At 38.7% G+C, this 132,970-nt stretch overlaps 1 long non-coding RNA gene across 2 annotated transcripts; it reads left to right on the top strand.

The window, feature by feature from the left end:
• Positions 1-29,557: 29,557 nt before the first annotated feature.
• Positions 29,558-108,951, top strand: LOC110217638 (uncharacterized). Of its 2 annotated transcripts, none has more exons than XR_002327107.2 (4): positions 29,558-29,700; positions 106,053-106,255; positions 108,493-108,622; positions 108,727-108,951. It is a non-coding gene; the product is annotated as an uncharacterized LOC110217638 (long non-coding RNA). The 2 variants fall into 2 exon arrangements; XR_002327104.2 differs by having other exon boundaries at positions 108,474-108,622.
• Positions 108,952-132,970: the final 24,019 nt, after the last annotated feature.

The following is a 132,970-nucleotide window of genomic DNA, read 5'->3' as shown; positions in this document are numbered from 1 at the left end:
AGAGACATGTTTTATTGTTGAAATTCAATCTCATATCTATTAAAGATATCATGACTTTTTTTTTTCCTGAGGCAGTTGGGGTTAAGTGACCTGCCCAGGGTCACACAGCTAGTAAGTGTCATGTGTCTGAAGCCTATTTTAACTCAGGTCCTCCTGACTCCAAGGCTGGAGCTCTATCTACTGTACCACCTAGCTGCCCCCATGACTCTTTAATGAAGAATGAACTTCATGACATAACCGGATGTTAAAATTCATAATAATAAGAATTTTAGATCTTTGATCACTTCATAGTTTAGTCCTTTTTAAAGTAATAATAATTGCACATCTATTACAGTTGCTTAATTTCACTTTACTCTCTTTCTCCCTCTCCTTCCCTTCCCCCTCTTTTTTCTTTCTCCCTCTCCCTTTTCTTCTCCATCTTCCCCCTCCTCTCCTTTTCTCTTTTCATCTCCAATAAATTTCAATCATATTATAAATATTTTGAATATTTCTTTTTTTTTCCTAATTGGATGACATTCTTCTAATCCTCCTATAGAACTTTTGGAGGCCTTTTCAGTAATCTACAGGATTCTATAGATTATTCTCATGTACTTCAAAAGAATACAAAGGAGAGAGCTTCATAGAATGATAGCTTTCACTTTATAGAACACTTAGGCAAAGGTATGTCTAAGACAATGGTATTGTGGTATGAATAACTGATACAACAATCTGAAGGTGATATATGATTTTTTGTTGTGTTTTATGGCCCATCCAGTTAGCTGTCAGGATTGTAATTACAGTTATTGACAGCTGTTTGGGGGCCGTCGATATTTCCTATAGCCTTCAGGAATTGGTTGCATATACGTCCTGTAGCTTCTGGGGGGGGGGTCTCCCAAAGAACAGTCTTAAATTTAGGATTACTCATCTCCAAAGGGAACTTTTAAAGGAGGGAGGGAAATGGTAATAAGTTCAGGCACTGAACCTGAAAAGTGCTAGATCCTAGGGCAAATCTGATTCAGGGTGATACTTATGTCTCCTATCATTCTAGTTTCTTTCAAGGCTTAGCTCAAGTACTTCCTTTATGTGAGACCTTTGCCAGTTGTTAATAACTCACCCCCTCAAAAAATTACCCTTTTTATCTATCTATTATCTATCATCTATCTATCTATCTATCTATCTATCTATCTATCTATCTATCTATCTATCTAAGCATAAAGCAGAGACTAGAGAACTAGCCTTAGATCCAGAAAGAGCTGGGTTCAAGTTCTACCTTTGGCCCATAGTGACTGTGTGACCTTGGTCAAGTTACTTAACCCCTCAGTCCTCAAGGCAACTCTAAGTCTGTAAGATGCAAAGATGTTGACCTGCATGGCTACAGGGAGTTTCTTCAGCCAGGAGTTCTCTATACTAATGAAATTATAAGTCCAGTCTCTATTTATTGACTTTTGGACTCAGCCTATGATTTCATTGGTGAGAGAGCTTCCGCTGAGGAAACTCCCTCCGACAACGCAAGTTGCCACTTTCTCTACACCTCGCAGCCTTAGACAGCTGCCTAGAGTAGCGAAGTCCAGCTCAAATAGAAACAGGGGCCTCTAAGCCATTCAGAAGGATCCTTGTCGGCTACATATTGACTTACTTTTAAAATGTAATATTATCTATGTTTTTATTGTATTTTTATTTATTTTGTTTAATATTTCCCAATTACATTTTAATCTGGTTCAGGTAGTACTCAGACGTATTGTGGGCCTCATGAAGTCTATGGGCTGAATGTTGGTACACAGGAAGTGCTTAAGAAATGTTGATTGGTTAATAGATTGATACTTCTGGCCTGGAGCACTGAGTGGAGAAGTGGCTTACACAGAGTCACAAGGCCAGTGTGTATCAGAGGCAGGACCCTGCGTATTAATTTTGTATACACTTTATATATGTTATGTGTGTGTGCTTATATTTGTACATATATAAATAAATATACAGAAGACGTATATGTGTGTACTTATCTGAATACATGCGCATTTTGTCTACCCCAATGGAAAGTAAGTTCCTTGAGGGCAGGGAGACCTTTACTTTTGTTTCTGTATCCCCATCTCCCAGCACTATGCCTGTCACACAGGAGGCACCTCATTACACGCTCATTTGTTAATTGGTCCATTCTCCTTTTCAGCTTCACAGTTTGATTCCTACTACCTTCATAGCTTTCTTTTTCTTCCTTAGATTGAATGATGAAAACTGAGGCTTAGAGCTAAGTGTATCTATTTGTGAAGGTCAGTTTTGGGTGCAGCTCTGATGGACAAATGTTTTCCCATTATGTCTCAATAAAATCAATTCTTGAACCATATTCATTTGTCTGTTAAGGCAAGAAGTCCACATTGCTAGGATTTAACTATCACTTGCTGACGTATTGCTTTGTCTTCTTACAGACTTAGACGATGAGACCTTCCTCAAATAACTATGTAAAAAGTCCCAAGAGGTCCCATAAAATATGGCTGAGAGCCTAAAGGGTTCCATAGAAGGAAATTTGTTCCAGTGATATCTCTTATGCCTCAGAACTAGATTTTTATAATGCTAAAACATTGTGACATTATCATGCTTTCTCTGCTTCCATAGGATGAGAATTTGGCTCAGTGTCATTATCTGTAATCCCTTTTGAATTTGGGCTAGATATTTGGAAGAAGCTGAGCTATAGTTAAATGGTCATAATAAAAGATTGATGATAACATTGAAATTAACATCTTAAGAAGATTGGTGCTGTTATTAATTCATTTGGCATCAAGAATGAAGTTTTTATGCCTGGGCAAAGATATTAAGGTGTACTGATATTTTAGCATGTACACCTGGCATGCAGACTAAGGTGAACCAAATAATTTCTTATTGTGTCAGGCTTCCTGACCCTGGCATTGTTTGCAAAATAAATGTTCACTCTGACAGCTCTGTCAATTACTTTTTAATTGTGCACAATAATGCATAGAATCAATACCTTTAGTAGACTGTGAGGTACTTGAGGGCAAGGATAGCTTTGGGACATAGTAGGAATTTAATAAATGCTTATTTTAAATTGAATTGAATTACCAAGTGCTAGGCAGAGAGAGAGAAACAAAGAAAATTGCATTCATTGGAAGCAGGGTATTACAATGGAAAAAGTGTTGTCTCTGGGATCAGAAGACCTGGATTCAAATCCTGCCTCTTGCTTACTACACATGTGATCTTGGGCAAATCACTTAACCTCCATTAGCTTTATAGTATCCTTATCTGTAAAGTGAGAAAGTTGAAAGTAACTTTTGAGGTCCCTTACAAGTCCTGGGTCTTTCTTTGAGGAGTTCATAAGCTCGTAAGGGGAAACACTGCTTAAGAGCTAGAAACTTTCCCCAGCACTCATATCACAGAGTTATTGTAAGGATAAAAATGGGGTAATTTATGTAAAGCCCTTTGCAAATCTTGAAGTGTTATGTAACTATTACCTACTATTATTTTCAGAGTAGAGAAATTTAAGTGGCTTCCTTATTGTCATCCAGGTAGGAAATGTGAAAGGCAAAATTGGAATCCAGGCCCTCCGACTTCAGGGCCAGTCATCTTTCCATTGTTCTACAAGGTACTCTTAGGTGTAAGGCATTTGTGGGTATTAGTTAATGTAAACTAAAGGCACATACACTATCCATTTTAATCACACCTCTTTTGGACTAAGATTCTTTGTTATTTTAGAACCTGGGATGTTAGTTAAGGAGATGTAGAGTAAGCTTCAAGGTGAAGAAGTTTCCATGGTATCATAGCAAAGAAAATCAAGATTGTGGCCTGGAGAGGAATGAAGACATGGTTGGTCGGCCTGGGCCTCTTCCTTAAAATGGAGGTTCTACTATGCCATCTACTCTACCAAGCTGCCTCTCAAATGGGGAGGGGCTGGACTAGATGACCTCTGAGATAAATCTATGAACTAGAAATATAGAAATGTTCCTTAGTGTAGTGAATAATATTGGACCTATAAAGAAAATATTGGAAACAGGTAAATATTGGCCAGTGTTTTCTGTTCTTCAGGATGATCTACTAAAACAGTTCCCTCACACTAATGCGTTGTTGGTAGAATTGTGAACTGATCCAACCATTCTGGAGAGCAATTTGGAGCTATGCCCAAAGGGCTATAAGACTGTGCATAACCTTTGATCCAGCAATGCCATTACTAGGCCTGTATCCCAAAGAGATCATAAAAAAGGGGAAAGGACCCACATGTACAAAAATATTTATAGCAGCTCTTTTTGTGGGGGCCAAGAATTGGAGATTGAGGGGGTGTTCATCTACTGGGGAATGGTTAAACAAGTTGTGGTATATGAATATAATGGAATGCTATTCTTCTCTAAGAAATGATGAGCAGGCTGACTTCAGAAAAACCTGGAAAGACTTATATGAACTGATGCTGAGTGAAGTGAGCAGAACCAGGAGAACACTGTATACAGTAACAGCAATGCTGTGCAATGGTCAACTCTGATAGACTTAGCTCTTCTCAGTAGATCTAAGACAATTCCAAAAGACTCAAGATAGGATAGGCTATCCACATCCAGAGAAAGAACTATGGAGTCTGAATGCAGATTGAAGCATATTACTTTCTCTTTTTTTTCTTTCTTATTGTTTTTCCCTTTTGTTCTGATTCTTCTTTTACAACATGACTAATGTGGAAATATGTTTAATATGATTGTACATTTATAGTGTATATCAAATTGCATGCTGTCTTGGGGAGGAGAGAAGGGAAGGAAGGAGGGAGAAAAAAATTGGAACTCATCTTATAAAAGTGAATGTTGAAAACTAAAAAAGACAAAAAAAAGAGAGAAAAGAGGGGAAAAAAACAGGTCTCTGCTGCAGAGATCAAATTCATAAAATCATAGCATTTTACATCCCCAGTACTGGCTACCTAACCTTGTTAAATATTGTTTTCTTTCCTGGAACACCACTGTGATATTTTCTCTTTGTTTACCATGTATCTGTGAAGGCTTCATTTGAATGAGACAAAAAATAGTTTTATAGCTCTACCCAGAAAAAAGAGAAAGTAGAAAAAAGTGTGCAGCTCAAGAGGAAGTATGACACATGTCCTTAATAATCAGAGTCACTGCTCAAATAAACTGTGGACCTGTGAAGGAAATGCTATCCACATCTACAGAAAGAACTAATACATAGAAATATGTATAGATAGTATGGTTTTACACACACACACACACACATACACTCATACTCACATTCATACTCGCACATGTATTATACATGTATTTGTGTCTAATGCTAGCCTTCTCTAGGGCAGGGGAAGGAGGGAAGGAAGGAGAAAAAATAAGAAGTGTACAGCAGAGAACAAAAGAAAACTTAGAAAGAAGCACAGAGAAGCAGGATAGCTTTGAAAATGATGTGTACTGTTTGTTACATAGTGCTTTTTTTCAAAAAGAATATGAAATGGAAATTTATGGTTTTATATTGAATCCTCTTTTTATGTTGTGCCACGTACATGGAAATTTTCTTTTTCTTTTTCTTTTTTTGGCCTTTTTGTATTTAAGTTCAAAATAAATTTAAAAAAATCAACAAATGAAATTTAGGATGTGCTTGTGCTTTAGACTTCTTCCCTCCCAATATAAAGAATCCTGCTTATGAACAATCTTGCATTGGCAGGGTCTGGGCTACATTGTCCAAGAGGTCTTTCCTGTAGCTGGTTTGCTTGCAGCATGGTATTAATGACTCCAAGTCATCATTCCCTATGCAGTCTATCATATACTTTGAGGAGTTTATCACCACTTTACATATAAGAGAACTGAGTCTCAGAGAGGTATATTATCTCATTCAAAAATAACTGCTAAATGGAGAGCTAGGCCTTGAACCTAGGGCTTTCAAATGCAAGTCCCTCCACATTTCCTTTAACCTAATTGCATACATTTCAGAAAGATAGTATATCCTGGAAATATAGACATAATATGGTCATTCAATATTGTTTTCACAAAAGGGTAAAATTAACCCAAAGTCTAAGTGCATTAGTTTTGTTTGTGCAAAACTTTTTTTTTAATCTGATGTAATAAAAAATGATCCATTTTATATCCTATAATGTTCTCTGTCTCTTTTTTTGGTCATAATTCTTCCCTTATCCATAAACCTGACAGGTAAAATATTCCATGCTCCCCTAATTTACTTATGACATCACTCTTTATGTCTAAATCATGTACCCATTTTAACCTTATCTTGGTATATGGTTTGGGATGTTGGTCTATGCCTTGTTTCTGCCAGTATCAGATACTACCTAAATGTCCCTAGCTCCTTCTAAATTTCTATTCATCTGAAGCCAGAAGTCCAGAGTAAATTTTGAAGATTTTCAAGAATAATTTTCTCTCCCTCAACATTTTGTGTCCTATTTGAAGATTTGCAATATGGAAGAGAGACTTGCCTTGTTTCTGCCTGATATTAGAGGACAGAACTAGGAGCAATGATTCCAAGGCCTAGAAGAACAGATCTAGGTTTGATTCAGATAAAACTTCCTGACAATTAGAGCTGTCCCAAAATGAAATGATCTGCTTCTGGAAGGAGTAGGTGGTTCCTCCTTGGAGGTTTTCAAGTGGAGACTAGAGGACCCCTACTATGTGATGTGGGAGAGAGGGTTCTTTTCACGTATGAGTTGAACTAGGTCAAAAGTTATTAAGCTGGGGTCTACAGAACCCTTAGGGGTCTATGGATAGATTTCAGGGAGGTCTGTTAGCTTGGATGGAGAAAAAAACATTTTTTATTTTGACTAACCTCCAACTGAAATTTAGCATTTCCTTCAATTATTTAAAAACAAACAAACATTATTTTGAAAAGGGGTGCGTAGGCTTCACTAGGCTGCCCCAAAGGGTCCATGGCACAAAAAGAGTTAGAAGCTCCTGGTACTGGATGGATCTTGAGGTCCCTGGTATTTTGAGATTCTAAAATTCTTGACTGTTTCTACAAAGCATTTGCCCCATGCCAATCCATAGGGCCAGCTATCTTATAAAGAAGGAGAGAGAGGACAGTCAAGAATGTTGATCATTCAGGGAAACCCCTGGAAGACAAGACAGAGTTCACCATTCTTGTGCGCAAAGGACAGTATGTTTACTCCTAATTTCAGTGATTTCCCTTGGGGATGTCTAGCCGCTTTAGGAAAAGAACCTTAAGTCACCAGCAATCTTCCTTTCTATAATAGGAGAAGACATGCTAAACCAATTGTAAAAACATCAAATATTAGCTGCCTGGATGTTCTTTGCTAAATAATCTTCTGCTGCTAGTTTGGGGCCACCAGAAATAGTGATTAGCCTCACGTGCTGTTCTGCTTGAGTTAACTTCATACGACCGACCACCTGCAGAAATAGCTCTTAGTTTCTCTTCCTTGTCTAAATGCCTGCTAGTGCAGAGGTCACAACAACAGGACTCTGAAACTGCCACCTACATGGGTAAATCACAGCCACCACTGAGACAATTATCTGGATAATATCAACTTTTTGTCTTCAATTATCTGGGCAATACAGGTGAAAGTGGGTTTTGGGGTCTGAGCTAACTAGTCAATTTCCTTAATTCCTGCCTTAGGAATAATGTCATAAAAGAGAGACTGGGAGGTTGAAAGATTGCTTAGAAAGCATGGTCAAATCTAATGATAGGCTTCTGTTTTTGCAGGGGAAATAAGACTCATCATGGGCAATGTAGCAAAGCAGATAGAAGGCCAGCTGTGAAGTCAAGATGAACTGGGTTCAAGTCCTAATTCTGACTCCTTATGGCTATGCAACTCTAGGCAAGTCACATAACTTCTTAGTGCCCCAGGCAATCAATCAATCAATCAATCAATCAATCATGTATTAAGTGCCAACTACATGCCAGGCACTGTGCTAAATGCTAAGACTGTACTTTGCAGATTAGGTGCTGTTTTAAGTTGGTGGAAGGAGTCCTGCTACCAAGAGCTACCCACCTGGATAAAAATCAGGACCCTTGTATATAGAAAATTAAAAAAAATGTAATGTAATAGGAATAAACTCATGGAGCAACTTTGTATCTATAGCAAGGAACATGTGTTTCCTCATCATTGAACTGGAGCAAGTCTCTCCTCATAGAATCGCGGTATGTGGTTGTATCTTTGTGTATATTTTGTATATACCTTTATAAATACATAATGTCTCCCTCATTAGAATATAAGCTCCCTCAGGCAGACTTTTTATTTTTGTATAGCATAAGTGCCCAACACAGCGTATTATTATAAATACTGATTGATTGATGCCCCATATGTTAATCCCATTGCCTTTATACTGATAAACTGCTTCATGATGGTTTTCTTTTCAAATCAGTAGATTTTTATTGCAGGATAGGTTAGGAAACTATGTTTCAATTCAATTCAATTCAGTAGTCAGCTATTATGTTCAGAATACTATGCTTACTCTAGGGAAAATTCAAAGTTTTGATAAGATATGATATGCTCTCATAGAGCTTCCATTCTAGCAGAGAAATATGGCAGATTTATATAAAACTAGAACGCAATAGAACCGTTAGGTGTTTGATGTGGTGAGGAATGAATATCAAAAAATAATATTGACTAACAGATTTGAATTTAATATTTAAGAGACAAGAAATGACTAGTTAAAGATACAGCAGTTATTTCAGAACTGGCTGTGCGTAATCACATCAGAGCTGCTTAGAGCAAAGGTCAAAGTTATAGCAAAGGTCAAAGTCAATCATGAAACCAATACCATAATCTTGGAGGAATTTAAAGTATTTGTTCAGTCATTTCAGTCATGTCCAACTCTTTGTAGCACCATTTGGGTTTTTCTTGGCAAAGATAAAGGAGTGGTTTGCCATTTCCTTCTCCAGCTCATTTTGCAGATGAGGAAACTGAGGAAAACAAGGTTAAGTGATTTGTCCAGGGTCACACAGCTAGTGTGACACAGCTAGGCCAAATTTGAACTCAGAGAGATGAGTCTTCCTGACTCCAGGCCTGGCACTCTAACCATTGCCCTACCTCGCTGCCCAATTAAAAGTACAGGTAATCCAAATGTCTAATGAAATTGGTGGTGGTGGGATGTGAGTAGGCCATTACTTGAAAACAAGGATGATGTGCTCAAGGAGTCATGTAAAGAGCATTATGAAGGACGTGTAAGACGTCAAATGGAGATTAGCTGACGTTCTTCCCTGATCCTGGTTCTATATACACACACACACACACATACACACACAATGCGCACACACACACACACACACATATGTATATACACATACATACATACATACATACATAAAATGTAGCTATATGTTATATCTATATATGCTTATCCCCAGCTGTTCCAAACTTTCTTTTCCATCCTCAAGTCTCTAATTATACTCCCCCACTTCCTCTTGACATGACTTTGTAATTTATGGAGAAAATTGAGGCTACCGTTTGCTAGTACTCTTATCTGCTCTTTCTTGACACTTAAACCTTTTAATCTTTTCACCAATCCTTTCCTCCTCCTTCCCAAGGAAGCTGGTCTTTTAACTGTTCAAGAAAACCCTTTTCATGTGTGCCCTTCTCATTTGAAAGGCATCATGAGATAGTGGAAAGAGCACTGAATTTAGTGTCAGAGAACCTGAGTTCAAATTCTGATTTTGCCACCTGTATGATCTTGGGCAAATCATTTAACTTAGTTAGACCTCAGTTTCCTCACCTATTAAATATTTCTTTGGGATATCATTCTTAAGGGTTTGACTTCTTGCCTGGGCTGATTTCTCCATTGTATGTATACCAACCATGCTTTTTTTGAGTCTTTGAAATTTGCTTTCCTTATATCTAAGATATATGTCAGAATGTGCTTGGCTTTCATCTTCTTTTCTCTCACAAACTCTAGAAGGAATTATTATACTTCTCTCCTGCCCTATAGGTTCCCATGATTTCTATCTCAACAACCAATTCCTTTATTCTAATGAGAATCATATGCAGAATGGAATTCCTCCTGTTGGTTCCTTTACCTTTCAAAGGATGAAGTTATTGATAAGGCAAGTAAGGAAGTTATTAACTACTCTGCTTTTGATGGAATCCCTACTTGCAGAAGAAGAGAGGGCAAACCATGCCAGTTATTCAGGGTGATTAACAATGCCTGAAGGAAAAATAAAATCCCAAGAACAATTGAAGTCTTGATTAGAGAGAGGAAAGTAGATACGTGCTGAGTCAAGACAGAATCCATGGAGGTAGCCAAATGTAAGGGGCTAGTCAGGAGAGAAGAAAAGAGTTGTGAGCAAAGATCCAAAGTTGGGAAGCCTGCATGGAGTCAGGAAGAGCATATTACAAAGGAGAACAGTGGGAAATCAAGTTAGTCAATTAACCAGCATTTATTAAGTACTCACTATTTGTCAGGCACTATACTAAGCACTAGGGATAAAAAGAGTGGGGTAATGATCTCATTTCATGAAACTTCTCTGTCAGAGAGGTTCTTTTTATGGTGTCCGGATATTAGCCTGGCCCCTTTCTGTTCTGCTGGGAGTCATGTCTTATCAAAATTTTATTTTGCCTCCAATGGGACAATGCTCTGCACAAAGGAGGTGAATAATCAATGTTTGTTGGGTGCAGTTGAATTGGTTCATAGAATATTTGACCTGAAGGGGACCTTTTAGATCAAGGAGCTCCAATCTGTGAGTAAACCAAAATATAAGACAGGTGAAATGATATCACTGGAGAATGGTAGCCCTGGGACCTGAAGCCAGGCCTCCTGATTCTCTTGACCTTTGGTTATGCCATGGCTTGGGTACTTGGGACGTATATTGGTGGCTCAGTGTTTGAATCACACATCAGGTTGCAGACAAGAGAAGGAAATTAGCCAATTTTTTCTGTTTGCTTTGCAAAAAATAAAATAAACTAAAATGGAGAAAACTATCTCACTAGTGCATGCCTGGCTAGTTTCAAAAGAAATACTTTTTTTTCAATGTTAAACATGGCATCTGAGGAACTGACATGGAACATAGGCACTTATTTCTGAGCGTGGTTGTTTAAATACTTTGCATGGGGACTTCTCATTGAGGCAGTATGCCATGGTCAGTGGCTTTAAGAAGAAACAGAACCTTGGTCTATCATTTTTGCCTGATGTATAGAATTAAAGTCAGAGTTCTTTCAGAGAGATTAAACAAATGTTGGAAGAAAACTCCCCAGGAAATGAGTTTGGTTGAAAAATCACAGGCTGGCCAATTCTTCTAAAGTCCTCCTGCTGTTGATGCAGATTTCAGTACATCGCTACTGTCTCAATACAGTGTCTCAGTCATGTTACCAATGAGTGCTGGCACTGAGAGTATTGTAATTAAGTGGTTTGAAGAATTGCCGTTCACACTGGATTCTGGGTGTGCGTTACCACTGTAACTCCAGGCTTCAGGTTTTGTTACCAAGTAAGAATTTGTTGGTTACTGGTATAAAAATCTGCCTTGGAGCAAAATAAAGGGAACATAATCTTTTGGGTGGAAATGCTTTCATTCCCTTTAGAACGCTAACCACTCTCCAGTAAATCCAGCTGAGGAAAGAAGAAGGGAAACAACAATTATATCCCCTGATAAAGATGTCTTGGGCACATGAGAGATTTCAAAGTTTTCTTCATCTTATAAACTCTCCACATTTTTTCCAGGTCATTCCATGAACTCTTCAGTGTTTTTGGAGGAAATCCATAGCATCAACTCTTATGTCAGGGACTATAAAGCCCTGCCTGAGTTAATTATGTGGCCCAGTGTTGTTTCTCCTTCTCTGAGCTCCTTTTTTTGCATCATCGAAGGAAGAACACAGCAAGAGGGAGAGGGTTATTTGGTGATTTGTATTTTGGAAAAAACCAGAATAGAATGGAGTTCTTGGAATCTGGAGTTATAAATTTGAGTAATCTCTCTGTTTGGGGAACCATTTGTGTTCCATGGCTCTCATTTAGAATCATTAACAACCAGGGCAAAGGCCTGCCTTTCACTTCACTTGCTGAAAAATGCGGAGGCCCTGCAGAGGGTACAGAGGCGGGCAACAAAGACCGGTGCTTTCATAGGCTGAAAGAACATAAAGGACTAGTGAGAAGAATCTTTTCCCAGCAAGTGGAAACGAAGTCTTATGGACAGTTACCAAGGTCCCTGAGGTCTCCTCCACCTCAAAATCCTAGGAAACACAGGAAATAGATAAAGGTTAGAACAACATGAAGAGACAAAAATTATTCCAAATTAAATTAACGCAGGCTTTTGTGTCCCAGGTTTTGTGCAAACAAGGGTCTAGCCACCTATTGAACTATGTTTTAAAATAAGGGCTGGGGTAGGATTTTGTCATCTTTGAGTGATTGGGGACTAGGTTAGTGAAGAAATAAAGAGGTTTAAATTTCTGCTGAGAAATTGCTCCCAAGTTAGAGGATTTAGGAAGTGTTTGGTTTGTTCTAAGCATGATTTGGATTCCATTTTGGGGATATTGAAAAACTTGCCTACAGTTTGTGCTTTATAGCATAGGCACTTTATGGTAGCCTTTTCCACTTGCTTATGTGACTCAGAGAGTCAGGGTTGTGTAGTGGATAGGACACTTGACCTGGAATGAGGAAGATCTGCTTTTGAATACTACTTTAAATACTTATTAGAATCAACTAGATGCCTCAGTAGATAGAGTGATGGACTTGGAGTCAGGAAAACCTGAATTTGAATCCTTCCCCATACACTAAATGTATGATCTTGTGGAAGTCACTTAATCTCTGCCTCAGTTTCTGTATCTGTAAAATGGATAGACTAATAGACCCTGAATTCCAGGGTTTTGTCAGGACTAAATGATATAATATTTGTAAAGTGCTTTGTAAACCCTTAAAGTGCTATATAAACGCTAAGCATTACTACTGATTATTATTATTATTATTATTTTTTATTATTATTATCTGTGTATATCTAATACAACCCCATTGAGCTTCAGTTTCCTTATTTGCAGCACTATCTCAAAGGACTGATGATATATGTCTAATTAGATATGCCACTGGTCCCATATAATGTATTTGTACTGTTTCACCCCTCTTTGCCACTAAAGGAACCCTCTACTCTGAACTCATGCATATGGCTCTGACCAGGTTCAGTCCTAGGGAGAGTCTGGCCTTTAAAAGAGGAGTTAGACTCCATTTTTTCATATACTTCATCTTATTAAAGTCCAGCCTCAGTGCCCCACAAACAAATTATTAAAATCTAGGCTTAGGATCATATTTTGGGTTTACCTCTAGAGAAAGCTTAAAAGGTATTCAATGTACAACATGAATCAGATTTGGGGCATTCCACTTGCTATTTCCTACGCACAAAAGTAACGTTATACATGGAACACTCACAAGCGCACATTTGACAAAAGCAAACAAAACAAGATTTCATAACTTAATTTGCAATTACAGTTACAATTTGCTGGGAAGAGTCTACTTAAACTTCATCAGAGCATCTTTATTTGTTTGATTTTATGACTAGATATTTTATATTTCACCTCAGTCTCTGCACTGTCCAAATAACTTCTAGTATGCATATGACTTTTAGTAAAACAGCCAGACTTGGGTCAGTCTGCTTGATGGTGGTCATTTTCATGGATACAGAAGCTTCCCCTTTCATCAATAAGTTCCCTTGTTGGACTCAGGACATCTGACCCTCTCAAACTCAAAGAAGTCACATTCTCCAAACCTGAACATAGCCATTGATACTTGTTTACCTAAGGGAATAAAAGGATAACAATGGAAGGACTACCAGTGGAAGAAAAATGGAAAAGATTTGCAAAAAACACTGCACTGAACTGTTTTATCCATCATGGGTGATGGGACAACTAAACTTGGACTGTAATACTTTAGTATCAGAAGTCCTTGTGGAGTAGGAATAAATACTAGCAAAAAGAACAAAGATAGAAAAACCAGCCAAGTAAGTATGTGTAGAGGAGATATGGGTTGTACATAGTACAGTTGTGAGGCTATTGAGGTACAGATATTCAAGATATCTGAAGAAAGAGAAGGCACCAAAGGTGTGAAGGGAAAGAAGGTGTCTGAGAGAACAGCAATTACCTGCCTAAATACCCACTCTCTCATCTATGCAAAATCTTTATGAGCAATCTATATGTGAATTTAGGACACCCTTGATGAAGATATTGGTAGGGAACAAGCAGTAGGGTACTATATTCAACAATAAACCCCATCTTTACCATTTAACAATTAACTGAAAGATAGAAAGAATAGATGATCCTATTCTGCTTACTGTTTGTTCACCATGAAAAAACATGTAATTGAATAGAACAAATGCTCTTCAATAACAAAGTGTCTTCCATCTATACATCAAAATCATTCAAGATTCCATGGAAGATATGACAATAGAATAACCCTGTTCTCTGATTGTCTGATAATACATATCAGGTGAGGCACGAAACAGGGAGAAGTATGCTGTTAAAGGTATTCACTGCTGTAATGGAGGAGTAGATCCAACACGGATTCAAGGTTAAAGAGAGATTCCCTGTGTCTGGTAAGATCTTCTAATTGCTCCCATTTGTGATTGGCATTGCCCTGAAGTCTTCAAGTGCTAAGACATTGCGGATCCCCCCTGGAAGACATCAATTATCACTCAAAGGAGATTGGCTCATCCATCCACAAAGCCAAGACCAAGTGGATAAAGTAAGTCTGTTGTCTCAATTTCAATGTGCATTTGGATGGATAAACTGCATATTCTAGAGCTTGCTCACAGAACTTATATATATTTGGGACAGAAAACACAGTTGTACAACCAGGTGAACCCAGAGTTGAACAGTAGGAGGGCAATGGACTGTGTTTTAAGAAATTGAAATGCTTTTTTATTAATCCTAAGCTTCCCATAAAAGCAAAGATCTCTCATTTGAATAATAATATTTGTTATGATTATTATTGTTACTTTTATATGGCAGAGAGACATGGAACACCACTGCCTCTAAAGAACTAAAAGTAAGTATTACAGGGAGGTCAATGAAGAGCGTATGGTGAATGTGAGCAGTCTATGACACATAAGTAATGAGGAACTTTGATGAAAAATAAGAGCAAAAGATATCCTCAAAGAATTGCATGAGGGACAAAGATGAGCTGGTCACATGACAAGGATGAGAGCCAGAATATTCTGTTAGTATCCTAATGATGGTGGAAGAAAGTAAGGAAGGCCTCCAGCATGTTGGATGGACCACTAGCGGTAAACCTTTGGGAGGACATAGACAAGAATCATATAGGACAGGCAAGCATAGATAGGTTGAGATCTGTATTGTGAGAGACAACTGCTGAATCAATGTGATTACAGATCCACGAATATTTATTTCAATCGGATATGTCAGAAAAAGGAGAGACTGGAAGCAAGAAGTCTAATCAGGAGGCTGTTGCAATAGTCCAGGTGAGAGGCGATGAAGGCCTGAACTAAAATGCTGACCTGGCAATGGAGAGAGGGAGAAATGATAGAGCTATGGAAAACAATAATAGAAAAGTGCTACGTGTCCCCAAAGTTCATTTCTTCACTCTTGGAGTACATTGTACTGTACTCTATCTAGCTTTGGTATAACTCGTTTGCCATAGAACTAAGATTTAGTGCTTCTTAGCATCTTGATCTTCTAGGTTCTCACAGGGTTGGTATCTCATTGCAGATATTTGTTGGCATTGCAGCTCTTCAGAGTCTGAACCAGCTGCCAGTCTTGAGATTCCTCATTCAGTAGGTAAACTTCCAGGAATTCTAGCAAAGTATCTATCCTGAAATATTGTGGGAGGTTCCTTAGAGTCCCTAGTTTCTAATGGGGGATAATAATCAGGATTCCAAAAATTTTTAAAGGTCACATTGATGGGACAAATCTAGTAAGATGAAATTTAATAGAGATAACAATAAAGCCCTGCACTTGGGTTCAAAAACTCAACTTCACATGTACAGGATGGGAAGACAATTACTAAGTGATTTATATGAAAAAATACGGTTTTAGTAGACGACAAGCTCTATAAGTGTGAAATGGCAGCCAACAAAGAGAATGTGATCTTGGGATGCATTAAGAGAAGAAGAATATTAAGAACACAAGAGGTTTGTGTCTGCCACAGGATCATAGATGGATAACTGCAAGGGATATTAAAGGTCATTAAGTGTCACCCCCTTATTTAACAGATAAGGAAACTGAGGCACAGGACATTTATGTGACTTATCCAGGATCACGTGGCTAGTAAGTGTTAGGAGATCTGATTTGAAAGCAGATCTTCCTATTCCATGTCTAATATATTATCCACCATCCTACACTGACTCTCATATGAAGTTTCCACTTCAGATCACACCAGTCAGAGTCCAGGATGGTAACCATTACACTCTAGTCAGACTGTCTCTGAAGCATTATGTTTCATTCTGTTCATGACATCTTTAGGATGTTGACAAGCTCCATAATGTCCAGCTGAGAGTGATCCAATCTGGTTAAGGGGCCTTGAGGCTATGCCATATGAAGATAAGTTGGAAGAACTGGTGGTATTTAACCTGGAAAGAGATGACTAAGGACATGGGAACATGTGGCTGTCTTCAAGTATTGGAAGAGCTGTCACAGGGGAAAGGATTGCATCTTTTTTATTTGTCTTCAGGGGACAACGAGTAGAAATGGTAGAACGGTCAATTTCCATTTGATGTAGGGAAAAACTAGCTAACAATGGGATGTGCCTAGGTGGCCTGGGTGCCTCCAGAGGTATGAAGATCTCCCTCCCTAGAGTCCTATGTCTAAAGTTAAGATGAGCACTTCCTGCATTTGCTGTAGCTTAGCTTCCTAAGCTAAGATTCTGGGATTCTTTAAGTCATTATTTTCCCTACTACACTGTAAGCTCCATAAGGATAGTGATGGATTATAGTGGAGAGCATGCTGGATCTGTACCAACAAGGCTTGGATTCAAATCCCAATTCTGCCACCTTGTGTGACCTTGGACCAATCATTTTAACTCTTTGGATCTCAGTTTCTGATATCCCTTCTACCTCTATATGTATAATCCTATAATTATATTTCCTCTAGTGCCTATCACAATGGTATATATATGTGTGTGTGTGTGTGTGTGTGTGTGTGTGTGTGTGTGTGTATATATATATATATATATATATATATATATATATATATATATATATATATATATATATATATATATATATATACATGTATGTGTATATATATATATGGGAATATGGACAGCTGTCACTCTCCAATCTGGAAATGCAAATTAGGCCTACCTCCTCAGAGCCAGAAGGCAAAGAGACTGAGAAATGAATGGGTCACCCTTTTTGGTGTACACACACAATTCCAACTTAAAATTCTTGAGTCACCAGTTCTGTCAGCTTCACAGCCAATCAGAAGACTTTTTATCATCACATAATACCAATGACAGGGTTATTATGGCTAGAAGCCAGCCCCCCCCCCAATTTCCATATAGTTGCTTGGACTGAAAGCGGGTAGGGGAATAGCTGTACATGCTTTAAGACTTGGCCCTCCATTACTTACTCCACCCCATTACATTATCATCACTGAATTGAAGACAGAATCTGCTAGTGGCTTTTGTAGGTTTTCTTTCCATTTTAAAAAAATAATAGTCTAGGGGCAACTAGGTAGGGCAGTGGATAGAGCTCCTGCCTAGGAGTCAGGAGGACCTGAGTTCAAATCTGGTCTCAGACCAGACATTTGACACTTACTAGCTGTGTGACCCTAGGAAAGTCACTTAACCCCAATTGCCTCACCAAAAAAAAATTATAATAGTCTTATACAAAACTTGATTTTTTTAAAGTCCCAGACACATTAGTTCCACATCTCAGAAACAGTAATTTCTGCTCATTTTTATGACTGCATTAATTGAATATGATCATTTGAAATTTTAATATATCAATTGACTGTAACAATTCTAACACCATGGAATTTCATAAAAATGATAGGACTTGAGTAGGAAGATTCCTTAGAGATGATTTGATCTAACCCTTTCATTTTATAGATGAAACTGAGGTACAGAGAGGTTAAGTGATTGGCCCAAGGTCACATATGTAATATTTGATAAAGTCAGGATTTGAATCTAGGTTCTCTAAATCTAATTTTAGCTTTCTTCTCATTATCCTGCACTCCTTGATGTAAATGTAATGTCCTCAAGTTGGCATTGAAAAGTCAAGTTCACCACCACAGCATGGGAGATATGTGGCTAATCGTGAATTTCTGTGGAAAACACCTTCAATTTTTTTGTGGGCAGTAAGCTCTATCACGAGTCAGTAATGACATGGTAAACACAAAAAAGCCAATTTGATCTTAGTCTGTTAGTGTCTCCTGAAATTTTCTTGAGTTTATTTCATGTATTTGTATATGCTTACATGTATAGCTATAGCTTATATATATAGGTATGTATAACCATAAACAATAAGTTTTTTGAGGGTAGGAATTGCTTCATTGTTTCATTTATATTCTGAGTGCCTACCACAGAGCTTGGTATAGTAAAGGCACTTAATTAATTGTTGTTGTTAGATTGGTTGACTGATTAGGAGAAGTGAAATATTCAGAAACAGGAAGTTATGCTCCTATCTAGGCACAACATTTTAGGAAGGTCATGGACCAACTATAAAGAGTTCAAAGGATGACAACCAGGATGATGAGATTACTTGAAACAAAGAGGCAGATTGTGGCTTGATATAAAGAACACATTCTTAACAATATGATTCGTCTAAAAGTGGAATGGCATTCTTTGAAAGGTGGCGAATTTCTTATCATTTGAAGGAATTCAAATGCTGGGTGATCATTTACTGAGGATATCGTAGAAGGAATTCCTGCTTAGGTATGGGTTGGACTAGATGGCCTGAGATTTCCCCTTCCAACTCTATGACTCTTTGATTCTCTGTCTTTGACAGTGATGAACCAAATCACCTATGACAGGATAAGCAATAAAATTTTTCAATAGGTAGCAGTGCCTTTTTGGTGGTTTGGAAATGAGATATAACTCAACAGAATTTTACTTATTTGTTTTGACTACATAAAGTTCAAGTGCTGTTTAAATGTTTGGAACAATTATTTTAATTAAGCTAAGCACCAAGATACCAAATATTGATTCATTTTGTTTGCTTCCTCCTTTCTTTTTTTGGAGAGATTCTTTTCTTGTCTTCTCTATACTTCAGTCTCCACAGTTTTGTTCCTTTTCTCTAGTGTTACGTCTGTCCCCATTTCGACAGTTACTGCAAATTGTTGTTTGTTCTTCACTCTCAAAGAGGACCAATGACATCATGAGGGGGACGTCTTGACTTATGAGTGAATTGGATTTAAGTGAGGCAGAGCTGTGCAAAGTCATTAGCCACACTGCTCCAGAGTCATCCAAGTCTAGTGGCAAGAGCAAAAGTCAAGATGACTGTCAATGGCCTGAGATGCAGCAGGTGACCTTGACCTTTCTAAATTAAGGTCTTTCCCGGATCTCAGTTTGTCTGAGGCAACACCCATTCAATGACTAAGGGCTAGGTAAGAACTGAGACAAAAGATGGCTTAATTTACCATCACAAAAATATTAAACTCTGAAAGAAAAGCTCCTAGATACTGGCAGTAAGATTGGGGTTCAGGAAACTACAGTGGTTACTCTAAGTCGTTTCAGAGTACTGGATTGACTTAACAGAAGTGGCAGGCAGATTGTAGAATTGCTCTAACAGCCTGTAGGGTTCAACTATAGCCAGAATAAGGGAGGTAAGGCATTGTGAATGTCTTCTCCAGCTCCAAAAGATGGGGCTTCTGGAGAGGTGCCCACCCAAACAAGATGACTTCTAGGCAGACACTGTCATTAATTTGTCCATTTACTCCTGCTCCAGGACATATCCTTGGGGGTTCAGTGGAAATAACACTGGATTTAGACTTGATGGATACTTGAATGTCTTGAATGTCATAGGATCATAGGTCTAGAGAGGTCATCTAGCCCTCCTCTCTCATTTTCCCAGGGAGGTTAAGAAATACCCAAAGTCATGAAGGGAAGCAGGATTTGAATCCAGGTCTTCAAGAGTCAGAACCATAGTTCTTTTCATACTGTACTAGGACCATGACAACTTCTATAGGAAGAAAGAGCACTGGTTTTGAAGTTAGAAGGCTTGTATTCCAATTTTTCATTTACTGCTTCTGTTAACTTGGGCCAATCACTTCCCTCTCTGGGCCTCACTATCTTTATCTATAAAATGAAGGGTCTGGACCAGATGGTCTCTTCCATCCCTTTCATCTCTAAGTTGATTCTAGGGTCTAACAATTAGTCTAGAAGCAATTGCATTGAATAGTAAAATGGGGAACTGCTTCTTCCAGAGCCTCTTGAATATTTAAAGACTCTCTTGAAAGCTGCTGACTAACAGTCTGGTGACTGCTAATTTTGACCTTGCTGGCAGTGAAGAAGGCAAGGAAATGGCTGGAAATCAACAACTTACAGAGCTGGGTCAGTAAAAACTGCTAACAATGGGGGATTCCATATTCTTTATGTTACAACTTGTCTTTGAATCAACCACTTCCTCTTCCCTGAGTCTGTCATGATTTTTGCAGATGGAATTATTTCTCCTCGTTCTGTTTGGGGTTTTTAAAAATTCAGATTTCATGACCTCTGTTCTTGTTATCTTTGGTTAATTTTTCCCTCCTCCCCATTTATATTTTCTTTTCCTGTTTTGTTTTATTTCCCTCTGCCTCTTCCCATCCCCTTTTTTACACTGCTCTGTTACATTCTCTGAGCAGAAGTAACATTTACCAGGGTCCTAAATCTCTGAAGTGCTGGCTATCGAGAGTAGGACCCTTTGAAGTTTTACTTACAGCTTCTGTTCACAGCAAACCAACTCATTCACTGATCACAATCGTGCCCTTGTGGAGCTGGGAGGTGGGAGTACAGTCGATGCGTCCTTTATGCTACCAGGCTTTTCAGGAAGATAACGGGTGAGTAATTTTAAAACCTGGGGAAAATCTTTCACCGGAAAAAAAAAAACCCAAACAAATGAATGTGTGTTTGAGAATGGAGCAGGGGGTGAGAGCCTCAGTTCTGTTTGATTCATTCAAAGATATGTGTGCAAACTATTTCTTTGCATTTACCTTGAGTCATTAGGATGAAGAGTGATGAACCTGAAAAAGATGCTGATTCACTGTTGTGAAATAATTCATGTCTTAAGGATCAGAGAATAGGGAAGGAAAAATGTTGGTGAACTGGGGGATTTTCAAAAGGTCTTTCTTAGGTGATCCCCACTTACTCTGTGTGTCAGGTTAATGTTAATTTCTTCCTCCTCCCCTAATAACTCAATAAGCAAGTGTAGGTGGAGCAAAGAGGGATATGGGCTTGTACTCTCTTTTCAATGGGCTAAATGTGCTCTGGCCCTTTGTTAAAGAATGTGTTGACCAGTAGTCAAGCTCATTTGCCTCCATGTATTGTATCCCTCTGTTTGGTGGCTGTGTTGAAGATAATTACCTAGGTGAGCCTGAGAATGGACTTCAAGTACCTGACGGCCTCTACTTCTTTGTGTTTCTTTTCTTTTTCGCGGTTTTTTTTTTTAGGCAACATTTTCCCTTCCATATCCTCTGATCCTTAAGGCATGAATTATTTCACAACAGTGAATCAGCATCTTTTTCAGGTCTGTCACTCTTCATCCTGGTGGCTCAAGGTAAATGAAGAGAAATAGTTTAGACGCATATCTTTGAATGGTTCAAACACAGCTGAGGCTCTTATCACCTGCTCTATTCTCAAACACACATTCACTTGTTTAGGGTTTTTTTTTCCAGTGAAAGATTTTCCCCAGTTTTTAAAATTACTCATCCATTATCTTTCTGAAAAGTTAAGTGACTTGCCCAGGGTCACACAGCTAGCTAGTAGGTATCTGAGGTCAGATTTGAACTCAAGTCCTCCTGACTCCAGGGCCTGTGCTTTATCCACTGCACCACCTAGTAGCCCCTATGTTTCTTTTCTTTACTGGGTCTTATCTTAGACAAAAAAGAATAGATCCTTTGTGATTTGGAATTCCATAGGTTGTTTCTTAAGGAAGAGAGGGAGGGAGGGAGGGAGAGAGAGAGAGAGAGAGAGAGAGAGAGAGAGAGAGAGAGAGAGAGAGAGAGAGTATGCATTTACTTAGCACTTACTATGCTCCAGGCATATAGTAAGAGGGGACTCTGGCAAGAAGTCCAGCAAGTTGAGTCATGAGTGAAGTGAGTTGTGGCTGAGGCTCCTCCTGAAACAGTGGACTTGGCTGTCTGTCACCCATCAGGAGAATAAGGCCTCAGGGTAGAGAGGTAACTTGAGGATGGAAAAAACAAGACAGGAAGAGCTGAGTTTAAATCCTGCCTCAAACACTAGATGCGTGACCATGAGCAAGTTACTTAATCTCTCTTAGCCTCAGTATCCTCATTTATAAAATGGAGATAGTAGCCCTTACATCCCAGGGTTATAATAGGGATCACATGAGATAATATATGAAAAGTGCTTTGTAAAACTTTAAGTGCTTGATAGATGTTAGTTATTATTATTATCTTACTGACTATCACAGCAACTTTATAAGGTAGGTGCAATTATTATTCCAATTATACAGATGAGGAAACTGAGGCTGAGAGAAAGAGACCTGCCCATTGTTACACTCTTAGTATCTGAGACAGAATTTGAACTCAGAACTTCCTAATGCTAACTCTACCACTTTAGCCACTGCATTCTCTAAATTAAGAAGGTAATGCCCTGAATGTCTTCCCTGATAATCCGAGTGACAGATAACTCAGTGCTGGAGTGAAGACTTTATTCATCACCACCATAGTGATGGAGAGCTATGTGTAGGTCTTTCAACTCCAGAAGTTTTGGAATGAATGAGAAAGCATTCATTAAGAGCTTTCTATGTGCCAGGTACTAAACTAAATTCTGGGGATATGAGTACAAGCAACTAGTGTAATGGGGTCTGGCACATGTTTGGAATGCCTTGGATTGTATCTCCTAAATCACTTCTGGGGATCAGTAATTGTGATGACATGTAAAGAAATGTCTTGGAGAGACACTATGGGACATGTGTGGACATTCTGTAATTAGTTTCAGCTGGCTAATCACATGGTTGGGAGGAACCTTTTTCTATTGATTGCATAGCTAGAATCATGGGCATCTTTTAAAAAGGTTTGAGTTAGCTTCAGCTATCTCTTTTCTTGGCTGCATTCATGTCTGGGGGAGGGTAGCACCTCCTTCATTCGCAGCTGCCAGTGAGAGGCTATGTTGTAAGAGGTGACCTTCAGGCCTTCTTCCCCTCTGAGACCATATGGCTCCCTCAAAGTAGGCCTCTGTCTTTGGTCTTTCTGTTTGTTTGTTTGTTTCTTCCATTCTATGTACAGAGAGTGGGATCTTTCACTTAGTTGGTAGAGTGAGGTACAGGAATCTGGGAATTGGGATTTAGACTGGGTTTTACAGTCAATGCAGCATTGATGCCCCAGGATCAAGGAATGACCATTGGGATCTATCTTCTGGACCTATACTAGTGAAAGTTGAGGCAATGACTTATATAATAGCAATGTCATCAGATGTGAACTTGATGGCACCCATGCTATATAAGAACTGAGCTAAGTTTTGAACCTGCTCCACCAGAGAATGAAGTGGTGCAGAGGAGAGTATGTTCCAGAGATATTGGGGTAAATGTACATTTGTTCTTGCTATGTCTTTGAAGTAAATATCCCTTAGCAAAAGTTTCATGATATTACGTGGTTAAATTGAATTGGGACACTCACTAGTCACTGACCCCTTACAAATGGCAGGAGTATAACCAGTAGGAGCTCATGTCAATGGCAGCAGAGAAAAGAGACACCCAAGCCTCAGGGTGCCCTAGAACTTCGAGAAGGAAGATGCAGCAGGCCTAGCTTTGAGATGATGAGACCAGAGCATACACATTATACAAACAGGACAGTTCCTACACTCAAGAAACTTACTCATACTGGAAGACAATCCATTTAGAGGAGTACTGGCCAGGGAGGAGGAGTGTTTTGAATACAGTAAATCAGAGTGAATGATGATTGGAGGTAATAGGACAATCACTTAGCGTGTCCTTACTAGAAATGATATTGCTGATTTGATTACTTTTCTCAGAAGTAGCCATTTTCAGGGGTGGTGAGTATATGAAAAGGCATGAGAGCTCACCAATCAGAGCCCATGGTCACAGGGGTGGGACCTCCAGGCCCACCAGGGGATGAGGTTGGAGCACAGGAGGCATGGAGACGTCCATGAATTGGAAGGTAAGTGGAAAAAAGAAAAAGATTTCTCTTTTAAAGTAAAAAGGAAAACCAGGGTTAGGTTAAGCCAGGCTCACTGAACAGTTAAAGCATAATTCGAGAGGGTATGTAGTAAAGCCTGGAATATAAAAGGAAACAAGTAACTTCTACAGGGCTAATATTTCATATCACAAATGGAAAATGATTGGTCAAGGACAAACACCGACTAACGCTGCCCCCCAACCCCCTCTTCCTCCCCCACATCCATATACATCAGAACCGTGAATCCACTAGGCCCCCTTTCATAGGTCTCAAATTTGATGGAACCAGGGAGGACAGTCTATGAAATGTGAAATCATCTGATGAAGGGTGGCAAAGACCTCATACTTGGCTTACTCTACTGACTGTGTATGTGTGTGACACTGTGAGAAAGATTAAAACCCCGTCTAAGCAGGAAGCCAAACACTGAAAGAAAAAAAAAAAAGAAAACAGTCTCCAAAGAAAAGTCAGACCTTGGCTTGAATTCAATGTGTGCCTGTTGAATTAAAGATACAGCTGTGATACAATAGTCAGCAGTGGCGTCAGAGGATGTGGGTTTGAATCCGAGCTCTGTCACTTACTACCCGGCACCCCTTTCAACCTTATTTTCCTCATCTCTGAAATGAGAAGATTGGTTCAAGGTCAGTTGTTCTTAACCTGGGGTTCACAGATGCCTAAAGGGTCTGTGGATAGATTTCAGCCGAGCCCTGGAACTTGAATGGGGAAAAAAATTATATCCTTTATTTTTACTAACCTCCATCTGAAATTCAGCATTTCCTTCAATTATTTAAAAACATTATTGTAAGAAAGGGTTGGGAGACTTTGCCAGACTGCCCAAAGGGTCCACAATAGAGATTAAGAACCCGTGATGTACATCAATGAATCAGAGTTCTAGAAGAGCATGAAGATACCTCTGAGGCTAACGCCCTCATTTTACCAGTCAGGAAACCGAAGCACAGGTTGGTAATGGACTTGCCCAATACGACGTGTGAGTTTTCTTTCCTCTCTTAGTTGTACAATCCTACAGACTGGAGAAACATTTCAAGGCTGTGACTTGGAGCCCTGTTTCTCTGCCTGCAGATGCACCCTTGCTCAGCTACTCCAGGATTTCCTGATCATAATGAGGAAGCCTTGCTGATCAGCCAGTAAACTCAGATTGAGATCACATTACCTTTTGACCTCAAGCCCCTCCCTTTGTTTACCAGTCTGAAAGCTGGCACAGATGACTATAAAAGGATGAAAAAGAAAGAAGTCTCAGAAAGCAGAGATATATAAAGATCTGTTCACTTTTGCACTCTGACAACCCACACTGGGTAGAACCCTTCCTGTGTATTGTTGAGAGCAAGACTCCATGGCCCTCCAATTTTAAAGTATCATGTGAAGGCAGACAGATGCTTTCTGCCCAAGGCAACTCCTATGGCCCACCAAGAACTTAGCGGAGACCTTTCCAAGACTTCACTCAAAATATTATCTGTGTCTGGAGAAGGCCCTACAGATAGGTGAAGTAGGCAGTTGCCTGTGATATTGGGGTTGAGGAAGTGTGATTTGGAAGGTGGGAAGGTGGCTTTGCTCTCCCAAATACCTTCCCTGCTTACTAAATGTGTTTGACATTTCTTCATCAAGAAGTGTCTCTTCCTATTTCATAGTTAGAGATAAGGATAAATATATACACCCTTGAGGAAGTACAGTACAGATTAAAAAGACCTGATGACAGAGCCAGAGACCTGGGTTTAAATCCTGCCTTTGACGCTTGCTACCTGTATGAAAGTCAGCCTAGTGGATAGGATGCTGTACTTTCTGAGTCAGGAAGACCTAGGTTCAAATCCAAGTCTGAAGTACCAGTCATTTTCTAGCTATGTGACCTTGGGCAAGCAATGTAACTGTTCCATGCCTCAGTTTCCTCATGTACAAAATGAGAGAGTCAAACTTGATGGCCTCTACATTAAATTCCCTTCCATCCTTAATGTGTCTATTTCATACAACTTCCCTGGGCCTCAGTTTCCTCATCTGGAAAATGAAGGGTTGGACTTTCAGTGGATGGTCCCTGACATCCCTTCAAGATCTAGTTCCATGATCCTGAGGGAAGTAAAACATTTACTTAATTCACACTAATGTGTAACTGATTGATATCACATCCCTTGCTGACAGTGGGTTCTTAATGAGGAGATAACACTGGGTCTGAAAGTTGAAAGCTAACAGGGCTGGAGGATTGTGGGAAATACAGGCAATAAAAAGAAGGTTGAGGGTCACTGTAAAGGAGACTCTATATTATAATTTTCTCTAATGATAGTGGGAAAAATATTGAATTTGAAGTCAAAGAATCCTGGCTCTGAAACATACTATCTATGTGAACTCAGGCAAGCCACATGAACTCATGGGGCCTTATAGTTTCTTCATCTGTTAAATGAGGAGATTGGATCCCTTCCAATTCCGAATATTCTAATCTGGGACTGTGTATGAGATATGAGAACCAGCAGTGAAACATGATCCAAACTGGTGACATTACCCACAATACTTCTCTACCTTTCATCTGGGCTCTTCCCTGACATTCTCTTTCTCCCCTCTTTTTCTCCTGAGTGTCAACCTTGTATAAAACCGAAGCTGTAAAACAAAACAAAACAAAACAACAAAACAAACAAACTTTGAAAAAAAAACCAAAACCCCATAACCTGTGCCCTGTCTGCCTTTCTGCCAGTGGAAAACAGACACGTGCATTTGTATGGAGTTCTGTCACCTAAGTTGAGGGAGGGCATGCTTAGAAATGAGGCCAATATCTGATTTGGAATAAAGATCTGTCAACCAGCCTCCTAGGTCAACTGCAGCAAAGGATGGATTGGTTTGGGATTGCACATATCTCCGTGATGATGAGCCAGCTTATTTGTTTCTTCCCTTCCTGGACTGCCGGAAACTTAGACTACTCCACCCTTTCCAGCTGTTGCAACTGATATGGATGAACCTATAGAGGACGTGAGAAATACTAGAAGAAAAATGTTGAACAAATATCCAAGTAGATAACAGAAATGCTTTCATTATTATACATGCCATAGATAAGGGCATTAGTAAGCAACTTAAGAAAACTCAGGAGATTCATGTTACTTCTCTGAAGATCAATCTGGGAGGGCTTCATAGGGGAAAATGATTTTTCAGGAGCTTTTTGATGAGCATGGATATTAGGAATTCACATTTATATTGCATTTTCTTTGAAAGCAACTGAAGTGGGGTATGCTACTATTCCCACTTTAGAATTGACAAAATCAGGATTGAGAGAAGTTAAGTAACTTGCATAAGGCCAAAAAGCTAATAGGAATCCGAATTGGGCTTTGAAGTCCAGTTTCCTGACTCTGAGGCCAATGCTTTGCTTACTAAACCTTGCTGCTTCTAGATAAAGGGGAAAAAGATTGATTCATCAAAGCCCAGAGTATTAAAACCAGAAGGCACAATTTGAAGATTGAAGGAAGCAAACATGAGGCAAATAAAAGGAGTTAGTAAAATGGATAAGTTTATGGATTTGTAACAGATTTGCTCAGAGTTGTCCTTCCTGGTACACCCTGTGGAAACTTTGGGAAAAAGAGATCTTGTGCTTGATGCTTGTCACCTGCCTGCATGAAAGTCAGTGTGACGGATAGAGTGCTGCACCTCCTGAGTTCAGGAAGTTGCAGGTCTGCTTCTGGCCAAAAGGACTTGGCATGTCGGTATGACGGCGGTTCCTTGTTCCTCCGCTGCTCCGTGACAGCAGTAGTGTGGCAGGGTGCAGGGACAGGGGTAGAGATTGTTTCTGGCTCTGGGCTCTTCCTTGGACTCTCCAGATGGTACCACATAACTCTAAGACTTCCAGGTAATGGTGGGAAGGTGCTTGCCCTTTCTACCCCAGCATCGTGGCAGCTGTGCCTGAGTGATACCTAGGGCAAAGGCGAGTCCGTAACACCAGGGGAGCTGGTCCTTTGGCCCCTTGTTACCTTTTCTGTCATTGTATTTGTTCTTCTCTCACCTTAGATGAATCAATACCTATCCCAAAAGGCTAGCTAACAGAGACGATGGCCTCTCACACAAGGTGATTAGCCCAAGCTTGGCTAGTTTACTAGTGGATGTGCTTTGTTGAGCTGGCCTGGAAAATTCAAATCTTTACTAGTATTATTTCTATGAAAAAAAAAAGTTCCTGGGTATGAGTCCTGTTTCAGACATTTCCTAGCAGTTTGACCATGGACAAGTCACTTAACTTTCCTCAACTGTAAAATGTGGAGAATAACACCTATTTTCTCTCTGTTTTTTTTTTGGGGGGGGGAGGTAAGGCAATTAGGGTTAAGTGACCTGCCCAGAGTCATACAGATTGTGAGTGTTATGTGTCTGAGGCCAGATTTGAACTCAGGTCCTCCTTACTCCAGGGCCAGTGCTCTATCTCCTGCACCACCTAGCTGTCCGCAATAATATCTATTTTCCAAGACTGTTGTGAGGATCAAATGAGATAATTTATGTTACAAGGTTAAAGTGCTATAACAATGCTAGACACTAATCAATGTGTAAGTTACAGATAATTGTATTTCAGTACTCTTGGGGATCCATGATTTTCCTTATGTGAGTAGTCCCTCCACTGGTAAGGATTACATCATTCATGCCATTTTATCCTCAGTAATTCTTGTTCATTCCTTCCATATATCTTTTAAAGGATATCTCTCCAAAGCTCTGGAGGCCGCCCTCTTTCAGTCTTTCATGGATACTAGTACAATATTCAGAATGTTCACCTATCTCCCATGTGACCAGTCCACTTCCTTTTCCCATCATATGTTTCCTGGATTGAGAGGTAATTTAGCATAAGAAACAGAGAGCAGATCCCGGGGTCAGGAACACCTGGGTTCAAATTCTGCCTCTGACACATGCTGTCTGTGTGCTCAGGCAACTCTTTAAGACCATGCTGTAGTGCAGATGCCTATCTGCATTGCTAGAGGAAATTTCCTCACTGAGAGTTCTCTATGCCAATGGAATCACATGGCCAGTCTTAAGCCATCCTTTCTATCACTTCTTGTGAGCCAGACATCTAAGGGCTGTGACCTGCTCATACCTGCCATGCTTCTTTCCATTGTCCTTTGAGTCACCACAGTTTGCAATCTAGTGTTCCGTGATTTGAAGCCGTGCAACATCCCTAAAAGAATATTGATGTTAAAGTGGCTCGGGGTCAGGAAGCAGCTTGGGAATTGCTTAAAGCCCCGTGCAATTCCCCGAATACAGTACAGCTGTAGCTCTCTCTCTCCTATTCTAGGCCCAGCTTATTGTTTGTTGCCATTTCCTATCCAAGATAGAAGTACTGATTAACAAACTCGATGGGCTATCCATCCAACTTCATGTCATCATCTGGACAATAGTTCTTCTCTATTACTTTGTTTTTTCCTTTGTGGACTAGTAGGCTGATCCTTTCTGAATTGTTGTAGATCTCAGCAAGGTGGTCCTGTAATGTCCTGGGACTTGGATGCAATCAGTACGTTGTCATCCACAAACACCAGAGCCTACAGGAACTCATCTCTTCTATTTAGACTCGTGAAAGGCATCCTCCATGACAGTGGTGAACTCCTTCGGTGAGGACATGACTCCCGGCTTTATGTCTCATTTTTATAATCAAAAGAGTGTTGACCTAAATCGTCTTTGAGAATTCTAATGTTTTGCTTTTTGTAGCTATACTCCTAGCACTTAGCATAGTGCCTAGTATACAGTAAGGGCTTAACAAATGCCTTTTTGTTTATTCATTGCATTTATCAAAGCTTCTAGTATGAGTCTAGCCTATGTCTGAGAGACATTTTATTGGGGGAGAGCCTTTAAGGCACTATTTTGGTCTAGCAAGTCAAATACTTTTTTTTTAAAATTATCAACAACCAACAAATATCAGGATCTTATTTTTTCCCTTGTGTGACTGAAAAAATATGGTTGTTGCAGGAAATCATTTGCACAAGCTTCCTTGTTCTCTACTATTTTCATTGATACCCTTGACGTGGGTAGATAATTGTCTTAAAGATTTTAAAGAAATGAGAAAGTAGGCATATGATTTAATAGCTTCTTGTGAGTTCTTGATCACTTAAAAGCATCCAGGATTTTTTCCAATCATTTGATATCTTTACTGCTTTCAGATCATTTCAAACCTTATCTCTCAATGGCTTCAAAGTCTTGTCACTTTCAGAATGACTTTCTTCTGTGTGTAGTTGGTTTGATCCAGCTGCTTTTCCTGACTTCATTTTCTTACAAGCTATTCCCAATACTTCATAGAGACTGGGGACAAATGTGTCTAAGTACTATTGTTAAGTGTGAATAAATTGCTATAGAAATACTGACAAATCTGTTTCGTTTTGTGGCTATTTGTTGTCCAAGTTCCACCTAAAAATCCTCTTGTGATGATGTTCAGTTAGATGTTCAAAATACATTACAAAGCCAAATATAAGTGACATTTTGATTAGTTAGCTATTTGGTTCCTTCTCCTCAGCTATAAACATGCTCAAATCTGCATGTTAAAAAATAAAAATAAGAATGCCTTTGACTTTGCTATAATTTGGTCTGTCTCTTTCCTTTTTTGCCAAATTCCTAGAAAGACTAGTCTGTCCTCACTGCTTTGCCTTTATCACCATTTAGTCTTCCATCTCTTGAAATCTGGTTTCTGTCCCACCACGCTACTAAAACAGCTTTTTTTCAAAGATCACTAATGACCTCCTTATCATCAAGTCCAATGTCTTTATTTGGTCCTTTATCTTTGACCTCTCTACAGAATTTCATTATCTACAAAATGAGATAGTGGTGGATAAATCTAGATGACCTCTAAAGCTTCTTCTAGCTTTAAGTTTGTGATGCTGTCTCTTCCCCTCAATTGTGTGAATAATCAGCATTTACAATCATAGAATTTAGAGCTGGAGAGTATCTCAAGTTGAGTTAAATGACTAGATATGGAGAGGCTTTTCATACAATGTTTAAAGCGAAACCATGAAACTGTGACTATAAGAGCATTAGTATCACTGTTAAACCATTGGGAGGATTTTCTTCCCTTAATTTTGTGAGAACTTATTGGTAATTAATCAATAAGCATTTATAAGATCCTATTATGTACCAGGTACTGTGCTAGGCACTGGGATACAAAGAGAAAAATGAAATAATCTTTGCTGTCAAATGGCTTACATTCTAGCCAGGGACACAACATGTACATATATTAGTAGGTATGTGAACTGAGTCCTTATGAGGATGCACGATGTTTTCTGCTGATGTAATTCCAGTGTGGAATTGAGAATGTGCAAGGATTGTTTCCATTCTGCTTAACACATGAAGGAGCCTTTTAATTGGCACTGAGTTGAAAGTGAGAATACATTTAGAGACACCAGCTTGTTTTCTTTCTCCTCCCTGGCTGTAATCAAGGGAAGACACATTGCCGTAAGCCTCTGGATTGGGAGAGAGGTCTTTGGCCTTAACGTCTCCACTGAGAATCACAAGGTCCTGAATACAGGTCTCTATTCTTTACCTCTTTGCATTTGCTCTTTCTTGCTTTTAAGTGAAAGAAGATTGGAGATGGCTATGATCTTGCAAGCTTCAAAAGTTAGGAAGAATAAGCTACTACAAGTCTGGTAATGGGAGCTCAAAGTAAAGTTGGCTACCAGTCAAGGGACCAGTGCAACCTTGCAGAGTAGGAGCCAAGCACTAGTTCAGATGCTGTCTTGTCCAGTGTATGCTATATTTAGAAATGAACTCAGTGGGGAGAAAGCTATGTAGGATTTGCTTTAAATTTTAGTCCACTCTCCCCAGGTACCAAGGTGCTTGAAAGGATAGTATGTTTCCAGATGTTGGGGTAAATGCGTTTGTTCTTGTTATATCTTCTCAGTAAATATCCTTTTGTAAAAGCTAATTTATGTTAGTTGGTTAATTAATGAACATAGGTGGTACCAATTAGAGCACTAGATCTAGAGTCAGGAGGACCTCAGTTCAAATCCGGCCTCAGACACATAACACTAACTATCTGTGTGACTCTGGGCAAGTCACTTAACCCCAATTGTTTTGCCCCCCCCAAAAAAAGTAAAATGGGGATAATGATAGCCTCTACTTCCCAGGGTTATTGAGAGGATCAAATAAGATGATTGTAAAGCACTTAGTACAGTGCCTGGCACATAGTAAGTGCTACATAAATATTAGTTATTATGATTATTATTGCTATTGTTTTATAATACCGGGGCAATACTAGGTGGTGATCGATATTGGGGAGAAAATATTGGAATGAGGGGCTCAAGCTGACAGCATTATAGAGAGATGTGTTTAATTCTTCAGGCACTACTGCTATAACCTTGAAGAGTAGACATAGCTAGCCTTGCTCTGGGAGACCAGAGTCAGTGAGAGTGGGAGTTGAGATAAGGATGCTCAGAACTTATAAAAGCCATAAGTATGTATGTAATCAATCCCTTCCTCAATGCCAAGTAGAAGAATGATTTTTTCCAAAAATGACAGAAATTCTTAGAAAATTGTAATCTTTATTACTCGATATTTGAAAGCGTGTTGATTCTGAAACTGCTTGCTCTTACTGTTATTTTTAGATTCCCAGTAAAGACTTGATATCTAAGGTCATGTCAACATGACATTGAAGATTTTTTTTTCCTTTTCTCCCTCTCTTCAGAAAAATAAAACATTGATTGTAGTGGCTTGCAGCGAAAAGCCAACTTTCAATTGTGAAAGTCTTTACTGAGCATCTATACTGTGTGCTAGGACTAACAGTTGGGTTGCAATTAAGAGCCAAAGTTATGCCTCTTCCTAAGACTGTGGATTTGTTCAATGGAAGGAACACTGAGCTAGGAGTCAGGAGACCTGGGTGTGAGTCACCTTTCTGTCACTAACTAATTTTGTGACATTGGATAATTCACTTATCCTTTCAATTTCCTTCCATGTAAATGAGGGGTTTAATGTCTCCCTCCTTTAGGGAGAGAGACATTTTCCCTGTGAGGAATCTGAGACTCAAAGAAATGAAATGACTTAACCAAGGTCACACATCTGCTAAGTATCTGAGCCAGGAGTTGAACTTATGTCCTTCGGCTCCAAATTCAGTACCTTTTCCACCATTCCACAGAAGTTCAGACTTTATTCTGAAGATAGGATTTAAAGGTTATTTAGTGGTGAAGTGGTGTTGGGGTAAGGGTAGGCTTCTGAGCAGTGGGTGGAAGTTGTAGAGAGGCAGATTTGGGCTTGGCATCCAGAAAAATACTTCTCAACAACTAGAGGCATCGGAGAATGGAATGGGCTGCTCCACAAGTCAGGGGCCTCCCCCTGACCTGAGGTCTTCAAGCAAACACTTGATGAACATTTGTCAGACTTCTTGTAGAGAAGATTCTTGCTTGGAGATGAGTTGGAAGGGACTCAGAGGCCATCCCTTTCAACTCTGGGATTCTGTATTTGTTTTGGAAGTTGATTCTGGTTGAGGCTCTGTAGTGGGGAAACACTGACAGCAATGAAAATTCCTTCTTGATGTTGCAAAGCTACGCGCTGCCATCAACTTCTGCTACCTCCCCAGTGGAATGACAAATGATATACATTACCCAGAAGGCTATATGCTCCCAGGAGAGGCAGATCAATGTCAAAATGACATTGTTTCATCTCAGATCAGCCAACTAGCTCTCTGTCTCCAATGGATTATAGAGTTGTTAGGGTTGGAACTGCTACAGAGGACATACTTGCTTCTAAGGTAGTATCCTCAGCACCTTCTATGCACCGTACTTAGCATCTAATACCAAGACCACATCATGGTAGCAAAGACTTAGAGTAAAGACTACCAGAGGGCAAGTCAGTTCCACTCAGATGGATGACAGCAAAATAACCAGGATCATATGCTCATAGATAGAGGTAGTGGAGACTTCAGAAGTGATGTACTCCATTCCTTCATTTTACATATGGGGAAACTGAGGTTTAGGGATGTCAAATGACTTGCCCATCTGGTCCTAGGTAGATGTAAAAAGGACTTTAGAGACCATCTAATTCAACCCCTTCATTTTATATGTTAGGAACTGGAGTCTGGAAAGTTAAATGACTTGCCCAATGACCTTAGGTTTAAATCCAAGTCCCCCGATGTCAGAGCCAGGACTTTTTCTACTGTAGCACATTGACTCTCATAACGATAAGTTTCAAAAGGGTGGCCAAAGACACAAGAAATCAATCCGTTAATTGATGAGTGTTTATTGAGCATCTACCAGATGTCTAAATGCTAGGTGCTGTTTGGAACATAGAAGACAGGTAGTAAAAAGATGAGTCAGAATACTTCCTACTACTTTCAATTATTGTCTCACAATCACAGATTTAGAGCTGGAAGGGATCTTAGAGATCATTTAGATCAGTTTCTCTCAATTAACAGATGAGGAAATTGAGGCCCAGGGAAATAAAGCTACTTACCCACATTGGTAGTAATGATCAGAGCTGGAATTTGTACGTAGGCCCAATCTCTCCCTCTTTCTGCCTTATCTGTTGCATGATCTTGGGTAAATCACTTAACTTTGTAGCTATAAATTAGGGATGCTGATTGTATGCTATCTATCTTATCCCACATGAAACCTCTCTACCTCATGTGGATGCTGTGAGGATGATGTAAAACAAAGTACATGAATAAGAGCTTTGAAAAGCTGTAAAGCATTGCACAGAAGTGAGCTGTCATTATTATTAAATATAAAACATTGTCCCTATGTTCGTGGAAACTGTTATTTAGTGAGGAGACAAGAGGGTAACACCTGAAATAACAGGAAACATAACAAAATACTTTTACTTTGTGCTGAAGTGAGGCTTTGGCAGGAGCCCTGAGTGAGAGCTCTGCCCTAGCCAGCCCACATTTGCAGTATTGTGTTCAGTTTTGGGCATCATATTTTTGTAAGGACATTGAAAAAGCTGGAGAAGGCCTAGAGAAGGACAACTGGAATAATGAAAAACCCTAAATTCTCTATATTAGGAATGGGGGTGATGGGAGTAGCTTCTTTGCATTGGCTTCAACACTGGACCAGGCTACAAATGACCAGATTGGGACAGCTGCATACAGAAAGGTCTAAGGTCTAAATTCACTCACAGTAAGGCATCATGAACTGAATTGGTGGAGGTGGGGTGGGATGTGTGGGAAGGGCTACCTTCCCTTCCCCTCCCCTTTCACCCAGTAAAATGGGCTTGGGGTTTTAGTCTGGTCTGTTTCATTTGTTCTCAATTTTATGTGCAGGCAGTTCAATCTTCACTATAACTGGGAGGTCAAGCCTTGGCAACCTTGTAAGCAGGATTCAGGTTGGTTGTGCAATTAGCCAGCCCAGCAAGAAACCCCAACAAGCCAGAGTGTCCAGGTCTAAAGCCCAAAGAGGGTTTTGGACTTGAAATTTAGGACAGTGCTATACAAGAACTGAGCTAATCTGTGAATCTAATACCCTTCCTCTCCCAGAGTATGAGGTGGCTGGGGGGTGATGATGGTGGTGATGGTGACAGGTGTTATGCCTCTAGGTGCTGGAAGGAATATTTGTATAATTATTCTTGCTGTATCTTGGGAGTACTTATTCCTTTGTAAAAGTTAATCTAACCATTAAGTGGAACTTGGGTACAGACCTCCTGTAACTGGGGAATACCTTCAGTGGGGTTGGAGTGAATAGCAGACAACCTAGACTCCCTCCAAAGTCCCTTAGGGATACCAGAGAACTCTGGGGTAAAATATAACACTGGCCTTTAGGCAGTAGTGGCCAGGGTCATCATTGTTAACATATAAGGATTAATTGAAGAACCTGAGAATATTTTGCCAGGAGGAGGAAAAAATGACTCAAGGCAGAGGTTGAGTGTGGAACATTATATCTTTCTTCTTATTGGACTATCATGTGGAAAATAAATTAGAATCATCCTCCTAGGCTTCAGAGGGTAAGACTCAGAGCAATGTGTGGAAGTTGTAAAGAGTCAAGTTTAGCTTTGACATCAGGAAAAATTTCCTAACAATAAGAGCTATCCAGATGTGAAACAGACTGCATTGGGAAGATATATTGAAATAACACATGTAAAGTACTTCACAAAAGTGCTATGTGAATGCTAGCTGGTTTTCTCATCACTGGAGGTCTTCAAACAAAACCTGGATGATATTTATTGGATATATTGAAGTGGGGATTCTCATTCAGGTACAAGTTGGACTGGTTGGCCATGAAGGTCCCTTGTAACTGAGATTCTGTGGGCCAAATTTCAAGTCTTCAAAGATAGATAGGATTTCTATAAGTAGTAGGAAGAGAGTTGGGCCTTCTAGCTGACAGATTCCTGGAGTTGTTTAGCATCATCAAAGTTTCTTACTTGAATCATCACTCTTAAGCTTCACAACAAACTTTTGAGGTTGTCCTAGAGGTGCTATTTTTCCCATTTTAGATACAGAGACTTAGAGATTGACACGCATGGAGACACAGACTATGTCAGAAAGGAGAGCTGAACTCATGTCCAACATTCTTTCCATCATGCCACATTGCTTCCCATGCATTCTCCATGAGATGAGCAAAATGTATGAAAGTATGGAGGTGGGAGTGAATGTTGTATCTTTGTAAGCAACCAAATATTGTGTCTGGGAGTTGTAAGAAAAAAAAAGAAATATATATAGAGAGAGATCAGAGAGATATCAGGCCTGACAGTGGAAGGCCTTGAAAGCTAGGCAGCAGAACTTTGGTTTTATATACTAGGAAATAGGGCAGTAATAAAATTTGTATTTAAGTCTATATGACCAAGAGCTATTTCCCAATGAATATGTTGTTAAAGGAAGCTTTTAAAGGAAGAATTGCAAAGTTTTAACTACTGGATGAAAGATTGCTCTAGATCACTAATAATAAGAGGAATGAAAGGTCAAGTAGTTAATTCATAGCTAGCAAACTGGCAAAGATAATACGAGATGGAAATAGTCAATGTTGGAAGGCCTATAGAATGGACTGATGGCAAGAAAACACACACACACACACACACACACAACTTGTCTAAAGACAAAGGTAATTAATAAATCACAAGAGTGAAATTCACAGGTACTGATTTGTGGAAAATGGAGCCTAATGACTACACACATTTAACTAATGTAAAATCGCTTGTCTTCTCAATGAGGGGAGAAAGGGAGAGAATTTGGAGCTCAAAAATTAACCAAAAAAGGGAATGTTAAAGATTGTTTTTGCATGTAATTGGGAGGAAGTAAAACATTAAATTATAAAAATAAAAGAGAAAAAAATCTTCAGTAAAAAAAGAAGAAAATGGAGCCTAAATGGATACATATACATCCATCTAAATGTAGTCAACAAGCATTTATTAAGCACCTACTATATGCCAGGTACTGGGCTAAGCAATGGATACACAAAGAAAGAAAGACAGTCCCTGCTATCAAGAGGCTTGCACTTCTAACAGGGGAGATAACATGCAAGTGACTATATACAAACAAGATATGTGGAAGATAAAGTGGAGATAACCAATGGAAGAAAGGGACCTTTAAGGGGCACCAGGAAAAGCTTCCTATAAAAGATGCAATTTTAGCTGTAATTAGAAGCAACCCTGTAAAACTGGGAGGCAGAGATGCGGAAGGATAGGATTCCAGGCATGAGGGACAGCAGGGAAAATGCACATAAACTAGCTATGTTGAGGGCTACCCTTTCACATTAACCTTCATTCAGACAAGGAAGATTGAACTGGCTTGTTTTCCCAGGGTTGGAAAGCTAGACTTTGAATCATCTGGGGGTAAGGAGAGGAGAATGGAGGTGGGTGGGTTGGAGAGAGAGAGAGCGAGAGGAAGAGAAAGAAAAAGAAGTCAGAGTGGAGAGATATTAACCCTCTGATTCAAGGACCAGTACTTTATATACTTAAAAGGATATGACACAGCTAGGTGGCACAGTAAATAGAGTACTGGGATCACAGGAAGCCCTAAGTTAAAATCCCACCTTAGACATTTACTAGCTGTTACGACCCTGGGCAAGTCACTTAACTGCTGTCTGCCCTAGTTTCTTTACCTATAAAATGGGGAAAATAATATCACCTAACCTTCAGGATCGAAGCAGATAATTGTAAAGCGTTTAGCACACTGCCTGGCATAAAACAAGCACTACGTAAATGGCAGCTATTGCTATTATCTATTATGAAGTATCTTAAGCATATAAGGAGCTAGGTGGTACAGTAGTTACAGCACTGAGCCTGGAGTCAGGAAGTCCTGAGTTCAAACTTGACCTCAGACCACTTACTAGCTATGTGACCCTGGGCAAGTCACTTAACCCTGTTTGCCTCAGTTTCCTCATCTGTAAAATGAGCTGGAGAAGGAAATGGCAAAGCATTCTAGTATCTTTGCCAAGAAACCCCCAAATGGGTGTCATGAAGGGTCGGACATGACTGAAAATGACTCAACAATATTGTTATGAAGTTTTCCCTTACATCCACCTAAGGTTCTATCTTTGCCGCTTCTACCCATTACTTCTAGATCTACTCTCTTGGGCTGAGTAGAACCAAGCTAGTCCTCCTTCTTAATAATCTTTCAGATGCTTGAAGCTGGTTATTACATCCCCTTGAATCTTCCCCAGGAAGATCTCACTCATGCCTGGACTAGACTTTTTCTCCTCTGTATCTCAATAATAATAATAAAAATAGCTAGCATTTAGATAGCACTTTAAGATTTTCGGAGTGCATTACCAATATTATCTCATTTGAGCCTCAAGATGACTTTGTGAGGTAGGTGCTTTTATTTATTGACTCCATTTTACACATGAGGAAACTGAAGAAGACAAAAGTTAAATGACTTGCCCAGGGTCACAAAGCTAGTTAGTGTTGGAGGCTGGATTTGAACTCAGGTCATTTTGATTCCAGGCCCAGCGCTCTATTTACTGTGCACCATGGAGATAACTCTGCTGTGAGGTCCTGCTGTCTTTACTGATGATTCTGTCCCTGGGATCACCATCTTAGGAAGGATTTCAGCCCTGTTTCAGCTCGCTGATGCCTGCATTCACTCTCTAGGTTTCTCCTCCTTCTTGCCTACACAAAGCATTGTCGCTATTCCCTCCTCACTTCCCCACTCCTCTGTTTTGTGTTGTATTATCCCTTTAGAATATAAGCTATCTGAGAGTAGGGATTGTTTTGTTTGCTTAGCACAATGTCTAGCACATAGTAAATACTTAACAATGTTGTATTTCATTAAAAAGTTTGCGCACAAGTAAAACCAATGAAGCCAAGATTAAAAAGAAAATAGGTAACTGGGAAAAATATTTTTTGCTGCAAGTTTCTCGGATAAAGGCCTAATGTCTCAAATATATAGTGACCTGTGTCAAATTTATAAAAATACAAGTCATTCTCCAATTGATAAACAGTCAGAGGATATGAACAGGCAGTTTTTAGAATAATAAATTGAAGCTATTTATAGTCATAAGAAAAAACACTTGAAATCACAATTGATTAGAGAAATGTAAATTAAATCAACTCTAAGGTACCACTTCATACCTATCAGATTGGTTGATGCAACAGAAAAGGTAAATTACAAATGTTGGAGGGGATGTGGAAAAATTGGGACACAAATGCATTATTGGTGGAATTGTAAATCAATTCAACCATTACGGAATGCAATTTGGAACTGTGCCCAAGGGCTATAAAACCATGCATACCCTGTCACCCAGGACACCACTACTAGATCTGTATCTCAAAGAGATCAAAGAAAAAGGAAAAGAAAAAGGACCTATATGTACAAAAATATTTATAGCAGCTCTATGGAAATTAAGGGGATGCCCATCAATTGTGGAATGGCTGAACAAGTTGTGGTATATAATTGGGATGGAATATTATTGTACTATAAGAAATGACAAGCAGGATGATTTCAGAAAAATCTGGAAGGACTTAAATGAATTAATGCAAAATGCAGTGAGCAGAGCCAGGAGAACATTGTCAGTAGTCACAGATTAACTGTGAATAAGTTCTCAACAATACAATGATCCAGGACAATGCTGGAGGATTTATGATGAAAAACACTATTCACTTTCAGAAAAAAACTAATGGAGTCTGCATGCAGATCAAAGCATACTATTTTTAAAAAACTTTCTTCATTTTTCTTGTTTTGTTTTGGGGTTTTTTGGTCTATGATTTTCTTTCCTAACATGGCTAATATGGAAATGTGCTTTGCATGACTGCACATGTATAATCTATATCAAGTTGCTTGCCTTCTCAATAGGTAGGGAAGGAGTGGGAGGAAGTAAGAGAAAACAAAAATTAAAAAAAGTTAAAAATTATTTTTATATGTAATTGAGAAAAAATTAATTTAAAAAATTCTACTTGTTTATGTCTGTCTGCCTGCCTATCCATCCTCTCTCTGTTGAACAACCCCAATTTCTTTAGCATTATCTGAAGACCTTTCACTATCATAGCTGCCCTCTTTTAGACATTCTCTAGCTGTGCTATCATCTAAGCAGGCAGGCTCTTAAGATATATGAATGGAATCTCTTTCCCAATGATGGAAGCCTTCTCTTCCAAACTCCCTCAGAACCAGATTGTCACCTCAAACCCACTTCTTCTGATCACAAATCCAGCGCTCTATTCATTTTTCTCATTCTAAGATTACCCTCGATTACAGATCTAGACCAAAGATTCTCCAATTAAAGCTATCCAGAAGTAGACTGGGTTGTTTTGGGAGATAGTGAGTTTCTCCTTACTGAAGGTCTTCAAGCAGGGCTTGGTTGACTACTTGTTGGGTTTGCTGTTGAAGGAACTCTTGCTTTCATATAGGTTGCACCTATACCAGAGATGGCCTCTGAAGTCCTTTCCGACTCAGAGATACTGTGACCAGCTAAAGCAGGGAGGATCCTTGCTCCCTCCTCTGTTCCCTGTTTAACCCTGCAAGCAAGGACAGCCCTTCCAGCCCCAAAGGTTTAAATTAAATTTCAGTTCTTTTCCTTCTTCATCATAGATATAACATCCCTCTGAGGCAGAAAACTGGTAACAAACTGGTTTAGCCACTTTGGTGTGTCTGCTATAGTCTGATAAGTGGGTGCTTCAAAGGCAAGAGAATAATCTCATTTATTACTCAGATGTGGGTAAATTCTGAACCACTCAGCTTGTTGCACCAGGTTAAAGTGCTTCTTTAAGCTGGGAGATGATCTTCATCAAGATAAACAGTGTCCAAGAGGACTGGTTTACAAGTAGGTATTCAGTCTGCACCTTTCTTCCAAAGAAACATGAATAAGAATTTGTTCTTTTATGCCATCCAAATGTTTTACAGACATTAACTCACCAATCTGTATGGCTCCCTGTGAAAAGTTATTATCCTTCATTTTCAGATGTGGAAATGAGACAAAGGATGTAAGGGACTTGCCCAAGGCCACACAGCTGGTCAGTGGGAGACATATGATAAGGAATTCCCTGGCTTCCAGCCCCATATGCAGCCCAGGATTCTGAGGGAAGTCAATCCCTTGGGCCTCATCACAGTGTAGAGAAGGGGGGTGAAGAAAGCCCAAGCCAGTTTACTTGAAGAATTGAATTATGGAATGAATTAAGCCATTTGTCATAATATCCATTGATTTGGACGTCACAAATTTATAATTTGTGATAAATCAGACAGGGGTAGGGTTGAAGTTTGCTTTTGCATCTAAGGGACCAAAGATTTGCCAGACAAAGTAAACGAGATTGGATGGGTGATGGATGTATGCTGTGTGGTAGTGGGGGAGATGCTTACAATTTTTGTATGTGCGGTATTAATATTATTCATAGTGATGGCAATAATACTCTCTTATATTTGCCCAGTGCATTGAACTTTTCAGAGCAGTATTCATATCTAGCTTTCACAACAGCCCTCTGAGGTGAGCAGATTCAGACTGCTTCTAAGCATCCTTAAGAACTTTGGAAGCACCTCCCTCGCATGCAATTAAAATGTTAATCACCAATCATTCTTATCTACTTCATTAAAGCAGATCCCCTAGGACTCAAGTAGACCTTGGAGCATAGCTTAGTTCTTGTTGTGGACTGAACTTGAAAGCATATGAATTACATTTCTTTGGAAATATCCAATCATTTAAACATCACTAATTTATACAAGTTCCTGTGTTGTAGTGAGATTTTCTTTTTTTTTTTAACTATGGTCAGTAAATCTCAAGGCTCAAAAAAATTTATTGAACACATAAAATGTGAAAAGCATTGCGTTAGGCATTGTAAGTAATTAAAAAAAAACCCAACCTAACCAAATTGAAGAGAATCTTGCCCTTAAGGGCAGCATTTTTAATGGGATGAAGGAGATAAGCCTGGGGAATGAGAGCTAGAAATGTCCACAGTGAGCGATAAGGACCAGAGGAGTTCAAGGCAATCAGGGAAGGCTTTACTGAAGAGATGGGGTTTGAGCAAAGCAAGACAGACCAAAGGGGTTTTAGTAAGTGGAAACATGAGGGAGGGCATTGCAGGGAGTGGCTGTATGCAAAGACATAGAGGGGAAGATACCAATTTATGAGTTGGAAGTGATGGGAAATAGAAAAGGAGATTTTCTGGGGACTTGGTTACTTTAGCGGACCTAGCCCACTGAGAAAATGGGGGGGAGAAGGGGGGGAAATTATCTGAAGATTGATGTTATTTCCCCCCAACCCTCCCTATCCCACAGCCTCAGGATCAGCGCTGGGGGCTGTCTCAGGCAGCAATTGTTGCTAGGACATCACTGCCACCTAGTGGAGATTGGTGTTATTGCTGCACTGAGAAACTCGTTCTTAGCGCTACTCTCTATAATATTGTACTTTTGCTACCGAACCTGGATGTTCGTCACAGGACAAAGTAAACAGGCTGACTTCCTGACAGCCTGATAGACTAGAACTGTCAAAATCATACCCTCAAAGAAAAAAACAAGAGATGATAGTATTATGATACTATTTAAAATGTAATATCGTAGGATTGGAAGAAAGGTCATTATTATACCTGCTTATTCACCTGGGGCTTGATGATGATAATACTAGCAATAGAAACAGCAACAATAGCTATCATTTATAGAGTAAAGTTTGCAAAGCACTTTACAAATAGCTCATTTTCATTTTCAAGACAACCCTGGGAAGTAGATGCTATTATTATCCCTATTTTACAAACCAGGAAATTGAGGCCTAGAGAAGTTAAATGACTGGCTCAGGTCACACAGCTAGTAAATATTGGGGGCTGGATTTGCTCAGTCATCAAAAAAAACCCCACAAAAGTATCTCTATAAGCTGTTTTTGCTATTATTTACTTGCGACAGTCTTATACCATAAATACATAAGGAAGTGGTAACAGGTATTGATGATATGTCAAGAGGCTTGGGGACAAGACACTTGACCTCTCTAGGCCTCAGTTTCCTTTTCTGTAAAATGAAGACATTGGACTAGGTGACCTTCAAGGTTTCTTCTTGGTCTAGCTCCTATGACTTTGTGACTAGGCTACCTTCCTATCTGTATGACATTGGATGAGTGACATCTCCCTGGGACTTAATTTGCTAATTTGTAAAATGAAGGACGGGACTAAAGCAGGGACTCTAGCTTTCAGGGAGTTCTTGAATTTGGATAGGAAAAGTTATACCAACCATTTTTTTTTGTAATCTTATGCATTTTATTTTATGCATTTAAAAACATTATTCTGAGAAAGACTTCATAGGCTCTACCAGGCTTCCATGGGCTTCACCTATCAAAGGGGTTCCATGGCACAAAAAGGGCCCCTGGAAGAGAGAATCTCACAGGTCTTTTCTCACTGTAAATCTATGGTCTAAACGTATTTGCCCATGGTTCACCTGGAAACTAAACAGTGGGCATATGAATGGTTCAGGCTGGAAATTACCTTAGAGACAGGGTTCTGTTGGAGCTAACTGGAATCAGCTTAGGGAGCTGATTATTCTATTTTCAGTGTAAGCATTTACAATTCTGAAATAGGCGAATGCTAGAAACCAGGGCTTGATTAATAGCGTTCTTGATTACTTGAGGCAAACAGGGTTAAGTGACTTGCCCAGGGTCACACAGCTAGTAGGTTTCTGAGGCCAGATTTGAACTCAGGGAGAGGGCTCTTTCTGACTCCAAGCCCTGGTACTTTATTCACTGTGCCACTTTTTTTTTTTAAGTAGGTAAAAGAGGCCATTTTTTTTGCCTTATTTTTTTATCTAGCCTTAATTACTGATTGGGTATTTCCTCAGACGAACTGAGACCTGGGAAAGACCTTAGCTTTAAAAGGCTTCCACTGAATCTGGGGTCATTTCCAGTTGTCCTGATCTAAATATTGCCATTGGACTCAGACGGCTCTGGAGGAGACAGTGAGGCTGGTAACTACACAACCCTGAGTCACTTAAATCCAATTCACTTGCATGTTAAGACATTACCTACTGGTCCTCTTGATTATCTAGACTAAAGAGAGCCATGGAAAAAATGTTAATAATGCAGATTACACTTAAAAGTGTATCCTGCATTCATTGTGGGCAGCTAGGTGGTATAATAGATAGAGTGCTAGGCCTGGAACCAGGAAGACCTGAGTTCAAATTTGACTTCAGACCACTTACTAGCTGTGTGACCCTGGGCAAGTCACTTAACCCCATTTGCCTCAGTTTCTCCATCTGTAAAATGAGCTAGAGAAGGAAATGGTAAGCCACAAGGGTATCTTTGCCAAGAACACCCCAAATGGAGTCCCAAAAAGTGGGACATGACTGAACGACAACAAAACCTACATATTGCCCCCTCTCCCCCACAGCCCACTGCCAAACATTTGCCAGCACACTCCTTACAGGTCATCTAGTCCAATGCCCCTCATTTTATGGAGGAGGAAACTCAAAACCAAATCGGTTGTGTCATTTGACCAAGAGAGTACAGATAATGGGCACAAATGAGATTCGAACCCAAATCTCTTGACTTCTAGTTTACTGCTTTTTCAGATCTAGTAATGGGGCCCTTTCAAAGGACAAAAGCATCCTTTGAAGTGACTCTTGATGTAATGTCACAGTCACACAGTGGAAGTTGAACTTCAGAATAATCCAAGCAACGTGACTTTCAGCTGCAACATCTGTTTAGACTGGGCCTCACCATGTAATTAGTGATCCAGGGTGAGTAAACTACAGGGTGAACTTCGAAGACAAGCTGTTCTCCACCGTTAAACTCCCTGCAAGCATCTGGCTCAGTCCTGCAGGCCGTTTTCTTTCGTAGCCCGGGACTTCTGAATTTTTTTTTGTCTTGAGTTTTTTTCATCTTTCCAACAATAGAATAGGGTTGGAAGGCGATAGGGAAGAGGGAATTTGGGGAGGATAAAAGCTATAAACATTTGAGTTAATCAGAGATGGAGGAGAGTCACACTATAAATCTCCCATCAATTGACAGCTAAGTTGGGATCCGATTTCTTTTTTATTTCCTTTGAATAGGATCCGATTTCCTTTAGATGCTAAGGCCTGCTGGCTCTTACGTAGTTGTTAATCAGCAGTTCCTTCCTTTTCCTACAGATGTCTATCTTCTAGGCAGAGAGCCAGGTTCTTTTCTAGACTGCAGCTTTTAACATGGTGATTTTTTTTAACCTCCTCTCATTTTCTCTTGCTTCATTTTGCCTCCTTCCCTTTCTCCCCCCTCCTCCGATCTCCTCTCACCTCCCCCAACATGGTTGAATTGTTCAACATTATATAGTGTGTACAAAGTTCCAGGACTACTGGAACCTTTTATACAGAGCCGAGTTTTCTGTAGGATCACAGTATCATAAGTCTCGAGGTGGATGGGACCTTAGGGACCATCTTGTCCATTCCTTCATTTTTTTTTTAAGATGAGGAAACTGAGGCCCTGAGAAATCAGGTGACTTGCCCAAGGTCACACAGGCAGTTAATGACTGATGTGGGATTTTAATCCAGATCTTCAGACCTCTCATTTGATGAATGTATCATTAATAGAAAATTTATTAAGCATGACAATTTATTAAATATTTAATTGGTCTTAAGTACTGTAACAAAACATAAGGATTGAAAATACAAAAATGAAGATAGTCCTGATCCTCAAGGATCTTACATCCGAATAGAAGGAAACAATATTAATAAGGGAGTTGTGGCCAAGGCAAAGTATTTTTTTCCAAGTTATAAATGTGAATGGAGAGATAATGGAGAGATGAAGCACCTTCATTTGATTGTGATTCCAGGACTGAATTTGGACACCAAATAGAATGGGTATTTGTATATGCTTCTGTTCAGTCATTTCAATCTTGTCTGACTGGACTCTCCTTGACCCCATCTTGGGGATTTTCTTGGCAAAGACACTAGAGTGGTTCGTGATTTCCTTCTTCAGCTCATTTTACAAATGAGGAACTGAGGCAAATGAGGTTAAGTGACTTGTCCAGGGTTGCACAGCTAAGTGGCTGAAACTGGGTTTGAACTCAGGAAGACTGTTTTCCTGATTGCAAGCCCAGTTTTCTATCCACTGCGCCACCTAGCTGCCCCATGTATAGTTGCAGAGAAAGAGAGAAGGAGACAGGGGGAAGGGGGAAGAGGGGGAAAGAGGGGAAGGGGGAGAAGAGGGAGAGAGGTGGGGAGAGAGGGGAGAGGGGGAGAGAAGGAGAGAGAGGATTTTACCTTCAACTTCAGGTCTGTATTATGTACAGTTTGATTTGTAGCTTTCAAACCTGTCTTGCTTGTTTAACCTCGTTTCTGGTGTTTGTTGTTTTTTTCCTCCTCCATTAAAAAAAATGCCTCAATGACTCTCTAGTCTTTTTTCCCCCTTTTTCTTTCTTTCTTCCTTTTTTTTGGTACACTATTCCCATTCCCCCTTACCTTTTCACTCTTCCCACTGGAAAATAAAATAAAAACAAAGCCCTTGTAAAAGATTATGCATTGTCAAAGCAAAACAAGTTCCCAAATTAGCTGTGTCTAAAAATGAATTCCTCATTTTGAAATCTAAATCCACTTCTCTTTTAAGAGGTGGGTAGCATGATTCATCATCAGTCTTTCAAACATCAAATGATGTTTCCATTGAATAAAGTTCTTAAGTTTTTCAGTTCTTTTTCTTGCTAATGCTGTTTTTATTTTATAAACTCTTCTAATTCTGTTCATTTCACTTTCTCACTTGTTCATTCAAGTCTTCTAGTTCTTTGCTAGTGTAAAAGGAGTTATGATTGACATTTATACATATAGACCATTTTCCTTTTTCTATAATCTCTGGTTAGGCCTAGAAGTGGTATGGTTTAGTCAAAGGATATGCACGGTTTAGTGAATATTTGGGTATAGTTCCCATATATGTTTTCGAGAATGGCTAGGTTAGACTAATTCAAAGCTTCACCCATAGTGTATTAGTGTACGGAAAACAGCTTGGAACTCTGCCCAGAAAGTTACCCTTTGACCCAAATATTCTACTACTAGGCCTACCCCCCTCCCCCCAAAGAAACAGAGAAAAAGGGTCTGTATGTATAAAATGTCAGTAACAGCTCTTTCATGGCAGTCTGAAATTGGAAACTAAGGGAGTGTTCTATTGGAGAATGGCTTAACAAATTGTGGTGTATGAATGTAATGGAATAGAATGGAATGTATCATAAGGAATGACAAAATGGGCAATTTGAGAGGAGACTGGGAAGATCTCAGTGAACTGATGCAGAGCAAAATGAGCAGAAACAGGGCAATTTATACAATAACAACATGAGAAAAATAACTCAAAAAAACTTTAGAAGTCCCACCAACACAATGAAAACCATAGGCACAAAAGAATGGTGATGAAACATGCTACTCACTATCTGACAGAGGCATGAACTTAAAATGCAGCAAGAGACAACATTTTCAAACATGGCTAATGTGTGATTTTTGTTTGTTTATTTGTTTGTTTTTTTCTGGACTATGTACCTATATATTGAAGGTTTTATTTTTAGAGTTTACAAAAAAATTGCCCACTGGGGTGGGAGAGGAGGAAAATTAATTAATCAATTAAAGTAATTAAAAATTTAAAATCAACTCTTTAAAAAAGTACATTCATATGCTTATTTCTCTACAGCCCCCTCCAACGATTGTTATTTTCCCTTTTTGTCATCTTTGCTAATCTTGGAGGGGTGAAGTAGAACCTTAGAGTTGCTTTGATTTGCATTTAATTATTAGTGATTTGGAGAATTTTTTCATACTATCATAGACATCTTGGATTTCTTCCTTTGAAAACTGACTCTTCATAATTTTCCATTCTAGAAATGAAATTTTCAGACATACTTTTAAGTTCAATCCTATTCCAGAATGAAATTTCTGATGATAATTTATCTAGTGACTATACAGACATCAAGCATTTCTCTGTTTCATCAAGGTTCCAGTGTGGTCAATGCATCTCTTTCCAAATAAACAGAGCTAGAAGGCATTTTTTTTTCTTGATCTAGCCACAATATCCCCTTCTTGGTCAAATGAAAGAAAATCCTTCCAGTGAAGTATTCCTTTAGTGCTTTGTTGTGGTATGGGCCTACCTATGGATTATATGCCGCTACCCAAATGCCAGTCCTAGCAGGTTTATAGACTTGTCCAAAGTCATGCAGATAGCAAGTTTTTGAAGTCAATATTTGAACCCATGTTTTCTGATTCTTTTCCCCACTGTACATATCATGCTGCCTCCCAAATCTACTGTTAGTAAATAAAAGATGCCACCATGGAGGATGTTCAGAAACATGTCTTGGGCTTTGGAAGACGGTGTGGCTTAGTAGAAAGAGCAATTCATCTGGAGGAAGAAAATCTAGATATTCCATTTACAACCTGTGTGATCTTGGAGAAGTCAGTTCTTTCTGGGCCTCAAGTTTCCTTTTCTGTTGTATGACAGAGTGGGTTAGATGATCTCTGAGTTCTCTTCTACACCTAACATTCTGTGAACCTACCTTGCAAAAAAATTTTCCAAAATATTCTGCTAAGTTGGTGGAGAAGTGGATATAGTGCTGGGTCTGGAGTAATAAAGACCTGAGTTCAAATCCTGCCTCAGATGCTAACTGGCTCTGTGACCATGGGCAAGTCACTTAATTTCTATTTGCCTCAGTTTTCTCAACTGTAAAACAGGGTTGATAATATCATCTACCTCAGGGTTGTTGTGAGGAACAGATGAGATAATGTTTACAAAAAGGGCTTAGCACAGTGTCTGACACATAGTAGGTGTTATATAAATGTTTATGCCTCTTCTGTTTCCTCCTCTAAATTGTGGTTGTTAAGAAAAAAAAACAAAAATGAGACAGTCTGTACGTATAGTTGTAGTCATACCTTCTGTTATTTATTTGCTATACATTTTCCATGTCTATTGATTGGGAAGAGGTGAGGAGGGTTCCAGAAGGAAACAAAAATAGCTGTTCCACCTTTGGTAAGAGGCTTTTCCCAATCTCTCCTTCCTTCCCTTCCCTTCCCCCACTGCAAGTGCCTTCCTTCTGAGCTTACCTTCCTTTTGTATTGCATACATCTAGCACATGTAATGATTTTCATTTTTTCTCTATTAGAATGTGAGCTCCTTGACAGGGACTCTCTTTATTTCTTTCTTTCTTCCTTCCTTCTTTCCTTTCTTTTTTTCTTTCTCTCTTCCTCCTTTTTCTCTCCATCCCTTTCTCTCTCCCTCTCTCTCTTTCTTTTCCTTCCTTTCTTCCTTCTTCCTACCTCCCTTCTCTTTCTTTCTTTTATTCCTTCTCTCCTTTTTCTTTCTTTCTCTTTCTTTCTTTTTCTTTCTTTCTTTCTTTCTTTCTTTCTTTCTTTCTTTCTTTCTTTCTTCTTCTTTCTTTCTTTCTTTCTTTCTTTCTTTCTTTCTTTCTTTCTTTCTTTCTTTCTTTCTTTCTTTCTTTCTTTCTTTCTTTCTTTCTTTCTTTCTTTCCCCCTGGCACATAGCACACTCTTAATAAATGCTTTTTAACTGACAGTAGAGCCATATACTGGTTTAGAAAATTGAAATGGATGATTTTAGGCTTCCACATTTCAGTGAACCTCAGAGGCTTCAGGATTCTTGACCACAGAGAGGAAGGATCATAGCTGATGAACTCAACAGTCTGAGCAGCTCTGGGAAATGGGATGTAGGTTGTGCTAGCTGTTCCAGTAGGTCATGTGACCCGGACTTTGGATGAGGTTCTGCACTGTGGTATTTGGCCTTCTTTTCCTTCCCTGTGAATCCATACTTCAGTCCTCTTTTGGTGGTAATGCTACATGAAAGCGTTCTTGTTTCCCTTTTCTTTTCCCAGAACCATAGCTCTCCCTTAGTCACCTTTGGCCCATAAAGCCAGACCACCACCATATGGTCCCAACTACAGACTTGGGCCCCTGTGTCATCATAGGGCAATCCATCAGCGCTGCCCTGGCTGCCCCTGACTGCAGTCCTTATTGTTGTACCTTTAATTTTCCCCCTCATACATGATTCACTTCTTCCTGCCTTTGTGAATACCATCCCCTATCAGAAATTCTCTCCCTTTCTCTGTGCCAATCTGGGTACATTGCCTCCTTTCCACTTCACCTCTTAGGGAAATAGAATTCAGGGCCAGAAGGCAGCTCAGAGAGCATCAAATCAAGGGGTTTTTAACCTGGAGTCTGCAAACTTGTTTAAAAATATATTTTGTTAACTATATTTCAATATTATTGGTTTCCCTTTTCATCATATGAATATTATTTTATGCATTTAAAAATATTATTCTGAGAAGGGGTCCAAAGGTTTCACCAGACTGCCAGAAGAGTCTATAACACACAAAAAAGGTTAAGAACCCATGATTTTATTCCAATGTTTTCATTCTTATTTTTTTTCAGTTGGGGAAATTGAGGACTAGAAAAGTAAAGTGATGTGGTAATAATAGCATTTATACACACACAATTTTTAAAAAATCACTTTAATGTTTCTAAAGCACTTTACTTTAGAGCTACATTAGTTAACTTGAGCTGCTTTGCTTTAGTTAATTCAATTGATCCTCACAACAACCTTCTCTGATAGATGCTATTATTAACCCCATTTTACGGATGAGGAAACTGAGGCACAGAGAGGTTGAGTGATTTGCCTAGTCATCACACAAATAATAAATGTCAATGTGGAATTTGAACTCAGGTCTTCCTGATTCCAAGTCCTGCACTCTATCTACTGTGCCACCTAGCTGATGTAAGTAACAATAATAACTAGCATTTATGTAATTATTTTTATAATTTATGTATCTTTATATATTATATAATAATAATATAATTATTTACATAATTATATTTAAGTTTTAAAAGCACTTTACATGTGGTATCTCATTTAATCCTCACAAGAACACTAAGAAGTAGGCACAACAGATTATTGCCCCATTTTGCAGATAAGACTGAAGCTCAGAAAGGTCATGTGACTTGCTCATGCACAGCTAGGAATTGTTAAAGGCAAGGATTTGAACTCAGGTCTTCCTGGTCCAGTGTTCTTTTTACAGTACCAAGCCTGGATTCAAAGCTACGTCCTCTGATAAGGAATCTAGTACTCTTTCCACTAAACCATATTCTGCCTTCCTTTCCTCCAGTAAACTCAGCTGAGCCCCAATTCAATGTGACTGCACATTAATCTGGAATCTTCTTAGAACTTTTACAATTTATTTTCTTTCCCTATATTACCTATATGATAATGTTCTTTTTGTACTTTGGGGCAATTATCCAGTAAACAGTATTTATTAAATGTTTTTAGTGTACCAGGCACTGTGCTAAGCACTAGGGATACAAACGAAGGCAAAAAACACTGTCCCTGACTACAAAGAACTCATTCTAATGAGGGAAACAGTATGCAAAAATTGTACATACAAAATATATACCATGTAAATGGATCTAGTCTCAGAGGGAAGGCACTAGCAATGGCGAGGAACTAGGAAAAGCTTCCTGCAGAAGGTGGGGTTTGAGGTGAGTTCTGGATGGAAGCCAAGAGGAAGAGGTAAGGAGGAAAGCACTCCAGGCATGAAAGACAACCAGTATTCTCTGTTTGTCTGTCTGTCTGTCTTAGTCTCTCTTTCTTTGTCTCAGTCTGTCTCTGTCTTTCCACATATATACAAATATCTATATCTATATTTTACCTATATCTATTCTTTTAATTTCTTTTTCTTATTGCTGTACTTAGGATTTCTAGTACAATGTTAAATAGAAGTGGTAACAGTAGACGTATTTCATCCCTGATTTTATTGGAAAGGCATCTAATTTATTTCCATTACATATAATTATGGCTTTTAGTTTTAGATATATTATTTAGGTACACTATTACGTTAAAGAAAAGACCAATTCATTCCCTAATTCTCTAGTGTATTTAACAGAAATATTTAACAGAAAATTTAACAGAAATTTGGCAGAAACTTTCTACTTATATAATTATCTGATGTTATATACTGATATACAATTTTCTTTACTGATATAATTGTATGATTTTTGTTGTTTTTGTTAATAATAGGCTTAATTAAGTTTATAATTTTCTAATATTAAACCAACCCTGTATTCCTGGTACAAATCCAATCTGGTCTAATCTGTGTTATATGTTATTTTAGCCTCTTTGCTAAAATTATACTTAAATTTTTGCATTAGTGTTCATTAGGATATTGGTTTTTCTGCTTTGACTCTCCTTGTTTTAGGTCTCAAGATTATATTTGTGTAATAGAAGCGATTTGGTAGGGTCCCTTCTTTTGCTATTTACAGTTTATGAAATATTGAAATTAATTGTTCTTTAAATATTTGATAATTATTACTTTAATAATTTGATAATTGTGTGATTACTTATAAATTCATTTTTTTTTAGGAATTCATCTGTAACCTGTTCAATTTCTTTTTCTGAGATTAAGCTATTTAAATTCTCTATTTATTGTTCAGTTAATCTGCTCATTTGATATTTTTGTTATGTTTGTTTATTTTATTTAAATTGTCAGTTTTGTTGGCATATAGTTGGGCATGAAGGGAAAAAGACTTTGGGAAGAAGTTGACATGAAGAACTTTGATCATGTACCCATACCCAGCTTGCTACATTAGAGCCTGGGGAATTTCCTCATGGGTGAGATCTGAGACTCTTTTTTGGTTGAGCTGTTCTTTCATTTCTAATGGTAGAACTCCTTCAATTTGTATTGTCTGGCATATGCTCTTTTACATAGGCCTTCTCTGATTTTTGTTTTATTATTGACTTAGACAAATTGATTTCTTTGATACTATGTGTGTTTATTGGTGGGAAGAGAGTTAAGCCTTGGATATAAAGCTCAGGCCCCTCTTTCCCCATTAAGAAATGGTGATCAGCAGTTTAGCTTGAACCTAAAAATTATAACCCTTATTTTAATGTATCTAAAGGAGCAGATAAATATAATTCTAGCACAGTATCTCCTCTCTTTGAGCAAAGCAGATTGGCCCAGCTCTGGCACCAACCTCCTGCTTCTCCTCTTGGCAGGAACTGAATCTTCCTTGGAAAAAAACAGGAGTAGGAGATGCTAGAAATGTGTTCATTCTTGCCTCCCTGTGAGCCACACATACCTCACTTGCTATACTATTTTAATGTTTAATTGGGGCTTTGTAATTTATTGTTTTTCTAGGACTTTTTTCAAGTTACATGCCTCATTTGTTTACCTGCTCTCTCTCTCTCTCTCTCTCTCTCTCTCTCTCTCTCTCTCTCCTCTCTCTCTTTCTCTCTCTCTCTGTCTCTCTGTCTCTCTCTCTTTCCCTCTCTCTCAATAAAAATGTTTAGAGATAAATTTTCCCCTAGTTACTACTTTGGTTGCATCCCCAAAATTTTGATGTTGTCTCATTGTTGTCATTATCTTTAATGAAATGATAATTTCTATGAACCACCACAGATTCTTTAGGATTAAATTATGTAGTCTCCAGATGACCTTTGATAATTTTATCAGCTGCCATTTATTTATATAATTTATATAAAACACATAATATATACTTTATAGCGTACATATTTTAAGCGTACATAAATGTGTATAAGCACATGCATATTAAATTACATAAACTTATATAGTTTTTATTGCATTGTGGTCAGTAAAGGATGTTTAATATTTCTACTTTTACTCATTTGTTTGTGAGGTTTTTATGCCCTCATACATGGTCATTTTTTTAAAAACGGTGTCATGTACAGTTGAGAATTATGTATTCCCTTTATTCCCATTTAGTTATTGCCAGAGGTCTGTCATATCTAACTTCTAAAATTTGATTCTGATTCTGACTCTTAACTTCCTTTTTTTTTTTTAAATTTTGGTTAGATTTATCTAAGGCTGAAAGGGTTATACTGAAGTCTCCTATTATGTTATTCTGCAGCTGGAGAGCATCCAGATGAGGACAACCAAGATTTAGATAGCCTTTGAGCTTATCAGTTGAAAGAATTGAAGATATTTAACTTAGAGATGAGAAAACTAAGAAAGGGACATGAAAATTGTATTCAGGTACTTGAAAAGCTGCTATGCAAATGAGAGATTAGACTTGTTTTACTAAGCAGAGCTAGGGACAATGGGTAGAAGTTAAAAAGAGGCAAGTTTCAGTTTTATGTAAGCAAAAAGCTTCCTAAGAACTCAAGCTATCCAAAAATGGAATATTTTTTTTTCAAGAGGGAGTAGTCCCCTTTCATTGGAGGTCTTAAAACAGAGACTGGGTCACTGTTTGTCAGATGTGTTATAATGGGATTCTTTTTGAGACTAGATGGTGGCTGTGCTTTCCTTTACCAGCATAGCCCATGTTTCTGCAACTCTGAGAAAGTCAGAGCTTGTTCTTGGTATGGAAGGCAGTGGGGGGTCAGTTGAGGGAATTTAGTCATGAGCTGGTACCCAGGGTGCAAATGAGTGTGTGTGAATGTTTTGCATAATGAATCAACAAATATTTATTAAATGTGACAATCATTATTCCAGGCATTGAGAATAAAAAGATGAAAACAAAACATTTACCTGCCTTCAAGGAGTTTACATAAGAAAAGAACACGTAATTTCACTGACATTTTACTCTTTTTTTTCCTTTTCTTACCGACCAGTACTGAGTGGAGATGAAACACTGCCACCTCTTCTTTCCTCCCCTTTCTCATTCCTCTATGCACCTCAAACCCTCAAGTGATTCCAGAACTTCTGAGGCTCAATGTTTAGAGCCAGACTGGGATAGGCCAGTGAAATCTGCAACTACGGAGTGCTTCAAGCTAGGGTTAATTCAGTTAAGAGGGTGAGACTATTATGGATCTAGCCTCCAGATTTCTCACCAGTTTTAAGGGAATTTCAAGGTGATTCAAATTTTATTTGGTGGTAATAATCCCTCTGTAATGTTTTGGAATCTATGAGATAGTCTCAAAATAACCTCACCTCTCCCAGGACTCCTAAGACTCTTTAATGCCAACCTATAGCTAGAGTGCTTGCTTCTCTTCCTGCCCTGAAGGGCAGTTCAGGGTCAGAAAAGGTGCTATGGACTTGTTTTAACCTCAACTTGAACTCTTGGGAGATTGGAGAATCCTTCAAAACTGTATTAGGATTCATGCTATGGGCTATTGGATTCAACATCATAAAGCCACTTTCATGTATGCAAATACCTCTAGAGGTCAAATAATCAACACACATCTTAAGTGCCTGCTACATATTAGGTACTATCTATGCTCAGTTCTAGGTTACTGTTTTGTAACTAAGTAATAGAAACCATTGTCTCTGCCAGGAAGCTACTAAGGATTTTTCCTTTATATTTTCCCCATAAATTCCACAGCACTGATATCCCCTTAAATTATTCTCTAGTTATTTCATACACTCAGCCTGCATCTCCCCCAACAAGATTATAAAATGACTTTGTCATCAAGACTCTTCGGTTTTCTCCCTCAGAACTGGGCAGCCCTTCAAAAGTTTTGTGAACTTGGGATCTTTTGACCTTGGCAATGGTATATCTTGGCAAATTGTACTCAATAAAATCATGCTTAAATAGATTTTTTTCTCTTTGAACAGGGTGTATATTTATTAAACACGCAAGATTAAAGTATAGATTGATTACTTTAGGGGAACTTCTAGCTCAAAATCAAATAATATGCAAAGATAGCTTCTTAGCACGGATAATTTTCCATCATTAAAAATCCTTACATTTATTCCACAAAGGAAAGCATGTGTATGATTGCAGAGGTTTGTAAAAAGGGGCAGCTAGGTGGCAGTGGGTAGAGTGATGGGCCTGGAGCTATGAAGACTCATCTTCCAGTGTTTAAATCTGGCCTTGGACTCTTATTAGCTGTATGACCATGGGCAAGTCACTCATCATTTTCCTCATCTGTTAACATGATCTGGAGAAGGAAATGGCAAACCACACCAGTATATTTGCCATGAAAACCCCAAATAGGGTCACAAAGAGTTGGATGTGACTGATCAACAGTAGCAGTATGAAGGGTTCTTTATGGACTATTCCTAAAATTGTGGACACAGAAAGTTCATGGAACCTCAAGGAAAGCCAAAAGAAACAAAGTCAGTGAGGGAGAGGGAAAGGGAAAGGGAGAAGGAGATCCTGTGTAAGAACCTATGCACCTTCAAAGGGCCCAGGGAAGGAAGCCTGAGAAAAAGAGAAAACTCCATTTCTGCTCTAATTTTTTGGTATTCCTTTCACTTTTCATAGCATCTTCTGGCCAACATACTCTGGTACTAGATGGATGGAGAGGGGGAGAAAAAGAATGAGGGACTCATGATACAAACTTAGGGGAGAGGAATGAAGGAGAGAAAAAGATAACTAGGTCCTAAAGGGGTTGACTGGATAGGTCCTAACCCTTTTCTGCTTCAGTTCCTTTCACCCAATGCATTTCTGGTTGCTTATCTTAAGTCTGTAACGATTCTTTGATAATGTTTACCTTTTCCCCAGGAGGTTTGGGGCAAGTGAAAGCCATGTGGTTTCCACTTTTTGCATATTTCCTACGTCTTCTCAATCTAATAGGTTTGGATCCTTTAATGGAGGAGGTTAGTGGGGTCTCAGAAAAAAGCCTCCTTTTCACTCTCCTCTAATTCATTTCCTCTGTTCCTGGATACTGATCTGGATCTGGATTGTAACCTTAGTCTACACTTCGGCAGTGTTCCATTAAGCAATGCAATGGGGTGTGAAGTAATTCACTCCTGATGGAGGAGATACCCAGCAAGCTCTCTGCTGTTACCTGGCTCCTACCCCTTTTTCTGTACCATTGTAATACCTACCATAGAGATGAGCACATAGTGGCTGTTCATAATGTCTATTGAGAGAATGAATTGGGTGAGGTGGAAAGAACACTAGACTGAGCATAAGAGGACATTTGTGACCTTGGGGCAGCTATTTAATCTCTCTAGGACTTAGTTTACTCATCTTTATGTTAATAAGCATTTATTAAGTACTTATTACATGCCAGGTACTGTGCTAGGTGCTAAGAATACAAATACAAGTAGAAAGACAGTTCCTGTCTTCAAGGAACTTACAGTCTAATGAGGGAAGATGACCTATAAAAGGGATCTGAACCTGAAAATTAATGCAAAAGTGCTTGGCCTGGACAGTGGTAGTTGCGGGAAGACAAACAGAGGAAGGGATCTTGGGGGCAGAGAGTGTACTTTAAGTGTGAGAAGTCTAGGGGCAGAATATCCAAAAAGTCAGGAGTGGAGCCCAGTGAGGAATCTGGAAAATGGGGATGGGAGTACCGCATCACAGATTTGTTGTGAGAATTTAATGTCCTAACAACACGTGTGAAGTGTTTTGTAAAACTTAAAGCCTACGTTGTTATTAGAATCTGGTTACATTGTGTCAGCCGCTTAATCTTTTGGGTCTCAATTTCCTCATCTGTAAAATGAAGGGGGTTGGTCCTTTCCAGCTCTACACCCATGGTCCTATAATGTTTGGTAGACCTTAGGGAGCAGTAATAATAACTGATATTCATATAGTTTTTAAAAGAGCTAATTTGAACCTCATAACAACCCCATGAGACAGGAATTATAAGTATTATTATTCTTGTAAAATGGAGGGGGAAACTAAGGCTTATAGAAAATAAGTAATTATTGGATATGGCCACATAGGTAAATATCAGAAATGGGATTTGAACTCACATCCTGCACAGAGAAATAAAACTAAAGCATATCAAGAAGGAATCGATTGAGCCAGTGAGTTTTTTATAGGCTAAATTTCTGAGATATAGTTTTTGAAAGAATTACACAATTTTAGGAAGAAGTTTTTCCTAGACTAATTTGGAGACTAAGTCAATTGAATTGGTATTTTATTCTTCTGCAGTACTTCAACCACATCCAATTTTATTGGTTTTGGTGATCTCCAAACCATCTGCAATCCCTCCTTGCTTTAGTTCTTAAGCATTTTTTGTGTCGGGGACCCCTTTGTTAACTCTGGTGAAACCTATGCATTTCTTCTCAGAATGGAGAATTTAAATGGATAAAATAAAGCATGTAGGATTGCAAAGTAATAATAATATCAATAGCTAACATTTATAAAGTACCTAAGACTTGCCCTGGCAGAATAGGCAAATGAGAATAATTTGTTCCAATGCCCATGAAGGTAGCTGAAACAAGCACTGTGGAGTGCTTAGAGTCCAAGATCACCTTCAGACTATACTGAGGCCAGAGTAAGATATTAGTGGAGGAATTCATTCTAGGTGCTTGGTTAGACATCTAAGACAGGAAGGTCATCTGTTGCATCCTGGGCCATCATCAGTCATTGTGACCCTGTCTTACTACTAGATTGTGATGACTCTGGAAGAAAGAGTGAGGCCAATGACTTTGTTCAATTCTGCCTCACTTAAATCCACCTTATGTATGAATCAAAAGACATCAGCCATACCTTTTACCATTTTTCCAACCATCTAGTGATGCCATTTTGGCCCTCTTTGGGAACAAAGGACAAGAACCAACCAACCAATTTAATTCTCACAATAACTCTGGGAAGTAGGTGCTACTTATTACCCCTATTTTACAGATGAGGGAATGAGGCAAATGGAGGCTAATTGATTTGCCCAGGACACACAATTAGAAGTGTCTGAGGTTGTCTCATGGCTCAGTTATTCTTGACTATATAGGTCCAGTACTCTAAACCAATTATATTGATACACAGTTATCAAAATGTTAAAAAAAATTCACAGACCCCAGATTAAGAATATCTTCTAGAAGATGGTCTCTGAGTTTCTATGGCCAAAAAAAAAAAATATCATTACATAGTAGAAAGTCTTCTGAACTCCTTGAACTTGACCATCCTGGTCTTTGGATAACAGATATGTAGTCTCTCACTTGGCACAGACTCAGAGCCTTTCTATTGTCTTCTGTTCTAGCTTGGCAAGACCTGCCAGAGCTTGTGTTCTCTTCACATGACATTTGGGAATCCAAGATCACCTTCAGACTATACTGAGGCCAACATAAGACATTAGTAGAGAAATTCATTCTAGGTCTGACATATATTTACTGGGGAAATCTAAATATGTATATGTCAATACAGATGAAGTAGCTCTTAGATTCCCAGAAAACCTCAAAGAATATAGAATTCCATAGAGGATGGGAGCAATGTCAGTCAGTCAATAAACACTTACTAAGCATCTACTACAATTATCCCTTTCACATCTTGAGGTTTAGGGGGTGCAGCTCCCATGTGATCTGGAAAATTTGCACAAAATGTTTTGGCTCTCCATACCAGAGAAGAAGTCTGATTTTTTTTCTTTCTTTCATAGGGTGTTTATGACACTTTATTTTAAAATTTGGGTTGATATCATTCTATCCTATACACCTGAATTTCTGAGTTTCTAAACCCTTTCTGTTTCATCTGCTGGCCTTTGTGTGTCATCTGTGGCTTCTGCAAAATTCTCTAAAACTTCCCATTTAACTTCTTATGCTAATCTGTGAAATATCGAAACTGCAGTGGGGAAAGTCACAATGTGAAAGGGATAACTGTATATGTTAGGCACTATTCTGAACACTGGGTGTATATATATATATATGTATGTATGTATGTATGTGTGTGTATATATATATATGTATGTATGTGTGTGTGTATATATATGTATGTATGTATGTATGTATGTATGTATGTATATATAAAGCAGAAAGACTGTCCTAATAGGAGGAAGACCATACTTAAAAAGGAAGGTGGAAAAGCTGAAAAGAGTCAGTGGTAGGTGGTAGGGGGTGAAGGGAAGTTACCCAGAGAGGGATCATGATGGAGAAATCCAAAGGAGTGTAGCCAGGTGAGGAGCAGATAGCTGGCCTTGTCATGCTCCTTAAATAGAGGCCTTTGGGAGGAGGTCCCTGATCTTCCCTCAAATTGGAGATGTCCTAGGAGTAGAGAGCACTGATAAGGTGTACGTGCTAAGGCTGATGTAGCCTGGAAGGGTGACGAGTTCCTGGTGCTAGGGTGGAGAAGTGTCAAATGATTATAGCTTATGAACCCCCTACCATAGTCTTAGCCTTCTGAAAAAGCAAATTCTAGTTTTTTCTTAATGAAGTGTTGGAGAGCTGATGGTAGTCACCGAGGAAGCCATGATTAAGTCTTCAGGAAGCATCAAAGGAAGACAAAATACAATCTGAGTTCACAAATCCGGATGGGTGGAATTTGTGTATGAGTTTACAGATGTCAAGACCAAGCCTGACTCACTGACTCTTCTTCAGAGTTATGCCCTTCCATTTCCTGTTCTTCTGTTCCAGAGTTTTCCTCCTCGTGATTTCACTATCTCATGGGCTCCTGGATCTCAGTGTAATAGGATCATCCCACCAGGAAAATATTGGCATCCTGTGCAAGAAATTAGTTTGAACCACCATAGGTATTTCCCAAAGCTCTTGCATGTGGTTCACAAAGAGGTTTGGATTATTTAGGATGTAATTTCTGTCTTTTCTAATCTTTATGTCAAATAACTGATTATGAAATTAATATGATGAGAATAACAATAGAAGATTAAAAATAAACATAATCCAAGCTATCAAATACCCACACAACTCCAGTCCACTAACTGCCAACTAAAAGGTGAGATTTATTACATCACGAATATCTCACAGCCAACTCATCATGTACCTATTTCCTTTGTTACATGTGATAACAAACTTTAATCTCTAGTGACCACACAAGGGTCTCAGACTAGGAAGCAAGACTCCTCAAGAAGTCTTTGAAGATCTTTCTGGAGGGAGATGATAAAGAATGAACAAGGTGGTAGAATTCTAGAGTCCATGACATGATTAGGAAATTCTTTCCCTTAATAACAACAGCTAATTTTTATATAGCACTTGAAAATGGGCAAGAACACTTTTAGAAATATCTCCATTTAATCCTCACAACAACCCTGTAAGGTATATACTATTCTCTCCATTTTACAGATAAGAGGACTGAGGCTGAGAAGTTAGATGACTTTTCCAGGGTCATACAGCTAGTAAGTGTCTGAGGCAGGATTTGAACTCATATCTTCCTGATTTCCAGCTAAGCACTCTATCTACTATACCACCTTAGTTGCCTTCTCTTCCCTGTAGCCCAGCCCAACAACAGGGACTTGGAACCAGGTGGTTCTTCAAGCATTTTCCTACTTTTTTATTGAAAAGAGTATGAGCTGATTATCATAGCCTTGAATAAAAAATCTAAATAAGGAAAGTTTATTTGTGGAGTCCTTACTTCCCCTTTCTTTTCCCTTCCCTCCAATCCTGCCAGAGGTACCCTGTTACATGTGCCAGGACTCCCATCTGTCACAGAGGATGTGATAAACAAATTCACACTAAGGTGTTAGTGACTGAAAACAGCTTAATGTTTTACTCTTTTCAGGGGTATTTGTGCCTTGAAAGAGGATACTTAAAATAGGGCAATGCTCAACACGAGGAAATACACTCAACTCATTATCGCCAGTTCTTTATTTTTGCTAATGGTACTGCTATATTCCATATTCCCCATTTCAAAACCTTAGGAATAATTTTAGACTCTTCACTTTCCCATGTGATTAGTTGCTAGCTACTATTAAATTTACTTCTGAAATATCTCACATGCCCATCCCTTCCTTTCTATTGTTACTGCCATCATTCTAGTTTGTGTCCTCGCTGACTTTCCTGAACTACTGCAACTGCATTCTATTTAGCCTTTGTGTCTCTGGTCACCAATTTATCACAGAGCTGTGAAATTTTCCTAATGCGCAGGTCTGATTAAATGATATCCCTGATCAGAAGCTTCCAAAGATGTCCTACTGCCTACCAAATATAATCTAAACTTCTTTTTTTTTTTAGTTCTATTTTATTTTTAATTTATGGAATAAAAAAAGCATTTCCATAACAGAGTATAATTTTTTTAAAAAGATGATTGCACACGAAACTGCAAATCTATTATGTACAACTTGCTATTCCTTTTAAATATATAATAAAGTTATCATGTGAATTTTTGTTTCCTACTTTCCCCCAACATATATAGTATATGTAAAATAATTCTATACATACTTCTATGTATCATTTCTTTCTCTGGATGCAGATAGTGTCTTCCTTCCTATGTCCTTTATAGTTAATTTGAGTATTCATAATAGTCAAAATGACTTATTAGCTCAAAGTTTTTCTTAAAACAATATTGCTGTTATCATATACAATGTTCTCTTGGTTCTGCTCATTTTGCTCTTTATTATTTTATGCAAATCTATCCGTGTTTTTTCTAAGATGTCCTAGTACCTACCGAATATAATCTAAACTTCTTGCTCTGGTTTTGACTTAACTTTACAGACATAATTGAAAGAACAGTGGATTTTGATCCAGGAGACTTAGGTTTGACACTTGGCTTTGACGATTACTAGTATGAGACCTTGGGCAAGCCAGTGACCTTCTTGAAGCCTTTGTTTCCTCATCTCTAAAACAGGAATAATAGCATTTATAATGTGCTTTAAGATTTGCAAAGCACTTTACAAGTATTATCTCATGGATACTCACAATAACCCTGGGAGGCATATGTATTTATTACCCCCATTTTAGAGATGAAGAAACTGAGATTGAGTGAGGTTAAGTCATTTCCCCAGGGTCACACAGTTAGGAAGTATCTGAGTCCAAATTTGAACCCAGGTTTTCCTGACTCCTGGTCTAGTGTTTTATTCACTACACTTAGCAGAATAATAAAGTCTTATAGTATCTACGCTTCGGAGGATGTAGTTTTGAGTATCAAATGGGATAATGTATGCTCAATTCAATTCAGTTCAACAAGCATTATTAAGCAGCTATTATGTTTCAGGCACATAATAGGTCCTTAGTAACAGGTTATAAATATGAAATTGTTCTGGAAAGATATCTCAGAATAAGATTGTGAAGGCCTTTAAGGCTAAATGGAATATTTTGTCCTAGAATCAATAGGGAGCAACTGAAGTTTTTTGAGCAGGAGAGTGACAGGGTCAGATCTGTGCTGTAGGACTATTAATTTGGTTGCTGTATGGCAGATAGTTTTTAGAGGGGAATGACTGAAGGCTGTTGTTGAGTTTTATCCAACTCTTCATGACCCCATTTGGGGTTTTCTTGGCAAAGATACTGGAGTGGTTTGTCATTTCCTTCTCTAGCTCATTTTACTGATGAGGAAACTGAGGCAAACATGGTTAAATGACTTGCCCAGGGTCACACAGTTATTGTGTCTAAGGCCAGATTTGAATTTAAAAAAAGATTAAATTTAAAAATAAAAAAAATCTTTCTGATTCCAGGCCTGGCACTTTATCTACCACCCAGCTATCCAACTGAAGGTAGGAAAACTGATTAAAAATCTATGTCAGTAGACCAGAAGACAGGTGAAAGCCCCAATCAGTTTAAAACTGCTTTGTAAGTTTTAAAGATCTAGAAAATGTTAGCTGTTGTTATTTCTGTCCTACATGTACTGCGTGACCTACTTAATTTTCCATGAAAAAACATATCTTGGACTTTTTTTTGTCTTTGTTCTTTAGTTCACATTATCTTATACAGGGAATTCCCTTCTTTTACAACAACTCACCATGTTCCCTTCCCCCATATCCTCCTCAATCCCCAGTTGAAAGCTATTACAAAAAACGTCCATGCTTCCTGAACACATTGCTCTAGAGATAAGTGGGCAGTGCCAGACTGGATCTGACTCATACCCTAGCTCCACATCCTGGTTTGAAAGAAATGATGTTTGGGAGAGTGGATTAATAAGAACCACAAAATGAGACCAACACAAATAATCAGGAATGGGCAGTTGAGAATGTGAGTCTGGAGTTCTGGTAAAACTAATCAACTAAGATTGTAGGGATGGGGGGGATGATAGAGAGGCCATTCTGCTGGAGAAGATGGATCATTTGTCCATATACAGAGATTTACCTTGGCAACAAGGGCCACCTCTTCAAGTGAAATAGGGGTGAAGGAGGAGGTGGCGGAGGAAGGCATCTGAATGATGTGAGATGAGAAAGGGGAAAAGAGGGAACTCTCAGGGAATGACCTCATTTTTTTAGCAGAATATAAGGCAGCTGAGAGAGTGGTGGTGGTGGGGAGGCTGCCATGGAAGGTTTGATGAGGGATGAAAAGCTTTGGAAAAGCTTCTATGGTGCATGGGATAGTGAGTTAATTAGGCAGATATAAAATAATTATCTTGCAACATTGAGAGCCATGTGGAGATTATGTAATGTAAATTTGCAGTGAATTCAGGAAGCCTGGTTTCATGATTTTCTTCAGCTTCATTCAGCAGCGCACGAGTAGGAATGAAGCATCTGCTAGTTGGATAAATACAAGGCTAAGGTTGGCAGGACTAGATTGTTGCCAGTATAATAAGAGAGGAAGGGACCATAGAGAAGAAGACAGTAGAGAGCTGAATTGTTTCACGAAAGGCTCAAGATTAGGAAGGGAGAAGAATGGAGCTAGTGTAGAAATGATAGACTGGGAAAGAACTGAAGGGTGGAGGTTTTCATAGGTCACATTGAGGATGAAAAACAGGGTTTGGGGTTGCAAGGCTGAAGAAAAGGTGGAATAACAGATTATAATCAGGAATGGGAATTTCAGAGTTCATGAACATGGAAGTAGAATATTTATGGATGATGACCAGATGAAGGGTGATCTGGTCTTACTCACATGTAGCTCAAGTGGGATAAAAGAATAAGTTACAGGAAATGGCTAGGTTGAGGCAGGATTTGAGGAGGAGAGAAATATTGAGTGCGGCATTGAATTTGTTGAGAAAACGGAGTATTTTGGAGGTCAGTAGATAATAGTTGCCAGAATTTTGATTGGGTGGTTAATATAGATTGAGTGAGCCTCAAAGAAGGAAAGATTACTGAGTGATGATGGTAGAGGGAGAGCCTGGAAGTAGCAATGGGGAGCAAGTAGCATTCCAGATAGGGGTTCAGTATCACTGGGATGGGAGTTTGTTAATCATTGAGGAATAAGTTCAGTTAGGTTTTCAGTATCCTTAAGGTTTTAGTCTTAGGGTGGAGTCCTCTCAGGGAGTTAGGTAGATCAGGGGAGGGGACCAGTGAGGAAACTGATGGAAGGTCATTACTCTCCTTCTGTGAGGAGGAAGAGATCAGACCAGGAAACCAGCATGTGATAGAATGGTGATTCTCTCCTTCCCAGGCCAGGCCAGGCCAGGAGAAACGGAAAACCTTAAAGTAGTAGATAAGTGCTGACTATTACTTTAAACTAGATTTTAAAATTTCAGTACATAAGAATCTACTTTTTCCTCTTCCCAATCATTCCTCTTCCCCTTTCATACTTAATCAAAATAAATTCCAAAAAAAAAAATATGTCTCATTTTACACCCTGAGTTTATCACATCTCTATCAGGAGATAGGCAGCATGCTTCATTACCTGTATTTTGAAATTCCTGTTGATCAGAATTTTTAAGACTTTCAAAGTTGTTTATCTTTACAGTGTTGTTGTTATAGAATTACTCTCCTTGTTCTGATCAATTCACTCTGTATCAGTTCATGTGAGTCTTCCTGAGTTTATCTGAAACCTTTTCATCATGTCTTGGTAGAGGATCAAATGAAATCATATTTGTAAAGTGATTAGCACAGTACCGGCCACATAGCAGAGGTGTGATAAATACTTGTTCCCTTCTAACTTCTTTGCAAGGCAGGGTGCAAGATCCATCCTGGGTCTCAGGTTCTTCAGCTGTAAAATTGAGCTAATTATAGTATCTCTAATATCTCTTCTGGTTCTTTGATTCAACACAGAACAGATATGTACCAAGAGAAATTACTGCTCTGTAAAAGTAATAATGATTATTATTCTACCTACTTCATGAGATTGGTTCATATTGCTGATTGATGAAAACTACATGCATTCTGCTTTTTGCTTAGAAGAAGTCCTTTGTCCTTTTTTTTTTCAGTGCACTTAAAGTCTTGAATTCTTATGGTTTACCACTTACACATAACACTAGAAGGAATTCAATCCAGATTGATGTAGGATAATATCCTTGTCTCTTTGATTAGCTTTTGATTTGACTTATATTAACTTATATACTAAGCAGGAGGAGTCTTGGACATTTCTAACCCTAAGTCAGATGGTTTTCTGGGATGTAAAGGACTATGATTCATCCCAGCACACAAAGAGTGAAAAGAACAGATTTAAACTTAGCCTGGGGGCACTTTGCTAGCTATTTGTCCCCTTAGCTGGTTATGGTCTTTTATAATCTCCGGTTATAATAAAAGAGCTCTTAGGTTGCCCTTGTTGTGGCATGGAGAGGCTTTCTAGTCACTGAACTCTAGCAGATGGGAGGTAAGATGGCTAACAGGATTCCAGCTAGAAGTTGGTAGGACTCCATTACAATGTGCCTAGTAAAGTAATGCCTAGCAGTGACCCCAAGACTTCCCAGTAGAAATATACCCCAAGGGAGCAGGCCTAGCAGTAGCAGTTCAATGAAGTCACCAGAAGATACCAGAGGTGTTACAGAGCTAGAACCGGGAGCTGCCATGTGAATTGGCCGTATGTGCTTCCTTCTACCCACACACTTTGGGACACACTTGTTCCCTACTTGTGCATATTTCCAAACATGTTCTTTCAGGTTGTCTATCAAAGATGTATGTATTTGTGAGAGAATATGCCTGAGGTTTATGGAGAAAATCTTCTATTGTCACTTTTTTTTTTACTATTTTATTTTATTAAATGCCTTTTATTTGAATTGTGTCCTCTTTCTGACTAATAAAAGTAAATATATCAGTGGGGTTTGTAAGCTATATCTTTGTTGTTGTTATCAGATACATTGGTCTTCTGAATCAAGAGCTTCAGAATCTTATCTAACCTTCTTCCAGATCTCCCCCTGCCAGGTTGCCTTGAAGTGAGCCATGCGTCCGGGTTGTGATCTTGCATTGCTATTTAATATTAAGATGATAGTGTTGATGTTTAAACTTTGCAAAGGCCACATGTAAATGTGGCTGGTCCATATAGTTTAATGATGTCATATTTGTTAAATGTCTCTTATCTTGTGCCTTCCTACGGGCTATCTCCCCTTACTGAAAACTGCTCCTTCTTCTCCACTACTTCTTAAAATTTCTAGTTTCATCACTAATGTGAAAATACATTTAATAGTAATGTATATGTATAGGCTATATCAGATTGTGTGCCATCTTTGGGAGGAAGGTGGGGAGAGAAGAGGAGAAAAATTTAAAATTCAAAAGCTTATGGAAGTTATTGTTGATAAATCAAAATAAATTAATAAAAAAATTTCTAGCTTCCTTCAAGGCTCAGTTCACATGCTGTCTTCTATTGGAACTGTCCCCTAATTCCCTGAATTAATAGTGCTTTGTCTTTCTTCCACTTATCATGTACATATCTTTTATAAGTTGGATCACCCCTCTAGCACTAGACTAAGCTTTTTGAGGGTAAGGACTAATTTTTAGTTATCTCAGTGCCTAGCGCTGTGTTTTGCAGGGACTTGGAAACTATTTATTGAATGGGTTACATTTACAATAGGATTATGTTTGCACCAAATGAGCTGTGAAAGTTATTTTCTAACAGTTACTGTGACTTGTAAGCTCTTAGTACTTCCCTGCAGATATTTCTTCTTCTTTTTTTCTTTTTAAATTTTTTTATCTATTTATTTGTTTTTAGTTTTCAACATTTACTTCTATAAGATTTGGAGTTCTACATTTTCTCCCCTCCCTCTGCTCCCTCCTTCCCTCGGTGGAGTGCAATCTGATATAGGCTATACATGTACACTCATATTAAACATATTTCCACATTAGTCATGTTGTAAAGAAGAATTAGAACTAAAGGGAAAAACCATGAGAAAGAAGAAACAAACAAAAAAGAGAAAATAGCATGCTTGGAACTGCATTCAGACTCTGTAGTTCTTTCTCTGGACGTGGAAAACATTTTCCATCATGAGTCCTTTGGAATTGTCTTAGATCCTTGTATTTCTGAGAAGAGTCAAGTCTATCAAAGTTGGCCATTGTACAATGTTGCTGTTACTACGTACAATGTTCTCCTGGTTCTGCTTACTTCATTCAGCATCAGTTCATGTAAGTCTTTCCAGCTTTTTCTGAAGTCCACCTGCTCATTTCTTATGGAACAATAGTATTCCATTAACATTCATATACCACAAATTGTTTAAGCCATTCCCCAGTTGATGGGCATCCCCTCAATTTCCAATTCTTGGTCACCACAAAAAGAGCCCTGCAGATATTTCTACTTCTAAAATATTAAATAGGAAATTATGTTTTACATTTGGCAACTTTTTATTATGAAGATTGACTTAATTTCTTTTATTTTGCTCCCAAATTCCCCCATCTCTATTTTATCCATACCCTTTCCAATGTTTATCATTTCCATCCATCCCTCTACTGTAAACCTCAGAATATTTATTAGTCTAAAACACTGGGCTAGATTTAGATTTAGATTTTTAATTTATTTATTCCAGACCTGTGATTATTTTGGTAAAGGTAATTTCCAAATGAAGAAACTCCCTCTAACAAAGCAGATTGTCACCAACATGGTGACTTCTAGCTTTAGAGTGCTTCCTGGTACCCAAATACTTGTTGGGGGGGGTGTTTGGAGAGGAGGGAATAAGCATTTATAAGGTCCTACAACATGTACCAGACACTCTGCTAAGTGCTTTTACAAATATTATCTCATTTGATCTTTGTAACAATCCTTCGAGGTAGTTGCTATTATTACCCCCATTTTACAGTTGAGGAAACTGAGGCAAACTTGCTAGTTCACACAGCTAGCAAGAGGCTGAGGCTTGATTTGAATTCACATCTTTCTGACTCCAGGCCCACTGAACCACTGAACTACACAGTATGTGTTAGAAATGAGACTTGAAACCAGATTTTCTTAACTTACAAGTCACAGTATGTAAATCATCAGGCTTCTATCTCATTTTCATCTCAATGAGCACTGGACCTGAGGTTTGATTTTAAACCCAAGACCTCAACATCTGGCTCTACTCTCTAGGCGTCTGATTATAGCTCTGTGAAAAGAACTACATGTGTGAACTATATGGCCTCCAAGATCCCATCCAGCTCTGAAATTCTCAGCTTTAGGGTCTAATGATTGAACACAAATTCCTCTGTGGTTTTCCCCCGACGTGTAGAAGAGGGATGCTCCTTGTCTCTCGCGGCTCATGCCGGCAGAGGGCGCAGGGACTTCTCTTCCTGTGGTTTCGGGCTGCGGTGTCCTGTGCACGCACACCTAAGGCAGTAAGTTTTATACGCTTTACCCAGTAATTTCTAAACGCACGGAAGAGTCCACCCAGAGCCGCGTTACCAAACGGGCCGAAAGGCAGAGTGGCGGGTGCGCAGGTGCCCGCGGCAGCGCTAGTTGGTGAAGGCGGCTCTGGGCGTCTTTCGTTCCCAGCTGCTCTGATTTGATTTACAGGCTGCTGTTTTCCTCCTTTCAATTGTTCTTTATTTGTTCCAAGTAGATTCCCGTTGACAGGCGCCGCGTTGGGGGCGGTGAGATATAGGGGATGCTTGGCGGGCTGAAGCGTTCTCCTTTGTTCTCTTGGAATGTTTTGGTGTGAGCATAACCAATGAGTGAGCTCCTAGGTCCCCACGGTGCCGTCTGCGGCCGCTGGTCCCCACCCCGCCACCCCATCCCGCCAAGGATTCATTCCTTTCTCCTTCCCTAGCGCTTATTGATATTCCGGTTACCTAATGGGCTGAATATATATGTTCCCTCCCCCGTTTCATCCACCCCTTTCTTCTCCTCTAGGCTTTCTTCTCCCTAACTCTCATTAAAACCATTTCAGAGGCTGAGCTTTCATTGTCAGCAATCGCCCGTCTTTCTCCCCCACCCCCCCAAACAAACCCACCCAAACCAAAAAAACCTGAAGTGTAGATGGCTGACACCTCATACCACCTGGATCTAGGGCGGAGGATTAGGGCAAGGGAAGAGGACGGCTTCAATGCACACTGTATAGCTCTCTGCCTGCTTCCCTGCCTCTATTTGCCTCTCAACAAGCTTTGATTGAGACAGCGACAGAAATTTTTCCCTACGTAGTAGACAGGTGGCACAGTGTGGATAGAGCGCAGGACCTGAAGTCAGGAAGACTCTCGTCTTCCTAAGTTCAAATCTAACCTCGAAAACTAACTGGCTATGTGACACTGGGCCAGTCATTTAACCCTGTTTGCCTCAGTTTCCTCATCTGTATAATGAGCTGCAGAAAGAAATGGCAAATCACTCCAGTATCTTTGCCAAGAAAACCCCAAATGGGATGATGAAGAGTCAGACATGCCTGAACAAGTGGGAAGAGCACTGGAGGCAGAAGAGTGGGTTCAAATCCTGTGCCCACTACTTATTTCCTTTGTAATAAATCTTTTAACATGCAAATAAGCTTCAGCTTCCTCAGCTATATGTAAATAAGTAATTTAACTTCTCTGAGACTCAGTTTCTTCATCGATATATACAAAAATTCTAACTCTTCCAAGGTTTCTTCCAACTCTAAATCTATGATCTTAAGAGCTGAGAATTCAGGAGGGGCTGGTCAGTGATGACATAGTGTTCTGTTTTACTCTTTTACCTACGGAGATATGAATTGACACCCAGACTTGAACCTCTGAAAATGCTACTGAGATCAGATATACTCCAGTAACATTAAGTTCACAGTACACAAAATGACAATTTCATTACTTTGCAGTTAGAAGATGTAGCTCAAAGTCCTGGCTCAGGTGCTTCCAAGACTCTCAGAGTTGGAAGGGATCTCATTAATTTAGTTCAACCAGTGCTGAGTGGGAAATTCCCTGTCTAGTACTCTGACAAATGATCCTCTAGCTTTTGCCTAAAGACCTCTCTCTGGTAAGAAGTAACTACTGCTGGAGGCAGCCCATTTCACTTTGGAAGGCTCTATTTGTAAGAAGTTTTTCCTTCTCTCAAGCTTAAATCTTCCCCTCTCCAATTTCCTTCCAACATTCCTATTGAAACTAGGAATGAAAACAGTGAAAACTAGTTTCACCTGCTGTGTATAAGTAAAGCTTGCCTAACTCTTCATCCAAATTGCAGCTATTAAGTCCCCAGGAAGTTTTCTTTTCTTCGGGCTAAACAGTTCTGTTAACCACCCATCCTTATATAAAATCGCCTCTAGTCCCCCCCACCCAGCTTACTCTCCTATGGATATGTCCGAACTTGTCAATGTCCTTCAAAAAATGTAATACTCGACCTGCACATTATACTCCAGATGTGGCATCATCAGGGTAGAGCATGCCTGAGCCTGACACTGCCTCTCAATGCAGCTTCAGGTTTTTAAAATGCTGAGACAGATTGTTGATTCATACAGAGCTTATAATCCTTTAAAACAGGAGCTCTTAAACTGCTCAGGACTCCTTTATACTCTTAAAAATTATTGAGGGCCACTAAAGACCTTATTTTTTAATGTAGGTTATATCTATTAATATTTACTGCATTAGAAATTAAAATGTCTTAATATGAAAATAGTTTTGACCTTGTGGACCCCCTGAAAACATCTTGGGGATCCTCAAATGTTACTGGATCACAGTTTGAGAATCATTGCTCTCAAAGTCTCAAATTTTTTTAACAAGAGCTATTCTTTAGCCTTTTCACCCCTTTCTTCCTGACTCCTTTCTGAGAGTAGCTAGTGGATCCAGTGTTGGGATTTGGAATCAAGAAGACCAGGGTTCAAATCTGGTCTTTGACACCAGCTGCGTGACCCTGAACAAAGGCCCTAAAACAGAAGAAAGTGTGTCATGTGTGAGGAGGAGAAAAGGCTAGTTTGGAGTTGAGGAAGGGAAGACTCACATAGAACTGCATGTACTCACCCATGTAGCTCTGCAAGGGAGTCCATGAACAATCTCATTCCTAAATTCTTACCTCCTACTTATGGGAAGGGGATTTCATACATGGCATGATCCTGGAATTTAGACTTCTGGCCAGAAAGAGGGGATTTCTTGGGCATTGTCAGCTTTGGGGTTCGTGTTGAGAAAAACCCTAATTTAAAGAGTTGGGACTTCTGGCTTACTAGGAAGAAAAGGGGAATTCCTGAGCAGGATGTTTGATGAGAGAAGAGTTTTGTCTATTTAGACCCTGCAACTGGAGGGACTAAAAACTAAAGCCATGTTATGGGGAAACAGAGTTGGTAGAATCTTGGACTTGAAGACCTAAGTCCAAATCCTGCCTCAGACTCTTATTATATGTGTGACTCTGGGAGAATCACTTCACTTCTGTCTGCTTTAGTTTCCTCATCTGTAAAATGGGGATAATAATTGCAATCACTTTTCCAGGTTGTTATGTTGGCAGAATAATGCTTATAAAGCACCTGGCACAGTATAGGAGATGCTGTATAAATACTAGTCATTATTATCATACAATTTTATATTTAGAGGTAGAGGGTACCTCATAGGCCCTCAATCCAACTGCTTCATTTTATAGATGAGGAAACAGAGACACGGGTTCTTTGACTAAGCCCCATGGGTGGTAAGTGCCATTGGCAGGATTTGAATCCAGGACCTCTGACTCTACAGCTGTACTTACAGTACAAGTCTGAAGGGAAGTGGGTAGTCTTTCCAGTGGCCCTGCTCTCCAGGGGGTGTCCAAACCACTGGATGGCTTTATTCCATATACATTTGTCACCTTTAATTCTTGTATAGGAGCTAACTGGCAACTAGGTAGTGCAGTGGATAGAGCACTGGACTTGGAATCAGGAAGACTCATCTTAATGAGTTCAAATCTGGCTTCAGACATTTACTAGCTATGTGACCTTGGGCAAGTCACATAACCCTGTTTACCTCAGCTTCTCATCTGTAAAATGAGTTGGAAAAGAAATGGCAAATCATCCTAGTATCTTTGCCAAGAAAATCCCCAAATGGATCACAGAGAATAGGATGCAACTGAAAAGACTCAACAGTAACAACAACAATGAAAGCTTGTTATTCACACTTGTGAAGGCCTAGACATGAGTTCTGCGTATGAAGCTTTCCCAGTAATCACCAGGTTGCTGCGGAGTGAGGGGATCTGTGCTCTTCCTTACTTTCCCCTCCCAACTCTAAGCTGGTAGAATCAGGACTCTTATAGACCATGCCCATCTACACCTGCTAGGCAGGCTTGGAGGTATCTCCCTTCTCTTGAGTCAGGGCAGAGGAGGATATTCAGCCATAATCACAGGGGAGCCCTAATCTCCAGGTGAGCCACGCTGGTAACCACTCAATCACTTCCTTCTTCTAGGGGAAATCCTTGAGTTCCATTTTTTTTTTTTAGGTTCTACTTGTTGGGAGAGTTATAGAATCATTCATAAACCTAAATTGTAATTCAAAAACCCCTGGCTAAGGTCGTTTTTTGCAACTCTTTCCCCCTAAAAAGAACTAGAAGGTTCTAACATATATTCTGGGAAATATAAGAAATCCATTGAGGCTGTCTGTGATCACAAATAATGACATGCCATAGCCAGTGCTTCTTAAACTATGGGTTGCAATCCCATATTGGCAACAGTGAAAGATTTCTGAATGCTCAATGACAAAAATTTAAATGCATAATGAATTGACATGTTTCTGGTGGTGCTTGCCTGTGTTGCAGTGGGTAACTTCACTGCAGCCTTGATTCTGAACACAAATCATGGGCACTTTGCAATGCACATGCTCTCAGGCCAAGTAACACCAAGAAAGTTGCCATAACAGAAATGGAGTCTTGAGTGGAAAAAATTTAAGAAGCCTTGAAATGAGAACAAACTAATTTGTTAAAAGCGAATCACAATTACAAACTACTGTCCAAATGATGAATGATGGGAAAATAGAAAGCAGTTGGATTTTATCATTTCTGTTTAAATAGACTGAGGCAGAAAGAGAAGATAAAGAAGGGCTATGGAAGGAGCCCTCTACCTAGGCTTGGATTCCATGGCTGAGGGATTCGCCTCCCTTTCTAGTCACTGCTGCTGCTGCCTGCATTGGGTGAGGCTTGTGGGAGCCTGTCCCCTTAGTCTCCGTATTCTCTGGGCTGCTTTTCTGATCTTTCCATTTGCTAGTGCTCTCCTCTTACTTGAAAGTACTTCATATATACTTTATATTTACTTACTCCTGTACATGCTATGTGTCCTCAGTAGTACGTAAGCTCCTTAAAGGGAGGACTGTTTAATATACATTTTTTCATCTTTTTATCTCCATTACCTAGCATGGTTCCTTGCACATAGTGAGCACTTAAAAATACTTCTTGAATTAAATTGGATCACAAGTAATGAGTTTCCCCCCACATTTCCAATTTCCCAGCATATTTCTTTTTAGTGTTCAGACAGACCACTCCTGGCTTCCCCTGCCTTTTCTTCCTTCCTTTTCCCTACATTTTTCTTTCCTTCCTTCCTCTCTCCCTCCTTCCCTTCGTTCCTTCATTGCTTCCTTCCTTCCTTCCTTTGCAGGTAGACAGCTAAGGAGAAGAGAGAATACAGCAGAGATCTATCTTAAAGCTCCCCAAGGCAGAAAGGGGTGGAAGGGAGGGAAAGGTGGGGGAAGCGGGTAGAACTGACGGTAGAAAATATAAAAACCACACAGTTTATAATTTTAAGAATTTTCGAGTGACGCTACTTCCCATTTTATGGTGAGTGAGGTGTGCCTCTCTTCAAAATGTCAAATTAAAATGGACAATTCCCCGGTGCTCCCAGTGGAGAATGAAGCATAGAAGGGAAGAGGGAAAGGAAATCACTTAAAATACAGTTTTCTGAAGATAAATTCAACACAAGAGCCCAGATGATATTTTGTTCCTCTGGGGCAGCTTGTCTCCAGTTTGCAGTGAATGCATTTGTATGATTGTTTATAACTGTACTATTGTTAGTCTGACTTTAGAATAATAATAAAAAGAAGAAAATAAAAAAGACACATGGGCTGCTCTATAGGTTTCTCAATTTGTCATTAGAATAGAGTCAAGTTTATGTTTCAATAAGTGCTCTGAAAAAGCTGGATGTTTCCCCAGCCTTCATCATTGAACCCATTCACTATTTCCTGGTAGACGTGACTGAGGGAGCAGTTTGTGTCTGGGGGATTGTCTGGTGATGACAGCAAAAGTGGAAAGCCAACTGACTCATTGACCTTTCCGGGTGCCTGTGCAGTCCCAGCTTATACAGGAAAAGCCTCATTCTTAACAGAGAACTGTCTTTTTGGCTTCTCCTAACTGAAAAAATGGTCACCTCATATGTCTGCAATGGAGAATAAATGTAGTAGCTTTTTGGAGAACTTTTCAGTTCCCATGTATCTGGGAGGAGAAAACTCAAAGCTCCTTCCATTTCAGGGTCACTCACAAGGCAGGCTGGACACTTAACATCAGAAAATTGGATTGAGTTCTTGAACTTGACCTAATCCTTAAAGGAATGATCCTGGAGATGTCAAAAGAACTTGAGGAAGGCCTCTAGTATGTTGGTTGGACCTCCTGTAGGGAACTTAAAAGGAGGGTGTGGATAAGAGTTACACAGGATGGGCAGGTGTGGGTGGGCTGCTATCTGTAATTTTGGGAGGAGTACCCAAATTGATGGGATCCCAGGGCTAATGGTAGCTAATGACACAGTGGATGGTGTCAACTTTGGACTTGGAGTCAGACTTAAATTCAAATCCTGTCTCAGATATTTATGAGCTGTTCTGTCCTAGGTGAGACACTCTGTTTCCTCATCTGTAAATATAGAGATGATGATTGTACCTATCTCACAGGGTTGTTGTGAGGATCGAATGAGATCATATGCAAAGTGCTCCATAAATGCTTGCTATTATTATTTTCATTGTTGGTCAGTCAATAAACATGTATTTAGCACCTACTAAGTGCCAGGCACTATATTCAATGCTGGGGATATAAGAAAGACAAAAGGCAGCACCTGATCTCAAGGAGCTCACAGTCTAATGGGGGAGACAACAAGTAAACAATCATGTACAAATAAGTCATAGACAGGATAAGATAAAAATAGTAATTGGAGTATTAATACTCCTTAAAGGTTTAATGCCAAGCATCATGGATCAAAGACTTAGAGATGAAAGAGACCTTACTGGCCATTGAATCCCACACTCTCATTTTATAGCTGATGAAACTGAAGTCCAGAAGGGTTAAGGGACTTGTCTTAGACACTAGATGTATTTAAGATGAGTCATTTATTGAGGTAGTAAAAAGAGTTTTGATTCCATTGTCAGTGAATAATGACACTCCTATGTGGTGTAAATGGTCACCTTGAGCTGGACTGTGACTTCTCTGGTGAAAATATACCTAAGCAATACTGGTACAGGCCCTTTTCATAAATGCTTAATACCTTGTGATAGAATAAATGTTGAATGAATGAATGAATGAATGAATGAAAGCCAGAGAGTGACTGCAGAATAAAAATAGTGAGATCAAGATAGGGAGTCAGCAGTAGGTGTGATCCCTTATCTCTCTCTTTGGGAATCTTATCTCTTCCATGAGTTTTTTTTTTTAAATCTGAAAAATGTTAATATTGATATTCCCCCCCCCCCCCACAATGGAAGTGTCATTAGTATCAATGAATACATGGGGCCTGGAGATCAGTTTATGGTCTATTCTCCACTCCGAATCAAAGGAGACTTGTCTTTTTCCCATTTCCTTCCAAACTTTCACCAGCTTGTTTGCTACCAACTTCAATACTTACAGGTACATAGACTAGGATTAGATAAGTTAAAATCTTAGACTCTAAGAGCTGGAAGATGTCAGAGGGAGGATTCTAGGCCTGCTGGGACATTAGTCATCTAGTCCAACTCATCACTGATATCTGCAATATCCCAGGTGAGTGGCCATCCGTTCCTTGAAGAGCACCATTGATGGGGAACTATCTTGAGGCAGCACATTTCACTTCTGGTACGAAGTTTTCTCTCACATGGGACAAAAATCTGTCCCTCTGTAACTTTCATCCATTTCTTTTGGTTCTGCCCTCTAGGATAAAAACTAAAGTAAAACAAGCAAGCAAACACAAAAATCCCCACAAAGTCCAATTTCTCTTCCGCATAGCCCTTCAAATACTAGAAGACAACTATCATATCCCCTTTTTTCTTCCCTTCCATCCCAAACTTCTCTTCCTCATGCTAAGAATCTATATTTCCTTAAACTAGTTCTCATAGAGTGGGGTTTCAAGTCTCTTAGCCATGTTGTTCCCCCTTTTTTTAGTACAATCCAATTTGTCAGTATCTTTTTTTATTTGATAGTCTATTATTTGTAGACTCTAATTTCTTTCCCTTTTTGAAAAATGGTATGTTTGCTCATTTTTAGTACTGATTTCTCCCATATTTCAGTGCCTCTTTCCTCATGTAGCATTCTAATCTTCATTTACCTCTCACCTACATGTGAGTTAAACTCTGTCTTCTACTCTGTGACCAGTCCTGTCCCCAGGTACGAGAAATATGGAGAACCTTTGGCCAATAGCTCACCATCACATTAGCCTTGCTTTGACCTTGTGCCCTGATTCTAATAACTTGGAATATTTCTTGTTGCCTTTGACTAACTCTTTGCATTGTGTATGGGTACTTATAACTGGGTTCTTGTATTGGTCATTATTTCTGAGTCCCTGCCTTGGCTCCATGCCCAATTCAACAGCTCTTCAGAGATTGGTGTCGTAGTGGGCCCTCTTGGTAGATTCAGAACCTGTTGGATGACTGCAAGGAAAGAATATTAATTAATTGTTCAGTTTCAACTTGGAGGGAAATTTTAGTGGAATACCTAAGGGATGTGGGATTGGAGCTCAGGAGAGATGTTTGAGGATGGGGAATTGCATTAGGTTTAGCCCTTTGTTCTATCATTTTATGATGCTGACTCTGTCTTTCAATATATTAGCTATCGTTTCCAGGTATATCAGCTACTGATTTCATAAGCATATCATGTATGTCTCATACCATCTATGCCATATCATTTAAGTCATTATGTATGCAACCCTAGCCTTTTTCCTGAGCACCAGTCCCACACCTCCAGTTGTTGAGGTAGCTGTAATGAAACACATCTAGAACAAAACTCATCCTCTTTCCTTGTAAACCCCACCTCTCCTCCTAATAATCCTCTTGCTGCCAAGGATATCAACCTTTTTCCAGTCGTTCAGGTTCACAACCTGAGAGTCATCCATGACTCTGTACTTCTCACTTATCTCACTTCCATATCTAATCAGTTGCCAAATCTTATTAATTCCACCTTCACAGCCTCTCTTGTATCTATCCCTTCCTCTCTACACACATCACAACCATCATCTTTCACCTAGACTATTGCAACAGCTTCTGAATTGATTTCCCTATATCTAGTCTCTCTCCCTCTCCCATCCATTCTCTATGTAGCTGCCAAATTGATACCCAAGTGTGGGTTTGACATTGTCATTGCTCATGAAGTTTCAGTGATTTCCTCTTGCCTTTAGAATAAAATAGAAACTCCTCTTGCTGGCTTTTCAAATTTCTCATAATCTGTGTTTAGATTATCTTTCCAGGCTGATTACATGTTGCTATCTCTCACGCACTTTACATCCTAGCCAAACTGGCCCATTTGTGTACAACATCCTATTTCCTTGTGTACAGTATCCTATTTCCTTGTATACAACATCTCATTCCCCATATCTTTATTTTCTGGAATTTCTCTGTCCTCACCTTGACTTTGTGCTTCTTTCAGGATGCAGCTGTATCAAGAGGACTCTCTCAATTTCTCTAGTCGTTAGCACCTCCTCATTGACTGTGCACTTATTTTGTACATAGGCTGTATTTACCTACTTTTGCACATGTTGAAACTCTCATTAGAATGTAAGCTCCATCTCGTTACTGCATTTTCATCCCCAGTGCCTAGCACGGTTCCCAACACATAGCAGATGCTTGATAAAGTTTATTTATTGATTGAAGATAAAGTTTAATAGAAATAAATGTAAAATACTAGAGTTAGGTTAAAAGAATCGACTTCTCAAGAATAGGAGTGGTGAGGTGTGGCTAGACAAATAACTGGGGGTTGGGGTGAATCTGGGAGTTCTGCTTGTTGCTAACTTAATGTAAGTCTAGTGTGACATGACAACCAAGCAATAAGGCATTTGTGATGTCTGGAAAAAGGGAGGAATAGTCCTGTTGTGTTCTGCCCTAATCCAACTATATGTGGAGCATTGTGTTCAGTTTGTGATCCTCAAATATTTCAAAGCCTGCGTATGCTTCTTTTATTTGTGCTTGTCTCCTTTTCCCTTTTGTAATATGTATTTGTATGCTTGGGCAGGTAGCTGGCATGGAGCATAGAGAGTCAGGCCTGGAGTCAAGAGGACCAGAGTTCAAATCCAACCTCAGACACTTACTAGCTATATGACCCTAGACAAGTCACTGAATCTTGTGTCAGTTTGCTCATTTGTCAAATGATCTAGAAATGCCAGACCACTCTGGTATCTTTGCAAGAAAACCCAAATAAGATCACAAAGAGTTGGACATGACTAAAGGACTGAACAACATTTGTTTACTCGCCCCTTTCCTTATCACGTTGTAAGCTCTCTGAGAGCAGGACCTGCATCATACCTAATATCTTTCATTCATTTATTTAGGACGTGCTGTGTACCAATAATGGTGCTGGGTGAAGGGAATACAAAAAACAAATAAAAAGCCAGACTGAACGCGGATTGCCATGGAATGTCTCATGCAGGAAAGAGTGGGGCTGGTGAATTAGAAACCAACATGGAGCCTGCTTTCCAGCAGAAGACAGCACACTTTGAATTGAAATTTGGATTCCACAATTAAATACTGGGAAAATTGGTACTATTGGTATTAATAGTTATATATATCAGTTCTCTAGCTAATGGAAAGCCTACGTACCAAGCTCTTAGGCAGCAATTTATGTCTATTCTATCTGTATTTGTACGTATCTATATCTATATCTGCTTCTCTTACTTTGTGGGCTATCTTCTGTGCCCAACTGATTTTGCCCTGAGTGTAACAATAGGGGTACAGTGGTAAGGTAGGGAAGGCCCTAGGAAAGAGATACTATGAGAATGAAACTATGAAGGTGATGAGGGTCCTGGCCTGGGAGCAAAGGTGACAAAGTGTAGTCAACTGTAGGAGTGGTGGACTAGGAGACTTTTGATGGGAGGAGGCATATTCTCTCCATGTTGGCTTGTTGGGCAAATTTTGTGGCTAGCTTTTGCTTGAAAACGTCCAGAGACTAGGAGCCTACTACCTCCTGAGGCAGTCCATTCCACTTGAGGCAATTCAGGAAAATTTTACATATGCCCCTTGGTAAATTCCCCCCAGTTGTCCTTAGGGGGCAATCAAAACAAGACCACATGAAGAAAATACCATGGTCCATAAATCTTTTCTTCTTGACTAAACACCTCCAGTTTGTTCAACTTGGCCTTGTATGAAGTATGTTGAGCCCTCTCACCACACCATGTTCTCTGGACATACTCCAGTATATCTCTTAATAATAGGTAACATTGATATAGAATTTACCATGGGCCAGGTACTGTACTAAGTGCTTTGCAAGTAGCATCTCCTTTGATCCTCACGACAATCCTGAGAGGCAGCTGTTGTTATTATCTCCATTTTACAGATGAGGAAACTGATAAGTGTCTGAGACTAGATTTGAACTCAGGACTTCCTGACTTCAGGCCTGGAGCATTATCCACTGAGCCACCTAGTTGCCTATTGGTACTTCTTAGAACTCATAATATCTATATCAATCATCCATCCATCTATCTATCTGTCTGTCTGTCTATCTATCGATCCATCTATCATTTCTTTCTAAAGCATAACTCAGGTGTTACCTCCTATGGGAAGTCTTTCCTGGTTACCCCCATTTAGCAATGCTTTATCCCTCTTGGAATTATGTTGTATAACTTTTTATTTACTTATTTGTACATATATTGTAACCTCCAAGGAGAACGTAAGTTCTTTGAGTTCAGGGACGGTTTTATTTTTGCCTTTGAATCCTGAGAGCCCAACACAATGTCTTGTAGATAGTAGATGCTTATTAAATCTTATTTAATTGAATTCCCATGGAATGGTAGGGGTCTCTAAATAAAGATAGTCTCCTCTCTCAAGCTGATTGAGGCAGCTGGTGGTATACAGTGGGTAGAGTGTTGGAGCTAGTATCAGGAAGACCTGAATTCAAATCTAGCCTCAGACTCTTACTGTGACCTTGGGCAAGTCACTTAACCTCTGTCTGCCTCTGTTTCCTTAACTGTAAAAAAGGGATAATAATTGCAAAGGGTTGTTGTAAGGATCAGATGAGATATTTGTAAAAAGCACTTAGCATGGTGCCTGGCACATAGCAGGCACAATATAAATGCTTATTTTCCCCTTTACAGTCATTATTTACCTTACATTGTGATTGGGGACATATATTCACACACGCAAATATGATATATGGCACCTAGTAGCTTATTGCTTACTTCTAGTATTTCTAACATACAGTTTTTTTAGTTGTTTTTCAGTAGTGTCTGACTCTGTGTCCCCATTTGGGATTTTCTTGGAAAAGATACTGGAGTGTTTGCCATTTTTTGAGACAAACAAGATTAAGTGACTTGCCTAGGGTCGCAGGGCTAGTAAGTGTCTAAAGTCAGGTTTTTCTGACCCCTCTAATATACATATACATGCATTTTTTTTTCCTTTTTAAAGGCCTGTTTGGGATTCCTTTTACACCACTCCCCAGATAGTTTTCTCCTTGTCTGCTCCCCTTATGTAGGTGTATGTATGTATGTACATACACGCTTAGCTTCTTGTGTGTAACCTCTAACCTCCCTGTGCAAAGCTGTAGCATGGCTCCCATGTCTTTCCATTCATCTCACGCCCTCTAGTGGCTCCAGTTCACCAAGTCTTAAGGTCCACCTGGACTTCCTTAATCACTTCTGTTGAGCTCAGCTCATTCTCCCTTCCTCTACTCCTCAGTGCCAATTTTTAGAGCTACTTTCTGCCTGTGCCAGAGTCTTGCCTCAGAATTCAAGTTCCATTAACTGCCAAGGCTTAGAATCCTTTCTATGGATTGACTTGTTCATCCCAGTTACACTCTGCCCCTTTGGTTTCTGTGCATCTCCTGAATAACTGACTGGATTGGTGACCATCTGCCATGCCTTTGGCTTCATACCATGGACCTGTAAAGGTTTCAGTCTTTCTGCCTGTCTGGTTTCTAAACCTATCACTTATTCTGGCATATGGCATCTATGCAAGTTTTGCTTTCTGCTTAGTTTCCAGTTGATGTTTTGTTTTGACCTTTGTTCCATATAAGTTGGGCTTCTTCCTTAGTGGACCCATTAGATAAGGGGTTTTTAACCTGAGGTGTGTGAACTTGTGTTTTTTGTTCTATTAATAGTATTTTATTTCCCCTCTAATTACATGTGAAGAAAGTTTTCAACATTTACTTTTATAAGATTTTGAGTTTCAAACTTTTTTTCTCCTTCCTTCTCTCCCTTCTCCCCTCTCCAACATGGCAAGCAATCTGATACAGGTTATGCATGTACAATCATATTAAACCCATTTCCACATTAGTAATGTTGTAAAAGAAGAATCAGAACAAAAGGGAAAAGCCACAAGAAAGAAAAAAAAAGAGAGGAAATAGTGTTCAATCTGCGTTCAGACTCCATAGTTCTTTCTCTAGATGTGGATAGTATTTTCCATCATGAGTCTTTTGGAATTGTCTTAGAGCATTATATTGTTGAGAAGAGCCAAGTCTGTCAAAGCTGATCATCGTACAATGTTGCTGTTACTGTGTACAATATGTGAATTTGGTTTTTAAATACTTGTATAACTATATTTTCATATAATTGGTTTCCTTTGTCATCTTTTGTATTTTAATTTTGTGCATTTAACACATTCTGAGAATGGGTCCATGGGCTTTACTAAATTGCCAAAGGGGTGCTTGACACACACACACACACAAAAGATATAGAACTCCTGTACTAGATGACTAGTCCTCCCTTCTCTATTGTGGTTAGGGCTTCCGGTTCCTTGACTGGTCTCTGTAATCCCTGCAATTTACACAGTCTGAGAACAGACAAGGGGAAAACCAACCGAGGTGTGGTACAAAATGAACTCCAAAAGGGCCTTTAGAAAGAGGAAAAAAAAAGTGCAAAGTGTGACATTAGTAGGGAATCCAGTTCACTTCTGCATCCCTTCTACCTTCCCTGAGAACTTCTACATTCTAGTGGGCATTTTATGCTTACTGCTGCTGGATTAATCTCATCTCTCAGTCATGAACCCTGTGGGCTGAGGAAGCCACTAGGGAAAGTCAGCTGCTGGGAACCACTGTGGAAGGCTGGGTGGTTTGTTGGAGAGTGAGGAGGACACTATTTCATGTTGTCTTAATGATTTACAGGTGAAGCCATTCTGCAGTAGTCATAAAGAGGCCATAAATTCAGGAAAAGACATAACCACCTGGCCTTGTGGTCCCTGAAGCCTTGGTCCTTGGCAGCTTAGCCAGACCCAGGGGATATCTCCTTTCCCAGGGCTAACCTGAATCACTGCCTTCATTATAGGATTGCAGAAATGAGTACATCTGCCCCTGATGAGGATCAGTCCCACAGTGCTGAAGTTTAATTACCCTCCTCATCACTAGCAGGGCCTATGCCGCTGAGCAGAGGTCCTGTACTGCCTTGTAAGACCTCAATTTTTAATTGGGTCCATCTTTACCAAATAATTTGCCTATTTAGGGTTGTTTTTTTTTTCAAGCCTCATTTCTGTTCCAATATTTGACAATACATTTGAAATTTGCAGATTTACTAGTGTGGCAAAAATTCCAAGTGTGGACCTTTTTTCTTTTTAACCCTTTCAGTGTTTCTAATTCTAGGTTCTTGGGAAATGCCTAAAAGGAGGCAGCTATAACACAGTATCATCACCAGCAGCAGCAGCAGCAGCAGCAAGCCTTCCCCCATCAACTCACATGGTGGCACTGATGGCTATCGTTGCTATGACAACATATAACCCTTTCTTCATTTCCAGAAAGGGCTGTGAATGCATGATGGACAGCAACATGCGAAACAGTTTTGTGAGGAAGTGGTGGGCCTTGGGGATGGGGATGCTGCTCCACCCAGAGAGTTCATTTTCTTCTCTCTTCATTTCTGTTCTCTGTCTGGGGTCTTGAGTCTCATGTTTGTCATGCAAGTCACAGAGCAGGTGGAATAAGAGCTGAGAGCCTGAGAGAAGAGAGGGGTCCAGGCTGTGTGGGCAGCATCCTATGTGAACATAAGGTATTTTGGATGTAAGTTTTTTTAGCCCTTAAAAAAGTAGGTTTGCCATTCTGTTTCTTATCTTAAAGAGGCCTTTCAGAACAGAGATGGAGGGACAGCTAGGTGGTACAGCAGATAGAGCACCAACCCTGGATTCAGGAGGACCTGAATTCAAATCCGGCCCGAGACACATAACACTAGCTGTGTGACCCTGGGCAAGTCACTTAATCCCATTGCCTAGCTGGGAAAAAAAAAAAGAACAGAGATGGAGTTAATGGAAAAATGTGAGTTCTGCCCTTTAAGCAACCATTTTTCAGCTTCCCCATTTTACGTTTGAGGAAACTGAGGTAGAGAGATGTTAAGTGACTTGCCCAGATCACATAGCTAGACTCTAGAGCCAGAACTCTACTGCACTAATAATAATAATAGCTAACATTCATATCACACTTAGTATGTGCCAGACACAGTGCTAAATGCTTTACAATGATTATCCAATTTAATCCTCATAACAGCTTTGGGATATAGGTGCTATTATTATCCCCATTTTACAGATAAGGAAACTGAGGCAAATAGCAATTAAGTGACTTGCCTAGGGTTGGACAGCTAGTACGTGTCTGAGGCTAGATTTGAACTCGGGTCTTCCTATCTCCAGGCCCAATACTCCATCCAGTGTGTCACCCAACTGCCTCTAGGATAATTTTGATCAGTCACACAGCTTATGGCTTAGGCAGAATTAAGACTCTAACCTAGATTTCCTGCTTCCCAGAACGCATTCCTCTTACTCTTAACTCAAACTTCCATGTCCAAAGCACCTGCTTACCAGAATAGATGCTACTCATTAGCACATTATGTGTGACTTTGGCCAAATCACTTAACCTTTGTTTGCCTCATCTGTAAAATGAGAGGGTTGGGCTACTGAGTTCTCTTTCAGCTTTCAATTTATCATCTTAGAGTCTTATACCCTGGAGCTGGAGGAGGCTTCCTCATACATGCAATGGTTTGACACCATTTAAACTGAGTGTGATGGGTGAGGTGGGCTACGTGTAAGTGTCCTGATGCTTCTAGGCTATACCCACCTACACCCTGGCTTAGTCCCCTGCTTTTTGCACTCTACAGAGAGAATTCAGGCAACTACATAACTAATTATGTAACTAACCAATGAGCTAGGAGGTATAGTAGATAATTTAGAGCCGCCAGATGGTGCTATATTACATCACCAGCCCAGGGGCAGTATTTGCAGGCAGTCAATGTGCTTGCATGGGTTTCCCCAAAATAGTTTATTTTTTGTCCTAAGCCTGCTAAACTTGCATAAGGAAATCTTTTCAAGGTCAAAGGAAGTAGAAACTTAAGAACTCTGGGAAATGTGTGCCCACATACATTTTCTACCTTCTACCCTACTCCCTTCTGGGAACCATTAGAAACACTTGTTTATGTCAGATTTTTAGCATAAGTAAAAATGGAGGTAGAAGGGGAAGATGTGTTTGTGTGTGAGAATGATTTGAACCATTAAACAGAAGAAATTATCTTTGATTCTCTGCATATGGGCAGCTTAGAAGTGATCATTTTTATAGCCAATTTATGTTACTATCTCTTTATCAAACTGACCATGCCATCTCTTGCTTTGATGCATCAAGTGGTAATAGAACCTTGTCAAGAAACCTAATGTTTGGGGGCCACATTTCACTACAGCTCTTTGTTGACCTGCTCAGAAAGCTCGGATGTGTCTTTTCACCGTATCTCTATTTTTTTACCCAAATTATTTTTATTGTAATGAGTTCTACTTCAGTGTTCAAAGCTGCTGAATTCATGGACTCAGCAAAGGGTAGGACCACAGCCATTAATCCCTCCTAGTTCTCACAGACTACCAGCTTTAAGCTACTCTGAGTTCAGCATTGGTTTACTGGAGGACCCAATACAAATCAATAACCTCCCCTAGTCTCAGGAAGCTCCTCTCCAAAGCAAGGATAAGACTAATGGACTTTCTTTTAGATTAGTGCTGCAGAAGAGCATCTAATGATTTTAAAATGTTTTGCCTGATAAATACCAAAGTTTAAAGTTCAAAGCCTCAGTAAGTCATGAGGTTATAAACTTGAATCTAAATGTTGTAGCAAATTACAGTTGGAATATATATATATATATATATATATATATGTATGTATGTATGTATGCATACATACATATATTTATTGAAAAAATGACAAAGCTATTTCCAATAAACTTTTAAATTTACAAATTGGATGAAGGTTATAAAATGAATTAACACTCAGTTTGAGGAATCAATACATTCTCCAGTGCTGCAGTGAAAATGTTAATTCCTCTGCTCCTTTCTTGTTACATGATAGGCCACTGTCTCTCATCTCCTATTATTTCTTTTCATGGAATAAAATAATAACCTACATGTGTTGAAGTTTCAAAAAATGTTTTTTTTTTTACAGCAACTTTGTGAGGTTAGGTTGTACAAGTATTATTATGTTCCGTTTTCAGATAAGGAACCGAAGGAGAAATCTAGTCAAAGGGCTATTCGAAAATTTGAAGAGGAAGAGAATACTCTTTTTCATCCTTTCCCCTCTCTTCTCCTTCTCTATTTTCCCTCCCCTCTTCCCTTTCCTTCCACTTCACTTCTCCTTCCCTTCCTCTTTCCTTTTCCCTCTTCTCTCTTTTCTCCCTCCCCTCTCCTCTTCCTTTCCTTCTCTCTTCCTTTTCCTCTTTCCTTCCTTTTCTCTTCCTTTTCCTCCCCTTCCCTCTCCTGCATCCTAAAATTGGATTTGCAGTTGCCTTCAGATTAGCTCCATCTGAAACTCTCACCAATATCTTCTCAATGTCACCATGTTCCAAACTGAATTCTTCATCCTTAGTCTTCAACCCTTATCTCCTTCTTATTTCTCTTAATGGCACCATCATTCTCTCAGTCTCTTAGGTTTGATACCTTAGGCTCATCTTTAATTACTCCCTCCTCCTTTCCCTTCATATCTAACTAGTCACCAAGTCTTGTTGATTCTATCCCATCTGTGCCTCTTACATCTGTCCCTAAGGTATATCCCCATGGTTACCATCATCATTTAACACCTCATGACCTCTTGTCTGAACATCAGCCTCCTAATTTATCTGTCTAGTTGCCCTCCCACCCTCACTTTAATCCATCCTGAGGGATACCACTAGACTAATCTTAAACTACTGCTCTGATCCTGTCACTTGCCTGCTCAACAACCTTCAATGGCTTCCTGGTGTCTACATGATAGCTATCATGCCACTATGTGCATGTGGTGCATAGTAGACATTTAATAAATGCTAGTTAATTGACTGACTCTGTCTTATCCTCAACAACCAATCTTATTGAACCTTCTATTCCAGTAAAACCAATGGACATACTGTTATTTAAGCATGTTTCAGATTTTCCTATCTTCTTGTTTTTGTTTTAGCGTTCTTTCTACCTGGAATTTCTTTCACTTTTCTATTTATCTATCCAAATCTCCTATCTTTTCTCTCCAGCTTTGAGACTCAGGAGAAAGTCTTCCTTTCTGAAACTATAGTACTCATTATCTATATACCATTCACAGGATAGACTTACTTTTTATGTGATCTTGGACAAATCACTTCTTTGAGCCTCACTTTCCTTATTTGTAAAATGAAGGAGTTGGACTTGATCATCTCTAAGTCATCTCTAAATCTATGATCTGATAGTCTAATGTTCCTTGGAATCCTGAATCTGATTCACATACCATCAGCTTCTTCAGGGCAGGAGTTTTGTTTTTTACCTTTAAAAATCCATCCACAGTGCCTAGCAATGTGCTTTGCACAGAACTGCTCAGTGAGTGAGTGTTGATTTTACTTAACACTTTTCCAGAATTTGGGTGAATCCAGTTAATTCTCAGGAGGTAGATGATTCCTCTTGCAGGTGCCTTCACTCTTGTAGACTTTTAAAATACTACATATATGTTATTATTCCATCAATCCAAATCCTACATTCTTTCTGATGAATAAGTTGATGGCATTAGTGGTGAGCAGTTTCCAGTTGGCTACCTGATAGAGTTATTTGAACGCTCAGCTTTAGTAATAATGCATTTGGGGCTCCTGTGAACAGCTAATTAGGGGGAGCTTGTTCATTATTGTAAAGTGGCAAGTTTAGAGCAATTTAAATAACAAGATTAAAGTATTTTTTAGGAGAAGCATTTCACGAGATATTAATACTTTGGCTGTTTACAATGTAAGATAATGAGAGCATTAAGTTCAGGGAACAATATATTAACAGCAAGTGTATAAATTTGTAAATTCATGTTCTATTTCTCCTTAAGTTGTTTTCCCATTTGTTGAAAGTAAGAGTGAAAATAGCTCACCGAGGAGCCAAGTCCTTCTGTCCAGTGTCACATATATGAGGAAATACGACATTAAGAAAAGAAAGCAAATTTGGGCATCAGAGAGATTTAGTTTGAATCCTGGCTTGGCCATGGAAGTTGTATCATCTTGGACAAGTCACTAGACTCCCCTGAGCCTTTGTTTCCTCATATGTGAAATGAGGATAAGAATACTCTGAATACTCTGAATAATACTTATATCTTGGGCAGCTAGGTGATACAGTGGAAAAAGTCAGGAAGACTAATCTTCCTGAGTTCAAATCTGGCTTCAGATACTTCCTAGTTGTGTGACCCTGGGTAAGTCACTTAAACCTGTTTGCCTCAGTTTCCTCATCTGTAAAATGAGCTGGAAAAGGAAATGGTAAATCACTCCAGTATCTTTGCCAAGAAAACCTCAAATGGGGTCACAAAGAGTTGGGCATGATTGAAACAATTGAATGAAAAACCATCTTGTATGTACCTATTTTATTTACATGTTTTGTCATTAGAATGTGAGCTCCTTGAGGGCAGGAGCTATATATTTGCCTTTCATTGTAGCCTTACTGCCTAGCACATGGCAAGTGCTTAATCAATGTCTTCCAATTGACCATATTACATTTCAGAATATTAAGTTAAGTTCTGGGGGGTCTTATTTTAGGGAGAACATTGAGAAGTTACAGTGCATGCACACTAGACAAACAGATGGTTTAGAAAACTCAAAAAGAAAGGAAGGAAGAAGAAACATACGTGGCACCTGATTTCAAATTTTTGAAGGATGTAGAAGAGAAATTGGATTTATTTTCCTTGGACCCAAAAGGGGTAGAAAGAGGAAGTCATAAGAAGGCAAAAATGGTCTCCATATAAGCAAGAACTTTTTAATAGTTACTGCTGTCCAAAATGTCGTGGACTGTTTTGTAATGAGCTTATTATTCAAATTTTCATTGCATATTTCCACAGGGCTAGAACTAATTATTATGTTTTACATAACTGTAACTTTGAATAGTGCAAATATGATTACATGGGACTGCTTCAGGAGATTCATTACTCACCTAATAGGAACCTAGCTGTAGTGAGTTCCCTGTTTCCAGAGATCTTTCACTAAATGATCACTTACTGGGGACGTTGGAGAGACAATTTCCACTTCAGTTGGGGATTGGACCAGATGACCTCTGATATCCTCTCTAGCTCTAAGATTCAATAATTCTAAATGAGATAATGTATATAAAGTGCTCTCTAACTGTAAAGTGCTATATAAAGGTGATTTACTGTTATTATTTTATAGCTGAATTGTGTCCGGCTTAACATAAAAAGAACAGAATGTGTTTGGCTAAGAATGTCACCTTTGGGCTCTTTTTGCAATAAGCAATCAACCCACCTCAGAGGGAGTTAGGAAAGGACTTTTGGAACAATAAAATGCCAACTTTTTTTTTTTAAAGCATTGAAAAGTGATTTGATAGGAATGATTGTAAGTTCAAAAATGAATGATAGCACCCACACCTAGAATGACGCATGAAATGTCATTTGCCTGGTCATTGATTTTCCTGACAGAGGAGGCATATTTTGGGTCATATTTAGAGATGGAAAAAAAAGAATGTGTCTTTGAGGAAGAAAGAAAACTTCCCGTTGGTTTCCTTAAGGATCCCAATGACAGAGAAGGATTTGAGGGGCAATGGAAATGGTCTGGAAAACAGATAGTCAGGATTCTGTTATTCTTCTAATGGAAAGAACCTGAGTCTTGGGGCCCTAGTCCAAATTCCAGCTCTTGTATTTAATATTTATAAAGATTACCTGACCTTGGACAAGTCAGTTAACCTCTTTGGGCCTCAGTTTCCTTATCTGTAAAACGGGATGGACTTGATGATCTCCAAAGTCTCTTCTAGCTCTCACTCTGTGGTCTGTGATCCTAAAAGGCACAGATATGAAATCTTGACTGTTAAAAATAGTGTTCCCAGCTCTGGAGCCCATTACTAAGGGATGGATGGAGTGACTACCTACTTCATGGCATATCCTAGGAGTAAATTCACAAACACAGGCTGCTGCTACAGGCAAGATGCCATAATTCTGGGGGCATATGCTTGCAGCTAGGTGCAATAGTGCAGCAGTAGATAGAGGAATCAGGAAGACTCAGCCTCAGACATACTAGTGATCTTGGGCAAGTCACTTAATCCTGTTTGCCTTGGTTTTCTCATCTATTAAGTGAGCTGGAGAAAGAAATGGCAAACTACTCCAGTATCTGCCAACTCCAAAGAGGTCATGAAGAGTTGGGCATGACTGAAATGAAACACTTGTTAAAATACAACAAACAATAATAAAAACTCAAACTCTGCATGTTACGATCATTGAATTAAAAAAATTAACCAACTATTATGTTGTAGGCACTATGGTAGGCACTGGGGATTCAAGGACAAAAAGGAAACTGTTCTTGCCTTCAATCAGTTTATTCTCTATGAGAGAGAGAGAGAACACACATGGTGGAATGCATACTTATTGTTCAGTCATTTTCAGTCATGTCCAACTCTTCATGACACCATTTAGGGTTATCTTGGCAAAGACACTGGAGTGGTTTACCATTTCTTTCTTCAGTTCACTGTACAAATGAAGAAATTGAGGCAAACAGAGTTAAGTGACTTGCCCAGGGTCACAGAGCTATTAAGTGTCTGAGGTCAGATTTGAACTCAGGAAGATTACTCTTCCTTACTCTAGGCCCAGCGCTCTATCCACTATGCTATATAGCTATGGACATAAACACAGATAAGTAAATACAGCATACATAAAGAACAAAGGCAAAATAATTTTTTTTGTGGGAGGAAGAATATCTTACAGTTGTGGCCCCCTTTAAGGTTTGCAGAACACTTTGCATATATAATTTCATTTTACCTTTATAACATCTATAAGCAGGTGTTATTTTTATTGGTTTACTTTCTGAATGGGGCCTCCTTTCTATGTAGTGCAGCTAAGATTGCTTAATATATTCCCAACACTAGCCTTTTTTTTTTCAATACAGTCAAAAACATTTATTAAGCACTTATTATGTGCCGGGTGTTTTACTAAGTACTGGGGATATAAAGAAAGGAGAAAAAAACCCCACGTTTCCTAGATTACAGGATCATAGATTTTCAACCTTGGAAGAAACTTAGAAGCCATCTGCTACAATGCCCTCATCTAACAGATGAGGAAAATGAGGATGAGAGGTTAGATGACTTACCCAAAGTCTCTTAGTCTCTTAGAGGTAGCATTCAAAAGCAGGTTCTCTGACTCCAAAACCAGTACACTTTCCATTGTGACATGCATTTTTCTTATCACAATTTTACAGGAAGAGAACCTGGGTTTATGTGATGTTATAAGCATTCAGGTAATGGTTCGTAGCTAAGTGTCCAATGATCTATACATAATCATTAACACTTGGTTTCATTTAGTGCTCTTGATTTTTTAAAAATAATCTTTATAGATAGCCTTTACTTTCATATAACTTACTTTTTCACCATATCCTTTCCTCTTCCCCTTCCCAGAGAGCCATCTATAATAAGGATAGAAAAGAGAAAAAAATAATTCAATGCAACTAACCAACTTACTCAAAAAGTGTTAACATTATATACAATGTTCTACCCTCATAGTTCTCTATCTCTGCAAAGAAATAGGGAAGGTGCCTTCTCTTCTTTGAGGCCGTGCTTGATCATTGTAATTTTACAGCATTTAGTTTTGATTTAAAAAAAAATTCTATTGCTGTAATTGTGTGTGTATGTATATGTATATATTACCTATATATGTGTGTATATATATATATGTATATATATATATTTACTGATTCTATTCATTTCATCTAAGTCTCCCATGCTTACCTGTGTTGAGGCAGCATAGTATAATGGATAGGGAGCTGGCCTTGGAGTCAAAAAGAACTGTATTCAAATCCTACCTCAGACAATTCCTAGCTATGTGGATCCTGAGCAAGTCACTAAACTGCTCCATGCCTCAGTTTCCTTATCTGTAATATGGAACATTAATGTCTAGGTCACAGCTTGAAATCTGTGATCCTGTGACCACATTCACTGTTTCTTACAAATCAGTAATACTCTATTACATTTATATACCATAACTGTTTAGCCGTTCCATACCTAATGAATACCCTTGATTTAAAAAAAAATCCACATTATTTCTCAAATTCACAAAAATTAGAGTTAGAAAGATTTGGTCCAATCACTAAATGTTACAGGTGAAGAAACTGAGGACCAGATCGCTGAAGGGACTTGTGGAAGTTCTGACCGTAAATTGGTAGCAGAAACAACACTAGAACTCACAACTTAGAAAGCCCAAATCTTTGTTCTGTTAGATAATACTTATTCTCAATGAACAGCTCGTCGTATTGCAAGGTTATCTTGTAGTCACAGTTACGATGCATTGTTCAATGTACAGTGAAGAACACTTGGCCAAATTCAATGTCCTTGATTTTAAAAAACCACATTATTCCTCATACCAACCCATAAAACTTTTCAATTTGTTATGAGTCTTCTAGTCAATTAGGGCAAATTAGCAAGGTCTAACAGACAATTGAATTATTTCCTACAATATTCTGTATGATGATTAAAAGTCTAGTTTCAGTCAATCTTGGCAGAAAGGATGGCAATTATCTCATTTCCATGGGATGACCTCACATTACTATAATTCTTTTGCTAGATCTCCAGAAAGTTGGAGGATCATTTTTCAAATGTCAAAAGGCATCCTGTGAATTCCACATGTCCATAGGCATGAAAACAAGTGGAGTTAGCAAATAGTATCTGACTATGGAGCAGTCTACCAACTCCCTACACCAGATCCATAAAGCTTCAATATTGAACAGCCAGGGCAACAAGGAGAGGAGAAGACTTGCTTGCAAAGCCAATATTGAATTTTCCTTTGTACAGAAAATCTTTGCTTTAATTCCTTCTATAATCAGAGTTGGTCAACACATCCATATTAGACTCTCAGAAACATTTTTTTTTGTTTGTTATTAATGTGTTTTCTGGCTGTTATTGTGTCTTTAGGTAGACAACACTAGGTAGGGTACCCTACCTTGAGACAGTGTGTTCTGTATCTATTACAGCATTGATACTACTCAGAATACCAATGTGCAGGGTTCAACATAATTAACAATGGGTAACTATGCTTTACAGCCTTTGGAAATTGACATCCTGGGTAGACAGTTGGGCTGTTCATCAGCTGGGTAACGTTTTATAACAAGTGCCTGTAATTTAAGGGCAATTATGAATCTATCCATGTGTGATTTTCTAATGAAGTCAAATGAAGAAATCAGCAGTTGGGAGACATTTTTTACTTCTTAATTAGGAGACTCACAGCAAGTTCCTATGTCTTAATTTTCAGCTAATCTTTCCCATTGTATTGTGCTTACAAAAGTAGTGGGAAAGTCATATTGGATTTAAAGAATGTATTTAAGAATTCTTTGAGCCAATTTTCTTATGGGATGCTTTTCAGAGATAATACTTGGATGCATTGATGGATTTGTGTTCTCATTGATATGGGCATTTCCCCTCCTGGAGAAGAATATAGTCCATCCATGCGTTCTCAACCTATACGATTCTTAACACTTGTCCATGGCCTTCCATAAATTCTCTATGGAAAAATTATGAAACATGTTGAAGATCTTCCTCCAGGTATTTTACTATTTCATGCATATCAGTACAAGAATATACTATCCATGTACTACTCCTTTTTCTTGGCTCACCAATTTTTCTTGTCCTCAGTATCTTTAATGATGCTTTTTACATCACATCTTGTGCACAAGTCATTATTAACAATGTACTATAGACATTTTATATCCATTATGCATCTTTATATTGCTCTTTGCATCACCTGGAATTTATATTTCACTTTATTTTCCATGATTTGCAACCGTATAGCATCTTGAGTAGGTGGAGCTAGAGACATTGATGCTAAAAGGATGGGTTTTTGAGTCAGGAGGCTTGTTGGAATCATGGAAAGTGCTTTAGAGTTTCCTCAGTGCTATTCATTCTGCTCCCTTCCTCCTATTTAATTAGGAACCCAGTTTGTACACTTGTATAATTCCTGCTTAAGCTGTATTTACCCCTTTCTTTTCTCTTTAAAATTCCTCCTTTGGCTAATTAATAGTTTGAACCATCCCATCTATATATCTATAGACCTCATTTCTCTTCTGAGCTCCAGATTCACATCTCCAACTCCCTATCTCCACCTGTATGTCTCATTCTACATGTCTAATATAGATTTCATTATGTTAACTTCCTTAGCCTGCTTCTTTATCTGACTTCATTTTTTTAGCCTGTAGTACTATTCAATTTAATTAAACAAATATTTATTAAGTATCTTCTATGTGCAAGGTGCTGTATTTTGGTCAATGCTAGGAGACACAAAGAAAAAAATAAAACAGTCTTTCCTTGCAAGGAGCTTCCTTCTATTTCACCCAGTCTTTTATTTTCATAATTTTGGGTTTATCTTAATTGTTTTTCTTTTCCTCACTTCTCATATCTAATAATTTACAAGTTCCCATTGATTCCATTTCTGCAACAACTCTTAAATCCATCATTTCCTCCCTATTTCCATTACCATAGTATAGGCTTTGATTATTGTAATAGCCTACATTCAATACGTTTCATTTTTATATTGAACATCATCTTGAAGGTCATGTAGTCCAACCTCCTAATTTTATAGATAAAGAAACTGAGGTTTAAAGAGAACTGTCACAAGTCACATAGGTAGTTAAGTAGTAAATATGGGATTTTTAAATCCAGGATTTATAACTCCAAAACCAATGTTCTTTCCACTGCACCACCATGTTGCCTCTCTGCCTTTGTTCTTTCCATCTTTCAATTTCTACTTTATATTGCTGCCAGAGTTACCTTTCTTGTGCATAAATATGGTCATGGAACTCCGCTGAAAACTTTGGTTGCTCCTTATTGCCTACCAGGTGAAGTTCAAATGCCTTGGCTCCTGCTGTCATTCTGCCTTTTCACTTTATATTAAATTAGTTCCATTTACACTCAGTCAAACTGGGCAATTAATTACCTTACCTGAATACACATTCCATTCTCTTTCTTCCTTGCCTTTATTCAGACTGTTCCTAATACATTCAGTAATCTCTTTGCCTTTGATATTCCTATCTGTCCTTTAAAGCCTAATCTTAATATTATATCCCATGTGGAGCCTTCCCTAATCCCTATGGTCGGTGATGAGCAGCCTCACTCAGATCTCTCATAAAACTTTGTTTTGTAATTCTATAATACATTTATTTGGAAGTGCTAATCCACAGGGAGTTGCCTCCCTGGGATATAACCCTACAGTACGAGTTGAAGGTTTGGCATCTCCAGAGGGGTGTTATAGAACCTAACCCATGTACTCCTTTATTTGCTTCTCTGGTAAGAACGTTTGAGATAGCATCCCACTTAGCTGCTATTTCCTTATGACTACATTGATGACGAGAGGTCAGGATTTCTCTTTTTCTAAATTTAATTTATTTTTTATATTTTTATATTTAAATTTATATACACATTTTGTATTTTGTATTTATATTTTTTAAGTTTAATTTATTTATTTTTAGTTTTCAACATTCACTTCCATAAGATTTTTAGTTTTAAATTTTATCTCCCTCCCATTTTTCTCCCCCACCCCTACAGCATATAATCTGATATAGGCTCTACAAATACATTCATGTTAAACATATTTTCCCATTAGTTATGATGTAAAGAACTATTAGAACTAATGGGAGGAACCATGAGAATGAAGCAATAAAACACAACAAGAAAGGAAAAGAGCAAAAAGTATGCTTCCATCTGCATTCAGACTCCATATTTCTTTCACTGGGTGTGTATAGCAATTTCCATTATGAATCTTTTGGATTCTTTTGGATGTCTTTTTGGAGCCGTGAAGAGCCAAGTCTATCAAAATTAGTCATCCCATACTGTGGCTGTTACTGTACAACGTTGTCTTGGTTCTTCTCATTCCATTCTGCATCAGTTCATGTACGTCTTTCCTGATTATTCTGTTCTTCCTGCTTATCATTTCTTACAGAACAATAGTATTCCATTGCATTCACATACCACAACTTATTCAGCCATTCCCCAATTGATGGGCATCCTCTCAATTTCCAATTCTTTGCCACCACAAAAAGAGCTGCTATGAATATTTTTGTAGAGATGGGTACTTTCCCCATTTTTATGATCTCTTTGGGATACAGACCTAGAAGTGGTTTTGCTGGGTCAAAGGGTATGCACAATTTTATAGCCCTTTGGGCATAGTTCCAAATTGCTCTCCAGAATGGTTGGTATCAGTTCACAATTCCACCAACAATGCATTAGTGTGAGGGACTGACTAGAAGTCAACAAGCATGTATTACTGTGCTTACTGTGCCAGGGACTGTGCTAATCATTGAGAATACAAACAGAAAGAAAGCCAGTTCTTGCCTTCAATGAGCTTACATATTCTAACAGGAAGACATAAAAGGTAACTGAAAAGCAGGGTGGAAGAGGGAGTTACCCATGTGGGAGTGATTTCCTTAAATGGAGGTTCTTAAAGGAAACTCATTCAGAGAAAGGGGTGGCCTGAGAAGAGCGTACTTCCAATTGGAGAAGTCCAAGAGTGAAATGAACTTCCAGGATGAGGGGACCTCTGTTGGCCATGGAAGAGAAAGTCCCAAGTCAGGAATGAGGTCTGGAGATTATGAAGTTACAACATATTGCCCACAATAACAGAGGATTCAAAAATTCAAACACCAGTTTTCACATAGTCAATCACTCAATAAACATTTATTAAGATCCTACTATGTGCCTATACCTAGGTGCTAGAAGGGAACTGGGTCCAACCTTATCTTAGTTCTCCCCTTTCTTGTTGGACTTAGCCCATTATTTCTATTTTCCCCCTATGAGTCAGTTATACTATTACTTGGTTTTGATGTCCTTTTAACTTTGGGTCTTTAGGCAATGGATTTGCTTTATGAAATCTGAAAGCCTTCAGTCTTCCTGGAACCTCTGTCTTCATCCCTTAGTGCTCCTCTTCCAAGCCTTGATAGGCACTTTGTTACCAATGGTATCTTTAGGTGATTCCTCTTCACATCCTGTCTGACCATGGGTAGAAATCTTGTTTAGTCTCCAAACTGTGGTTGAGAAATTTCTTTTCTCTCTGGTTTCCTCAAGAATTGTCATGTTTCACGCTGACATATTGTGATCCATGTGCTTGAAAGCTGTTCTGTTAAGTCATATGCTTTTAGATTCATTAAATAACTAAAAATCTCTATGAGTTTGCAACAAACCTGCTTTTTTTTAAATATTTTTTTCTAATAATTGTTCACGAAATTATTTACCCTTTATATTGACACTGTTCCTTAACTACTGCAAGGACAAATGAAAGAGGACTTTTTTTTCCCTTTGAACATTTTCTCCTATCTGTTTCTTTTCTTTTTGAGGGAAATTCAAGGCTTCTCAGACCTTCTTCCTCTTCCTGCTCATTTTACCTCCTAAGAAGCTTCATTAACATCTTCCTTCATTTACATTCTCATTTCTTGGTCTCCTACCTGAGACTGAGGCAGATTGATTAACACTTCAAAAGGCGCTGGATCTTACTAGGTAAGTTTATTCTTTCCTAAAGATTGCAAAAAAGAGAAAGAAATCTGCTACTTCTTTGGAAAGCTCATCTATGCATCAAAGTGACAAAACTCAGCGTGTGTAATCACTGGCCCTGCTTTCCAAGGTTGAAACTAGCAAGTTTGCTGATTAAGGACAAAAGAAATAGAAATATTTCTTTCTTTTTTATATTATGCACATATATAGTTATTTATTTATTTTCAACATTCATTTTTATAATATTTTGTGTTCCAAATTTTTTTCTCCCTCCCTCTCTCCCCAAGACAGCAAGTAATCTGATATGGGATATACGTGTACAATCATATGAAACGTATTTCCACAAGAAATAGAAATATTTCAAACCCTCAAATCAATTTCAGTGCAACCAGAAGTCCTGAAAGAGCCTCTGAAACTTACTAGCTGTATAACAATGGCTCCAGTTTCTTCATCTGGAAAATGAAAGGGTTGGACCTTTAAAATTCTTTTCTAGTTCTCAATCTTTGAACTTTGATTCCACAGGGAGGAGGTCATTGTGAATTGTGCATATAATATTAGATATTTTCCTTTTGGGAGACAGCCTGGTGCAATGGTCTCAGAGCCATAAAGATCTGGGTTCAAGATCTGCTTCAGACACAACAGGCTTTGGGATTCTTGGGCAAGTTACTTAACCCCTCATTTACCTAGGCTGTTCCCTAAGATTTTAAAGATTATAAACTTCTCTACAGAAGAGTTGCCTATCTGCATTCATTAGGAGGAGTTTCATTGGTAGTATTTTCTTACATCAATTAAAACATAGATCTATTAAAAAAAAGGTTTTCCTGTTGGATTATCTCATTTTTATCTCTTTTAGATGATACTGGAGTGTCAATATATATATACCCAGCTGGATCACAATTGGCAGAGGAATCATCAAACAATAGGTCAATTCCTTGCTGCAGTTGAGTCCTTCAGTTTCCATGACAACCTAAATCGTTGGACTTTGATACTGCCAATCCAATTTTTGTGGCCATCTTAATGGCCAAATTGAATTGACTGCCTTGATCCAACAAGTGCTTGGGAATTGGTGGTTAGGGTTTTTAAAAACCCTAATTAACCAGGTGTTGGCTGATTCAGTAGTGGAAGAAATAGAAACCTGAAGGCAAGGAAGGCAAGTCCTCTTTGCCAGCCTCGCCTTCAGAGAAAAAGGTTCAAGAAAACCTATTCATCTACATGTGAAAAGTCCTGCCATTATAACTCTGCTGCAGCTTTTTCATCAGTATTGCTATCTGGGAAGTGAATTTTGTAACAGCCTCTTTTGTGACAGATTTCTTGTATAGTGGAAATGCTCGGGGCTCTCTGATTCTCTTCATATTTCCTGAAAATGGATGAGGGTAATACACAGACCAATGCACACTGGCTTCCTTTCAAAATGTAACCTCTCAGCAAAAAGACATTACTCCAAATAGATACCTTCAGATCCCATTTCCCTTTTTCTTTTGCCCAGCCATGTACTATGTTTTCAAAAGACTTCATCCTTCTAGAGATTGCTTCGCCAGCAATTTTCTCAGGGATCCCCTGCAGTTTAGCCAGGGAGCTACCTGTTTAGGTCCAAGCTGGGCAGCTGCTGCTGGGTGATGAGGGGCTTTTACTAGCTTTCTATTTCCACAAATGGATCCTGTCCTGCACTATTTTCTTGTGAGATAGCCACCATCAGTCAGTGATGCTCTGTACTTCTCCACCTCTGCTCTCCTGTCTTTGCTCCTGTCTCTGTGACTTTAACTCTTCTGTTCTCAGACTTAGCTACTTAGCTCCTGCCCAACCCTCTGCCTTTGGCCATGGCTTGGCTTTCTATTTATCTGCTTAGATCTGGTGTTAGATCTTGCTCCTTCCTCCCTCCTCCATGGTCTCTTTCTCTGGGTTTATTATCGCCATTGGCCTCTAATCTTTAATTCTCCCTCCTTTGGAGATGGAAACATCATTCTTCTTATATTCCCCAAACCAAATCAGACTGCCCAAAGCCCAGTTCAAATAAGAGTGGAACCAGTGTAGGCTCTTGGAGTGGTGGGCACTGAATAAACATTCCAGTAATAGCTGAGCCAGACTGTAGAAAAAAGAGTCATACTTTGAGAAGCCTTTGAAGCTCTGGGAGAGAGATAGAGGTGAGCTGTCTTGCTGACCAGCAATCTGCTTAGAATCCCCTGCTCCACTACACTGTTAAAGCATTTCCTGGGGTTTCTGATACAAACAAAAATCGTTGTGGCTCTTAATCCATAAAAAACTGCGCATGGCCTTGTTTAAGGTGACTTTTTGTAGTCGTACCTGTTGTAATAGGCTGTTAAAGGGGTTATTCCCTACCTCATAGGAAACAACCCATTCTGTTGGACTGTGGAAATGGGTTACTCTGAGAGCTCAAGGAACCTTTAGAAATACCCTTGAGAGAAAAGGACCTGTTTGTACAAAAATATTTTTAGCAGTTCTTTCTGTGGTGGTTAAGAATTAGAAATTGAAGGGATGCCCATCAATTGAGAAATGGCTATGATGGTGATAGAATATTGTGCTATAAGAAATGACAATGATTTCAGAAAAACCTAGAAAGACTTACATGAAATGATGCAAAGTGAAATGAGCAGAATTAGGAGAGCATTATACACAGTAACAGCAATATTGTACAATGAAGAATTGTGAATGATTTAGCTATTCTCAGCAATACAATGATCCAAGACAATACCAAAGGACTCATGATGAAGCATGCTATCTGGCTCCAGAGAAAGAACTGATACTGTCTGAATACAGACTGAAGCATTTTCTCTCCTTCTCCACCCCCCCCACAACCCCAAGTTGTCTTGTACAAAATGACTAATATGGAAATGTTTTACATGATTGCATATGTTTAATCTATATCAGATTGCTTACCATCTTAGGGATGGAGGAGGGGACAAGGGAGGGAGGGATAGAATTTAGAACTCAAAACTTTAAAAAAAGTTTAAAAATGATTTTAACATGTAAATGAGGAAAAATATATTAAAAAAAAAAGAAATACCCCTGAGGTCTGAAAAAACTGATACCTGGTTTTGCTGTTTCAGAGAAAGGTAAGAGATGGTTGTACAAAGCTAATTATTTATGCTGAGTCAGTCTGAGTGACTCCATTAAAAAAACTGAAAACAAGCAAACAACCAAAAAACCTTATTTAGACTTTGAGTACATGGTACCTGGAAGGCATGAGATGGTAGCATGTGCACTAATATCATCTCTTTATGATGCTGTAATAGGGAAGGATCTGGGGCAGCAGCAGCCCCATCTCCTCACTAAAACATGTACCAATCAGAATCATCTTTCCCTTATATGGAAGTTGTTGACTCTTGTCAATGAAAGCAGATAGTAGTTTTAATTTGAGGCCTGGTGGTACACAATGCTTCAGCCTTGGTGAGCTACAATAAACTACTTTTCTCTTATTTCTTGAGTTTGCTTTATTAATCAGGGTGAGGCCCAAACTTTTAACACAGTAGTAGAATTGATTAATTTCTTTGGGATTGTAAGCCAAGATTTGTTACAGAACATAACTGCTGTTTGCTCAAGTTTCATAGTGATTGATGTGAATCCTTATACATGGGTTCAACAAAATCTATATCATAAGCACAGGATGGGTGAGATGTACCTAGATCATTCACATGGAAAAAAAAAATCTGGGGATTTTAGTGGACCACAAACTCTGTTCAGCATGAGTCAACGGTGTGATGTGGTAGCTAAAATAATGATTACCAAAATAATGGCAAGGCCCCAAACCAGATCTTATTGAATCAACATCCCAAAAGGAAGGAGGTGATAGCCCTACTGGGCTCTCCTCTGATCCAACTAGATCTGGAGTAACGTGCTTACGGTTTTCAGGCTATAGGCACACCTCTGTCAGTGACCCAGAAAGTCTGAGGTAGCATTCAAATCTAAGCCTCTTGACTCAAAGCCATGTACCCTATCCATCATACCATGCAGGCTTATTATAAGAGAGGTAAGAAGACAGTCTCTGCGCTCAAGTAGCTAACAAGCTAATTTGGAATAAAAATTAATTTACCAAAAAAAAAACCCCTTAGAAAGCATACAAATAGCAAAAAATTATACAACATGCTAAATTAGACAGTACTCATTTATCATATGGATATGTGAAACCTTAGATACAGTGGGCTGCTGTTCTTTTAAGAACCTAAAAATTGAGGCTGCTAACCTGTCCAGGCTTGCCAGCATACTGTCTGCCTTCACTGAGTTGCATCAGTATGCAATTGACCTCCTCTGTTGCTACTGGCTACTCATTTGCATTTATCTATTCTGTCCCTGTCTCTGACCTTGGCCTGTTCTCTGGCTCTCCGACCTGTTCCCTCTCACCTGGCTTTGCTGAATATCTGCTCTGCTGGCTTACCTATTATATCTCTTGATTCTGGCTTATGCTCAAGCTACGCTCTCATCTGACTTAGTGTTATAGCCCCTTTGCTTCCCTCTTTGACTGGACTCTTAGATATGTGACTCTTGTTTACAGATGGTAGACTTCTTCAGAGGTTATCTCTGGAAGTTATCTCCAGAAGTTACCTGTATTCATGGAGGATGTGACATATGAGCTAGAATTTGAAGCAAACATAGGATTTGAATAGGTGAAAAGAACGAGGAAGGGCATTATAGATGCCATTATAGAGGCAACTACATGAACTGTGACTCAGAGAAAGGAATGAGTATGGCACATGGCGGAGAAAAAGAAATCGTCTCTGGCTGGGACAGAAAAGTCTCTGGCTGGGATAGAGATTACAGTGGGAGAGATTTCATTCCCCACAGCTTGAATTTATGAGGAATATGGCCTTGGTACATCTACACTAAATAGGGTCTGCAAACTTGGGCTCCACTTTCAGGTTTACTTAGTGTGCCTCAGTCTCTCCCCTCTTTAAACAATCTTCCTCAGAAACTGCCGATAATCTTTCCAGGGTGCTTCCCCCTGTTTCTTTGCTGAGGTGAGAAACTATGGGTGTGGAATACTGTATCTAATGGTAGACTTCTTCAATATTCTGTTTGTTTTGCTGAACTGCCCCCCACTGCCCACACTTTTAATGTTTTATTATAAAGGATAGTTTTCAGTATGTGTATGTGGGAAGGTTAGAGAGTAAAGAGAGGATTACAGTGTAAACATAGCTGAAATAAAAATAAAAACATCAATAAAATTTATATAATCTTCTTCTGACCATGTCATTTTCTAATCCCAAAATTTTCAGTGGCTCCCTACTGACTTTCAGGTGAAGTACAAACTACTTAGCTTGATGTTTAAAGCCCTTCACAGTTTCTTCAGCATTTTTAAAAGCATGCTTTCATATTATTCCTCTTGGAATCTCTATCTTCTAACCAAACCGTCCTAGTAGGTATTTTCTAAACTTTTTATTCTGTTTCTCCATGTCTTTTACAAGAAGTCCTCCTTGTCTGGATCTCATAGGTTCATGAAATTCAGAAACAGAAGGGACCTCAGAGATTACCTAGTTCATTCCCTTTATGTTGCAGATGTAAGTGGGAATTTAATTATTAATTTGTTTATTGAATTGTTAATTGATTGATTGTAACATAAATAAGGGAAAATCTCTCCTGAAAGGAGACATGGGTTCATCTGCTCACCCTTGCATTCAAGTACTGAATTCGTTATGACATGCTCATTCATGGTTGGTATGTCTGTGGACAGAATTTAGTCCAGTCCTGGTGCTTCCACACAGATCATTCAAGAAGCCAGGTCTTTGCAAAATGAATCATGGATTATGATAAATTGATGAGAGTGGTGGAAGAGATTTTTCCTCAGAGTAGACCTGGGGTTGTGTTGTTATCATTATTATTAAAATTATTATTAGTAGCACTATTTTTATTTTGGTTCAGACCTGTGATTTTATCCATTTAGGAAACTTCCGATGTGGAAATTCCCTCTGCAAATACAAATAGACAACTAGTCTGTAGTTAATGGTTGAGATGGCCTAGGACACTGAAAGGTTGTGACTCACCCATGGTCATACAGCTATTATGTATCAGAGAGAGGATTTGAACCCAAGTTTTCTTTACTCTAGTGATAGCTTGCTATCCATACTTAAACAAACAGAAACTGTCTCCTCTGATCTACTACCAGCTTTCCAACAGTCAGTGAGGGCAAAAGAAAATAAAGTGGAAGTTAAAGGGGTTACTGACTGGCAGTGGTTCACTTTCTTTCTCCCTGGGTAGACAAAAAAGGGAAAGGAATGAGCTGCTAGCCAGGTCAAGGGCCCTCACTTCCCTTGGCTGCAGGTCACTCTCTCATACTCCTGCTCGTGCTTAGTCAGCAATGAAGGCTCAGCCCAGTCCATAGTTCACAATATGAACATGCACTGATTCTGATAATGTGACTGTGTTACATCCAAATGAGTCTCTGTCAGCTCTGATACTTCTCCTCCAGTCACCAGTGATTGGCTTCTCTTCAGACTTCCATGATGATTTCATCATAGTTATGCTTCCATGACTCTTTCCCTCTTAAGGTCAAGGTGAAAAGGCAAGACCACAGGAACTTGGGGAATGCTGAGTAAACTCCTTGGCTAGTAGGTAGGTCCCCTTCCTTGAGGTTTCGGTGCCCAGAGCTGAAAAGTTCAGCTACATTCATAAGCATTCACCAATTCCATGAGGATTTTACTGCTGTTGCTGTTGTTTTATTTCTGGGGATTATGCAGGTTTGCTTGAGGGATGCAGTAGTAGATGGAATCCAGGACAGAGACTTGGGGGACTTCCACTGTTAGTGGGCATAACATGGATGAAGATCCAGCAATTGAGATAGAGAAGAAGTGGTCAGATAGGTAGGAGAACCAGGAGAGAGCAGTATCATGAAAACCTACAGAGAAGAAAACTTACAATCATCAAGGAGATTGGATGAAGCACACCTAGCAAAATTCAAGTATACTAGTGTGAAATTTGGGTCCTTTGATGACCATAGAGCTTGAGCTATGATGATTTCACCACTAGCATGTACTAGTAGCATTCTTCCTGGAACCAGCTTTTTTGATTAAATTTGACCTTTTCTCTAAGAGTTGACTTGATATAGTAATTGGAAAACTAGCTTCGGAATCAAGTTCTGTCTCTGATACATACTGTGCAAGTTTTTTAGCCTCTGGTAAGGTATGTGTAGTAGTGGGGTTTTCTTTTGTAACATGGTTACTCTGGCCTTACTCTCTCAGGGTCTGCTCTATCAGCTTGAACCCCCACTACATGTATTTATGCATGCATTTGCTACATGGGAAGCTAACGACTAGCTCTCAGTTCCATTTAACCACTTAACATCAATTAGCTTTTACAAAGTAATATTTACTTCAAAGTTTTAGCAAGAACAAACACATAAATACTTCTAGTAACTCCAACATACCTCTCACTGACCTCTGAGGGTGGGTCTACATAGTATAGTTGTTGATTATAAAGAATTCAATCAAATGGACAATTATTATTTCTTAAATTGTCAAGGTGGGTCTATTTTTGGAATATAGAAGTGTGTACTGTCATCTATACCACTGATCTCTGAGAGAGTATGCTCAGAAGATCTTATTTTCTACATACCATTGATCTTATCAAGTCCATGTCCAAAAGCAGATGTTGAAGGATGAATCCTCATATCCTCCACTGTTGGACTGGGATTCTGAAAGTCACTTCTAGTGGTTGCTTTCTTGCTCCTTGGAGTCTCATTCCTGGGCTGGCTTTGGAACCTAGACCTTAGAATTCTAGAACATTGGAGTGCCTTCCTAATACCTTTTCAACATCTCTAGGTCTCAAGTTTCCACCTCCTTCACCTAGAAGAGAAAAGAACAAAGGAAAAACCCCAGGACAGAGGTATCTTTCTTGGGGCCATGTGGCCTCAGAAGGGAAGAAGCCCAAAGGCCTCTCCCCTTAAAGCTTGGTCTCTCACCAAATGCCTTGAATGAAGGGAGTCACCAAATAAAGCCGTAAGAGTGAATAAAGCCAGAAAGAGGTAGGTGATGATGACAGGTCTTCTTGAATGCTCCCCAAACTCCTCAAAGAACAGCCTTCTCAACACCTAGCCAGGTGGAACCAGTTATAGAATGTCTATGCAGGCTCCACAGTGTCTCTAAGGAATTTCCAATATACTCTATCATGATTCTTCCAGAAGCAAGCTCCCTAATAATCTTCATACAGAGAGGTTACATCTGCTGAGCAAGCTTGTGGGGTCTGTGCATGTACTCAATACCCATTTCACTTCATTGGGATTTCTTTGCAAAGAAATCACAGGTCCAGAACTTACCTCAATCTCTAATCTTCCCTCTCCCCAAATTTTAAATAACACATCTGCATAGCTGAGAGGGTGGGGTGGATGGAACAGTGGCAAGTAAGTCTCTGAGAATGGCCTCCTGGGAGAAGAATTTGGGAAAAGTTTAGAGACCATAGGATCATAGTTCTAGATCTAAAAGGAAACTTAGAGGCCACCTACTTCAAACTTCTTGTTGTACAAATAAAGAACTGAGGCTCAGAGACCTGGAATGATTTGTTTAAGGTCATACTGATCATAGGTAGCAGAGGCAAGATTCACATTCAGGCCTTTCACTTCTAAGTTCATTGTGCTTCCTATTGCCTCCCAGTCATCAAAAACAGTATGAGCACTTGTCAGGGATCCTATAGGGGTTATTCTATTTCAGCCCTAGTTGAGATGAGATGACCTCTGAGATCCATTCTGTCTTTGAGATTCTTCACTCTCCTGGAGGCATTGAAAGGGTGGACTTAGTTGCCTGCAGAACTTGGAAGGGATTGCTAAGCCCATTATTATTTATTGGGACAAAATCACCCAGAATTCTCTCTGTGCTGATGGAATTTTCTAATTTTAGGAAGGGGTTAGTAGAGTGAGTGCCCACTTCTTCTGCTTTGCAAGAAGGTTAGATTCAACCATAGCCAGGCTACAAGAGCTACAATCCAATAAAGAGCATGAATTAAAGAAGAAATCCTCTTGGGTCACAATCAAATTTCCACTTAATTGTATAGTTGAAATGCATGCTAGATTTCTATCGATTTTCTCAATGGGTTTGGTAGTGTCTATCAAAGCTATTTTAGCTCAATGAAACTCTCATTTAACTTGCTCCCATGTAGCAAGGGCAGTGTAAATGAAAGTCCACATAGACGTTGGCTTCAAGCCTAATTTCATATGGAGCCAGGAGAGCTACACACCAGCAAATCGAGGGTGACCTATCATCAGGGCATGAACAAAGCAGTTATTCGCAGTATCTCTATCTACAATTTCCTTAAAATTCATAAATGGATAATTACATCCTAATTCTTCTGTCAATGACACAATATCAAGGAGCTGGAGCCAGAGGAAAGCTGAAATATACTGCTCTGAATCTTGTGAAATGCTTCAGTTAGCTCCCAGCACTGTGGTTAGTAACCAGAACCCCTGCCTTACTCTGTTTCAGACATTTCAAGACACCTCACTGACCTCTGAGGCTGTATCTATATGACACAGTTGTTATTGATAAAGAATCCGATCAAACAACAATTTATTTATTTATTTTTAAATTGGTAAGGTGGTCCATTATTAGAATATAAAAAGGGCTTCACAGAAGAATTAGATGGGCTAGTGGTACAAAACAATGGATGTTTGGGTGTATTCTAACCTCAAACAAGGGGAAACTTGTGGCTGAACCCTCAGTGATGCAAACATGGGAAAGGAAGGACGACAAAGGAAAGATATGACTGAGTGGTCAGTGACAATTTTAGAACATGGTACAGTAGTGGACAGAGCTCTGAACTTGAGATAAAGAAGACCTAACTTCAAATCCGGATGTATAAGCTTGTGTGACTCTGAGCAAGTCATTTAATCTCTCTGTGCCTCAGTTTCCTCATCTGTATAATGGGGATAAAGAAAGCACCTACCTCACAAAAGTTGAAATGAGATAACATGTACAGTGCTTTGCAAACCTTAAAGCACAGCTATCATTGTTATTATTGATTGTGGTTATAATGTCCCAAAGAGGAAGGGGTTCAAAACACTAAGCCTACATGTAAATCAGGAAGAAAGGCACAGAGCTTTCATGGGGATGGGGTTTCACTTATGTATTTCTTATCCACTTCCTATCTCTTATATCATAGGTAGAGGGTAACCTGGTGGGGTGGGGTAAAAAGAGGAGGGATGATAAAATCCTGTGGGAGGTATGAGTTACAAAGTTGAATTCACTTTGCAGAATGATCAACTTCTTGCAGATTCCCTGTGCGCTCTCTTTAAATGGTGGAGTATCTGGGAGGAGCTCTCTAATACCCAACCTCTATTATCTACAGTCAAGGGGCGGAAGATCCCAATGGTCAGGCGAAGAGGTGTAAGGAGTATGAGGAGGTGTAAAATTATTGTTCTATTGAATATTTTGTTTAATTTCTAGAGTTCTCTAAGTAAACTGTCATATTCAAATACTTGTTGATCTATTTCTTTCAATGATTCAGAATATAACCAATCCATGGCTACCCATCCACGGCTGCCTATCCTCATTGCTTGAATACAAAGCAACCATGAAGAGCTCCAGGGGTGATAAGAGTTTTGGCTGGTAGATCACAATCATTGATCCATCCATACATTGGAAAGAGCTTCACTCAGATGAATCAACTGAAGGTATCCTCAATGTGTGTCCACCTCTCGTGTTCAATAAACTATGGTGGCTCCCTATTGCATCCAGGACTGTTGTGAATATTTTATAATAATTGAGGAAACAAAGTCTGAGCCATGCAATTTATTAGCAAAGCATGCAATTGCAGAACAGATTGGGTCCAGGGCCTCTCAGCAGGCAAGACTTACAAGGTTTTTTTTTGTAGTATTTTAGAGCTACTATTTTTAGATTTAGGGATTTTCCAGAGTTTCAGGGACTTTGGTTGCATACATCTGCATCTTACAAAAAAAAATAGTTGTACAATAATAAGTGACTTCCCTGAAATTATGTGACCTACAGGAAAACAAAACTTAACCCAGAAAAACAAGACTTAATTCCAGCAGCCATACAAAATGTCAGCCATGATACAAAATGGAATTTGGTTCTCTCAGGATCAAATACAAAATCCTTGGTTTGGCTTTTAAAACCCTTAGAAACCTGGTTCTTTGCTATCTTGCCCGGCATCTTACACCTTATTCCCCCTCAGGTACAATCCAGTGACACTGGCCCTCTTGGCTTCCTTCAAGTACCAGATGAAATCATGAGGTATATAAAAAGTCTTTCCTAGCCTTCCCTCCGTTGATTATCTCTAATTTATCATACACACCCACACACCCACACACCCACACCTGCACCCACATATATCTTGTTTGTACATCATTGCTTTCATGTTGAATCCTCTATTAGACTGTGAGCTTCTTGAGAGCAGGGAATGTCTTTTGCCTTAGCTCAGTGCCCAGTGCACAGAAGTGCATGACAAATGTTTGTTGACTGACTGTTTCACTGTATCCTGTTCTCATGCTGCCCTTTCTCATCTTAGTGCTTTTGCTTGTGCCATAAACTATGTCTGGAATGAACTCCCATGTCATTTCTGCCCTGTAAAGTCCTTCTTCCCCTATAAGGTCCACCTTAGGTACCACTTTCTCAATGATGACTTCCTTTATCCCACCAGCTTGAAGTAACATCTCCTTCTTCATTTCTGCCTCCTATCTTTCCTGGCTTCCTTCAAGTTTCAGCTAAACTCCCATCTTCTGCAAGAGGTCTTTCCCAGTCCTTCTTAATCTTAGGTGTCTTCCTCCTGAGGTTATCTCCAACTTATCTTGTATATATTTTGTTTGTACATAGTTATTAATATGTTATCTCCCCAAAAAACTGTGAACTCCTTGAGAACAGGGATTCTTTTTTTTTTTTTTGCTTTTCTTTGTAACACTGTGACTCACCTAGGAGTTCCCTACATCAATGAAATTACTGACTCTGTGCCTATACCTAAAGGGTTAGGAAACTCTTCCTCCTATTGAGCTGAACTTGACCTTTTTGTAATTCTCTAATTCTTTCCACTTGGAAAAAGTGGGATGATTCTAATTCCTCATTTACATGATAGGTCCTCAAAAATTCCAAGACAGCTTCCTTGCTTTCCCTGATCCTTTTTTTTCTCCAGGATTTGTGGAAAGAAGGAAAGGCATGGAACTTGGAAACCTTAGCTGCATGATTTAGTAACTGCTTAAATGAAGTGAGAGCTATCAAGCCTAAAGCCAAGGCTTTGAACTGAAATGACCCTGCCCCTGGTGCTCATGGCCCGCAGTGCTTTGTTAAGATCTGGAATGAGCAAGGCCAAGGGCCAGAGAAGCAGAGGTTCTTCACCAGTTAACTTTGGAATGATAATGAAGAAAGTTGGACTTTGTTAAGCGTATAAAGTGGCACATGTAGAAATGAAAAAGAATGAGTGGAAAAGGGAAAATATTTTCAGTCTCAGGTTTTTCTTTTGAATGTAGTTACAGTGAGATGAAAAGTCAATAGATCATACAACTCAATCCTTCAGCAATTTTTTTCCTAGGCAATCCCAAAGTGCAGCAGCAATATCATTGATGGACAACCTGACAATCCCACACTCAAAAGAGAGGCAAGAATATGTATCATACCTGGAATATAAGTTGCCTTATCATGATGGATCACCTTATTAATGAAGAATTCCTTAGCTGTTTTGTGTGGAGATAGTGATACATAACTTGAAATATTCACATTAGATTTTGACATTAAATGATCAGTCAATTAGCATTTAATAAGTACCTAGCATGTGCCAGGCACTGTGCTAAGCTCTGGGGATTCAAAGTCACTTCTTTCAAAGACCTTACAGTCTAATGGGGAGACAATACGCAAACAGCTATGTTCAGATAAGATACATAAAGGCTAAATTGGGAGGTAATCTCAGAAGGAGGGCACTGGCATTAAGAGAGATAGGGAAAGTCTTTTTATAGAAGGTGTGATTTCAGATGACTTAGAGAAAGTAAGGGAAGCCAAGAGGCAGAGAGGAGGAGGGAGAGCATGCCAGGTATAGGGCTCAGCTGGTGAAGTTGCTCAGAGCTGGCAGATGGGGTTTTTTGTGGGAGAAACATCAAGGAGGCCAGGGTCACTGGTTCACAGGGTACATGGAGGGGAATTAAGGGCTCTGAAAGTAAAGGGAAGATTTTATATTTGATTTTGGATGGGACAGGGAAGAGGGTGATACGGTTAGACCTGCATTTTAGGAAGATCAATTTGACAGCTGAATAGAGGATAGAATGGCATGGGGAGAGACTTGTGGCAGGGAGAACAACCACCAGGCTATTCCAATAGGTCTGTATAAGGTGATGAGAGCCTGCATTAGGAAGGATATAGCAGAGATTTTAGGAAGGTAGAAATGACTGGGCCCCTCATTGGATACGGTGAGTGGGTGATTGTATGAAATTGAGGATGAGACCTAGGTTTCAAGCCAGGGTGACTGCTGGGAGGGTGGTAGTATCCTCAACATAACAGAGAAGTTTGGAAGAAGGGGTATTTGGGGAAAAGATAATGAGTTCAATTTTGGATTTATTGAGATGACTAAAAGGCAATTAGAGATACAAGACTAGAGTTTGGGAGAGAGGTTAGGGTTGGACAAGTAATCCCCTCAGTGAAAATTACTTTCGCATTGTTATTCTCTGTAGAACACATTTGATCAAGATAAGAAGTTTTTTTTTTCTTTTTCTCAGGCTAGTACTATATAGTACTAATAAAATATAGAGAGGGTTAGGGAGTGCATAAAATGCTGGGCTTGGAATCAGTAAGATGTAGGTTCAAATTTCTCCTCTGACTCTAGCCATATGACTTTGGGAAACTCACTTAACCTCTCTGATCCTCAATCAATTCTCTAGGACTTAAGTTTGAAGTGGGGGGGGCATCTCTAGTCTTACGGATCTATATCTTGCCCCTAGATCCAGATAGCTATGGAGGAGAAAGTGAGGCTGGTGACTGCATAGCCCTCCCTCACTTAAATCAATTCACTTGCAATCATGACATGACCTTTCTGAAATCATGGTCGTCTTCAAGAACAAAGAACAAACAGCAACAAACAAGTTGGAAATGAGACAGGCTAGCACAGTGGAAAGCATGCTGGATTTGGAGCTAAGGGATCTGGGTTTAACTCTCAGCTCTACAACTTACTATCTATATGACCTTGGGCAAGTCATGTAACTTACCTGGGTCTCAATTCCCTCATCTATAAAATGAAGGGATTGGGATAGATGACCTTTAAGTCCCTTCTTGCTGTAAATTTAGGGGCCTTTTGAGCATGTAATTATGCTACACACACACACACACACACACACACACACACACACACACACACATCTCCCTTTACAGGGAACCTCCTCTGGTCCCCTCAGCTGCTAACATCTTTCCTTCTAAGGCTGCAATTCATCTATTCTTTGTGTATCTTGTATGTACTTATTTGTTTATATGTTATGTCCTCCATTAGAATGTAATCTCCTTGAGGGTAGGTAAAATTTTTTTTCCCCCTTTCTTTGTAACGCCAGCACTTAGCCCAAGTTCTGGCACAGAGTAAATGCTTAATAAAATGTTTGTTGCTATGTTCCACTCTTCCTCTGCAAATACTTCTCACCCAAGAAAAAATTACAAGTTATTAAGGTTCTTCTGGCCACAATTCTTTATTATAAAAGGAATCAAGTTTGTATCCTATTAAGTCATTACAATGTCAACAAGAGAGACATTCATTTTAGTACAATGATGTTAGTCTAGTGCTGGGACTGGAATTAGGAAGACTTGAGTTCAAATCCAGCCTCAGACACTTGATACTTGTATGACCCTGGGGAAGTCACTTAATCCTAATTGACTCAGTTTCCTCATTTGCAAAATGAGCTGGAGAAGGAAATGACAAACTATTCCAGTGTCTTTGCCAAGAAAACCCCAAAATAGGTCATGAAGAGTCAGACATGACTAAAAAAGTGATTAGATAATAACAAACCTGAAATTAGCCACAGCAGAACCTAATAGATAGAAAGCTGGACTTTGGATCCAAATCTTACCTTTGATACATACCAGCTTGTGATCCCTGGGCAAGCTACTTAAACCCTCAGCACCCTAAGCAAACTCTTTAGGACCACCAGTTGCGGAAGATTTGTTAGTCTACATGGGAAGAAGGAATTCCCAGGTCCGGACAATCCTTCTTTGGCTTCCCCATAGTCTAAACAAGCAAACAAAGAGACAGCAGCCACCACTAGGATTATCAAAGGATAAATCCAATTGTGTCTTTCTTTTTTAAATAGATAAGTCAGGAAAGATGTTCTGACTTCGCTTCAGGACCTAGAATAGGTTGCTTTAGTTCATAGCAACCTGGAGTTTGGTGCATAACATATGTATCATTAATTAACTGAAGACTGACTGTAAAAGAGGCTATATATATTGACAGTGTTTGAAATTTCTGAATATTGCTGGACTGGGCATTTGAGCTGATGCTTGATGCTTGTCTCCACTCTCTAATGGGAATCCTTTATTGAATGCATGAACCTGTTTTTACAGCAGGTCATGAAATTCAGGAAAGAAAAATAAAGTCTTTTTTTTTTTTTGTCTTAAGATGCTTTGTGTGAGTAACTACATGCAGATTCATAGATAGGGTCCAATCCCCTGCAGCCTTCTACTGCTTTGTCTGGGATTCTTTACTTAACTGTGACCTTAGTGGGAAATGAGAAAAGGGCATTTAAATAAGTCTCTTATCTATTATTACAGAAAGATCAGCCCCATATTAAAAATTAAATTGGTGTAGAAATGAATCTATTTTTCTATTTCAGATAATTTTGTAGCCATTCATCCTCATATAGTTTAGTGACTGGATAACAGTTTCAGCAAATGTTGAAAGGAGTATTCAAATATGAATAATAATTCACATTTATATAGCATTTTATCATTTAATCAGTGTTTCTCTCATGACCACAGTGTAAGGTAAGTAGACTCTATAAGTTACGAATGGTATGAATAGTAAATATTTATTTCTTCAAGGTATGGTTATAACAATGAGGCTCATGGATAAGATATTTGTGCCAAATGGATATGGTGCGCGTTGAAGAGAGAGAGAGGCAGAAAGAGACAGAGAGAGATAAAAAGACAGAGACAGAAACAAAGAGAGATGGAGACAAAGAAACAGAGAGATACACAGAGAAAGACATAGATAGACAGAGATAGAGACACACAGACAGACAGAGACAGACAGACACATAGGGAGACAGAGATATGACAAATATGATTTAGATACCTCAACCAGGGAAAGCAAAAACAAAGAAAACTACAGAATAATTTACCTAATAAATATTGATTCAGACATCTAAAATAAGATACTAGCAAGGAGATTACAGCAATATATCACAAAGATCATATACTATAACCAGGTGGAATTTATACCAAGAAAGCAGGACTGATTCAATATTTGGAAAACTATCAACATAATTGACCATATCCATAACAAGACCAACAGAAATCATATGATTATCTCAATAGATGCAGAAAAAGCCTTTGACAAAGTACAACACTCATTCATATTAAAAACATTAGAAAGCATAGAAATAAATGAAGCTTTTCTTAAAATTATATCTATCTAAAACTAAGAGCGAGCATTATCTGTAATGGGGATGAAATTGAAGCCTTCCCAATAAGACCAGAGGTGAAGCAAGGACATCCATTATCATCTCTATTATTTAATATTGTACTAGAAATGTTAGCTATAGCAATAAGAAGAATAAATTGAAGGAATAAGAATAGGTAATGAGGAAACAAAGCTATCAGTTGTTACAGATGAAATGATGGTATACTTTGAGGACCCTAGAGAATCAATTAAAAAAAAACTAGTTGAAACAATGAACAACTTTAGTAAAGTTGCAGAATAAAAATAAACCCAGCATTTCTATATATTAACAATGAAACCCAGCAGCATGAGATAGAATTCTACCTGCCAAGACAAATCCAGGAACACAATTACAAAAGGCTTTTCATGGAAATAAAGACAGATCTAAACAACTGGAGAAATATTAATTTCTCATGGGTAGACCGAGCCAATTTAATATGAATGACAATTCTACCTAAATAAATTTACTTACTCAGTTCCATACCAATTTAACCACCTAACAAAATTTGTCTGGAAGAACAAAAGGTCAAGAATATCAAGGGAAATGACAAAAAATGTGAAGGAAGGCATCTTAGTAATACCAGATTTCAAACTTTATTACAATGTTGTCATCATAAAAACAATCTCATACTGGCTAAGAAGTAGAGTAGTGGCTCAGTGGAATAGATTAAATACATGATTGTTGCTGTTTGATCATGTCCAGCTGTGGACTGTACTGTCCCTGGGATTTTCTTGACAAGGATACTATAGTGCTTTGCTATTTCCTTCTCCCATAGATGAAAGCAAACAGAAGTTAAGTGACTTGACCAGAGTCACATAGCTTGTCTTCTTGACCACACTTTCTCATTCAGAACGTTGTTGAACCAATGAGGAGAATGTTTTTTTTCTTAATTTATCCTGACCAACAAAGTGATGTAGTGTGGAGAAACATCAAAGGGTAATGGAAAGAACATTGTACCTATAATCCTGAGTCAAATGGTGATTCTGTCTGTGTGATCTTGTCTTCTTTGCCTCAATTTCCTTGTTAAGTTTACTTGAAATGACCCTTAAGGTCCCTTAGAAGTTCTCAGTCTATGATCACAATATTTAATTAATAAACTGAAAGGAATGAGAACCTTGGAGAAAAGTGACCCTGTAATTTGGGAATTCATACTTACTAAGAAAGACAGTGCAAGGCAGGCAGTTAGAGAAGATGTGGAGACAAAGATAGAACCATTCCCAATGCTTTAGGAAACCATATTTTAAAAAATGTTAATTTCAAGTGAAAGTGACTTTCCAATGACAAGATATGTATGATCCTATGGTAAAGGATTATGAAAGGAAGGCTAATCTCTCAAATATCTATTAAAACCTAAAAATAACCTAACTTGCCAAGACCTTTGTAAATCTTGCAAAGGTGAATTTTGAAAACAAAATAAGTAAATATTTTAAAAAAATTTCTAAGGATAACAAAAAGAGATTTTTAAGGAAAGTGTGAAAAGAGAAGATCAAGATGAAGTTAGGCCTATTTCATAGGGCAAAAAGTACAATGTCAACAGATAAAAAAGAGAAGGTCGAGAAAACTAACCTTCACATTGGAAAGGACAAAACAACCACAGTCTCTTTTGCTCAGATATATTGAATTATAAGGTAATGAAAGAATCTATTAAATGTAATCTTCTAAGAATAATGGAGACTTGGAGAGATACAGGAAGACTAATGGGCAGATATCTTGACTTTCAAAAGTGGAAGAAAGTTGACATTACAAATTTTGCTGTTGAATCTCTGGAAAGTAATGGATGAGATAATTAAGATAATGGAACATGATCACATAGAAAAGGAAATAGTCTTATAAAGAGTCAACCTAGGTTCACTAAGAACATATCATTTCAAACTATCCTTATTTTCTTTGTTGATAAGATTCCCAGATACTAGACTCCCAGAAGTCAGAGGAATGATAAAAGTGTGCTATATGTCAGCAAAACATTTGAAAAAGTCTCTCATGATATATTTTCTTGCGGTCAAAATGGTGGCTGATTGATAGCACAGTTAGGTAGAATTGAAGCTAATTGAACAGTTCTACTCAAAGAATAGGAATTCACAGATCATTTTCAACCTGGAGGGAGATCTTTGGTTACATACTCCTGATCTCTGTCCTTGATCCTATTCCATCAAATTTTTTCAGTGACTTGGATGAATACATGGAAGGCACACTTACTACATTTGTTAATGACATGAAGCTGACAGGGATAGCTAATGACAAAATCAAGATTTACAAAGGTCTTGACAGGTTAGAACTAAAAATTAATATAAAAATGATATGGAATGTGCATTTAGGTTAGAAAATCAATAAATAATTATTTATAAAAAATACCATATTATACTAATGTAATAAATCTTTAGAAACACATTTTGGGCACAATGAAAATACTGATATGGTATTTTCAAGCACTTGAAATGTAAAATATGCTATACTTCTAATTTTTAATTTTTTTAATTCACATTATTGATCTTGGCAAAAGTCTAGTAGAACCCACTGGTAATAAACTTGCTCATTTAGCAGATAAAAGGATGGAGGGATGAGTTTGTGATTTAATACTGTCTCTGTCAATGATTCTCATCAAGAAATATTTTTCACTTTAGTTCATAGTCTGTACTAATTTTCATTTAAAATTAAAAAGGAAATTTGAAGGGAAAATAAATTAAGTCTGGATTTTAAAAAGTTTATAGGATCTTAGGTTTTAAAGAAGCTCAGCATGTTAGAGATCATCCAATCTGGGGATTCTTAACCTGGAGTCCATGAACTTGATATTTTTTTAAATTTTTGATAACCATTTGCATATGATTAGGTTCCATTATAATTCTATGTATTTTATTTTGTGCCTTTGAAGACATCATTTTGAGAAGGGGTTAATTGGTTTTACTGGATTACAAGAAACAGAAAATATTTTAGTTAATGAAATGAAAGGAATGGCAACCTTGGAGAAAAGTGACCCTGTCATTTAGTAATTCATACTTACTAAGAAAGACAGTAAAAGGCAGTTAGAGAAGATGTGAAGACAAAGACAGAACCATTCCCAATGCTTTGTAACATTTTAAAATGTTAATTTCAAGTGGAAGTGACTTTCCAATGACAAGATATGTATCATCCTATGGTAAAAAATAACACCAAAATGGTTGAGAGGTCCTGATCTATTACAACTTTTCTGTCACATGTGTGAAAAATAAGGATTGAAGAAGGTAATTCATTAGTTCAAGCTCACACAGGGGTAGTAAAGCTGGGATTGGAACCCCAGTCCCCTGACTCCAAATTCTGCACTCTTTCCATTATACTATATGAGCACGTATACCGTTAGGACCATGAATATATTCACTTGGGAATATGTCAATAAGATAACATTTAGTTTGTACATCTTGGTCACAAAAATGGAAACTGTCAAGGATTTTAGAAAAAAATACATTAATAAAGAGAGATATTTTCTTTACAATAATATTCAATTCAATAAGCATTTATAAAAGACACTGTACTAAATGCTAGGGATGGAAAGGCAAAAATAAAATATTCATTGTATTCCAGGAACAAATATTCTACTGAGATAGAATTAATGTGCACATGTACATATAAAATGTATGCAATGTTAATTTTGAGGAAGGGAAAACACTAACAATTAGGGGAATCAGGAAAAGCTTCACGAAGGAGGTAATGCTTGAGTTGAACCTTGAATGGAATTCAAGAATTCAAGACATCCAAAGGAGGTAGACTGAAAGAGAGCAAGTATTCCAGGCTTGAATAAAGATTTGAAAGGATGAAATGTTACTGGCAAAAGCAAAACACAGGGAGAGGAGATCATGGGAAGTTTGTTTTATATTTATATGGAAATTTATTAATCTACTTTAGTTAGTGCTCATAGCTCTTTGGGATTAGAGAAATAGAAGATGTGATTCCTCTCCTTGGGGAGCTTGCAGTTCAGAGGAAGAGGAAAAGAACATAAATTAAAAACCTTTTGGTAATGAGCACGTTGTTGTTTGTCCTGCATTTTCAAAGAGGGCCAATGACATCATGGAGTGATGTCTTGACTTGCACGTGAATTGGATTTAAGTGAGGCCAAGTTGTGAGAAGTTGTCAGCCTTGCTCTCTCTTCCTGAGTCATTGAAGTCCAGTGGCAGGACAAAATGGCTCGAGATGCGGTGGACGACCTTGGCATCAAGATGTTGGTTGCCCTCCACCTGGTTTGGTTCATCTACTGAGATGGTTTTCTGGGATATGGTTGCTACATGCTATAGCTTCTTGGAATCACAGGTGAGAGTTGGGTGATAGGTAAACACCAAATGTGGATAAGCATCCCTGAAAAGGGCTACTCAAGTCCTCATACTAGACATACCAGTACTTCCTGAGCACCCCATACACCCTGGTAATGATCATAAATCAACATATGACATTATCTTATCTTGAATGCTCATAGATCCTCTATGAAATCTCTCTGGACTAGATCCACCGGATTTAAGAGCAGCAGGGGTTTGGTACATGCTCAGAATAGCTTGGATGGTTCTTCTGGAAGCAGCCTCCCCAGTACCTCCACCCAGGCCCCCATTATATCATTTACTTTTCACCTGGACTATTATAACTTAATTTAACTGGCATTTATTGAGTTCCTATCATAATAGAGGAATTGTTCTAGGTACTGGGGATAAAAAGACCCTCTGAATCAGCCTCTAGTCTGTCTTCTCCAAACTGTTTTTCACACATCTGCCAAGTTAATCTTCCCAGTGTGTATTTCAGCCTGAGTCATTCCTCTCTTCAAAAACTTTCTGTGACTTCCTTTTGCCTTAATGTAACCAGAAGGTGGTACTATGGGGCCATGTATGGAGATTTAGAGGTGAGGGAGTACTCCCCCAGTTTAGGAATTTTTTGTATTTGTCCCAGGGTGGGGCTACTCTTGCCAGACCAAGTTGTCCTCCTTGGGCATGACCTTTATTGGTCCACATCTCTAATTTGCTGGTCCCTACAGAGGCTGGAGCTTCTATAAGATTCATGCCCCTCCCAAACACCTGAATTTGGCTTACCCATTACTTCATAGCCTAGTGGAGAATCATTGGAGTTTTATGGTTTATTTGTCTCTGATGCTGGGGAGCTTTTAAGGGGGTATTAATAAATCAAAATTGTAAGATGCTTTCCCATGGTGGGGGCTGAGAAAAAAACTAGTTTTTTTTTCCTCTGCTACTATGTTCTGCAGTTTCTATCTTCACAACACCTCTCCTATATGTTTCCTTCTCTCCATTTACAGAGCTAGCCTCCTTGCAAGTTTTTATTGTTTTTATCACCTCACCACTGGCTGTTGCAATAGCCTTCTAAATGAACTTGTTTAATATTTTGATGATAATTGATTATGCCCTGAGGATGATAATTGATTTAAATTTAATTGATTTTCATTATGATCTCCATACTTTATTTTAAACATTTAAGAACATTCTAGTAAAGGGTCTCTGGGCTTCACTCTATTTCTAGAGGTCCACTACATAAAAGAATAAATAATTCCTTCTCTGAGGTATGTGGTCAGTTTTATTTCTTTTTTCTTTTTTTTTTATTAATTTATTTTGATTTATCAACAATCACTTCCATATGCTTTTGAGTTTAAAATTTTTCTCTCCCTTCCTCCCCACCACCCTCCCCAAGATGGCACACAATCTGATATAGGCTATACATATACATTCCTATTGAACATATTTTCTACATTAGTGATGTTGTAAGTAAGAATTAGAACCAATAGGAAGAACCACCAGAAAGAGGAAACAAAACTTAACGGAAGAAAAATAGCAAATAGTATACTTCTATCTGCATTTAAACTTCATAGTTTTTTCTTTGGATGTGGATAGCATATTTTGGATTGTGGATAGGCCTTTGGAGATGTCTTAATCCTTTTATTGCTGGGAAGGATTAAGTTTATCAATATTAGTCATCACACAATGTGGCTGTTATCATGTATAATGTTCTCTTGGTTCTTCGCACTTCACTCAGCATCAGACCATACAATTCTTTCCAGGTTTTTCTGAAGTCAGCCCGTTCATCATTTCTTATAGCATAATAGCATTCCATTACATTCACATACCACAACTTGTTCAGTCATTCCCCAATTGATGGGCATCCCCTCCATTTCCAATTCTTTGCCACCACAAAAAAAGCTGCTATAAATACTTTTGTGCATGTGGGTCCTTTTCCCATTTGTATGATCCCTAGAAGTGCTATTGCTGGGTCTTGATAATCATTTAAGATCAACTGAGCCCCAATAAGGGCCAAAAACCTGAATTAATCTTTTTCTCTCTGAGTGAACTAAAAACACCTCTTCCTGTGTCCGCAAATTCCAGAACCAGATAGAACTGATCAACATTCTTCCTGTTCGTTATCACTAAGTCTGGGATATCTGGGACCAAATACTCTCTTGAATAATGGGACTTTTCATATCTTGAGTTTCTATTGACACTTTGACATTCTTCTATTTTATTGTATTTACAACCTATGCAATTAAGAAAATTCCTTTCCCATGCTATATGTTAAACAAACATATGGAGGCTGTATTTTTTTTTTTTTGTAACACAGATATCCTGAGTCTGATCACTTTAAACTGTATAAAACCCTTCTCATTTTGCTTAATCTCGGAGTCAGAATCACGTTCTGGCTTCCATGTCGACATGATTCGCTAGCTAAAAGGGAATAAACTCTATAATCATGTATCACCTAACTTGTTTGCCTTCTTTAACCAAACTTTCAGATTGACAGTCTAAAGGTATGCACATTTTTATAGCCCTTTGGGCATAGTTCCAAATATATTTCAGTGAAGAGTTATGCCCTACTAGAGAACTATTAAAAGTCAATTGTGAAGTGAAGGGAGACAGGGTAGTTTAGTGGTTAGCATTCAAGAGCCAGAGGAGAGAAAGATCAGTTAAGGAGAGAAAGACCAGTAATATAAATGGAGAGACAAAAGTGCTTGTTTATTTCTTTGGAAAATTAGGAAGTGTTAGAAAAATAAATCTAGTGTTTCTCTCTTTTGTTAATTATCTCCAAATTTATTATGTCTATAGTTTGTACATTGTTATTTGCATGTTGTCTTTCCCATTAGAGAGAACTCTTTGAAAGCAGGGATTTTCTTTCTATTCCTAACACTTAGCATAGTGCCTGACACATAGTAAGCACTTAAATGTTTATTGACTGACTGAACCAGAGACTGGTGTTCAGAGAATAAGGTATCGGTATAGCATGTTGTGATGTATAACTTTGGGTTACTCTTGGGCCCCTGCGTATGGGACAGATGTATAAAAAAATGGCCTGCTTTTGTAGTAACTGAGCTTTTAAGTGTCATGAAATGGTTCATGCTTATGTAAAACTCTAACAGTAGGCCAAAGGGTTGAGCCTTGTTCCAAGAAAACTTACTCTTTCTTGTGCAACTCTGACAGCTGTCCTGTTCCTTAATGATTTGAACAAAGGGTCACCAATCAATGTAAGGACAGGATCAACTATAGGTGTTTGTGAGACACGATTAAATCTGTCAAATGTGTGCTTTCTTTCCCTTCTCCCTACCTCATTCTCTCTTCAGACCTCCACAATTTCTCAATATACAAGAGGTATCCTCTGTCTTCCCCTCTGAGGGTTGTTAGTTTTCTCTATTCCCAAGCTGGGAAAAACTACAACTCTCAGATTCTTTGCCAGAGGTTGTTACTTACAGATGTGACAAATTCATCCATTTTGAGCCAGGTAAGAGGCTGGGGTCCAAAACTGTAAGACAATGAGCCTTACCAAATTGATTCCTGGCAAAATCCTAGAATGTACTATTAAAGGGATTTAGAAAAGGAAACAACAATCTCTAAGAACCAGCATAGTTTCAGGAAGAATGGCGCATGCTAGACATATCCTTTTCACTTTTTTTTTAATAAGCTTGTTAGTTTGCTGGGTCACGGGATGGTGCGGATATAGCTTACTTAGGTTTTTGCAAAGCATGTGCCAGGCCCTCATGCTCTTCTTGTGGACAAGATAGAGGGATGTGGGCTTGGCAATAGCAAAGTTAGTTGGTTATGGAACTGGCTCGGTGATCAGACTCAAAGAGCAGTCATTAATGGTTTGATGCCACTTGGAAAGAGATCTCTAGAGCAGTTCCCCTGGAATCTGTTATGCCCTGTTTAAAATCATAATCCTTCACCTAGATAAAAGCTTAGATGGTATGTTCATTCAGCTTGCAGATGACAAAAAGCTAATGGGGTCAACTAACACGTTGAATGACAAAGTAAGGATTTGAAGTTAGAACAGGGGGCAAACCTAATAAGGCAAAATTTAATTATGTAATATTCCAAGTCTTACCATTTGGTCTTAAAGAATCAACTTCTTGGGTGCAAGATGGGAAATTTGAGACTAGACAGCTTTTTCCCAGGAAAAGATCCAGGGTTATGAGTAGATTACAAGTTCAATATAAGTAAACAGAATGATAGAGTAGCCAAAAACCTTTACTCTTGAACTATATTAAAAAAGTCATGGTATCTAGAACTGGAGAGGTGACAAAGTGTACCCTGGACAGATCACATCTGGAGTATTATGTTCAATTTTGGGTGCTACAATCCAAGAAAGGTATCGATAAACTAGACATTACCTAGAGGAGGGCTGTCAGGCTGGTAAAAGAGCCTAAAAATCATAACATACAAATGGGAGGAAATGGAGAATTTTAGCCTGGAAGAAGGAAGTTGTAGGGAATTACATGATAGAGATTTTCAAGTATTTGAAGCACTGTTTTTGGCTATGCTATCATTCTGTTTGTTTACTCATATTGAGTGGAAGATGGATTAAACTTGTTCTATTTGGTCCCAGATGGTGGACGTAGAAGCAATGGGTGGACATTGAATAGGGACAGATTTAGGCTCAGTCTATAGAAAAAAAACTCTAATGGCAGCACTGTCCAAAGCAGAATGTGCTGTCTTAGAAGATCATGAATTGACCCTCACTGGAAATCTTGAAACAAAGGCTGGATGATCAAGCTTGAATAGGAGCATAGAGCCATCGCTGGAAAGGACCTCAGGGGTCCTCTAGTCCAACCCCCTCATTTTTTGGATGAAGGACCTGAATCTCATAGAGGCAGTGTACATCAGAGGTTAGATTTGAAACTGGGTCCTCTGACTGGGGAGCCTGTGCTGTTCCCACTATACCACCCTTTTGGTGGTTTTTCTTACATGCTTATTTTGGTACAAGTTGGACTCATTGGTTTCTCAGGTCCCTTCCACCCCTGACATTCTGTGATTCTAAGCTCCCAAAAGCCAGTCATTCACACAGCTGTTTTTCATACTGTTTCTATCAAGATGAAATTTTTTAGCATTCATGAGTTAATTTGGCAGAATAACAAATGCTTCTTCTGACCATAAAAGAAGGTAAACATTCCACAGTAAATGGACCTGAATAGGTCAAACAATGTATATTGGATTCCTCTAAGGTTTAACCTAAGGACCTTCTCCTTCCTAGCCAAACATATAAATCCTTTCTTGGTGATGTGGAATAGTCCATTCCTATGTTCCCGGAGGAAACTTTTCACATTATACTCAGAAATGACAGTCTTATTGAGCTAAGCAGAAGTGGAACAAGACCAAAAGGATCATTGCCTTTCTTAGAGGACCTGAGTGGCCAAAGACAGAATGACAAAGGGCCAGAGGCAGAATCCTCTGGTCTTTCCATCATAGCACTAAAGTACCAATCAATGGTAAGGCAGCACAGCTAGCTGGGTAGAAAGGCTCATGGGGGAAGTTTGCCTTGGAGTTTTCTAAGCCATGCTTGTCGTGACTGTAAAGTAAAACAACTGCATACCCTTCAGTCTCCAGGGCTGTTCCCTGTGTGAGCAGGAAATTATTTTCTTCAAGAAAAAAGTGAGTGGAAATTTATAGTAGGCAGAGCTAAAGCAGGATACTGTTTTCATCTAGTCAGCAAGGTTTGTTTCTTTTGCGGGGTGGGGTGGGGAAAGCAATGTATGTTTTTTGGGCTCAGCTTAATTAAGGGGAGTCCCTAGCTGCCTTCCCCATGGTTTTCCAGAAACTTTTTGGTTCACTTTGTAATCCACTCAATTTTACGGCATTAGCAGGGATTTGAAGTACCAGATTTAATCAATAACCATTTCTCTCACATCAGCACTTTTGCCAGTGCTCCATATTTTAAACAGTATTTTTAGCACTTTATCTGACCTTTTCCTTCTAATACTGCCTTCGTAATTATAGCTCCTCTTGTTTTGCTATGATATATATCCAAGGTCAAGGGCTGTTAATAGCACCTGTGATTTTTGCCTACAGGATCATGCACACATTCACAGAAAATAGTCTATTTTATATAAACGAGGATTGTACATGCCTTTGGGTCTGAGAGTTCTGCACTGATGGTTAGGAGGGCTTGGGTCCAATACAAGACCTGACATGGTTAGATTGCTTGACCTGAGGAAAATCTTTTCATTTCTCCTCATGTCTGTGTTTCTGCAACTGGAAAATTTGGCTGATTGTCTTTGCCATCTATCTGCTTTTCAAAAAATTGATTTAGCGGTAGAAGCTTAAATTCTGGGTCCCCAAACCAAGATTTTAGAAAGGGCTCATTACCCTGTATGGATTTTTTAAAAAATCACAACTTGTGTGTGCATGTGTGTGTGCATGCATGCATGTGTGTGTGCACCTGTATGTGTGTGCATGCTGCCATGAGGACATGGGATGGGGTAAGTGTCATTTTTGTTGCAAGTTCTGGGCTAGTTGGGCAGTATCTATACCTCAGAACTGCGAAACTCTTGGGTTAATACTATATGCTATTCTAAAGGAAGATCTATGAGACCATTGGCTCAGCCTCTTTATAGGCTTAGATCCAGATGGAAATAAAACTCTGGGTGTGGGCTAAAGGATGAGGCATTTGACCCCAGTTGTCTATTCCTCTAGCAGATTCTCAGTCTGAATAATCCCCAGGTGCTTCTCAGCTCACATCACTTTTAGTGGCTCTGGAGCAAATTACTAAGATCTTTCCTGAGTCATGATGTTTGCACATCACATTTTGCCTGTGAGTGAATATCATTTGGAGAAAAGTAGCAAACTTAGATGATGGAAATGTGCTTCTTATTCCAGTTCAGGAAAACATAAGAAGCAGGCAGTTGAAACTGAATTACCTCCATACCCTCTGGAACAGAGGAAAGTAGAAAAGGGCAAAATTAATCTGAGCTATGGCTTAGAAAAAGGAGATCCAGGCAAACTTCAATTTACAAAGCGTTATTCCCTTAAATACCATTTGTAAATCAGTTGGATGGAACTGAATACATTTCCCTATACAAACAACATTATAGCTAATGGTCAAGGCCAGAGAGCCCTATTTAATTCAACATACACTGATTTGGCATATTCCACACGCAAGGCACTGTGTAAGCATGGGGAATAGATTAAAAAAAAAAGCAGACACTGCCCTCAACAAGTTACATTTCACTGGCGTATACAACATATAAACAGTTAAGTACATACAAGAAAATTTAAGGAGAGGGAGAATATTAAACAATTAGAGTAATCAGGAAGTTTCTTGTAGGAAGTGGTGCCTAGACTGCCCCTTGAAGGAAGCTAAGGATTCTAAGAGGTGGAAATGAGCATATTCCAGGCATAGAAGACTGCTTTTGCAAAGGTATGGAGGTGAGAGATGGAATTTAAGTTTGGGGACTGCAGTTGTCTAGTTTGGCTGAAAAGTAGAATTTGGAAAGGAGAGAAGTATGAGGTAAATCTGCAAAGGGAGGTTGGAACCAGATTATGAAGGTTTAAAATGACAAGTAGAGGCAATTACAATTTATCCAGTGACAATAAAGAGTCACTATTTTTTGAGGGGAGGGCTGGGGTGTGGCACTGTTCTACCTGTGCTTTAGGAAGATAATTTTGACATGTATTATGAAAGGAGAGATCAATTAAGAGGCTTTTGTGATATTCCAGATGAATAAGTTCCTGATCTAGGGTGGTGGCACTGAGTAAAGAGGGAGACTGATCTAAGGGAAGTAATTGAGGTAGAACCCATAACTCTTGGCAATTGATTGGAAATAAAGGATGAAGGAGAGTCTAGGGTGATTCAGAGGCTGGGAACCTGGAACAAGTAGTTGAAATTTTCTAGAATTGAATGGAAAAAATCATAGTCAATAATACTGTTGTAATGCCAGCAATTAAAAACAGGAAAATGTCATTGAATGACAATGAAAAACACCCTTTTCATTTTAAGTAATTGGAATCTGAGGAAAATTGATTCTAATTAGAGGACCATGAGAACATAGATGGAGACTTTGTGGACATTGTGAAGAGAATAAGAGAGACAGCATGGTGTGGCAGAAAGGGGACAGGATGAGGATTCAAAAGACCTGAACTCAAATCCTGGCTGTTGTTGAGAGAATTTGGATGAGCCACTTCACCCTCATTGGGCCTCTGAAACAGAGCAGTACCTTATCCTGACAGCCTTGAGGCTCTTATGAAGAGCAATCAATCAGTCAACATTTATCAAGCACCTCCTACATGCCAAACACTGGGCAAATCATCAGAACACGTGGAATAATGGATATGAAAAGACATAGCCATTATGAAATGGACATAGTTACCATAAAAGTGAAAAGATGTAGTAACCATAAAACCCTAGGGCAAATTGGAGTTACTAATAAGGGATAGTTGAGCTCTCTTTCCAGAGCCTTAGGGTTTGGCAGTGATGATGTAAGTTCTTTATGGTGTCTCATTTTATTTCAAACTTATAACTTGTTTTCCCCCTTGATACAGTTGTATTATTCACCCTACATTTGAATTTATGTGGAAGAAGGTAATTTTCTGGTTCACAAGTGGAAGAAGAAAGGGCCATGTCCAAAGGAGGGTGACCAGAATGGGGAGTGACTCATATCCATCCCATGTAAGGATTACTTGAAGGAATTGGAGATATTTAGCCTAAGGAAGATAGGATTGGATACTTGGGGGAACTTTATTCAAGTATTTGAAAGGTTATCATATAGAACATTTGTTTTGCTTAGCCCCAGAAAGCATAACTAGGACAAGGAAGTTGAAGTCAAAGGGCAGTAGAACGTCCTGACAATTAGACCACTCTAAATAGCAAATATCTTGCTTTGGAGATAATGAGTTCCTTGTCACTGGACATGCTTAAACACAGGGTGGGTAAATGTTTATCAGGAATGTGTTATCAAATTCTTATTTCAGGTTGGATAGTTTTCCAATGTCCCTTTCAACTCTCAGATTCTGTGATTCCTGTTCACTCATATCAACCTACCAATATCCAACACTTCCATAAAGACTTGGGCCAAGATACCTTTCTCAAAATTAATTTAAGCCATTCTAATAATTCCTTATTATTCCTGAACCTCATCCCCTTAATTTGGTGTTTTATGATTTTTTCATTTGCTGATATAAATTATATGTTTTTCAAATTTTCTTGAACTATTTAATGTATTTGCCCATCTTTTGGTCTTTTTGAATAAATTTTAAGCTCCTTTAGGGCATAAAGTCCTATGCCATAGTTCTTATCTTCTCATCCCTCACAGTTGGTGACTAACAGAATACTTTGGAGTCAGTAGATACTTAATAAATGCCATTGGTTTCATGACAGAGGAATGATAAGAAAAATAGAGTGCATAGATGATCTCTAAGGTTGAATTTCAACACTCATTAGAAGCTCTTTTCCAAAAGTCCATAAAGTGAGCTGCTGACAAAATGAAGTCGTTTGGGTTTTTCATTTCTCTCTACCCTCTGGGAGAGGAATCATTTTATTTTTCTTCTAGCCTGAGCTAGAATGATAAAATGGCTGGTCTTGTGAGAGAGAGAGAGAGAGAGAGAGAGAGAGAGAGAGAGAGAGAGAGAGAGAGAGAGAGAGAGAGAGAGAGAAGAAGGAAGGAATACCACTAATCCATATCCAAGGTCATTAGCATTCAAGGGTTAATATAAACTCAAGAATGGCTGTGCTCCTTAAAATCAATAGCATTCTATATAATAATGACAAACCCCAAGAAGCAATTATAGAAAGGGAAATTCCATTCCAAATAATTGCAAAATGCATGAAATATCTATGGATTGACTTGTCAAAACATACAAAAGACTTACATAGATTAAATTATGAAGTACTCCTTAAAAAAAATGAAAAGAATGATTTAAATAGCTGGATGAATATTTCTCATGGCTCATTATTTCTCAGTGTTCATGGCTAGGCAATGCCAATATAATAAAAATAACCATATTACCAAAGTATATTTATACTCGTAATGCTATACCGAATTAGCAATGGGATACTGTATAGAATTTGATATAATAATAACAAAATTCACCTGGACAAACAAAAGATCTAGAATGTCCAGGAAAATGATGGAAAGAAGTAAGGATAAAGGAGAAATAGCATTTCCAGACCTCAAACTACATTATAAAGTGGAAGCCATCAAAGCCATTTGGTACTGCATTTGTTTAAAAAATAGAGAGATAGATCAATAGAACAGACTAGACAAAGGAGAGTTAGAAACAATGGAACTGAATAACTCAGTGTTTGATAAAGTGGAAAACACAAATTGCCTTGGGAAAATTCTATATTTGATAAAAATTGCTAGGGAAAAACATCTGGAAAGCAGTCTGAGAGAAATTTGACTTAGGCCAACACCTCACACTATATTCCACAATAAATTCTAAATGGATGTATAACCTTAATATTAAAGATCATACTATAAAAAAATTAGAACAGAAGCAGATCATATGCCTCCCATAGCTATGGACAGGGGATGTATTCTTACCAACCAAAAGATAAAGGCAATTATGAAAAAACTTTGATTACAAAAGATAACTGATAAAGTGAAAAACTTCTGTGCAGACAAAATTAATGCAGCTAGAATAAGAAGGGAAGTGGTTGAATGAGACAAAAACCTTTGTATTAAATTTCTCTGAGAAGGATTTGGTATCCAAGATTAATAATAATTATAATTATACATATATGCATACATGCACACACACACACACACACACACACACACACATATATATATATATAATCCTTTCCCAAATAGGTGATCAAAAGATTTAAACAGTTCTCAAAAATTAAATTATTCACAATCACATGAAAAAAATGCTCTAAATCAGTAAGAAGAAAAATGAAAATCAAAACAATCTTATGGTTTTACCTCATACCCTGAAAATTGGCAAAAAATGACAAAAATGGCAATAGTCCATATTAAAGGGGTTGTAGAATGATAGGCACAATAACACTTTGTTGGAAGAGCTGTGAAATGTGACAACCACTTAATTTGGCATTATGCAAATACAGTGACTAAAATCTTTATATTCTTTGAACCAGATGGGGTTATATTTCAAGAGAGCCATTGATAAAAAGAAAGTCCTTATACATACCAAAATATTTATAGTAGCACTTTTTATGGTAGCAAAGGGTTGGAAATAAAGTAGATGCTTTATTGATTAGGGAATACCTGAACAAATTATGGTACATGAATGTAATGGAATATTGCTGTGTTGTAAGAAATGATGTGTGTGATAAATACAGAGAAGCATAGAAAGATCTACATGAACCAATGCAGGGTGAAGTAAGCAGAGAAAAGAAAAAAAATATGCAGTAATTACAACAATGGACATGGAAATAGCAACCATGCTAAAAAAAAGTGTAATAAAAATTAAATAGGACTTGAATGAAGAGAGATGAGAAGACATCCCAAAGCAGCCCTTTTGTGGAGGTATGAAGCACACAGGTGTTAACATTGCACATGTTTTCAGACTTTTTTCAGTGCATTGATCAATTATACTTTTTTTCTCTTTAAAAATATAATTTTTGTTATATGAGATGACTCTCTTGTAGGGGAAGGGATACTTAAAATAACAATAGTGATGTGAGAAACAGAAGACATCAATAAAAGCTTTTTTTTTTTTAAAGAATGACTACACTCATATTTTCCCCACTGCAAACTTCCAGAATCCATGTGAATTCTGTAATGAGAAATGTTCAACTCATCCCCCAGAGGTTCAAATCTCTTGCTTTGAAACAAAGTATAGGAGGGAATTCATCAGTTATTGGAACCCAACTGCTCAAAGTGTGGGTCAGTCACTTCCCATTGTCTGGATTTCAAGGAGAAAATCATTTGGTGGGGGTCAGGAAAGAGTCACCAAGTAATGATGAAGGGGTAAATTATAGGTTGTAGGATTAATTCTCACCTCTATCAGTGGTCCTTTGTGTGACCCTGGGAAGGGCTTTCTACTCCTTGGTGACTCAGATCCCTCATCGGCAAATCAATGTGGATTCTGCTTCAGGCTTTAAAGAATGCTGTGAGGTGGAAGGAGCTCATATGGAGGGAATGAAAGGCACAGGAGGTCAGAGAGATATTATTATAGCAACATTTTGTATTCATAAGGTTACAGCTTGAGGTGGCACTCTGTCAGGTTGGTTGGATTTTTTTTCAAGTCTCAGAGCAAGTAATGAATAAAAAAGTAATAATATATTGTGTCCCACCTGCTGTTCTTTAAACCATAGTTAAATTTCCCCTGCTGATTTCTTTTCCATTAATCCTCATTTCTGTGTAAAACTATCTTTGGGAAATTGCTGATATAGCAGTTAAAAATATTTTCTTGGCAACTCCTTTTGAAATATAATTGAATTAAAGTGCCCTTTTCTTATCTTATGCCTTTAAAATAATTACTTTTTGTGAGGAGGGGTTTCCCCTGGTCTAAAAAAGAGAATAAAATAAATGACTTGTCCTTTCCCTCAACACATTGTTATTTCAGAACAATGTGTGTGTGTGTGTGTGTGTGTCTGTGTTTGTGGGTCAGAGGAGGGAAGTGAAAGTCTGCAGTTGAGAATTTTAGCATTAAATGAAGAGTGTGTCAAAAGTATTACTGGAACAACATGGTGTCCATGTGAATGTGGGTCTGTTATCTTACAGCTGGTCATCAGGCATAGAGGAGATACTGAGAAATAAACTTCAGAAATAGATGTCCTTCATTTTCCCTGAATTGAAGTAAGCCAACAGGTTGTTCAATAAACTATGAATTCTGGGCACTTGGCTACAAAACGCCACTTAACCTATATAGGGCTAACTCCAACTTGTCAAGAATATGTCGTTACCTATTACATATCTTGTGGGTTACAACAGTTCAAAATGGATTTTTATTTGGCATTTATTTATGACTTTTTTCCCTCCTTTAGAAACTTGGGGGTTCTAAAGAAAAAGGAATTTTTCCTAGCCCATCTCAGGGCTGATTTAGAACATAATGGAAACTCTTTTTTTCCTGTGGCTCTAGGGACTTTTTCTTGTATCCAGGACTCATTATATTCCATTCCTTCACTTTCTCTACATAGTACACAGACATGAGAATAGATAAGCAGAGAATCCTAGAATTGAAAATTGCTTCAATAAATTTGTGAGTCATCTCTGGAGCAATCAATAAGTATTTATTAAATGCCTACTATGTGCCAGGTTACTGTATGCCAGGCACCATGCTGCATGGTGGGGATACAAAGGCAAAAGCAAAATAGTCCCTGTCCTCAAGGAGCTTATATTCTATTTTGGAAGACACATACACATAAAAGTATGTACAGAAAAGTGTACAGAAGAAATACAAAATGATTACAAGCACTTCAGCACAAGGTGGTTAGAGAGAGAGGGCACTAGCAGTTTGGGATCAGGAAAAGCTTTGTGTAGAAGGTGGTACTTGAGCTGTCTCAGGTTAAGGCATCATGAATGAGATGAAAGGAAAGACTAGGATGTTTTTCTCTGGGCATCTCTAATTCAGTGTGAGGAAGTGAGAGCATATTTTTCACAAGTGACCTTAAGCTTGCACTTAAATCAAAGGTCTGACAAAACAGGTGCCCAGAGGAAGCCCGGATAAAATCCACCAGAGCTTGTGTTTGTTGCAAAAAGCCAAAAGGCCAAATGCCAAAGAAGATTTCTTCTTCAGCTTTACAGTTCTAGATTTGCCTTCTCTAATTCATGGACCAAGAAATTGTCCTAATACCTTTCTATGGTCAAGGCCCTACTCTAACTCCAAACCTCCAGTGGTTCTCCATTGACTAGAAAATCCATTATAAATTAATTATCCTGGAATTCAGGGCTCTCCACAATCTGGTTTCATTCTACCTTTCTAGCAGTATCTC

Source organism: Phascolarctos cinereus, unplaced genomic scaffold (genome assembly GCF_003287225.1).
Source record: "Phascolarctos cinereus isolate Bilbo 61053 unplaced genomic scaffold, phaCin_HiC Scaffold_5;HRSCAF=322, whole genome shotgun sequence".
In the NCBI taxonomy this organism is placed as follows: domain Eukaryota; kingdom Metazoa; phylum Chordata; class Mammalia; order Diprotodontia; family Phascolarctidae; genus Phascolarctos; species Phascolarctos cinereus.
This window is presented reverse-complemented; position numbering and strand designations above follow the sequence as displayed.